The sequence below is a fragment of the Serinus canaria genome, chromosome 6 (genome assembly GCF_022539315.1).
Source record: "Serinus canaria isolate serCan28SL12 chromosome 6, serCan2020, whole genome shotgun sequence".
Taxonomy (NCBI): Eukaryota; Metazoa; Chordata; class Aves; order Passeriformes; family Fringillidae; genus Serinus; species Serinus canaria.
Genome location: NC_066320.1, coordinates 1,669,374 through 1,801,398, shown reverse-complemented (window position 1 = coordinate 1,801,398; position 132,025 = coordinate 1,669,374). Strand labels below are relative to the sequence as shown.

Below are 132,025 nucleotides of genomic sequence, written 5' to 3'. Positions count from 1 at the left end.
GTCAGAGATCACTAAAGTGGCCTTTGGCTCCCTGAATATTGTAACATATTTCCAAACTCAGAAACAACAGTCTAGGGTTTCCTTTAACTACAAGAAGCAAAAAGTAAGCACAAATACATCACTGGACAAGGATATCCTATGATTCACACTTGGTTCTGTGCAATGAAAATAAAACCTGCACACATCACAGTCCCCCAGATAAATTAAAAAATTAAGCCTACACTGGTGCAGGAGAGGGTTAATGTGACAAAGTCAAAAGCAATTATGAGATGGTTAAACAAGTATTGCAAATTGGGTTTGTCTTCAACTGTTGAGCGTGGCATTCAGGAAGAATGGACTTGACAGAGTAAAAGCCACTGGAGAAAATGTAAGAGTCCATGCAAGGCAAGAGAGCTGCAATATTTAAATGTGAGGTATTTTTAAACTGCTCCTTGCCAGGGTAGGAGCACATGACCAGCTTTGATGCTGTAACCAGCCCTGGGATGAATGAGATTTCCCCCCCCCCCGTGAGGGAGCTGGAAGGGCAGCCAAACATCCCTATGGACACCCCAACCTTTGGCAAGCCCTCCTTGCACTGCCAGGCCAGCAGTGAGGCCCAGGTGTGTTTTTGGGGGGCCTGGGAGGAGCTGTGCACAGGCTGCCAGGGAGAGGCAAGCAGCCCTGCACTTCTGTGTGTCTCCTACTGCCACAGCACCCAGCTCTGGGCTTTCCCTTCTGCTTGACTGGAAGGGATCAATTCAGCAGCCAATTAATTACCAGAATCTCAGTGCTCTGCCAGGCACCCAGCAGGCTATTTTGAAAGGCACTGTCCTTTAAGACAAATTACTGGAGGCTGAACGTGCCACCTGATGACTTGCAGCTATTTTGATTGAGCTCTAATCTTATTGGCCCCATTTAACACTGCCCAAGTGTCTCAGCTGACTGAAGTCATTCTGTGAATCAGCTCTCCTGGATGTGGGTAAGAATTTCCCCCCCCCCCAACTCTGCCAATTTATTCATTAAATGGTCACTGCTCTGTACAAGTCTGCATTCTGATTGAACTGTACCATGAGGGGATTTTTTTGTTTAAATCTTATTAGATAGTTTTGATGTACACAGCTGATAGATGCTTCCTACTTTTATAAGAAAAAATAAAGTTCTTGTTGTGTTTGCTGGGTTTTTTTTTTTTAGGTGTCTGGGAAAGGCTTGATCCCCTTTTCTCCCACATTGCATTTTCCTTTCATAATCCTCAAAGCAAACTGAAAGAAAGCAGCACCTCTAATAAACACTAAGTGCCAGTTCCTGCCAGCAATTCTGACTGAGGAGGGAAAGCTCCCATTCAAGGTAGGAAACCAAATACTTGCACAGAAGAAATCACCATTCCTTTGTGCTGAACTTAATGCAGAAGCTACTAAGAAAACCTAAAAGCAGCAGATAAATCAGTTTGATGAGCAATTCAGTCGAACAAGTTCAACCACATTATATGCAATTTCACCTTGCCAGGGGGCAGAGCAAGCAGGCACTACCACACAGCCAGCTAGAATGCTTTCTCTCATGTTTTCCCTGTGGAAAACCCAGATTAGCTAGGAATGCCTCGAGGGGAGCTCATTCCATGCATGGGAAAGGCCATTCCACGTGAGGACAGAGCACTGGGCACTTTAAAAAAGTGGGGTTTATGCTCCTGGTACAGCATTCCAGGAGTGTTTCCAAAAGGTGTTTAAGGCAAGAAAACTAACAAGGGGTTTGGCTCATTCTTCTGGAGATGCTCCAGGGGAAGGGTGAGCTACATTTTAATGAAGTCCCCTGTAGGAAATGGAAAGATAGAAACTTCCACAGACACTGAAGGGTTTGATTTGCAGCCTTGGGAGAAGCTTGGATTGATGTAAAAATAAAAGCACACAAACATTAAGCAGAAAAATTATAAACTTATGTTTCTAGAGTTGTAAGTAAGAATATGCCTTACATAAGTAAGAAACTATTGAGTAAGATAGTGGAAGGTTTTGTAGTGTAGTAATGTAATTGTATAGAGTGAGCTAAGAGTTTAGAAGTTAAAATAGAAACTGTGTGTGTACATGTAGTAGTAGCCCAGTGGATAAAAATGTACTCAGTGCAGCAGAATTAAGTAAAGGTGATTGGTTAGAGAAACAAAATAAACCTTGTAGCAACTTTCCTTTGGATTAGAAAGTTCTATATGGCCTTGTGACTACTCTGAGCTATGGCCACTTCTTACTCCTCTGAAATCTCACAGCCTCTGAGGCTGCTGTTTATCTGAGCAATAAATTGTTTTTAGCCTGACAAGTAGTCCCATCCCTTCTGTAAGGCATCAATTACACTCCCCTGCCTTTGGAAAGGTTTTGGCACTGCTCACCACACTGAGCATTTGGGGCTGAAGACACTGCACAGGCCTGTGGGTTTCCAGGTTAAATCCCTCCAAAGACAAGGCAGTACTTCTGTAAGGTGTGAACTAAGCAATTAAGGATCACAAACAGCCAGGTCTAGACTCAACTCTGGCCATAGATGAGAGGACAGTGGAGAAGGAAGCATATCCAGCAAAAGAGGGGTGTTTGCTGATTCCCATGGGAACACTCCTGGGGCAGATGGAGATGCCCTGTGCCCCAACTCCCCATACCTGAGCATCAGTCAGCTGTGTTGGCTTTTATTTCTTTGAACCAGTTGCTGTTCTTCAGCATCAGAGGGGTGCAAAATGCATGACTCCCATAAAACCAAGAAAACCAGAAAGCAGATGAACACAAGCCCCAAACTCATGGCTTACAATAAAGCCTCATTATTTGAAAGGTCTGGATGATGATTTCTTTCCCAGCCTCTTAGTGATTGCAAGGTTCATTAAGCTGGGGACAAACCAAATTACTCCAAATTTAGTTTACTACTTCCAAAAGCTATGGGTTGCCTGAGCAATCCTGCAAAGGACTTCCCACATCTGCACATACTTGGGGAAAAGAGGAAACTGCTCCCTGGAGACTCACCACCACAAAACCTAACCTCCAGCTCCTGTGTTGCACAGCAGAGCTACTCTGTGCTGCTTTCCAACCCAGGTCCAGCCTGCTGGCATCCCTTGGCACTTGGCATCCAAGTCCACTCACTCTGCTCTTCCCTTCCCACCAAAATTGAAACACAAGTGCAATCCAACCAAACCGAGCTCTTTCTCTTTCCCCTTCCTGTCCTAGATATTCACCACTGCACCTTCTTTCTCTCCAGTGTCAGAAATACAACTGATTTCACATCTCTGCAAAGAAAAGCAATAACAATTCCAGTTTTCTGACTCAGCTTGCACCAGTTAAACATTTTTTCCATTGTGGTGAGAACTGCTGGATCAAGGAAGCATTTTTTTAATAGTGCATTGGTAGTAAGTCATTATTGCAGCTCATATACCTATAAATCAGACCATACACACACATATTTATATGCAAACACAATTATATCAACAAACTCAATGAACTGCCTTTCCTGAACAGAAGGTGAAACCTTTGTTTCGTTTCATAAAACATCTCTTGACCCCAGCAAGCTGAAATGAGCACAAGTTCAGATTTCTTGTATCTACTGAATGTTCAGTGCTAGTGCACAATGCTAAAAGAAATGATGCTGGAAAAAGGGCAAAATATAGAGTGCCAACTGGTTTAAAATTTCAAAACAGGCAAGTTTAAAGTATTTTCAGTTGTTTGATTCAAATGTTATTTTCAGAAGAAGCAGTTCAACACCAGTAAAAGAATGGCTGCATAAACAGCAACTCACTCAAGTGATAAGGCAATGATTTAAACAAAGGAAAATATAACCTAATTTATTGTACTATATGAGACAGTTTTCCTAAATCTGCTTTCAGCTCCTCACAGATGATTGAGCTCATTTGCCAAAGTTTAGCTCTAACACACCCACTGTGGGGGAGGACTTTCAAAACCAAGGGCAGTCCTTCAGCCCTGCAAGTAGCAGTGTACCTCAGCAGAGAGCTGGTCCTGTGCACTGTCCCAGGCAGGTCTGAACGGCAGGGGCCAAACCTTACACTGTTGTTAAAGGGCACTGCTGTAAAATGCCATTTAAAGCAGTGCACCTGTGAAAAATGTGTATTTTATGACTGGCTTTTCACAAACATTCAAAAGAATATTATATGTGTTATCTAAGAAAGTGATGCTGTATTAATTCTCTTAATTAGTGTGTTAAATATAGTTTTAGGGTATAACATAAGGTTAAAATAGAAACTATGCTATGTAAGATACTTTTTTTAAAAGAAAGGACTCACACCAGATAGCAGCCACAGGACACCCAAATCTTTCAGAGAAAGAGAATTTATTGCTCCATTATCAGAAGAAATGAACTTCTTCCTGCCTCACTCAGCCCTGAAGAGGCCATCAGGATTCAGAGGAAGAAGCTGACCCTGCCCAGACAGAATCCTGTGTTTGAATGGAATTGATGCACCATGGATGAGGTGTGTGAATATGCAACAGGCTGTTGCTTTTAAGGGTTAATCCTCTGTTAATGTGGGGCCTTTTTCGGGCTTATATTGCCCAGAAAAGGTACCTGGACTGTCTGCAACTCTTTGTTTTTATTGTCTCATATTGTCCTAAATCCAAATTGTCCAAATTATTATTACTCTAATTATATTTCTATTTTTATAACCATTTTAATACTATTAAACTTTTAAAATTTAAAACCCAAGTGATTGGCATTTTTCACACACCTTTGCTGTGTGAGCAGTGACTCCATAACCAAGAGCTCATCCTTTCAGCACAGGGAACACAACCCGCCCCTTCTTCTGTGGCTTTGCACCAACACCAGGCAAGGTGACACCTCCCAACCCAGCCTAAGAGGCCAGGTTCCACAAAGGATACACATTTCTCCTTCACCCAGCATTTGATGCTAGCAAAAATCAGTTTGTATCACCAACACAGAGATGCCAGCCATAATTGCCAAGGCCTTGGGTTTGTGCTCCTTTTCCAGCAAGCCCCAGTGTGAGGTGCAGTCAATATTCAACACCCAGACCCCTCCAAGGCCAGCCAGCATTGTCACCCCAGCAGGCCAAGGCTCTCCCCCCTTTAGCCCAGCAGGGGTGTGGAGCAGGTACTCACCTGGCACAGTGGGGAGCAGCAGGAGCCAGGGACATCAACAGCACTGGGCTCCTCCTGGGTGGCCATAGCAGGAGCACCACTTGTTATGTCATGTGGCCATCACAGGGCACTGCCAGCAAAAAAAGAGGCAGAATTGTAGCTCCCACAGCTCCCTGCACAGCCTCAGGATGCCTCTGAAAGCCACACAGACTGCTCTGCTCTCTTAAAAACCCCTCCAGCAGCTGGGATACAGCAGGTGCACACTCTAAAATCAGCTAAAATCACCCCAAGAGAGAGGAAACTGGGGACATGTGGGCTGGGGAGCACAGGTGTGACCCAAAAGAATGGTGGGAACAGGGAACATGTCAGCTGGGCACTGCCCTCACATAGCTCCAAGGTGCCCTGAGATTCCTGCCACACACGGGGAAGGAGGGGCTTAGCAAGCAAATGTGCAACAAAACACCTGAGTCCTGTTAACAGTTTGTTACTCTAATTAAAAGAACCCACAAAGCTTTGGAAAAACCAAAATATTCTCATTCAAAAGCAGTACAGGAAGACAGTCACAGATGGTGGGCTTCCAGCTAAGAATCATCCAGGGGCAACCGCAGACTCTGAGCTGATTTGTGATTATATTTGTGATACTTTTTTCTTTTTTTGGTTAAAGTCCAGGCTGTCTCAACAGAGGCTGGAGGCAGATGCAAACAGCACCACTGAGGAAAATTTTGGCTTCTTCAACTTTACAGGCTGCTGTCATGAAATATTTTAGAGTGGAATCAGAAACCCAGTGGGGTCAGCCCCAGCCAGGTCCTTGGGCATCTACGTGGTGCGTGTGGGGTTGTCCTCTCTCCCCACCCCAAAATCTCTTCTCAAACCACTCTGGCTCTCTCAGGGTTTTTGGGGTGGCAGTGGAACTGAAGGATCTCTGTGAGGAAAAGTGGGAAATGGCCCAGGCTGGACTCTTCTGCTGCTGGAATTCCATGGGAAGGCTGTGGTGGCACAGATATCCATCCTGGGGCATACTGGTATGGCACTTCTGCACTGAGGAAGGTGTTGCATTAGTTCTGTCTTTGTTTCTCACCATCCAAATCCATCTTAATCAATATTCCCCAAGTGGAACCACTGTTTTCCATGGTGAAGATTGGTGACTCATCTCCCATCCTTATATCCATCCACCCATGAGCTTCTTTCTCTTATTTTGTGCCCCTTCTCACTTAGGAAGAGACTGCAGGCAGGCTGGCTGGGTGTCAGGCAGCCACACCAGGTCAAATACAAATCCAGAAGAGATTCTGGACCCCTACCTTCATTCTCAGATTTTCAGACACAAAAAGAAATGTAAAGGTGGAATAAACAAATTTCAATAAACAACAACTCATGTAGGTGTCAGAAAGCAAGTTCTTGTTTTATTTGAACAGGTTTCTCCATCCCCCTGACCCATTCCTGGTAGGAAACCTGAGAGTCTGGCTTCATTGCATAGCTACAAAAGATGGGTCATGGATACATTTCTAATATAAAAAATCAGCTTTTCTTGTTATCTCAGTGCTTTAAATGGGGAACCCAGCTCTACTGACTTCCTGGTGCTCTGCCCCCAGGTTTCAGCTGTGGTCCCAGTACTCACTGCAGCAAGAGATAACCCCACCCTGCTTGTCTCTCCCTTCCCTTTCTTGAAGAAGATACAGCTTTTAGGAAAGCAGAAGTGTCCTCCCAAGGGTCCCTGTAGCTCATCCCTGCTGGCTCCTCTGCCAGCTGCAGAGCCACCAGTCCTGCCTGGGGCCTGACCCAGCACTGCAAGACCCGTGGGCATCCCTGTCTGCCAGCAGGAGATTTCATTTGATGTGGATACAAACAAATGTTTTAATCACAAGTTTTATCTATAACCTTGTGTTGGGCAGATGACAGCAACAACAGCCTGTGCCTAGCAGTCAACATTCAGACCCAGAAAACACCCTCAGCTCTTTAACCACCTGCCCATTCAGGTTGCCAGCCTGGGTTTCAGGTGTGGCACAGGTGAGGAGCTCTCAGTGCAGTGCAGGGTCAGCCCCTTCCTTCCCTCCCTCCCAGCAGTGTCACTGCACGTGGCTCCACCATGCTCCCCTGGCTGCTGGGATGAGCACCCTGCTTGCAGAGATTTGTCAGCACCCCAAGTGCCCCCAGGGGACTGGGTCCTCACCCTGCAGCACTGCACATTCAGAACAGCAGCTTTGGCTTGGGCTCTTAAACTTTGACCAGAGCTGGGACAGAAAGTCCAAACGACTTCCAACTGCACAAGAGGAATTTGCTTTAAAAAAAACCCCGAATTTTTCACATACCCTTGGCTTTATCTGGAGAGCAGTCTGGAAAGTAAGACACAACCACCAGCATAGGATCCTAAACATATTTGCTCAGGATTTGTTTGTTGTTGATCCAAACAGGATCCTAAATATATTTGAAAAGAAAAAGAACCTCTCTGCAGTCGAATGGCGGTGGTGCTTCGTTTGGATCTGCTTTCCAAACACTTCCACAGCACCCCCTTCCAATCACAACATGCCACTTTGAAATGCCAGCACCACTTAGCTCCTGAGCCTATTAGACCATGAAGCAATGAACCCAGAGTAGCAAAAATAACCCAGATACCTACTTTAGCAGCCAGTTGAGTAGACAGGTGCTATCCCGAGGCTTCCATGGCAAAAGCATCCTCAGAAATGCCATGCCTTGACCTTTGCACAACAGGTGGCATGAAGCTGCTCTCCAAAAGCCGTGGTGTCTTCCCAAAAGGTGCTAATATTAACTCCAGCCCTTTGTTCCTTTGCTCTCAAGGTTTCTCCCTGTCAGCTTTCTGGCATTTGCCAGCGTGCTCCACGCTTTACTGGGCAGATATTGAGCTGCAAATTCCTTCACACTTCTCTGTCCACAGCATTCTGCAGCTAAAGCCCTGGCCAGCCAGCAGATGAAAATGCCACTTACTGCTTATTCCTGCTGCGGTTTGTTGAATTAAAACCTCTTTGTTTGCAAGCCGTAAACAAATTCTTCTTAATCTTTCAATAAAAAATGTCAATTATGCCCTCTAACAATGTAACTTCATTGTGATGAAAGAAGGCATTGCTATTGCTCTAATCATGATAACATATCAGCTGCTTTTAGAGTCAATTCCTTTTTGTGCAAAATTTAATGACCATGCAATTATTCAAATTTCAGACTAACAGAACTGAGCTTTCAACCTACAGCTCTGAAAACCCCTTTTAGACCTTGCTCTGAAAACACACACTTGAAAGCAACAGAAAAGGGGCTGGAGCAGAATTTCTGAGTTCAGAGCACAAAACACCTTTACAAATCCTTCAGCACAGCCAGCCTCGGGCCCATGTTAAACACAACTACTTCATGGGAGAGCCAGGGGGAGGAAGCCAAATTCCCAGCCAAATTCCCAGCAGTTATCACAGGCACTGCCCAGGCCCTCAGCTCTCATTGGGCTTCACTGAGAACCCTGTTCATGCCCAGTTTCCTCGATTCTCTCTGGTCTCAGTGCATTTCCTGCAGAATCGCTGGCCACAGCAGATGTGCCCTTCAGGCATTTCAACTTTTTTGGGGGGGGTTTTTTGTGGGTTTTTTTTTGTTTGTTTTTTGTTTTTTTGTTTTTTTGTTTTTTCTTTCTCATGCCAGTATTCATCCCATTTGTTTCCAGAATCAGCTGCTGCTCCCAAATCAGCGTCCGTAACTTTCCGCTTTGAAGTGCTCAGGTTGTGCCTTCCTTGTTTGCCTGCTCACACCCTCCATGCCTTCCCACCCCCCAATTTCTCCTCCTGCTGCTGACAGCTCCCCTCTAGGCCCGGGTTGTCCATCCTCAGCAGGTCTGCTCCATTAACCCTTTCCATCCCAATCCTTTATTTGTGCTGCCCTGCAGCCAGAGGTGCCCCAGGAGCTCAGCTCACCCCACAGGTGAGCCCAGGGGGGAATGCCTGATGTGAGAAGTGCACATTCCATGGCTCCACGCAGATATTTACTGTATGTATTATGTTGTATCCATGAGTAGTGCTATATTAACATTTTAATAGCATGGTAAATGTAGTTTTGTAGTTAAAAGGTAACTTTTGTAGTTAAAACAGGAACTATGTATGTGGGATTTTTTTTTTTTAAGAAAGGAATTAAGTGCTCACACCAGAGAGCAGCCACAGGACACCCAAATCTTTCAGAGAAAGGGAATTTATTTCTCCATTATCAGGAGAAATGAACTTCTTCCTGCCTTGCTCAGCCCTGAAGTCTCAGGCAGGATTCAGAGGAAGAAGCTGACCCTGCCCAGACAGAATCCTGGGTTTGAATGGAATTGATGCACCATGGATGAGGTGTATGAATATGCAACAGGCTGTTGCTTTTAAGGCTTAATCCTCTGTTCACGTGGGGCCTTTTTTGGGCTTATATTGCCCAGAAAGAGGTATCTGGACTGTTCATAATTCTTTGTCTCTATTGTCTCATATTGTCCTAATCCCAATTGTCCAAATTATTATTACTCTAATTATATTTCTATTTTTATCACCATTTTATTATCATTAAACTTTTAACAATTTCAAAAACAACTGATCAGCGTTTTTCACACCTGGGCTAAGCTCAGCCCCACGGCTCTCACCCCCTCCACACCTCCTCGCTCTCCAACTCTCCTGGCAGCCCAGAGCAGCCTTTTTTCAGCTCCCAGGAGGGGACAAGGCTGACACGATGAGGACAGTGCTCTCCAAGGGCCTGGCAGGCAGCAGTGCCAGTGCCACACTGAACAGATGGCCCAGCATCCCTGGCCAAGCCAGCCCGATGGGAACGGGGCTTCCCGGCTGCACTGAGAGCTGGACATCCAAGCAGCAAATTGAACACAGCAAAAGCAGCCCTCAGAAAAGCAAACTGAACCAATAACACTGGTGGGGTTTGAGAACAGAGCCCTGCTCTGAAATGCCTGAGGCTAGGAGCTCCATCTCACCTCCAAACCCAAACAAAATGGACCAACCCCACTGCCTCCCCCATTAACAATAAACCACTTGACTCAGCTAATGCCCTTGAATTGTCCTTTTAATTACCAGCTCTTAAAGTTTCACACTTTGCACTGCTATCATTCCCTTTCTCCACTCTTAAGACTTACTTTAAAGTTTTTCTGATATGAAATAATAAATTTATGGGGAATCTTTAACTGTTGATGTGCTGTACTCTTTACACATCTCTCCCCTCTTCTCCAAACAGCCTTTCCCCTTTCCAGCAAAAGAAGAAAATAAAATATAGTGAAACAGACTCAGTCTCCCCTCATCTCTTTTGGGTTTTTTTTTTGTTTTGGTTTGGTTTTTTCTAATATAGCTTTGGTTTAGTTTTTGTCTGGTTTTAACTTAAACTTTTCTAGATAAAAGTGAGAATTTGGGTTGGTTTGGGAGGGTTGGTTTAGGTTTGGGATTTTTAAGTCAGGAAAGATCAAGACTGAAAGGGCCTTCTTCCACTCCTCCCAGCAAGCTCCTGCTTGCCAAGATCCCAACATCTGGGGATTCCCCAACATTTGGTTCTTTAGCTCCTGCACAGGAATCCTCCCACCTGGAGCCCTCTGTCCATTTTCTTGTAGCCAATTCCTTGTGCCAGTGAGAAAGGCTTTCTGGTGGAACCCAAATCTGTTCTCTCTTCACAGAACTCAGCTTTTCCTGACTCCAGAGGTGCCTGGGCTGTGTGAGGCCCCCAGACACAGATGAAGTGTAAAGCTGGGCAGGGACAGAGCTGGCATCTGGAGGGTGTTAATAAACCACACAACAACATCAAAATTCTTTTGGCATTCCCCTCTCAGACAGACATGACCCATCACGTTTGCAGCACCTTCAGTATGCACCTGCAAGGTGAGAGTATCAATGAGAGAAAGGAAAACATTAATTAAAATTTTGGCAGTTTTATATCTTGCTTTCCACATCAGCTTTACAGAGTGGATTCAGTCCTGGGACAAAAAAGATATCTGCCTTATTTCCCTTCCTCCTCTCACCTCAACAGGCCACCTGTTTGCAGGAATATATTATTCTATTCTATTCTATTCTAGTCTATTCTATTCTATTCTATTCTATTCTATTCTATTCTATTCTATTTTTATAGAAACATTTTATTTATTATATTATATTATATATTACACATATATATATATTATTATTTTATATCTATATATGTGTTTATCCCTTGACAAGCTACAGACTTTACAAGTCTGAGAGATGCTCTGGACAAGCCTGCAGTGGTGGTTCTTTCTAGAGAAACTAGAACAGGACAACATTCACCAAGTTTCCTGCTCTCCCTCCACCTCATTCCTGTGGTGACCTCAAACCCAAGCACAAAGAACCAAATCAAGGAAGGTGGAAAGAGCAATACTTTCATTTTGTAATTGCCTACATGTCAGCCTCAAACTCCTTTCCACTAATCTGCTAATCCCATATAATATTGACTTCTCAGGAAGGGAGATCATGCTAATCAGGATTTCTGAAGGATTTCCACGTGATCCTGTATTTACTGTTGAACTTTGTCAGAGTGGCAAAGGGAATGTGTCACCACTGAGCTGCTCCTGCATTTTCTGTAATGGATTATGAGTCAAGGGCTGTCCAAATCTACAGCCACAAAAATGTGTCTCTATCTGGAAAAACAACATATTTAGGATTATTTGTTCCCCATGGATGAAAAGGTAACTGCAACCATCTGCTGGGAATTTCTGAAAGGCACAAACCTTATTTCCTTCTCTCAGTAACACCTCTGCCATTATACCACATCATAGCTGCGATTTAAAGATCTTTAAACTTTCCAAAATGAGTGTGTTACCCAGATGTTAAAAAAGATGTTCATGTCCTCAAGAAGCATCACAACAAAATTGATAAATTCAAGCACTAAGTGTATTAACTGGAGGGAAGGCAGGTGGAAATGAAGCATCACAAAGCTATCCAGGAAGCAGTAGAAAAGTAAAAGCAGAGGAACAAAAATCTAAGCTGTGAAACCGGAACAATCCCATTTTATTTAATACTGGCTAAAAATGTCATGGGATGAACTGCAGCACATCCTGTGTAACATTCAATAATTTAATACTTTTATTGTGAGCCAGGGCTTGAAGCTGAATCACCTCACATGATGGGACAGGTGGCAGAGAAGTGTTGTGCTGCAGCAGTTCGATATCTGTGCAAGGGAGACTGCAAGTTTGCCCCAGGTGCTGAGCTTCCACGTGCTGACATCACCAGGAACTTGCTGCTGAATCCTCACACAGGTGGAGAATGTTCTGGGTTGGAGAAAGCCAAAGCCTTGTGTGGTTATGGGATGTCTGTGACACCAGGAGTTGTCTCAGGTTGGAAGGTGTGGCTGGGGTGTGTGTTCCATCCCCATCTGTCAGAGCTGGGGCAGTTCTCTCTGTTCATGGGGCAGTTTGCTTTATCCTCCCTCCAGGAGATCTCTGCTGTCCATGGGCCATTAATTATTAATTATCTTCTGTCCATGGCCAGTGAGTGTCCCTGCAGGGCTGATCAAATCCCACCATCCCATGGGGAGATGCTCTGCCCAGGGGAGGAGCCAAGCATTCCTACCTGGATCCAATCTGCCCTGGGAACAGCCCAGCAGCCTTTGCCCACTGCATTCCCAGAGGAGCAGCTTTCTGCTGCCCTGCATTCCCAGAGGGAGAGCATCACCTCATTTCAGATGTACAGGGACATATTTCACTCACAGGTGACCTTTTTCAGAACCCACTCCCCCAAAAAGGCCCAAAACCACACAGACAGTGCAGGATTTCAGGTGCCAAAATACCTGTTTCTGCCTTTGGGGCCTAAAACAGCCCAGAAGAGCTATTCTATGCCTCATATAAACTCAATATCTGATTTGTTTTTAATTCTACACCCAGCCTCTCCAAATTTATCATCACCAGCAACAGACTTCCACTCCAGATAACTGCCCTTACTACATAGCAAGCTTTGGTTTCTGCAGCTCTCTGAGTTCTGAAATATAAAGAAAAAGTCAAATGCTAAGTTTCTTGACAAAAGGAGAAAAGCAGTGAATGTAATAGGAGTTCACAACTTGGTACAGGGAGCTCAGCACTGTGAGGAATTCCTTCAGAAGAATTGTTTGCAAGTGTCTTCTACCCCTCCAGTAACTCCAACACAGACACAGAGCTGTTGGCAGATTTTGGTTCTGTTAAAAACTACAAAACAGCAGAAGTCTGTAGCTTCCAATTTTGAATTTGGGATTGCTAAATTAAACCCAGCAGTTACAGATCATTACACAAACCCAACTGCTTGTCCCCCTGCACCACAGTCACTTCTGACCTAACTAGGCTCAAAGCACATTTCTTGGCCCCACTTTCTGCTGCCAGCCCACAAGGAAGCAAAGGAGGGATAACTGCTGTCACAAGGAAGCAAACACCTACAAAGAGAGGATTAAAAGGTCTGCAGGAATACCTGACCAGAGAGATCAGGCAGAACACAGATCTGCAACTTCTCTGTGCCATATTATTGTTTTGGTTTGGTTTGTTCTGGGTGAATCAGGTCAGGGACACTTGGTCACACAAGGCCATGAGCTCTACCCACAAAACCCCTTCACAATCACTGAAGTACACAAGCACATTTAGATTTAAAGGAAGGTTTAAGTTTAAAGGTTTAGGTTTTAAGAAAGCTCCCACTTGCCTGCATGTTCTTCCCACAGCTCAGAAGGTGCACTGGACAGAGAAGCAAAGGCTCACAACAGCACAGATTTATTTACAAACAGGCAGAGCAGCAGGCAACAGAAAATGAAAAGCAAGGATAAGCTTCCTTTGCACCAAATGGAAACAATTCTCTCAGGAACATGCAAGGAGATAACAGAGGGAAAACAAAGAGGAGACTTTCAGAAATTTAGGTGATTTTTTTTCCCCCTCTACACACTGTTTTGGGGGCCTGTTTGATACCCTCTGTGTAGCCCTGACCCAGACATTGCAGACTCTGTGGCTCCTTCTACATTCTCTGTTTCCTTTGGTTGAGCTTTATGTGACTCAGATGCCCTGACATATTTTGACACACACTGATATTCTGTGGAATCACATTTTTTTCCTTTACATTCATCTCTTAAACATATTAAACATATTGCATTACACTTGCCACCAGTGCAGCAGCAGGGGGAGCATCACTGACCACAGTCCATTCATTTATTTCACCTCCAAATTTATTGCAAAACCTGTGAGGCATTGAATAAAGATGTCCACTAGACAAGATGCAACATCAGAATCTCAATATTCTTCAAGCCGGTGCAAGAGAAAACTAAACACAGAATCCTAAGAAACTGGTGATAAACTCAGTTGTGGTGCAGTAGCTTAATTGAGATGTTGTAAAATGACACATTTGGGTTGATTTTGTTTTGTTTTCACTCTCCCACGTGCACTGGAGATGCACTGCAGGAGGTACAGAACTGAGTAGGCTGTGGCATGCCGAGACATAATTCCAGTGGGGAGCAGAAACACCTAGTTTGGTAACACCAAGTTACCAAAGGATAAAAATCCACAATCCTGGTTGGTCAAAACCAGCTGCTCCCCCCCCCCAAAAAAGCTACCTGTGTGCTGGTGTTGGCAAAGCTATCTGGAATCACCACCAGCAAACCCCTGCTGCCCACGCCAGGCAGGGCTGAAGTTACTTGACCTCTCATTTTACTTCTGTCCAACATTGTGCAATCTTTTTGCAACTGCAGTAATGAGGGCAGCTCCCTTCCCACTTCCATCTTCAGAAAGCATGAAAGTCACATCACACTGAGGGGCCAGCTCCTTCACTGTTTCCTGCAGGATCCTAGAAAAACTGAAAGGGAAGGGAGAGAAGAACAGAACATTTCAGGAGCTGCTTTCTGATCTGAGAACTTTGTATTTACCTACAAGCAAGGAACCTCAGCCATTGCTTTCTTTTGCTTTTTCTCCTGTTCATGAAAGATACAATCTGATTGTGTACATAAATTTGTCATTTTTATTTCTCCACTTGACTTTTGTTCAGCTTGATGCCACACACTGCCCACATCTTCAGAGATCATGAAGGAGGTTCTCTTCTCCCAACTCAAAAGCTAATCCCCCTGATTCTAGGCCTGGCTCACAGAATACTGACCCAACTCCAAACACTCCAGACAGCTTTCCATCTGGGAGACTCAGATATTGTAGAAATCTACCAAAACACTGGGAAATAAGTATTAGGTTCACTCAACATCCCAGAGAAAAGAGCCTCCCAGTGGTAACTGGAGCTGACTTTACAATTTTTGATCCTGGAGCTGACTTTACAATTTTTGTCATTTCCCTTTCCAAGGCTAGGAAAGGAAAATGACAAAATGCAGTGAAATGCATTAGATCCTTCCCCCCCGTCAGGTTTTTGATTCTCTCAGCAGGAAGCTGGCACAGGCATGTTCTCCCAGAGCCAGCAGGCAAACAGCACAGGGAAGCGGCACCACGGTACTCACTGCGGGTGGAGCTTGTACAGAGTCCCATCCACCCCCACCGTGATCTGCAAGCGCTCCACACCTCGGTTCTGCCTCTTCTTCTCCAGCACAGCAGCCAGCCCTGCCCCACAGAGCCGGGCAGCCCTGCTGGACACAGCTGCACACACCTCCCTGACGGTGATGCTGTCCTCGCAGGTGCCGTGCAGCCCCAGCTGCCGCAGGACGCGCCGCACCTGCGGCAGGGCCAGCCGGTGGCTGCAGGGAGCACAGGCAGCAGTCAGGCACAGCTCCACACCTCACACAGGGCTGGCCCAATGGAAATGGGACCAGCTCAGCTCTACCTCTCCCCAGTTCTCTCTCAAGGCTGGTTTCTGTCTGAACTCAGATGGAAAAGCTGCTCCTGCCGTGCCCTTTGGCGTGTTAGGGAAAGGATGCTCCTGCCATGCCTTCTGCTCCAGGTCACCCACCTGACCCCCAAAGCCAGGAGGGAGCAGACCCAGATCATGTTTCTTTCCTGAGACCCTCCTTTTGAGGCTTTCCACAGCAGAAAGGGTTTCAAATAGCCTAGGGACCCTTGCAATCATGCACAGATATATAGGTATGCACAAATTTGTGTACCACTGACTTCTTGCTTTCTTAAATAAGTGCTGTTTTAAGTCCCACAAGAAACACTTAGCTTGATGGCTAAGGCATCCCAGATAACCCAGCTGTGTGGACAGGAAATGATTATTCATAAAATTACAACAATAATTCTCCCCAGTAACCTCCCCAGTTTCTTATTTTAAACTTTTATTCTGGAGGTGGGGGATGCACAAAGAAGAAAACTGCAACTGACTTAATTCACTTCTTGAAGGAAAGGGCTCCACACACTTGCAAAAGACTGTTTTCTAGGTGTCACAGAAGACTTTAAGGATTTAAACCACATAAATCTAACAACTTTACCTCTCAATCTGAGACAGGAACTTTGTTTCAAATATTCCTCTTTTCCGGAGTGATTCTGAAATGTGTCCTCTGAACAGCAGCCCCTGTTTGGTTAAGTCAATCAAAATTTGCCTTACTATTTCACCTAGGTACATTCCACTGGTCATTTTTTCATACCTGTTGGGTCAAAAGAAGAATAAAAATGTTCATTTAAAGAGATGGCTCTGTTTAGCATGAGTAGTGCACATGTCCTGTGAACTTAAAATAAAGCAGTCCAGGCTTGCAGAGCCATAGCCATGAAACTCCATTTTCCAATCGTCAAAAATCTGTGACTTCAAGTGCAAACATTAATTACAACATGTTTACCTATGCCAAATGGTAACAGAAGTAGAAAAAAATCCTTGCAATATTAAACAGAATGTAGTGTTAAAGAGTCCACACTGAAGAGAGACTCCTCCCTGTCCCCAAAATAACTCACCAGTGAGTCACATCTAATCAATACTGCCTTTACCCAACAGGCTTGAGTTTGGAAATCACCTTAAGATTAGGAACAAAGCATGACCTAGACTTTGCAGGGAAATCTTAAAAGCTGCAGTGTTTACTAATGTTTTAAGATGAAAATAGTGCTGTGGTAACAATGGTTTTTCCTCTTTTTTTTGGGTTGGTTTTTTTTTTTTTTGATATCTAGGTTACTTACCAAGCAGCAAAAGAAATGCAATATTAAAATTTCCTTTCTGATTATTCATTCATTAAGCACATTTTAAAAAGCAGCCAGTGGCTCTCAAAGACTGACTTCATCAGGCTCTTGGCATCAGGACCACCACCTTTACCTCTGTTTCCCTGGGTTTAGGGAGCCTTCATCTACTTCTCTGTCATATTTTGTCCTGATGTGGTCAATGCAGCCATTGTCACCAAATGCTCCCCATTCTGTATTAATGCACATTTTTCCTTCATTCCCTTCCACTATTTCTATGTTTTTCATGTCCTCCATGTAGCAAACATTGGTGCCTGTTCCTGGAAGGAAAGAAATGTCAAGACTACAGCTGGAAAAGTGAAGCAGCACCAAAAACTTATGGAAGATGATTGCAATGCTCATCATAAAGTTCTCTTTGCCACATCTCAAATTTCAAGGCCATTCTCTGATTCTATGCTTAGACATATTTCTGGATCAAAACTTGGAGGAACCTATTGGGGGAATCATCTAAAAAGCCCAACAAGAATTCATTCAGATTCTTTAAAACATTTGCTTGCTCCATGGTCCATAACCTGGCTGCACAGTAACTTGCCAAAACAAGAATTCATGATCTATCTTCTTGTATTCTTTTGCCCTGCATACACTTGTTGGGCACCATCAGAGATTTGATCAAAAGTCCAACAGGTCCAGGAACTTATCTGCTACAGATGGTGTTAAGTTTCCTGCTGAACACCACACCAATCTGCCAAGAACCCCAAGCAACTAATATATCTATATATCAATATATCAATATATCAATATATATATACAAATATATCAACATATACTAATATATCAATATATATACTAATATATCAATATATACTAATATATCATATGATATATACTAATATATCAATATGTATATACTAATATATCAATATATATATACTAATATATCAATATATACTAATTTATCTACATGCATATACTAATATATGCATGTAGATAATTTATCAATATATATACTAATATATCAATATATACTAATTTATCTATATGTATATACTAATTTATCTATATGTATATACTAATATATCAATGTATATACTAATTTATCAATATATAATACTAATATATCAATATATACACTAATATATCAATATATATACTTATTTATCAATATATATACTAATTTATGAATATATATACTAATATATACTAATATATACTAATATATACTAATATATCAATATACATATACTAATATATCAGTATATATATACTAATATATCAAACTCAAATAAAAGGTGCTGGTTTAGAGATGCCAAAGCCCAGCTCTACAGAGGTGCTTCCTTCTCCCAGAGGCCACTTGACCAGCACTGTACCTGCAATGAGGCCAATCTCACAGTTTGGATCCTCGTAGCCACAAGTCACCATGGTGCCAACAGTGTCATTCACCACTGCCACAATGTCCAAGTCAAACTCCTGGAACACAAGTCACCATCAGCAGTGGAATGCCAGAGCGAGGGTGCATTAAATACACCAAAATGAGCAGAAAAAAAACCAGCTCACATTTCTTCTCCTGATGGCCTCCCTTAGCATATCAACAACATCTTCCCCCTCACAGTCTGTTGCCTTGAATCCTTTTGTCCATCCCACAAGTGTTCCCTGAAACAGAAGAGAAAAAGCCATGAGTGAAGACAAAGAGCAGACTGTACATTGCAAGCATCAGCTGTTTCTTGCCTCCCACCCCAAGGCTTTTTTTTTTTTTTTTCCAAATAAGATATTTCCCTGGACAGGTTACTGTGGGTGCCTAGTGCAGGCTGTGCTCGTGTACCTTTGTTGCTCAACTGCTGATGGCAGTGGCTCCAAGTTTTCTCAAGACACTGCACTCAGTCCCTTCTAAATCTCATTTGGAAAATGCTTTTGTCATAAACCATCAAACACCCATCAAACATTAATGAATCTACTGTTAATTTTTGGGTTGTTTCCTGAAGGACATTTGGTATGATCCCACAACTCCAGGCAACACTAATTTGTTTTTTTTCAGACACCAACCTGGCCTGACAGAAGGTGATTTACAGGTTACATCAAGTAATTAGCTTTACACTTCCTAACTGGCTCTGGACTGACTGTCCAAATTTGAAAAAAAAAAAGAAGAAAACTGGGAGAAAAAGCTGATATCAAGAAACACCCTCAAGTTCTAGCAGCAGTAGAAGACCAAACACACAGAGCAACACATTATGGAACACAAATGTGTCTCACTCAGGTTGCCATCAATACTTTGTGGAATTTACTTCCTAATCATCTGTCAAGACCTAAATGCTAAGCTGTGGGTTTAGAAGGCATATGAATTCATGTTTCCACAAGAGGCCAAGTCCTGTTGCTATACTCTCAACAGTGAGCTGAAAATTGAGGCAGAGCAGACTAACTCCCAGGTTTAGAAGCTATTGTGAACCCCACCAGGACATAAAAACATTCAATAAAATAGCAGTCTCTCATTTCCCTAATGTCTGACATATTTGACTAGAACTGAGCAGCACAACCCCTGCCCCTCTTGGAAATCCATAAATCTTTTCAGATAAGATAAAAGAGATGATATCTGTCAAAAAGCCAACCCTTTCAAGCTGGACAAGTAAGTTCAGGTCTCTCCACTGACACTCAGCAAAAAGCTGATGTGGTGCAGAAGTTACACAGTCAGAGAGCTTGGAAAACAACCTGGGACTGTAGCTGAGCAAGCATCTCTTGCCATTGAAGAGTTAAGGCAGCATAAGGAGGTTCCTGGATTATTAAAAATATGCACTTCATTTTGCTGTCATGGGGGCTTAATCTTTATAGAACAAAAACAAGTTCATGTCCAACACTTAGAAGAAGTGAAAGTTCTGCCTCCCATAGGAGGGCAGGTGGATAACAGGGGGTGATAACACAACTGATTTGCAAAGTAAAGTAATAGATTCTCCAGACCAACCAGTCAGCCTTGCCCAAAATGATGTAATGTACCAAGCAGATGCAGAGCTGCCATCTGACCCTTCTGTGATGCAGCTCTCACCTTGTCAATGCTGGCTTGCCTGCAGGGGAAGGAGAAGGTGAAGCCCAGGGGAAGCCGAGCACCTTTAATCCCCATATAGTCCAGAAAGTCTGCTATGCACTGGACAATGTGGTCAAAGAGCTGGAAGGAGAGAAGAAGCATAAAAATCCCATCAGTAATCCCATATAATGGGGTTTGGCTGGATCAGTGAAACATTCATTGCAGATTACCTCTTCTCCTGTCCCTTGCATGATCTCCAAAGGAATGGCAAAGATTTTGTTATACATTTGCACCGATCTTCTTCTCCCGCTTTTGATTTTCACCAGCAGAACCCTGAAATTTGTGCCACCAAGGTCAAGGGCAAGGAACTTTCCTTTTTCTGAAGGAGAAGAAAGCTATTTCATTTGGTGCTTCTCCTAGCACGTTTGCCAGTCAGAACAACATACCGATGATAGCACTCTGCTCCCCACGGTATTTATCCCATCAAGCCTGCTAGCATGGGGCTGAAGATAACAGATAACACAGCAGGAAGCACCAGTTTGACAACATAAATCCCCCTGGCCTGTGCCACTTTAATTAGATACCCCCTCCCACCAAAAAGAGACACTCAGGCGCTGAGAGCCCACCTCAGGCACTCAGAGCCAACCTCACCTGTTCCATCGGGCATCCCGCACACGTACGTGGGCAGCATCTTCACCGTGGCCTGGGCTTGCGTCTCCCTCTTCAGCCCATACTCCAGCTCAGCCCTCATGCTGTCCCTCACCTCCTGCAGGGTGCTGGGGAGCAGCAGGAAAGGCGCCAGGGCGGCGTCGAGGCGCCGGCGCTGGCTGGCCAGCCTGCATGCCACCGCCGTCACCACGGCGGCCCCGCGGCCGCTGCCGCTCGGTGACGGCAGGAACCGCACGTCACACGTGGGCACCAGCCTCCTCACCACCTTGTGCAGGCGCTTGGCGTACCTGGCAGGGACACAGAGTTCACCCTGAGGTTCTCACAGGCCTTTGGAGCTTGGTTTGCTGTTGGGGTTACCAATATTGCGTGCAGGATGTGCCTAGGCTTGTCTGGTGCTGAACCAAACAGCGGCACTGTGGTTTCACCCCACAGAGACACTTTTGGCCATGGCTGTGTGGTGTTCCACCCAGAGACACTTTTGGCCATGGGTGTGTGGTGTTCCACCCAGAGACACTTTTGGCCATGGGTGTGTGGTGTTCCACCCAGGGAAACTTTTGGCCATGGCTGGGTGGTGTTTCACCCCACAGACACTTTTGGCCATGGGTGTGTGGTGTTTCACCCCACAGACACTTTTGGCCATGGCTGTGTGGTGTTTCACCCCAGGGACACTTTTGGCCATGGTTGGGTGGTGTTCTACACAGAGACACTTTTGGCCATGGGTGTGTGGTGTTCTACCCAGAGACACTTTTGGCCATGGGTGTGTGGTGTTTCACCCCACAGACACTTTTGGCCATGGGTGTGTGGTGTTTCACCCCACAGACACTTTTGGCCATGGCTGGGTGCTGCAGCTGGCACGTGGAGACAAATCCAGGCATGCAGGAGCTCTGGTGGAGGTGGAATGGGGCCTCCTCCCATGGAGGGGCTGCTCCTCAGGTTTCCCTCTGTGGAGAAGCTTTAAGGTGATGGTGAAGGAAAAGAGTTGGTTCTGATGGAGGGCTTGGATCCAGAGCTTTATTCTGAATCCAGCTCCAACAGAACTCCCTGACCACGTGGTTGCTCACCTTTTTAACCCAGGGAGAGGAGGAGGGAAGGGGTAGGGAGCCACCAACCAGGTACAGGAGAGGACGTCTCAAGGGACAAAGGACACCAGGCTGGCCCAATGCCCCCCAGGGGTAGAGGGCATCCTTTGAATCTGCCAATCACTCCATACCCTTCTGGAATTCCAGGACTGACAGACAGAGCTCGGCAGGGGTCAGGGAGGAGAAAGGAGAGGTGTCTGACACACCTGGGAGGGAATCTTCAGGGGAGAAACCCGGGGTTCTGAGGTAAGCCCTGAAATCACATTACTTCATCTCCAGCTGCAATCAAGCCTCCAACCAGTTTGGGGGAATGGTTGGAGGAGGTTTCCAGTTTGGGAAAGCACAGGTTGAAAAACAGGGAAGTAGTGGAGGGAGAAAGGAAGAAAGAAAAGAAAAACCCCACAGTGATCTGCAAGTGTCCTAGGGGCCCAGGAGTCACTTGAGAAATCAGCTGCATTTCCTCCAACACCATTATTCCAGGTGTCATGTTCCTCACAGAATCACTGGGTTGGAAGGGACCTCCAAGATCATCAAGTCCAACCCAGCCCCAACACCTCAACTCAACCCTGGCACCCAGTGCCACATCCAGTCTGTTTTTAAACACACCCAGGGATGGTGACTCCACCATGTCCCTGGGCAGACCATTCCAGAACTTTGTCACTCTTTTCCTAATGTCCAACCTATATTTCCCTTGGTGCAGCTTGAGACTGTGTCCTCTTGTTCTGTCAGTGCTGACTGGAGAAAGAGCCCAACCCCACCTGACTGCACCCACCCTTCAGAGAGCTGTAGAGAGTGATGAGGTCACCTCTGAGTCTCCTTTTCTCCAGGCTGAGCACCCCTAGCTCCGACCCCACTCCAAATTCTAAAGCTCCTGGGACAGCTTTGCACGACCAAAGCCAGTCAGACCTCAGCCCAAAGCTGAAGAAAAACCGGCAGTTCTCTGAAAAGCCACACGCACGAGGAGATGGAGGCTCTTAGCAACCATCAAATCCTCTTTGCTACTCACTTGGGGTGGGTTTTGTAGAGGCCCCCATCAATCCCAACAGTGGTTCTCATCCTCAGCAGCTTTTTGTTCTCCCTGAGGCGGGTCAGGATGGCAGCCAGGGCGGCGGCGCAGAGGTTGGCCGAGCGGAAGGAAACAATGGTGCAGACCTGCTGAACAGCAACACAGTCCTCCTCAGAGGGAAACAGGTCCAGCTCTGCTAGGATCTCTTTTGTGTTGTTCAGGCCTTCTTTGTACCTAACCCCAAAAACAAAAGAATACATCACCGAATGCAAAAACTTACAAATCAATACCTTGGCTCAAAAAGAAATGAGAGGAGACCACGACACAACCTGTCAGCATCATAATGGGTTCCCATAAACCAGTAATGTGCTTCCCACTGCCTTCCCAGAAGTACCCAGGGGAGAGAGCTCAGTGCTGAACTTCCTGGGGTTCAGCATTTGGTGACACCAATCAGCTAGTCAAGAAGAGAACAGGATAAAACAGCCCAAAGAAAGAGAGCACAGGAACAGATATACAGCTTTACTCAATACAACTGAGAAAATAATCCCTGGAGTGACAGTGAGGACCAGGATCCCTCTTCAAAACACCAGAATCCCAGTTTTCCATGCAGTCATCTATTAGCTGATTTATAATCTGTACTCCATCTCCACAGCCCCAGTATTCCCACATCACAGAGGCTGAAAACTGCAGCAGGCATCCCTCACACTCAGCTCTCCAGAGAGGTTATTTAAACCACCTGCACCTGGGATGTTCACCAACACACTTGCTACTGTGGTACTTTGCTAAAACTGTCTTACACCAATTCCCACTTACAGAAAGGTCAACTTTTCTCCTAGGCAAAAGCAAGATCAAGCTGAACAGTTCAGGATTGTCCCCAGCACTCACAGATTTTAACTACACTTTCATTATCTCTGCTGTGCTACTGAATTACAAGTTCTTACTTTTCCATTGCAGACACGTGTTTCATTTCAATCTTGCCCTTAGTAAGCAGAGCTGTTGACACTTTCCCATTGAAGAGCAGACCTTCCTTTGTCATTTTTAGGAGAATGAGTCTCACGAGTTCCCCCAAATACAGGCTGCTGATCATCTTCTCAAACCTGGAATGGAGCACAGGAAGGATTCCAGGTGTTCACCAGCTCCTCTCTTCAGCCCCCCACAGCATCATAGCAGAGCCACCACCTGGATTTAACCCCACATGGGCAGCTGTAGCAGCAATCCCTTGGCCTGCTATATTGGAATTTACCAATATTGTGGACAGGACGTGCCTTGGCTTGTCCCTCAACCCTTGGTGCTGAACCCAAATAGCAGCACTGTGGTGTTCCACCCAGAGACACTTCTGGCCATGGGTGTGTGGTGTTTCACCCCAGAGACACTTTTGGCCATGGATGTGTGGAGTTTCACCCCAGGGACACTTTTGGCCATGGCTGTGTGGTCTTTCACCCCACAGACATTTTTGGCCATGGCTGTGTGGTCTTTCACCCCACAGACATTTCTGGCCATGGCTGTGTGATGTTTCACCCCAGAGACACTTTTGGCCATGGCTGTGTGATGTTTCACCCCAGGGACACTTTTGGCCATGGCTGTGTGGTCTTTCACCCCACAGACACTTTTGGCCATGGATGGGTGCTGCAGTTGGGCACGTGGAGACAAATCCAGGCCTGTAGGAGCTCTGGTAGTGGTGGGATGGAGCTTCCCCTGTGGAGGGGCTGCTCCTCAGGTTTCCCTCTGTGGAGAAGCTTTAAGGTGATGGTGAAGGAAAGAAGTCGGTTCTGATGGAGGGTTTGGATCCAGAGCTTTATTCTGGCCCACAGCCTCTGAACCCAGCACCAGTTCCACCAGAACTCCTGAAAAGCGTGGGTGCTGTTCCTTTTAACCCAGGGAGAGGAGGAGGGAAGGGGTAGGGAGCCACCAACCAGGTACAGGAGAGGAGGTCTCAAGGGACAAAGGACACCAGGCTGGCCCAATGCCCCCCAGGGGTAGAGGGCATCCTTTGAATCTGCCAATCACTCCACACCCTTCTGGAATTCCAGGATTGACAGACAGCGCTCGGCAGGGGTCAGGGTGGGGAAAGGAGAGGTGACTGACACACCTGGGAGGGAATCTTCAGGGGAGAAACCCGGGGTTCTGAGGTAAGCCCTGAAATCACACCACAATATCCTGCAGCAGGGAGCTGTGAAAGGGACTCACCCTCTCCAGAAGGGAACGATCTGGATTACACTGAACCAGCACCAAGTCATCTCAGCTTCACTTGAGACAATTCCTGTTCCAAAGGGGCAAACACTGGAAGAGCACTCTGACAGCTCAGACAGGGAGTCACTCACAGTTGTTTTCCAGGGTTGAGAGATCCCAGATCCAGCTCCCGATCGAACTCCGTGCGGAGATCCTCCAAAGCTCCGTCGTCTCCGAAGGCCCCCCACTCGGTGTTGATGCACATCCTGCCCTCATCGCCCTCCACCAGGCTGATGTGCCTCATCTCCTCCATGTAGCAGGCGTTGGTGCCAGTCCCTGTGGGTATTGGATAAAGCATGTTTGTTCCATGTGTGATTTTTGTTTGGGAATAAGTCAGTATATCGTCCTTGGAAGAAAACAAAAAACCCTGTGGCACAGGATGCTAAAACAGGCCACCTGCAGCCATGAAATCATCATTTCACAGTCAATGAAAAAAACCCAAAATTATTCTAAGGTTTGACTTGTTTAAAAACATTTTTTTTCTCTTTCCAATGTACTTCTGTATGCCCAATAAAAGGCATCATAGTGCATGAAATGGAGAAACTGTGGAAAGCATAGCTGGTACTAACTACCAGACGTGAGGGGAATTCAGCTTTCTCTGGACAGACACAGTAATTTTCTATACAGTCAGCAGAAAAGTTTAGTATGCTGCTCACAGCTGAGCCCAGACAAAATGGGGACTGTGGTATTTGAGGCAATGTGATCAGCATAAAAACAGCTGCTTTACAGAGGGCAGCCAGGCTTGAAAATCCAACCATTGTTTTTTCCATTTTCTTTCTGCTCTTTCCTGTATTGTGAAACTCCCTCCTACTTCAGATTTGTAGTCATTCACCAAATGAGAGGGGAATAAAAACCCTTCATGCTGAAGAGAAAAAGTTACCAATTATGAGTCCAACTTCACAGCGCTGGTCATCGTAGCCACAAGTCATCATGGTTCCCACTGTGTCATTGACCAGTGCCAAAACATCAACATCTATGTCCTAAGAGCATAAAGATGGTTGGTTAACAGGGAGAAAAGCTCAGAAAGCCTCCTCTGTGAGAAAGCACCAGCAGGCAGACATATTCCCTGGTTGAAGGCCTCATTCAGGAAAACTCCTTGGTTGAAAGACACTACTTCCTTTTACAACACTCTTCCCACCACCCTGTGAGGTTACAACGATGAATTCTCAAGTGTTTCACCGGCCTCTTTGCTTGGAGGATTTGTTTTTCCCCAATCCCACCTCACTTGCCAGGAAAGTGACACCTAATTGGGGTGGATGTTGTAATGCTGTGCTTCCAGGCTGTGTGAAAGGACAACATCCTCTACCACCTGAGCAGAGCCCACCAAGTGGGACAGAAAACACACACAAATGCAGCCACAGCTGTGCAGCAATACCACACTCATGTAGAAAGTCCTTCCATTGAGGCTGTGCAGTTTCCTCTTTGCCATGAAGTCATCAAGATATGGAAAGATGCTTTGTGTTTCTTGGCTGGTGTTACCAATAGCACCAAACATGAAAAGCAAGGCTTTCCAAAATATTAAAACACAGTGTTATTCAAAGGCTGGATGCTAGTTCAAGGGCAGATTTAATCATGTCCTACTGCTGACCTTAAAAGTTGCCATCAGTGGCTCCACCCTACAGACTGAAGGGGACAGGCAGGCCCTGGTGGGGTTAGGTGTGCCAGTCTGAGATGGGCTGAGACAGTCACAAGGGGACAACCATCACTGGGGATGGCCACAAAGCATGGCTCAGGGGCTGCTGGGGAGCTGTCACAGCCTGGCTTCAGGGTGCAGCTGCCCTTGTGTTACCAGGGCAGTCTGAATTACAGCTGTGAGAGGGATTCACAGCTGCCAGATGTGCAGGCACTTGGTACTGCCCCTCCCTGAAGGATGTCTGACAGCTCTCAAAAGAACCCACACACCAAGAGATGGATTCCCAGAAGTGCTCTGGCTCAGCTCCTGCAGGTCCAAGACTTGCCTGGTGCTTCTGGAGGGCCCTGTTCAGGGAGCTGACCACATCTGTGCCCTGGACTCCTCGGACCCTGAAATGCTTTGTCCACTCGAGGAGAACCCCCTGAAAAGAACCAGTGCAGTGACCCAAAAGCACACAAACAACAAAGCCAGTCAAGACTGAAGTGTGTGGCAAGTCCATTTTTAAAACTCAGCCCAAATAAGTCAGAGCAGAACATCTTACCTTGGAGTGCCTGTCAGTACCAGCACGTAAGTCAAGTCACATCCTACCTTGGGGTGCCTGTCTGTACCAACACAACCAAAAAGGTACAGTCATAAAGTCCAAATTCTGTAAATGTGCCTCCCTGTGCTTCATTTAAGGCACATGTGACTCTCCTGTGCTGATCACAGCCTACTAGCATTAAGCAAAAAGCGTTTGCAGGACTGGAGCACAAAGCACAGACCCCTAGAAATAAGAGAGGCTTAGAATGAGAGAACACAAAATAATTGCAACCAGCCCTTTGTTTCCCTAAAAGGTGTCTCAAGCAGCTCAGCTACAGGTATTTCCTATTCAGAGTCAACTGTAAATACAAAAAAACCAACAAAGAGTGATTAAAAAAATAAAAATGTGTGACAGAAGTGCACATCTGTTTCTAACAGTGTTAACACAGGGGCAGTGGTTCCTGTGGAACTGGGTACTGACTGAGCAATAGAGCAGCTTTAGCTTGAAGATGGTGCTGCCTTGAGATGAGAAATGAATTACTGAAGGATAGCCAGGTCTGGTTAAATACTAAAAGTCATCCCTGCCTTCTTCAGAGAGCTATGCAAACATGACTCCAGTTAAAACCACCTGCACTCAACAGCTTCTCCAGACTCTGCAAGGAGCTCAGCTTGACAGGAGCATTTCTTGTGCACCTTACCTCATCCAGTCTGGTCTGTTTGCATGGAAAAGAAAACGTAAAGCCAAGAGGCAACTTCTTCTGCTTCAGGTTTTTGGTCTCCATGAAGTCTGACAGACAGTCAGCAATGTAATCAAAGAGCTGCACAAGAAGAGAGGAGAGTTGGGCAGTGGCCCACAGGCAGGTGTAGCAGCACAGTGTGGTGTTTGTGAGGGTTTCTAGGACGAGGTGAGAGATGAGAATCTGACTCCAAGTTCTCAGAAGGCTGATTTGTTATTTTATGGTATTATATTATATAAAAGAATGCTATACTAAAACTATACTAAAGAAAAATAAAGGATATATCAGAAGGTTTAATAAGAATGATAATGAAAGCTCATGACTAACTCCTCAGATGATTGGTCAATAAGTTAAAACAATTCACATGTTTGGATAAACAATCTCTAGACCACATTCTAGAGCAGCAAAACATGGAGAAGCTGAGCCTTCTCATCTTCCCAGGAGAAGAAATCCTGGCAAAGAGGATTTTTCAGAAAATAAAACAGCAGCAGCACAGCAGCAGCAGTGCCCTACCTCAGCTCCACTCCCCTGGGTGACCTCCTTGGGTGTGGGGTAGATCTTGCTCTCCAGCTGGCTGCTCTGCTTCCCATCATCAAACACCTTCACCTGGTGGGCACGGAATTGGGAGCCACCCAGGTCCACAGCAAGGAAGTCACCCTCCTCTGCAACACAAGGGGACAGCCATCACTGGGGACAGCCACCAGGAGTGGCTCAGGGGCTGCTGGAACCCTGGCTCCTGAGAATTTCAGACTTTTTGTGCTGACAAGCACTGACCCCCCCCCCCCCCCCAAAAGAACACTTCATTTAACCTAAGGCTGCATAGAGAAGAATTCCAAAGTTAAATAAGAGAACTGAAATCATTGGTGTGTAGTTTGAATAGAAGTGTGTAATATCACAGAGTAGAAAACTTAGAGCTTGTAGTTTTAGAATACAGTAAGATATATAAAACAAGAAAGAATAGATATAAAACAAGATAGAAGTTTTAAAACAGAAGCTAGTCCTTCTTCTTCATCAGTTTAAGAAATATTATGTAATTAGATTAAAAAGTCCACATTGCAGGCCACAGATAATTAGTTATTAAGTTAAAAGTAAAAATAATTCGAGCGTCATTTCTTAATTAGACAGTTTATCCTTAAAAAGCTTTATAAAGAGAGAGATAGGTCTGCATTTTTCAGTTTATTACAGTGAAGTGCTGTAGAACTCAGGGTTTATAAAACTGTAACATAAATAAGAACTAATAAACATCTGACACATTTAATCCTGACCCTAACAATAAAAAGAGCAAAGGCTCAACAAGGTGCCATGCTGAATGGCCACAGCCCAGGGCCCTCCCTCACCACAGCCAGAGCTCTCCTGCCCCAGGATGGCAGATCCTGGATCCTGTGGGCCTGGAAACATCAGAGAGAATAAGAGCTGGAAACCCTCAGCGAGGCTATCAGGTATCTCCTTTCAGCCTGCTATGGAATTGCTGATTCAATTTTTATTTGGGTTTGTTCACCCTTCTCCTTCCACAGCAGCATATTTGCAAGCTGCAGAAGGATGAGCTTTGCAGCAAGAAAGGCCCAAAGCAGCTGCAAACCAGCCAGAGCACACAGGGGCTGCAAAACCATCACCTGAAACGTGGCACAAGCAGAATGGGAGGTCACTGCATGAATCCAGTAGAGGATGCAGGGTTTGCAGACATATGTCAATGTAAGACTCAGCTCTAGGGCAGAAGTCAGGTTCCAAGTGGGGCAAAGCTAATTTGCCACCCCAAGTCAACCAACACAATCCTTCTCCAATGTTTTTTGGTGTTTCTATGAAAAGCACCATTTGGTTTCACAGGCTTGCTCAGACACACACATCTCCAGCAGCAAACCTCAGGTGGAAGGACAGCGTGGCCTCACTGCTACCATAAAATTTGTTTATCCCTCACCCAGGAAAATGCCCTTCCCAAAAGGAAAACACAGTGGTATGTGCCTAGCCTTGCATGATCTTTGTTCCACAGTCTAAACATGATTAAATCTGGTCCTGACAGGGAAGGAAGCAGGAAATTCTACCTGTAATACCATGGTCTGCTGTCAAGGGTGAGGAGGCAGATTGGGTTACTCAGTAAACTGTGACATTAGTCAGACTGTTAATCCCTAAACTGTGAAAGATGCTCTAAATGAGTCATTCCAGTCAGCAACACTGAGGGCACCAAAAACCCTCAAAGTTAAAAATAGATAAATAAATAAATAATAGGTATAATAAAAATAGAAGAAGAAGAAAGAAGAAGAAGACAGAAGAAGAAAGAAGAAAAAGGAGGAGGAGAAGAAGGAGGAGGAGGAGAAGAAGGAGAAGAAGAAGGAGGAGAAGGAAGAGAAAAAGAAGGAGGAGAAGGAGGAGGAGAAGAAGAAGAAGGAGGAGACCATCCAAGTTTGAGCTGTTTAAACCCGCTGGAAGTTTTAACCAGTCTGGCAGTAAAATAACCAACAAGGATTTTTCTAGAGGGCAAAAATAGAAAAATCAATGAGATACTTAGAGTGGGCAGTGTGTCAATAGGATACAGCCCAGCTTGAAGCTGCAGCATGTCCTTGGCACACAGGAAAGGCCACACAGACCAGGACAGCACTGTCCAACCCTGGCCTTGGGGGACATTAGCTCTTGCTGATGACACTACATGCAATATTCCAGGTCTCCTGGCCTCAGGGGCTCCCTGCTGTTCCAGAACAGCATCAGAGACCTGTGAGACCTCAGGACCAGTGACTGACACTGAGATGGCAGGGGTTAAAAAAGTACTTGTTTCTCTCTGGCAAAGCTAGCAGCAAAGGAAGAGTGCCCCCTTCCATCCAGTCAGCTCGTGTATTATTTCTCCCAGACATGACTCATTTCAAGGAACTTGCCTTCAAATACCCTTTTTTATGCCATTAAAGCTGTTATTCCTCATTTAATTGCAGGGGAATTACCATCAGAGGGAATAAAGTCATGTGGAAAGGTACAAAGCTAACATTTCAGTTTTCTGCACAGCTGGTTTACACCAAGTCCTCATCTTGGTGAGACACAGAATCCTGAACAAATTAACTTGGTTAAACCTGGGAAAAATGTCTTTTTCTGTCAGGCTGCACTGCCAGGAGCCAGCTGAGGAGTTTTATTTTGGATGTCCATACTTCAAACAAGATGAGCTTGTAGTTCTTATCTCATGTCACATCCTCCCAGAGGACACTGCTGCTCTTTCTCTGTTCAAGCCTCAGCTGAAGAAGCAGAGCAGTTCCTGGTAGACCCCATCCAGCAGCAGATTTTCCCAATGGAGAAGGCAAGGAAGGAAGGGCAGAAGGGATCACTTTTTTTGAGAATTAGCAAAAGCAGTGCAGAATTTGGGGATCCCAGCTCTGAGGATGCCGTGCTGTGGTCCCTGGGCAGTCTGAGGGTTTCTCTGCAGCATCCTGCCCTCCCTGTAGCTCCAAGGCCAGGCCACAGCAGCGTGCACTGCAGGCTCTGAGCTCTAGAGGCTGCCCTTGCCATGTCCAGCCACAGCTCCTGCAGCAAGGCCTGCACTAGAATAGATGGGAGAAGCTGCTCCTGAGCACTTCCCAGGTCCTTTGCTCCATCGCGCAGCTCTAGGTCAAAATCCACCTGGTGCAAGGGAAAACCCACTCTGCCAGCACTCCCCCAGGCTCAGAACACACAGGTGCTTTCTCAGTGAATAACCCAGAGCCCCTGGCTGGCCCGTGTCTCTGGGGGCTGTGCTGGGGTGGTGCTGGCAGCAGCTCACCTTGAGAAGCAGCAGCGCTGAGCAGGGACTCACCTGAGCCGTCAGGCAGCGAGCGCACGAACGAGGGCAGCATTTTCACTGCTGCCATGGGGTTGGTGTCCCTGGCCAGCCCCTTCAGCATCTCAGCCTGGAAACGAGCTGTCACATCCTGCAGGACATCATCAGAGAGGCGCAGCTGGTGCAGGAACCTGTCCACCTGCAGAGAGGGAAGGTGGCACTCAGGCACGCAGGCTCCTTGCGCTTCATTTTCTGTCCCTGACATACTTTATCAAAATCCTTCCAGTAGGATTTTTCTCCTGAGAAGTCCCAGAAAAGAAATGTAGACAATAATTTTCTGATTGCTTGGAATGTGGTTTGGAGGTTGCTTACCAACAGGGCTGCATCTTTGATTGGTTCCATGTGAATTGTTTTAACTTAATGCCCAATCCCAGTCCAGCTGTGTCAGACTCTCTGGTCAGTCACAGGTTTTATTCATTCTTTTCTATCCTTCTGATATGTCTCCTTTCTCTTTCTTTAGTATAGTTTTAGTAGATAATTTTCTTTTAATATAATATATATCATAAAATAATAAATCAGCCTGCTGAAACATGGAGTCAAGATTCTGGTCTCTTCCCTCATCCTGGAGACCCTCAAACACCGCCACACATTTTCAACCTCAGCGCCAAAGTTCTTATGACTGTCAGTGCAAGCAAGCTCCAGGTCATCATCAGGACATTCACTCTTCTAAAAAAACTTTGGTTTGGAAATATTTAAAGCAGCCTTGGTGAGTTACTGCCCAAAAGTTGGCCATCTTTTCTGATGGTTCAATAAACTTGACAATCTATGTAAGCCATGAGATTTGCTTGAGACCCTGACAAGTTTTCACACCATCCTCTCCTGCTAGAAATGCAATGAACTAGAACTGCAAAGTATGTCAATCTGGTGAGAATTTGACCTCTCTGAGGCAGGTCCAGAAAATGCCATCAGTAGCCAAGCAAGTCAGCCACAACCCAAAAACATCTATTCAGCTACTGCTTCACTCCACAGACAATTAACTTTGTTGGCATGCCAGGCTGGAACTCAAAGCCTTTTTCTCACCCCAGCTCTGCTCTCCATTCCCTTGTGATTCTAGGATTACATCTAAAACACATTTTTTGGGTGTAATCAATACCCTTTGTTAAAGGTCTGTAACTCACAGAATACATCAAAATAGAAGCCAGTGGAATAGAAAAGAATTCAAAAGTATCTATGAAGCAGCTCATTCAGATAAACTGGCAGGGAAGCTCATCAGTGTTTATGAACAGCTTCATCAGGGCAAAGGGAAAGGTTTTTTCCTTAAGGACCACGTGCTGCTGGGACTGACACATACCTGCAGGGCTGTAAGCAGTGGGGCCTAGAAACTACAACAAAGGATTAATCCAAGGGAAATAAAAAGAATCTGTCAACATCCAGAAGCTTTTGCACCGGGGAGCCAGACTTGGGTGCTGTATGAACATCATGCAGGCCTAATAATTGTGTGCTCCAAATAGCTGGGTGTCCACTGAAGGGTCCTGGGTGTTCGCTGGCCCCAGCACACAGGAGTTGGGGCCAGAGGAGAGAGGTGGGACAGCTGCCAGTGCTTGGCTGCTACAGACACTCAGCTCTTGCACCTTGGGCTGTGCTGTTGTGGTGCTTCATCTGTTCAGAGCATTTCATCAGTGCCATTTACATAGGGAGGGCTGGAGGGCTGGAAGGACACAAACCAAGTCTCACCAGCAACATGGTTGCATTTAAAAGGCTGCATAGTTTAAATAGAGGGTGATGCAGGTTGTAGATAAGTTGGTCTCTGTTGCAGTTAGGACTGGCCACCTATTTTAATGAGGTACAAACTAATTACCTATTCACAGTTCCATTATAAAGTGATGGCCAGCAATGACCCACCTGAAAGAGCCAGGGTCCTGAAAGTCACTCCAGCACTCAACACACACACAGAAAGTGTTAGACTACAACATACAATTGTGCCAGAACAGCAGCTGCCTTTGGATACAGCTGTGCCTTGAAATTCAAATTTGTCTTTAGCCCTTGTTTGTGCAAGTACTTGATTTCCTCCAAGGGTCTTTTGAAGCTCCACCACTGTGTAGATCCATCATCTTAGCCTATGCACCCATACTGACTTTTTGGAGAAAATACAGTGACTGGAGACATGCACTCTGCCACAGACCCAAACAGCCTCGTGACAAAGTTAATATATTTTATTATTATATATATAAAAATAAAAATATATGAAAATATATAAATAAAATATATAAAATATATATTATAATATTTAATATCTATAAAAATTAGTCTGCACCTTGCAGAAAGACTTGGATTTTTTTAATGGGTTTGCCAGAACTCCTCTGCTCCCCTGTCTTCACTATCCTCACTCAACTGCAGGCTGGAGGTTTCCCTGCAAAGCCCACTACACACAAGCACTGCTCCACAAGGTCTTTCTCCTTCTTAGCAAAAAGAATGAAGAAATAGTTCTGTCCAGATAAGAGATCAGCTCCTCACAGAGGGGAGGGGCAGCAAGGTCTTTTTCTGATCACATTAAATCCTAGGGATAAAAGGGCTCTGACTGAGTCAGGGACATCTGATTGTTGAGATACCAGTATCTCTCTCAGAATGCCTCTCTCCAAAGCAGAATTAATGGAAGAAATCCTCCTTGGAGCAAGCCACTCCATGTTTTGGGCACAGACAGGAGAACCTGGAGCTGCTCCCTTTGCTGATAAGCTCAGTGATGGAAGCAGATCCAAACACCAGGACCTTGGATCTCCCACCACATCCACAGACAGCCCCACCTCCCACCTTTCCAGCCCCTGGCTGGACAACCAGAGGATGGAGCCTGGCACCAATGGCCACCTGCCAGCACTCCATGAAAAGCCCAGGAATACAGAGGACCTGCAGAGGACATGTCCATAAACCAGAGGACCTCTGACCCATGAAGCTTACAGGTCTCACATGGTCTCATGATGGACATAAGCCCCAAAAGCCATTTCAGCATGGCATGAGAGAAGGTTAGGGAAGAGCAACCATCAGCATCTCACTCCCAGTACTGATTGCTCCAGATCTGAACCATTTCAAGCTTTTCCAGCTGCAATTAAAGGTCACACCTATAAACACCAGAGTGATTAGCCAGTTTTGGATAATCAGAGAGGAGGCACAGGAACCCCAACACCAGTTGGAAATGTCTCCTGAATCTCAGCAGACCCAGACCAAAGACCACAGGGGTTTTCCCTATCCCTGCTACGTGACTGACTCCTGATTCCTGCTCAGATTGAGACATCCCATAATTCACAATACACTTGCAAGGGGACTGTGCAAGAGCCATCCTTTCTGTCCTCTGGGCTCTTCCACACCATGCCAGATCAAGCTTAAGCACTTTCCCATACTGAAGGGAATTTGATCCATTACTAGGAGAGCACTTTTAACTGTGCAAGGAAAACCACTAAGCAGACCTATTTTCACACTCACCAGGTGGTTGAAGGTCTAAACACCTCCTACCCCATTTGGCTGAGTGGTTTTAGTGGACAATGCCATTATATGGTCTGCATTACTCACTGCAGTCCCCTCTGTCTCTGGGTAACACAGTTCCTAAAATAGCAACCAGCTAATGCTGCAACTTACCTTTTTTATTTGATCCTCTTTTAGCTTTGTGAAATGGAAAGCTAGCAAGTGGACAGCAAACATTTTCTTGAAGCAGATGGATGAGTCAGTAGAGATAGAGCTGCTGTGAGTAACTCCAAAGCAACAGATCTTTATTCTCAAAACTGGAGCTAGAGAAACTTCAGCAGAGGCATTTTCCCCCGTGTGGAATAGCAGAGATCCTGGGAAATTGAGTCCAGAAATAAATCCATCCAGTGTGATCGGGCCAGTGATTAAAGTTCTGCCTCTTTGTATCACACCTCCCCCCCACACCAACCCAAAGTCCCTCCCTCCCCAGCCACACACTTCATTGTGCCAGAGCAGGCACCTGGAGAGCTGCCAAGCTGAAGGGGAGAAAAATCGATTTTGTTACTGCCCCACTTGGGAATTGTTACCACTTCTCCAAGCAGTTGCTACTCAGCCTGCCCCTGCTTCATTCCAGGGGCTGCCAGGCTCCCACCACGCCGAGGGCTGCAGGGAATCCGGAAAGTTGAAGGGTTTCAGGAGACTTCTTTCTCTGCTCAGCACTGCCACTCGTGAGACAAGCTCTTCTGCATGAATTGACTTCACTCTAGCTCTGCACAGTGCACCCTTATCTGCAGCTTTGTACCAATTAAGCTTCAGCTGTGTAAAGAGCAGAGACACACAGACCCCTGCCCCCGGCTGGAATGCCTCTTGTGCAATTCCCAGCAGGGAGGCTTTGGGCTGATTCTTCTCCCTCCTCCCAAAGCTTCAGACCAGGGAAGATCCTCAGTACTGCAAAACTGGGGAGAGGACAAATTTACCTGGCAGGCAGCAGTGTGGGTATCAGACTGCCCCACTGGAAGGATGCAGAGCAGCTTCCTTACACCATCAGATTCTGACACAGCCTTTAACCATCAACTCTGAAATTTATTCTGAATACACAAGTGGTTCCAGGATTTTGTCACTGTATCAAGGGATTTGGACTATGGAAACATCATCCCAAGGAAACTCGGTGAAATGCTAACACAAAGAAGAGGAAAAGAAAAAAAAAAAAAAAGACATTCTCATGGGGTAATTAGAGGCTCACTCTCAAACTACACCTACACAAAATGTGTTTTCCCCAAGTTACTGTTCAGCTGAACTGAGCACAGTTACTGCAGCCAACTGTCACCCCGAATTTTTCAGAATAAAGTAACAATTAAAAATTATTTTGATAGATTAGAAAAACAGCAGGGGGAGAAGAGGAAAGGGGGAGGGGAGTACCAGGTGATGTGAGGAAACACAAAGAACTAGTGAGTGGTAGGAATTGTCTAGAGATCCAGAGAAAGGCAGAGGCAGCCAGTCAGTAGAAAGGATGTCTGGCTACATCAGCTCATAGCCTGGAGTGGACCCAACCATCTCATGCTATTGAAAAAAAGAAAAAAAGTACAACAGATTGTGGAGGGCTGTATCTACAGGAGGAAAATCCAGAGGCACACACACCAACACTCAGCTCCACACTCAGCACCAGCCCTGGAAAGAGGACTCTGCCCAGTCCTGTCAGCTATGGCAGGGATCAGGAGGAGTTAGCTCTGCTGAACATCAGGAGCACTCACAGGTCACATTTTTTCAGCTTCGGATCACGAGGAAAGATTGAAAGAGCTGAGGGAGGGGAACTCCCTCTGCAGAGACAAACCATACAGAACCTCTGCAAGGAAAGGTCTTTCTTTTTTTCTCCTCCTGCCTTGCATGAGGGATGAGCTCTGGACACTGGGAGATCTTGCCAGCTCTATTTATTTTCCATTATTCTAGAACAGGATTAAAGCAGACAGTGGCTGAGCAGTCTATAAATAGGGCTTGTTCTAAAATTAGGCCTTTGATCTTTGAGAGAAAGAGAGAAAAGAAAGAAGAAAATAAGCCACACTACCAACCAGAAAGCACGGTTCACTTCTCCTCTATTCATCTTTTAATAACTGCTGGCTCGTTAAGTCAGACACTAACTCCCAAAGGGACTGTCTCTCTCCTCATTGTTTACCCATGCCACCCGAGTCACAGCCCCTCTGGCCAGCAAAATTGAAAACATCACCTTTCAAGCTCCATCCCCCTTTGATCCAGAGCTCATTGTGTCTGTAATACAGTAGATTTATTTTTCATTCTCTCTTTTCTTTCTTTCTTTCTCTGACGGACGCCACTGGAAAAGGGTCTCAAAGATCTCCATGTTCCTGAACTGGCAGCAGGCTTTGTGAAATACCTGACATGTCAGAATCACTCTGGAAGCTGTTCACTCACCCTTGGTGCATCCCAGCTTCTGGCAGGCTGCTGTGCAAGAGAAGACAAGACATGATCTCATTCCCACCCAGACAGAATGTACCAAGGGCCCAACACCCAAAAGTGTTACAGCCATTTTGTACATATCCTGGCCAGCACAGGGCAACCAGCCCTGGCCCAAGTGAACAGATCAGCTCCAGCTGCATGCAGCTTGGAAGCTTGAGGTGATGTTGTTTTTCCCTTTTGTTAGACCTGCACCAACAAAAGTAATTCACAAACCTTCCCTCCCTGCTTTGCAAGGGCCAACAAGACTAAAATTGTAACGCCTCACTCTGTACTTCTGCAGTCCTGTCCCCAAACCCCATGGAGAATCCTGAAGAGGAGAATCCTGAAGAGTCTGGTCCTCATCTGGCTCCCACAGCCTTGCAAAGGCCTGCAGAGAAAAGGAGCTCATAGCTACAATGAAAACTCACAAAAAAGTCTTGAGTACATCAGCTAAATGTGCTCCTGTTACCTCCAGAATGAGGTACCTTATCGATAAACATTTTATTGTGAGATAAACCCATCTGTCTTTGGTGAGGTATCAAAGGCAGTAGAAATGCCGGCTGCTAAATTTGGTATCCAGGTTAACAAGGAGACAGTGGACAAGGGTAGTAGTGAATCACCAGGGGAAATCCCTCTTTGTTACAGTTTATGATGATGCCTCAGGTTTAGCTTTTATATTTTTCAGATTCTGTGTTGCTTTAGTGTGCACTTCTGAGCATAGTATCAGGGGATGGTAAGCTCTCTTCACAGATTAGAGAGACAAAACAATTCCTGCTCTAGCTGGGCACCAAGGACAAATGATCCAGATCTCAGGCCCAAGAGTACAAACAATGTGGGCTGGAGAGAGAAAAACAAGGATGGGGCTTCATGGTCTGGAGCTGGAATTAACTCCAATATACAAATGGACCAGAACTCATAAAAATGAGAGGCCTCGTGGCTGGTTGTCCATTTTGTGCCCATTTTGGTTCATCTTGGGTGCAGCCCTGGCTGGGCTCTTGTGCTGCCCAAGGTGGATCCATGGAGGCCTTTTAAAAAATCTCTACTTTGTTCTTTAACTCTGTCTAGTCTCTATTCTAAAGTCAACCTTCACAAGGCATCAGTGATTCCAAAACCTATCCCTAGAACACATTCCCCCTTCCTTGCAGTAGCAGCAGGTTCTTTACCCATTATATTCCCATAAGTTCATCAGAGCTCAGGAGAGAATGGGGTGCCCATACTCATTCTTCCTGCATATGCCACTCCTAGTGCAACATCAGGACATAAAGTAAGGCAGAATACCTGAGAGGACTGACAGGAAAAATCAGAACAGAGATGGAAACAGCACAGACAGAACAGAGTATACTGGGCTTAAAAGACAGAAGGATTTTACCAAGCAGTGCTGTTACAATCAGCACCCTACATTTGAAGGACAGCAAATAAACAATTAATGAATAAACTTCCAAACATCTCTAATTTTGATGCCTGGAATGAATCTGGAAATCTGAACACTTGAAATAGTTTTGCAAAAGTGATTCCCAGATCAAGAGAACAGCGTTGTTGTGCTTAAAAATGAAGCTTCAGCAGAGCCCCACAAGGCAGGTTGAAAATGGGTAGTTGGGGTAACTGCACCACAGCAGTCCAAATTGCACCACATGGGACCAATCTGGCAGCCATTCTAATGGGAGTCAATGACAGCCATACCATTAGCTCAGAAGAAAAGAAAACTTTCATAAAGTCAGCCTGGAAACGCCTGAATAAACTTCAGAGCTTCTAAACCAGTTACTATGGAGTCACTATGGAAACAAGCAGTGAGTTAAGCAAAGTGCTAATCTCAGCAAAATACAAAAAAGAATGCTTATAGTCATTTAGCTTGGTGCTGAAACACAAGGCTGGCTTACACCCTGAAGCCCCAAACACTCTTCCCTTGCTCAAAAATAGACACCAGCACTCAGCTCACTGTACAATTAAAGCACAAATTCAGCCTAACAGAAGCAAAGCACATTATCAGTGTGGGTCTCCACAAGCCAACCTCACACTCTGGGCAGAGAAAACGAGAGTTGTCCATGGTGGACAACCAAGGGGGGTTCAAACATCCACCCTGGACCTGGGGGAAGTGCAGTCCCAGGGGTATGTGGGACAACACACATGGGCAAAACATGCCTAAGGCTTGAGCAAGTACTGCTTCCCTTCCAGGGAGTGCCAAGGAGAAAGGGGGCAATTGATAGCACTCCATCACACAACCCACATCACACAAGCTGTGTGACAGCAAATGCTACACATTTGTAAGGGTTAATGCAAGCTTGCACTCTGTGCAAGTGGTGCACTCTGGGAAAGCAAAGCTGAACTACTCATCTGCAGAACAGAAACAACACTCACATGGCCACAGCCATACACATAGATCTGCTTGGCTTTTCTTGGGGAAGGAAAAACAGATGTGGCTTTGCAGGAGAAGGACCTAAAACTTTCTCTTCCCGCCAGTACTGTGGTGAAAGCAGCAGGAGATCACATGGGCTAGAAACATTTACACACTGCTTGCTTTTTAGTAAACAATGAGGAAAGAGTACGTGAGCTACACTGAAAACAGTTGTAAAGACATTTTTCAAACTGCTGCAGATTTCTTTCTGAACAGCAGCATAAAGGACTGATACCAGGAGAAAGAAAAGGAGATTCAGAGCAAACTTTCAGCCTGCAGAGAAACACAGCTGATCACCTCTGAAAGTCAGGTATTTGACAATGAAACTCAGCCTGGATCTTAAAGGTTTCCCAACACTGACACAAGCAGGACCTGTGCACTTGTACACAGCCAGTGTAGCATTATTCTCCTCAGGCAGCCCAGCAACATGTACAAGTGCTGAAACCCATTTCTGTAAATACACAGCAGTTTCAGCATCTGATTCTTTCCACTCTCCAGTATCCAAACTGGGAGCTCAAAAGCACAGCCTAAAGCTGCTCACACGAAAACCAAATCACACAGCATCACAGTTTCCCCTCAGATTACAGAACTGAAATTCTTGTGGAACTCCACAATTCTTGTGGCCAGAATTCCATCACTCCTGACCTATTACCACAAATGCATTTAACCTCCTTACACATTTTCACAGGACACAGTGGTTTAGAGGCACATGACTCCTATCACCATTCTAAGCCAACTTTGTTCCAGGCTGTTCATCATTTATTTGTGGTCTGTTAAACTCTGCCCTTTGGGAAGGGGTGGAATGAGTAGCTAATTCATTACTAGTGAAATTTCTGACATTTATTGATGATGAGAGGATATCTTGCAAGAAGACACCAAGTTCAAATTTTCACATAGCAGTAGATCATACAGTGATGCTGAGCACCATGATTGAAAGAGTGTACAGCTAAGTGGTTAAAACAAACTTATGGCCTCTGAGCTTTGAAGAGTCCAGATCTCTGAGTGTTTCACATTACTGGTCACAGGAGAAGGAAAAGCATCAAGGAGCTGCAGCAGTGTAAACATGAAATGCCAAAGAAGTTATTAAAATATTATTTTATTTTATGAATAAAAACTAAACAGAATCATGGCACGGTTCTATTTTCTCTTTTTTCTTGTTTCCTTTGAACCATGCTGATCATCCTTTTTTGAACCAAAGCCATATCTACCATTCCTGTGCTGATCCTGCCACTCACTCTCCAGCTGTCTCAGCATTTCCTGGGTCAGAAGTCCCTCCCTCAGCAGTCTGTTGGCAAGGGATCCACGGCCATAGCTTTTCAGCTCCTCCTGCCTGCCACCCAGCCGGGAGGGTCTGCCGCTCTTGGCTCTTCTAAGCCCTGCAGCCTCCACTGCGATGGACAGCGCCTCTGTGGAGGCTGCCCCGTGGCGCTCTGACACCACCCTGGGGTCCCTCTGAGTCCTTGAGAGAGGAAAGTCTTCTGACACCACCTCAGCTGTGCCAGGAGCAGCTGCAGACTGGGAAGCTCGGATCAGCTTCGTGATGTTGCAGACACCAATCTGTATAATGTCATCCAGTTTCTTCTGGATGTCCCTCACAAGGGCAGCGTCAGGGAACATATCCATGAAGCGGTAACTGAAGAGAGGCAAAAGAACACAAAATTAAACCTTCTCACTGGGACAAAAGTGGGAGATGTACTAAGTAAAATGAATATCCACTACATGTCACATGGGAATGTGTGGTGTTGTCCACAAGGGTCCCAGGATGAGGGAAGAGATGAGAAAGTTGACTCCATGTATCAGAAAGTTTGATTTATTATTTTATGATAGATAATATATTAAAACTATACTAAAAGGATAGAGGAAAGGATTTCATCAGAAGGCTAACCCAGGAATAGAAAAGGAATGAATAACAAAGGCTTGTCTCTGACCAAGACAGTCTGGACAGGTGATCTGTGATTGGCCCTTAATTGGAAACAACCAGATGAGGCCAATCACAGATTCCCCCTGTTGCATTCCACAGCAGCAGAGAGTCATTGTTTACAGTTTGTTCCTGAGGCCTCTCAGCTTCTCAGGAGGGAAAAATCCTAAGGAAAGGATTTTTCATAAAACATGTCAGTGACAGGAATGCATATTTTAATTTGCATTTCAGCTGCTTCAGTCCTTGTTTCTACCCTTCTCCTTCTGTCAGTCACAAACTGCTGTCTGCAGAACTCACTCCCTCAACACTGCATTTGTCACCATCCTCTAAAAGGCTTGACAAGGTGCAGGAGCCCATCCTGCACCACATACACATGGGCTTGAAGACAACTGCACTTCTAGGACTGCAAGTCATAAATAACTTCTAGGACTGCAAGTCATAAATAACAGGAAAAAAATAAAAAATGAAAAAAAGCACCAAGCCAATACCTTAACCACAGATAGAGGTCAAAAACATCATGCACAGCTTCGAGGTGTACAAGTTCCTTGATGTTTTTTGGAGCAGCTAAGGGCCACTTGGTGTGCCGGCAGAGCCAGTCAAACGTCAGAGGCTCATTTCTACTGAACTGCCGTGCAAACTGCAAAACAAACAGATTCAGTCCCATCCTCAGGCAGGAAAGAAGAAATCCCCAAAGAGTTAAATTCCCCCAGAGTCTGTATGCATAGAATACTCCATAAAACACCTGCTTTGTTTTACACAACCCAAATGCCACGCGTTCTTTTACTTAATTACTCAACACAGGAGTCACCTCTCCTTTCCAGGGCCTCATTAACACAATTTGTCCATGGGCCATGCACAGAGTTAAGCAACAAAAGCACAGAGCTATCCAGAAAAGCATAACACTGCATCTAGCAAACCAGGTGGACTTCGTGTCTTTTTTAATCCTCCTCCTCTTATTTGGTTAATTATCTTGTTTCAGGGTTGCCAGAGTTTAGAATATTTAATGTATTCCTTGGTTTAGGAAACACACTACCCACAAACCAGATTAATCTGCACCAGAAATCCACCCTTCTGAAACCCAGACACCTCAGTTCTTCAGCTAACAGAAAAACAAGTCAAGTAAGATTTAAATCTAAAATGTTCAAGAGTACTCCTGACTTGGAAAAAATGCTTCCTATCTGGCTGATATTAAAGTGGGTTTTTTTGGCCAAGGAATGGGGCTTAAATTCACACAAGCATTCACAACAGCCCACCTCCCTCTAACACTGCATTATGCCCCTCTGCACCTTCACTACTTGGAATCCAAAAACTCAGCATTTTTCTAAGGAAGCACTTTTTTCAACTCTTTAATCAATCACTATTTCTTGAAGATTTTTTAGCCATTTTTGAAAAGCAAGGTTCTTATACTTGTGACATGAGGGCAGCACATCAGTTTCATTTTAATACTATTTAATTCTAAAAGTTTAATGCAGTCTTTAAAAAGGGAACAATGGCAATACTGTCTAACAAAGTAACAGTTCCAAGTTACATTAGTATTAAACCTGCAAAACTGAAAAATCAGCTGACTACAAATTCCTCTAAATAATCACTCCTGGGGCAGCACAGCAAAAACCAATTCACCCAGGCCTGAAAAGTAACGTGACATAATTCTGAGAGCAACCTACAGCTCTGTGTTTTCTGAGGTTTCAATTCTTTGTAACTGTATTATAGCATCAGCAACCACCCTTAATCCTACATTCTCTTCTGTTGGCAAGCTAACAGCTCAAAGGAGCAGTAAGTTGTTTTTAATGACTGCTTTTAGGAACATGCTAGTGGCAAAGCTTAACAGTACACAAGTGACCAAGGAACACAACTCTCATCTGTCCCAGCTCACAGCTGACAGACAAGGACAAACAGTAGGATTTTCAGAGGCAAACAGCAGAGAAGCAATCCCAACTTTAACTTCCATCATGAGAACCAGTTTTCAGAGCTTAAAAGCTTTGGTCAATAAAAATAGTGAAGAATTCAATACATATCCAGCTATTTTATATCCCTTATACTACCTGTGACCACTTTAAGAATGCTCTCAAATGATCTGAGAGCAAAGCCCACAACAAATAGAGCGGCTAGATACAGTCCCAGTGCACCAAAACCCTCTTGGTACAATACAACCACCACATTTTTTTGAGGAAAAAATAGCTGACCTTTAACAAAGTGGTACACACAAAAGGCTCTTTCCTGTTCAAGGGTGCAGTGCAGAAGACGTATCGTGATCGCAGATTGAGTGGAATGTGCTGAATCATATCTGCCAGAAATTTAAAGTCATCAATATTGCAGACAAAGTACATCCCATCCACCTGGGAGAGGCTCACAAAAATATCCTGTGAAAATAAAACCAAATGTAAGAAAGTTATTTCAGGAGAGGGTTGTTCAACTTTGTCTTACCAAACCAAAAAATTATTTAGAGTTTGAAAGACTAGCTATACTGAAAGAACAATTAAAAACCATCAAATCTGACAACAGTAATAAAAAAGTAGGCAGGGGAGTTCCCCCTGCTCTTTTAGCAGAATTTGCATTACATTCTCCAACACAGGATCAGAGGAGAAGACACAACACACTACAGTTTATTTAAACACTTGCAATCAGTCTCCTAAATAACAAAGTTCTGGAAGGGTACATTTTAGTTAGAACACCATCACAGGAACCAGTTACCACTATGTTTAGAAATTTCTCCAGGTTTGTCACTTAGCATGACCCAAAAAGCTAACTTTACAGCATACAATTCAATAATTGAGGTATTTTTAGCTCAATGTCAGGATCAGATCTATTTTAGGAAGAAAGAAAACACAAGCTAAATACAGTATTCCAAGAGAGGAGTTCAAAGAAAACATGAGACACACTCAAGGTCTGAAGAAATGGAAGATGCACTGCACCCTGCAGGGGGAATTTTATGGGCCCCCAAAATTATTTCTCTAATGCAAATCTTTGCAAGATTCTTTAAAAACATTTTTAAAGAAACTATGAGCTTTTTAATAAAATATGTGACAGAATATTTAGGAGATCAAAAACAACACAAGGTTTTTATCTTAACACTACTATGCTAGCCCAGAAACTGCTAATTTAAAAAATTTAAAGATGTGTTGTTACCCTACCAGCCTAATTCTTCCAAGAGGTCTCCAGGTATAATATTTTATTTTAAGACTAGAAGTATACATTTTGCTACATAACAGCAGATCATCAGGAACAATAATGCACATTTAAAACCATGAAAGCTGCCAAGGATTTCTCAGTTTACTAAAAGCTCTGATAATGTTTTTTCAATACAGTATTGGAGTCTTAATTTCTATTTTATAATGGTTTTGTGCATCCAAAAGAGCTAGTATCTACCTAGAGAGGAGATCAAGCCCACAAAATCAGTTTTCTAAAAGTTACACACTATTTTACCCCAAAATCCACAGAAACAGGAGAAAAAAATCAGGTAGCTTTCAGATATGTAGAAATCTTACATGTCCAATTCTGTAGGAATTTTCAAATAATTTATCTAAATTTAGATCTCTAATATCTTCAGCCTTAGACCTAAATATCTACAGTTAAAATTCAGAAAAGCTGGAATGAAAAAACTGCTGCACAGTTTTAAACACACATAAAAATGACTGACACATTTCAAAGCTTCCAAGTTTAACATAGAAAAGTTGAACATTCTAAACCTATCTGCAGTCACTTGTGTGGCAGAGAGAAGAATCCAACTGATAAAAAATACACACAAGGCTGTCTGCCAGGCCTCCCAAGGGCAGGTTTGTACAAAGCAATGACTATTAGTGACACTCCATTTTTAAAGCAGAAGCTAATATTTTGATCATTCTTACAATCAAGTTGGATAGAGTGGCATCAGGAAGATGATAAGCAAACATTTCTATCTGCTCAGGAGTAGGATGTAGGCCAGCTGCCTAAATGGAAAATAAAGAAAAAAACTTCCATTAGTTCTCAATATTGTTTTAAAGTTAATGCACCAGAAAGAACACATTGAAAGACAAATTACAAGAAACCAAAGAACCCTGCAGACTCTAGTTTATTTAGCACACCTAGGTGAAATTTAAGAACTTTTGTGCTTCAGCTTTTAATTCTTAAAAGAGCACATTTAAGAGAAAAGCAGCATAGCCAAGTCTCTATTGTAAATGCAGGTCTGCTGACGAGGGGAGAGAATGATGCATCTGACTCCATGTTCTCAGAAGGCTACTTTATTTTTTTATGATACTATATTACATTAAAGAATATTATACTATATTAAAGAATACAGAAAGGATGCTGAATGCTAAAAAGATAATAATGAAAACTCGTGACTCTTTCCAGAGTCCCGACACAGCTTGGCCCTGGTTGGCCAAAGAGTGAAAACAACTCCCAGCAGAATGCAATGGAACAATCACCTGTGGGTAAACAATCTCCAAACACATTCCACATGAGCACAACACAGGAGAAGCAACTGAGATAAGAACTGTTTTCCTTTTCTCTGAGCCCTCTCACTGCCTTTCAGCTTCCCAGGAGAAAAAGCCTGGGCAAAGGAATCCTGTTCAGAGAACATGAATGCCACAGGTCTCCAAACAGGACGTACATCCAAAGTCACTCTGGCACAACACAACTCTTGTATGGGTTGCAAACAGGAGGAGACATAATATGGGATCAGAATAGCAGAAGCCATCCCCAGAGCACATCTGTACAGACTGGGCACTGAGGTTCTCACCTGGACGGGGGGCACAGGCTCGCTGAGGATCTCCCTGAGCTGGGCGAGGTCGTCACGGTGCATGGTGGTGACCTCGCCCTGTTTGAAGGAGGAGCCGAAGCGCCCAGCCCTGCCCGCGATCTGCAGCGCCTGTGAGGTGGTGATGGAGTCAATTTCCTTCTCTCCCTTCTCATTCACAGTCGGCTTCACTATGGAGTTAAAAATTATTCTTCTTATACACCTGAAATATCGGAACAAAAACAAAGAGGAATCCTTTTTTGCAAATTACTTCCAGTATGAAGAATTAAAGCTTTTGCTTTTTTATAAGCTTTTTTCTCCTCTATAAATTAATGTATCACAGATACTACTTATGGACACAGCAGATTCTGTGGGCAGGAGAAGGCTAGTGGCAGGAAAATAATCATCCCTGCACACATCAATCATTGCCTCCCAATCCATTCACCACCACCTGCCTCAGTAGTCTGTAGTGATGTGACTGCATGTTCTTCAGCAATGAAATACACCTGGCACAAGGCTGAACTTGCTCTGTATTTCAGAAATGCAAGAGAATGATAACTCTGACAACCCAGCCCATTTGAGCCCAGTTGATCCAGTAGGCCCTGTCATCCACGGCCAACTATCACATTGAATTAGGGCCAGGGAGCCATTTAGTTCTTGGAACCAGTTTTAAAACTAAAGCTTAGTTCTGCCTAACCAAATTGATCACTTCCAAATTGAAATGTATGTACTGTGCTATCTAGACACAAGATATATTTAGATGAGTTAATCAGATTGGGGAGACAAAAAGCAAAGAAATTAATGTGGCCATCACACCTGAAGGAAAATAAAAGTACCATAACATTCTGTTAATACTTACAAATTGAGTCCCATTCCAATTGCATCTGTAGCAACTAAAATTTTGCACGGATCATCTGGATCATTGAACTTCTTGGCCTGTTCAAGCTTTGTTCCTAAAACAGAATGACAGAACGCTTCACATAGCAAACTTCATACAAAATAAAGACAACACATCGGACACAACTAAGTCCAATGTCATTATAATAGGCTCAAGAAAAGAAGAAATAAATTGGTATTTGATTGGTATTTGGCCACAGATGGGGGGAGGAGGGAGAGACAGAAGGGATTTAAATCATTCTTAGAGCTGTGGATAGACCTCATTTAATTATATCTATCTGAAGATCAAAATTAAGTAGATAATAAAGGTCTAATCCCAAGATTAAAACACCAGTCAATGAAAGCTGATTACTTTCTCCAGCTATATAAAGAAGCAAAACTAGGAAAGTAGCACTGCTTTATTTTAAAATAAGGCAAGCAGTAGAAGGAGGTTCTCTCCTAAGAAAAGCATAAGAAGCAGAACACTCCCTTAACAATAAAAGCCCAGTGCTTTACCTGGTGGCAGGCTGCCATATATGACAGCACATTCTAATCCTCTGGCTTCAATCTGGCGGCTGACAGAGTAAATGTCGTTCTTACTGAAACAGACAATGCAGTCCCCAGCACGGAGGTTATCCAAGGACTCCAAGGCATAATCCAGCACAGTCAGGGGAGTCAGCCTCTCGTAGTTTCGGACCTACAATTAAAATTGTCCAAAAGGGTCACTTTTTAAACTCAAATTCCATCATAGCAACACATCCTGTAAAGTCAGCAAACTTGAGAGCACCGTGCCCCCCAGAAGATCAGAGCTGTAAATGCCCATTAGCAGTTGTACCACCCACAGCATCCCCTAAAGGGAACTCATCAAACCACTTATCTTCTTACAGAAAAACAGCACCACTATTTAAGAAGGGAAGGAAAGAACTTGGCAACATCTTTGCTTTACAGACATTGAGAAACATTTTAACAAGACTTCCTGCAGGACAACTTTGAGCAGTGATACCCCCAAAAGGACCCTACATTTTTTCCTGTTTTACAGCAAAGAGAACCCAATAGCTTCCTAGAATTACTTACTTCAACTTCCTCCCCTGTAGTGTACATGAGCTCTGTCACCAAGTCAATAGCAGCAGGTTCTCCACAAACGTGGATTTCTTCTGCACAGAGGCCTGAACAAAGTCCGGTGACATAAGAAGCAAAATGTTAATTATTTATATACAACAGGATCTTTAGCTGGCTCTTAAGGTATCGAAAAATTGTAATTTGGTTGCTAAACATAATGAAGACTGTATTCACCTCCTTTAACAACCCAAACCTGCACCTGAAGCCTCTCCCACAATACACTTATTTTCCCTAGAGCTGCTCTTGATCTCTTACCAGCGGGTGATATTGACAATTTATCAGAGTGAAATCACAGCAGCCAATACCTCACTGCACCCTCTCAGCCAAAACAAGAGGTACCCTCAGCCACTGAACAAATGGAGGAAAGCTTTGAGTTTTACTTACTACTCATATTTTACTAACTCCCAAACCATAGCAGAACTGAGGAGTTTTGTTTTCTGCATGAATTCACCTCTAATTCAGTCAGAACACAAAAGGGAAAAACAGGAAGTAAAGGAAGTGTGACAAATCTGCTGAACTTTGAATCAAAAGCAATGAAAGAAAGGGTCAAGAGGGAATCAGATTCCAAACTTCTGTTCCAAATACCAGGAAAACTGTTTCAAAAATTCCTTTAGAAAAATTCTTAAGTTATCAAAATAAGCATTCTTGAAGAACCTGACAGACTGATGCAGCTCTATAAATGAGCTATCTGAAATTAACACTACAAAATATTTAAAGTTTCCATTATTTAGCACAGTCTCTACAAAGGTACTGTCTTGAAAACTGGTGCTGTTTTAATTGAACAGGAAAGCATACTTCTTGGAAATAGTCAATGTAAAAGGACAGCACAATGTAGAAAAGACTCCCTATTATCCAAGGAAGGAAAAATAAAAGAGGCATCTGAACAAAATTTTAAAAAGCCATTTGTTAAGCAAAACATGACAGGTAGCTTCCTGTAATGCAGACAAATCCTTTGAGGCAGAGTACCTCTCTAACTTGCTGTGAGAAGACATGAAAAACAAATACTTTTATTTTGCATCACATAACCACTAATGACTCTACCAACTGCTAAGCTTGAATTTCATATGCCATTGAGCTAATTCACTGCCAACACAACCAAGCTTACCTAGAAGGGCTCTTGTCCAAGCCCAGCCTCTGGCAGGATCTCTGATCATCTGAATTTCATCAATCACAGCAACTTCATCTTAAAACAACAAAACAAAGAAAAATATGATGCACTAAGGAAGAGCATCTAGAACAGTATGACATGAAGGAAGGAACTGAAGGCATTCACAAGTTTCCTAAAAATGGTTGCTCAAATAAAGCTAATCCTCTATCACCAAAAAGCTATTCTGAGATGATCCATGCTTCTTGAACTGCTCTATCATAGTTCGGGAATTGTTGAAATAAGAGTGAAAAAGAAGAGCTCAGCTACTTTTCAGCTACTTTTGAGTCCAGGGAATAACACACACAATAACACACAAGGATACCACAGATAGGACAGAAACAATTCTGTGCACTTACAAGGTGTATTAGTGCTGCACATTTCAATGGTACAAGCAACATGAGGAGCCTGTCTGGAGTCTTCATTGGCAAACACACGCTCTTCTCCTGTCACCAGGTCACAGGGCACATTCTAAAGGCATTCAGAAATGTCAGGGTAAGTTTCTTGAACATGAAAGAATCCCCTTTCCAAGAGGACAAAAACAGTTTCTTCACAAGTTTCAGGACAGTGTAAAAGAAGCTATCCAGTAAATAACTACTCAGCCTTGAGAGACTTGTATTTAAGTCCTAGAAGAGTGGAGGTTTAATGAAGAGGTGGTATCTATGAGGTTTAATGAAGAGGTAGTATCTATAATTAGATGCCTTTCCCTACTCCTGCAGGAGGTTACATCTTCCCCTGAGCATTTCACAGCTGTCACATCTGCCACCAAAGAACTGTCAGAAGAGTACAAGGGGCTCATAAAGCAAGGCCCAGCAGTGAGGGAGCCTTGCAAGCTCCAGCTTGCTCCAGCTCCTTTGGCAATTGCCCTGCTGCCTTATAATCACAAAGCAAGAGCTCATGAAGACCAGCTGTGAGAAACAGCTGAGGCCACCACCCTGCCAGCCCTACCCTCCTTGGTGCTGATGGCTGCTCCATCCCTACCTACAGCCACCTGCAGAGCCCTGCTGAAAGCCCTGTTCAAGCTCCAAGGGCCTAAACATGATCCAGGAGCCAGCCACTGAAAACTTCTGACACACACTAAACATATGGGAGAAAAGTTCAGTAATCCCTAGCAAGGAACATCCCTGACTGTACCCACAGTCACTCTGTGAGTACATGTGCTACATTACAGCTATTTCCTAGGACTAAACAATCTTTCTGATGTGTTGCTTGGACAGACTGATACTAGGAGTTACAAATTCTACATCAAAAAAAGAAAAATCACATCACTACAGTACTGTACTGTACTGGTTGCAGTGCTTCAGATTTGGTCTGGTTCTCTGCAGCTGGAAACACACTGGTGAGGAGCCTACAAAAATATGCCAGAAGCAATATAAAACACTAATGAGAATTTCCTCTAGAGACCTGATATACAGCACTGCTCTTCAACATATCTGAATCTGCAGAATTTTTCAAGGCTGGTGAAGTGAAATCTATTTATACATTGAAGCAGAAGGTTGAGGGGAGTTAAGCAAGGGTAATTTTTTGTGTACCAGCTATAATAAAGGTCATGGGCAAAAGAAGGCATGGTCCCTTATGCTGCAAAACCTAATAGTAGAATCTGGCTAACCCAGGGAGCAACAAACCCCAGAAGAACAGAGGCAGGTTACAGGGATGATTGCACAGCACAGGCTCTGGGGACAGCACTGTTCCACTTGGGGAAATGATGTTCCATTCTGCAGCTAAAGCAGAAATACACAACTGATTTCACCACTGCAAAGGAAAGGCACAGGGCTCCAGGACCACCTGGGGCCACCACAGAACTTTACAGACATGCATTCATGAGACTGTTCCAGCACTAAGGATGTTGGTAAGTAATAGGACATACTGACAGCATCATTACTCTTTTGGAAGATCTCATGAGCCAGAAGTTTTAGTGGACCACAGTATACTCCAGATTTGGCTGACAAAAATCTCTGGATAGCATGGTAAGTTTTTCCACTGTTTGTAGGACCAGCATGGAATATTATCTTTCTCTGAATAGCCCTGGCATCTGGATACCTAAAGCAAAGAAAAAAAAAAAAAAAAACCAGATCTGTTGAACATTTATCTGGATACTGACTTAGGAGAAACCAGAAATTGGCTTAAGCATTTATTTATTAATAATTATAAGTTATAAATATCAAGTTCTTAGAGACAGTATAAAGAGGTTACTGTGTCTTGCACATTGATCTTTTAAGTCTTTCAAAGATTCTATGCTTTCAAAGATCCAGAGTGAAATTCACACACTGTGTTCAAAATAATTCTCATTATTCCTGCAATTCTCTCTCCTTGAGCTTATCAATATTTTAATGTTTTGATGTGCTACCTCCCAAACACATTGCCAGAAAACATCTTCCTGGAAAACCCACACCAACTCAGTGACTATCACAGCTGATATAATCTTATTTTCTTTTTAATTCATTGTGATGTATCTTGTAAAAAATACAAGAGTTCTGACACAAATTATTGCAAATCCAGAGAAAAGCACTGAAAAAGTAGCATAATTCCACTGAAGTCCACAGTCAATGGAATTCCATGGCAGTAAGGAAAGGACACAGTGCAGCCACTGGAGCACACTGACCAGTTGGGTGGCAGCCTCAGGTCGCTGATCTTGCGCAGATCATCCATGCAGTCCAGCATGGGGAAGATCTGCTTGGCATGCCTCAGGAAAAATGGGAACAGATCATCCACGTGACCTGGAAGAACAAATCCTTTTCAGAATGTTTCTGTGCTTGTCTGACTGTCTACCTTCATTAAAAACTATGAAAAACTATCTTCTACCATTTCCACCCCGCCCTTGTGTAACCCTTTAACTCTGGCTCTCTACAAAGTTCAATAATTACCTCGGTGGCAGAAAGGGAAACTAACACAAGTACATGGACTCATTTAACAAGGGAATACAAACACAATAATATGGAAAAGTGCATTCATTTCACTATAGTCACTCTGCTCAGCCTATTTGCCTATAGAACTTCTAAGTAAAAATGAAAAACTGTGGAAAAGCTGGATGAGAAACAGCTTTTCTGTCCTAAGGAGATTTTAGCCCCTTCTTCCTAAATCCATATGAGGAGAGAGGAGAGAAATCTTTTAAAGGGCTTTTATGAATAAACAGAGAAAAACAGATTTGCAGCTTCTCTAAGCTACCGAGACTTATAATGCTGTTTCCAAATTCTAAAATCAACTCAGAAGAGAAATCCAGTTTCATTCTTCTGAATGTTTGCACGGTAGACAAGTGGGCCTTAAAAGTCTCATTTCAGGTCACATTCCTACTGTCCAGCTCTCTTAGAATTTCAAGGAACTGTCTTGATCTACAAAACTGTTATTATCAAACATACACACACAAAAAAAAAAAGCAGTGGCTTGGGGTTTGTTGGAGTGTCTTTGTTTTGTTGGGGGTGATGTTTGATTTTGGGGAAGTTAAATTGAGAATTATTATTCAATTAATAAAAATTATTGTGGAAATTTTTTAAAATACTCTAGTGTACTTAATTATTATCTTTGGACAAGCAAAATTCAAATTTAAAAATGTCAGTATTTCTGAATATGAGTTATAAGGAATAATGCTCATCTATAAGATAAGGAGTGGAAATGAGAAAACCCTGTGGAATATTTTATGCATAAGAAATATAATGAGACAATTTCCTAAGATGGCCAACATTTAAAATCGACACATTTACATTTTAAGACAAAACTAACAGTCACTGCAGCCTTTAAAATCCCATCATGAAAACCCACACTGTGCAGCTCAAACCTGGAGAAAGCTGATTCTGCTGCTCCCAGCTGGCATCACCTCTCAGGTAAGTGCTGCTAATGCCAACACAGGATGCACTAAGCAGGCAAAGACACCTCTGTGAGTGCCACAGGGAACAGAGCACTGTGACAAAGCTGCCACCAGCTGGGACAGAGCTCTCCAAGTGCCCCCTAGTGACCACTGGATTTTAGAGAGGAATAAACAACAGCTCTGTTTTCATTCCAGCCCTGAACAGATGCTGTACAACCACAAGATGCTTCTTGCTAACACCTCCACATCTTTCATTTGCACTTCAGAAGATTTAAGAGCAGGACATTCCCTTGGATGGGCACAAATGTTTCTGACAGGGAAGCAGGGATTTTTAACCTCTCTGACAGCAGTGAATTAATTCTCAATCATATTCAATAATAATTCTCAGTCCACATGTACATAGGTAAGTATACAGAGCAAAACCAAGTAAAAATGCACATTTTATTTTACAAGCATTCCAGATACTTGCCTGCACCACAGCATATATCATTGAGAATAATATGCAAATCAGCACTCACAGAACTGGATTCCATGATATACTTCCTAAAGCTTATAAATGCCTGGTGAAAGAGGCGAGCTGGGAAAAATAAAAAAGAACCAAATTAGTGTGGCCAGGATCAGAAAACTCTATTTGTAAACACTCAATAAAACACTGAAGCAGTTCATTAAAAACCTGTACCTTAATATAAGCTATTAAAAGTAAATATAAAGGTTATTTGAACTAAGTGGCAGAGAAAATGTAAAGAAGCAGTGTTGTATAAAAAGATTACATCTAATACCATATTTGAAGTAAAAGAGATTTCACATTAAAGTAATCTACACTTAAAACATTTTCTTACCATCTAGTCCATTTTCAGCTCCTAGTCTTTGAATTTCTTTTCTTTTGTAGAACTTATTTAAGTTTTTTAGGACTTCACCTGTAGAAAAAGAATAACAATTTTTTAGCTCCCTCAAAATTTAATCACATTTTCCTGGCCCAAAGATCCTGGTTTATAGTCTCCTTACTCTGGAGGGAGGCAATCTTTTCATGCTGAACAGACACAAATGAACTCCCCCTAAATCAAATACAAGCAATGAATGAGATTGGGACTGTTGTGGAGGACAACCTTCAAATGCAGCAGAGTAAGAACTGCCAGGAAGGTGGTGCCAGCCATCCCCCTGGTACTTGACAGGAAACCATAAAGATGGAATGTGCAGCTAACAAGTCATGGAACAAACTAATTAATGTTCTGGGGTGGTTTTTTTTTTTTTTTTTTTCTTTTTATCAGCACCTCTCAGGAGGTTTTAATATGAAAAGCAAATCTGCTTGAGCGACTTGGTGACAGCTTTTAATCAACATCCTGAGGTATGTTCTTCCCTCCACCCTGCTGCCAAGACAGACTCCTCAGAAAGATCAGGTAATGCAGACACAGTATTCTTTCTTTTCTCAAGTTAAATAAATGGAAGGAAGAAAAAAAGAAAAAAACCCCCAGAATTTCTTCATATGTATCACAAATTACTCAGTTTTCTTCGAACAAAATCTTATAAACTTTTTAATAAACTCTTTCCCTCCTCTAAAAGGCAAGTTTAGTGTTGTAACAGAATTGTATTTACTCAAGTACACACTGATTTTAGTTCTTTAAATCTTACTTAAATGACAGTACTAAAAGATGTGGCCCCTTTCCATCTACAGCAGATCAGAAATCCACAAGAAATCTAGCAAATTTCATGAACACCTATTCATGAGCTTTCATTACTCTTAAAACTCAAGCCTGAACCTCAAGTGAACCCTGCATTATGAAATGCCAGGAGTGACAAATGTAGCACAAGTCACTGGACACAACACTGTCAGGCTCTGCTCTCTGCAACTCACTCTGCAACTGTCTGACATGACATGGAAAGATTCCCAGGAAATCAACCTCCAGTTATTGGAAAACTGCCTCTCTAAAAAGCTGTGACACAGACAGTCCACTTGGCACAGCAAAAATCACCAGCTGACAAGAATATGGCAAATTTAAATGCACATCCCATACAAATGGGATTTAAATGCACATCCCAGTGTTTTAATGGATTAACTCATGTTGAGAAATATTCCCAAAGGCAACAAAGAAGCGAGGGCACCAGCAGGATTACATTTCCTAGGAAGGCATCCACACCCATGTTTAAGGGCCCTGAAATCCAAGACAGACTGGAAAAAAATAAGCAAAAATAAAAATAAGCACAGGGCTCAATGCTTTTCAGAGCTTCCCTAATAAGCTCTAGCAAGTAACACATCATCAGCCACGCAGCTCAATTCACAGCCCATTGGCCTTACAACAAGATTAAAAGGTCAGTGCCAAAATGTGTTTCTATCCAAGGCCCGTGACATTGGGACTGTGCTGCCCAAGGTCAGGAGCCTTCCTGAGCACAAACACTTGACTAACAATGAGGAAAATCTAAACAGAACAAACTGGCATTGCAGCCCGTGTGATCTTATCCAACTGCACAGACACTCAGAGCACCTGTGTCCTGTCTCAGACACCACCCTTCTACCCTTCACTCCTGCTCTGATGCTTCCCTTTGTTTACCTCTCTCATTCTGGAGCTGTGTTTTAGCTCTTACTCCTCAATTACTTTGACTTCTCAGCAGCATTTCTAAGTTCTCTGCAAAAAGACAGCCCAACTACAGTAAAGTTCAGAAATCACTCAGTCTGCAATGTATCAGATTCATTTAGATGTTTCAACCCTGTTTGCAGGAAGACTTTTGAGTTATTTCCCTGTGGCTCTGATGCCAACAACCCACTGCAGTCCGGCTGTGTGTTACCACTGGGGCAGCTGAAGTGCTTCATTTTACAATTCCTCCCCAACTATCAGACTCCCGTTGTCCACTCCAAGCAACCTGTGCATCTAACAAGCTCTGACATTCAGTGACAACTGACACAGAAGATACACACACCAAAACTGAAAGCATCCATCAGCACTCACAGGGGTACACTTCCTAAGAAGTTGTGGAAAACAGAAGCAGTGACTTAATTTCAGGTCTGTTATGAAGTTTTTACAAAACTGGCTTTACAAAAGTAAGCTTCTAAAAGACCTTTAGTCTTCCTAACAGGGTTTGACTAGTGTGAAAACTATAATCACTCTCACTTGAGCAAGTAACAGGCTAACAAGATGATTCACACTGCAAGTATGCTCACTAACAAAGTTTCTGCACAAGCCACAACCAGAATGCTCAAAAATACACATCTTTATTGAATGTAGTCAGTACTTGGCAGCAAAATCTGACAAACTATCTTAATTTAAAATATAAAAAGAAAACAGATGCATAATACTGTGTGTGGTTAGAACCTGAAGAGGGAAGCAGAGGAAGACTATTTATTTCAGTTTTTTTAAATGGCTGCATGTTAAAGAAGGTCTTGTCCAGCCTTCTCTAACATTACTGGGCTTCAAAATGCCAATGCTTTTAAAATATATCATTGTTTTTTCAGAAAATTGTTGACAGCAACAAAGAGAGCCAGATGAGCACCACGCAGGTCACCTGGCTGCTATCCCTTGCCAGTCTCACAGGGAAGGACATCAGGCTGTCTCAGGTATAATTTTAGCCAATCTGCTCTCAACAACTCAGCAAAGACCAAACATTATTTTCCCAGAGCATTTTAGTTGTAGTTTTGAAGAAATCCAACATAACTGCTCCTCTAATAAATGAGACAACAGGCAATGTACAGGTAAGAAGCCATCATTCACCTTTATTGGCCCCTGAGGAATGCACTGTTCATATAAAAGACAAGTCTGACAACACAGATTTTCACATTACAGCTGTTCAGAATTCTTCTTCCTGACTGGGATTTTTTAGCTTTCAAGGCCAGATATTCTTCTCTCCACAGTTCTGAATTATTAAGATAATTTGCCCATGCTCCTATACTCTGGAGTTAAGATAAATAATATGTCATCACAACATTTAATTACGAGAAGATATGAAAGATTTCCATTTGCACCCTTAATGCTTTCATTTGCACTCTTAATGCTTTCAGATCACCAAACATCAAAAGAATCAAGACCTTGTCTCTTATTTACCAAATCTTTAAAGATCATGGAGTCATAACATCACAGAACTGTCTGGGTTGGAAGGGACCTTAAAGACTATCTCACTCCAGTCCCCTGCCACAGGCAGGGACACTTCCAGTATCTCAGGCTGCTCCAAACCTCATCCAACCTGGCCTTGGGTACTGCCAGGGATGGGGCAGCCACAGCTTCTCTGGACACCCTGTACCAGGCCTCACCTCCCTCACAGGGAAGAATTTTTTCCTAATACCCAATCTAAACCTACCCTCTGTCCATTTGAAGCCATTCCCCCTTGGCCCATCACTTCACCCACTTCTGACCTAGGCACACTCACACACAGACAATCTCTTCGGTCTGCAACATCAATATTTGAGGAAACTATGTCTTTAAAGTTCAGATACAGCTATGGTTCAAGACCGCAGCGTGGCTGCGGGACACGCCCCAAGCCAAGCACCTTTACCCTGACTGAGCCAAAACAGGGAAGGGAGGAAGCAGCCAGCACACGGGGCACGCCTACGGGTCCTGGGAATTAACAGAATATCCTGAGCTGGAAGGCACCCACACGGATCACCCTGCACAGCACAGCTCCAGGAATCCCACCACACGCAGGGTTCATCTCACCCAACAGCCTTCATCCCATTTCACCTTCACGGGCACATTCAGCTACAGGTCAGACAAGGCGCAGGGAAGGAGCCCCTGCCCTTAAGGGAGAGGGTGTTTCTGAGCCCAGGAAAGGACCCGAGAGCGGCAGGGGCCAGTTCCCTCAGCCCTCAGGAGGGTCACAGAATCAACTGAGTCGGAAAAGACCTCTCCGATCATCGAGTTCAACCTGTGACCAAACAGCACTTGTGTGCCGCAGGCATTCTGTCCTTAAACACCTCCAGAGATGGTGACTCCAGCACCTCGCCGGCCAGCCCTTTCCAATGTTTAATCACTTTTCCTGTGAAGAAATTCCTCCCAATGTCCAACCTAAGCCTGCCCTGGCACAGCTTGAGTCCGTTTCCTCTAGTCCCGCTGCTGTTCCCGAGGAGCAGAGCCCGACCCCCGTGTGGCTGCAGCCTCCTGGCAGGGAGCAGCAGAAGGCGAGGTGGTCCTTGAGCCTCCTCTCCTCCTGGCCGAGCCCGAACCTCTCCCCGTCAGATCCGTGCCCCAGCCCCGTTCTCTGCGCTAGCTCGAGCTCCCGAACGTCCTTCCCGAGCTGAGCGGCCCAGAGCGCTCGAGGCGCGGCCTCACCAGCCTCCAGCACCGGCGGGCAGAGGGCGGCCGAGGCCTCACGGGCTGTGCCCTCACGGTGCCACCCGCACTCACCCTTGTCGAGGGGCCGCGTGAGCTCGGCGCCCACGTCTTCTTCGGCCGCGCCGCCGAGGCCGGGCTTCAGCGGCACGGGCACGAAGAGCGAGGTGTCGGGGGCGCGGGAGGCGCCGCCGTTCCCGGACGATGAGGACGATGCGGAGGAGGAAGAGGCGGCGGCGGCGGCGGCGGGGCGCGCGCGGGGAGCGGAGCCGCCGCCATGCCTGAGCGCGAGCCCCGCGCGCGCCGGGAGCCGCCGCAGCAGCGGCCACGCGCAGCGACTCATCCGCGGACAAGGGCGGCGGCGCGCGGCCAACGCGTCATCGGCCCGCGCCCGACCCGCCCCCTGCGCATGCGCGGCACCGCCCTCACCGCCCCCCGCCCTGAGGGAGAGCAGCGCCCCCACACACAGACCAGGCGCGTTTAGTGAGAATCCAGCTGGTTTAATCATTCAAATAGCAGCTCAGGATGGCTTCCCCCCGCCCGTTACACATGGTTGCACAATCTGAGGCTGGGTAAGTACAATCAGGTTTTTCAAAGTTATCGTTCCCAGGTTTACGACATGCAAGTGACCATGAAAATATTTGGTTTTTTTTTTAACTTTATTCTTTTAAGTTTCTGAACAGGCACTTACATGAGGGAGTTGGATTTGCTCTCAGCCGAAGACATCCGCGTTAGGAGTATCCTAGCATAAAGTACACAGAGTCTCTGCTTTATCAAAGTGCCGCAGTAATAAAACAGTTCTTACAGAAATGTAATTTGATTATTTACTTACTCATAAAGTAAGGTTACCAATGACACTTGCACCGGAGCTGAGAAGCCTTGGTTTAAAGGCCAAGAGAACTACAAGTGCAAGTTGCCTTCCTCACAGCAGGCTTCCATTTGTGCCCAAGCCACAGGTCTGACACAGACCCACGCTCTGCGTGAACACACCAACACTTAACTCCTTTAAGCTACTTCTTCAAACACTACATGCCTACGAGATGATGATAAAGACAAGCAATCTGCTGGGCCAGACAAGCTTCTACGTTTTAAGGCTTGCCTGGCTTCGAATACCTTTGCAGAAGACCACAAGACACTCGTTTGCTTTAAGAGGCCCAGAAGGATGTCCTCTGGGGACATTTTGCCTCTCCTGTCAGGACAGTTTTAGACATTGACTGTGAAGACAGTGTAATCATGAAGCCAGGAGGAAACACAGTTTCACATATTTGCAAAATAATCAATGTTACCAGCATTTACTTCATCAGTGAGATAACTATGTTCAAATAGTTCACCCGCTCACCACCTGAGGGTGAACTCATGACAAACCTACAGTCACTAATTACTGGGTAATGAGCCCCCCAAAAGCCAGGAGCAACTCGTGTGAAAGACTTAGAGAAGTCTGACGGAGAACTGGGGGAGAGAGGGCAAAGATGCTTCCCAATATTCTTTGTTACTGACAGATACAAAGCCTCTTAGAACCGCTGGTCTGAGGGCTCCAACCATAGTGCACATACAGGCAGCTTCAGTTAAACCCTGTCTAATGTAGTAATCAGGAGATTTTAGGACAAACGCACCATAAACCTTGATTTTTAGTGTGATTTAGTCGTTGTGTCTTAACGCAGTTTCAAAACAAAACAAAGCAAATAAGCAACATTGGAAACAAACATGCAATAAACAACATGAGAGACAGGAAATGCTTTAGTCTACACTGTAGAGGTGAGCAGCAAAAATCAAATATACCAGCCTACCATGCATGGAAATAACTAGACTTAAGCTTTTGCATACCCAAGTGCATACAACATTATCAAATAAAAGTAAATGTGCAGTATAAAATAGTAGCTTAAGAAAGTTCCAGTGTTTGAGAAAGCACTTTATTTTAAATGTATATACATACTTGAATGTTTAACTGAAGAACGCTTTAGTAGCACAGTAAACGCAGCACTGCAAGATGAAGGAAGACAGTTGTAATGGGAATTCTGGCCTTCTTTTCCCACAGGCTGCTGCCACCTTTAACCTGCTGAAGCACTGCAAAGTTTTTCACCTTAGACCAGTTCACATTTCGGGTTGCTCAGCAGATGCTTGTGACTCTGGAGATTCAAATCGCTGGTGGAAGTTTGTCCGTTGTTTCCTCAGCTTCTCAGGAGCTTTTCTCCATAAAATTATTTCCTGTTTGAGGAAGAAAACACTCTTGTAACCAACAGCTGCCATTAAGGCAACAGCATCAAGTATCTTAACTTCCTGATAAACTAAAACTTTTGGAAAATAAAAAAGAAAACCAAACACAAGAGCCCACAAAAAAATGCATCCCCACTACTTATCAGTGCAGTTCATATGAAAGTAACAGAAAGACACCACCATTAAGTTTACATATTTAGTTACTGCTTGAATGCTTGCAATCTTGAGCAGTCACCCCTTCCTGAACTACCCTACCCTCAATTTTAATAGTATTGAAGAGTTCAAGAAATTTTTCTCTCTCCTTTTCTCAAAATCCAAAGCCTACCATAGCCACTGTATGCTCCAACTCCCTCTTGTTTTCCATGTTTAATATTATTGTCTTGTCTCCTTTGTAGGAAGATTTTGATATCCACACACAGCTTCTTCCAGTGAACCTTTTGGCTACCCCTTTCCTCAGCACCACCTCATCTTCTCAAACATTTTCAGGAAAATTTCCTTATTAACACTTGGCAGTTTTGAACCCAGGCTAATGCAGGAGGGGAGATTTCTCTGCAGGAGTTTCAGGAAGCAAACAAATGCACCAGGAGCTCATTTTACCCACCGAGAGTTTTGTCTGGGTATCCCCAAAGCAGGTTCTATGGTACTGAGCACCCTGTCCTTGCTGGAATAGCATCCAGCATCCCCCTGGGCTCCTTTTCTGCAAGGCCACATCACCTACAGAGCTGTCAGCACACTTGCCAGCACATATGCTTATGCCACACATGAAGCACAGGTGCCTTCTAACCTGCTGAAGGTCCAAAGCAGCATTAAAACAGCCCAGATGATTCTGCAACACAACTGTCATGGTCCATACCTGCTGTTTGAAGTATCGTCTGTCCTCTTCATCCACAAGCACCAGATTTAAGAAGTACCTCACTGAAAATTTTTTGTTCACATCCCTCATTGTTGGAGTTGGGTCGTAGCCTGCTAAGAACAATCTTATAGGAATCGATTCACCTGCAAAAACCAGAGAGCTTAAATTAGTTCCTGACAACTGGAATAATTTAGTTACAGAAGACATGCAAAATAGAAGCAGTTTCCCAAGCACTGCCTGTGCTGCTCCTTGGTTAAAAAAAACAAACAAACATGCAAAAGACAAAAAACTACCCACCAAAAAAATCAGAAATATAACACACAGAAGCAAGTATGAAATGAAAAGTAAGAACCCTTTCTCAGTGCAAGCAGGAAATCTGGAAGGATCAGTATTTTGAACTCTTTAGAGCTGGTCTACACCATGGAGTCAGGTTTGATGAAAGAATCATAGAATTTCCAATGGTAAATAAGGGTAAAAGTTACTAGGATCCCAAGAAAATGCCCTAAGTCCATAAAAATGTCTTCTCCAAATAGAAAATGCATCATCATTTCATCAACCTAAGGAGAAGTGTGGTTTCTCCAGTTAAAAAAATTGTATAAGTCCTCTCTCCTGCCCCAGATCTTTTAAACAGGATTTAAAATAAATTTAAATTAAATAGAATTTTAGCACTAACTGCTCCCCCCTGAAAACAATCACAGTTATTTACCTTTAACTGGTGCCCCATCCATTATTTCGTACTTTGCAATGGTTTCTGTCTCTGTTGTGGTACTGGGTCCTGGTGAAACAAGTTTTCTCTGTGAGAACACACACTTCAGTTTTAAACTTTCACCAAGTTTTATCCCAACAACTTCCATTCTGCAGCTTTTAAATTAACACAGCACTGGATTTTTGCCCTTGTCTTGCATGTAAGTCAGACATGGCTAAAGCAAGCAAAACCCTCTCCCAGGCAGGACATCTTTCTTGCTCTCCCCCCACCACACTGATACAGCAGAGGCAGGCACCAGAGTTCCAAAGGAGCCGTGGATATGCAAACTTTAAAACAGAGACAAAGCAAGAGGGTCTGGAATCCTGAAACTGCTCTGCTTGGTGAGCAGGGCTGCAACTGGTACTGCTAGGCCATGCTCAAGCTAGGAACTGAAGGGTTATCAGCCAGCTCAAGAGCTAGAAATAAAGTAGAGCTTCCATTTGAGGAAGGGCAGAAAGCTTTTTCATTCTCCATACAAGCTCCCAAGAACCCCAGTCACTGGGGAATGAAGTGTCATGAGCCACAGCCTCTTCCAGCCTTGCTCCAGCAAGTACAAGCCTGATCTGCAAGAACCAAGCTATTTCTGCTTCAAAGCCACTTGGTATTTCCATCTATCCATTTTTTTGGATGACAGAAAATGACACATTTCTAGAACATGACTGATTCATGCTGATGTTTACCAGTCCCTGTAGAGGCAAGGGCATCTCCAGGATGCATTTTACACTTCCTCCCTTGTTCTTTATCTATTAAGGCTGATTAAGCTACTGTGTATTTATGTATTAAGGGTTCACATTTGTGAAGAGTCACAAGAGTCTCAACCCCAGAGCAATTAAACATACTGATGGTGCTGACTATGAAGTATTATTGCCAAAGCACAAAATGCACATGGTACTCAAACTCCAGTGATAAAGAAGCTGGTGGAGCACTGTTTAGCCAGCACTGCAGCTACTGACTTCAGTCTCCAGGTCTGCATAAGGCTCAACTGGCACACGAGCTGCCATTTCATTTGGACTTTGTTTCTCTTACCAATTCCAGTAATCTCCTTTTTGATCAGCTGCAACTCCATGTGCTGAATTTTTATTCTCACTAAGAGGAAATAAATTTTTCCAACAATCACATCCTTTAAGTGATACCTTTAAGAGAACAAAATGGGGGGTTTTGTTAAAGAATAAACACGAGTTTTGCACCTTCTTGAACACAAGTCACACAGGCAGTTATCTGCCTCGTAACTACTGGGAGCTCACTTCCCCAGTGGACAACTAAGCACTTCAGCCGGACCAGAGCAACTACAGTATTTCCATCATTCCATCAGTACCAGTAAAGGAAGTGCTATCAGTCATACTGGAAAGGTGTAAATGCCAAAATTAAGTCTTAAATATTTGCTAGTGACCTTCCTGTTAGTAGTGAAGACAGAATAGCCAACTATATCTCAAAAAGGCCTCTGTGTAATTAGTACTTTACATTCTAAGTCTCCAAAAGGTGAGTTGGTCACCATATATTTCATACTGGACCCTTTTATACCAATTATTTATTTATAAGTATTTTGCTCTGACACTTACTTTGACTTATTGTATTCAAACTCTATGTGGAGACAGTCTTCAATGCCTACTTCCATTTTGATGGAGTTGTTTACATCTGGGTACGTAGCAAGCTGGTGAACAATCAGATCATATTCTTTCACCAAGTCTGACAGCCTTCTCACTATTGTCACTTTTAGAAAATACCTAGGAAGAAAGGCACTGGATTAGCCAGAATTATTCAGATTTGCTAAGTGAGAGCCCTCATGTTCTGAAGTACAGCTATTCTTTGAAAGAGCAGTGTACAATCTGTAAAAAAGAGTAAGACACCAAAATACAAGACAAAACAAATGTGGGAGTGTTTTCTTCAGTTGTGGGTACAAGGAGAGACATGGATTGTCTTCACTTGATTGAACTGGAGGAATTTTATTTCTACAAACAGCACTGAGTGATTCCAAATTAAGTAGAAGAGACCACATTGTCTTAAAATCTCCACAGCTCCAATCAAGGCACACTAGCTACTGGCTTTTATATGTAATAACTAAAAGGAGGAAGAGGGGGCAGCATAATTGCTAAATTATGAATTTTCTGCAGGGGAGGAGAGGAAAAAAAAAGGTTTAGCAGTTACAAACCTCAGTCTGACGTTGGCACCAATGTAGGATTCATATGGCTTTTCAACCTGCATGAATTCAAAGTCATAGTTTCTGCTTTGGGTCAGTTCTCCAGGTAAGGCCAGTTCTTTCACTAAGTTTACAAATTCATGGGTATTACTTTTGTCATTGAAGAGTTCTAAAGTTAGAAAGTTAAAGGAAAAGATGTTTCAGTGTTTATTTTTAGCAAACAAAATTGCCTCTGATTTGGCAGCAGCAGGTGGGAGAGTATAACAGAAGCAATTAACTTAAAATACACATATTTGACCAAATGTTTTATTCAGGTTCTCAAATTACCTTCAGTTCTAGCAACCTACAGTTAGCATCCCTAAAGAACTAACTGGAATGAAGAGAACGCATTGAGAGCTTCACTAGCATGGCATTGTTTGTTAATGACAGTTTAGCTAGCTTTAATAAGTACTTCTTGCTTTGCATGATCTGTAATTAGCATTGCCTGGTTTTGGCTTCCAGCATTTACTGCTGCAGGGACAAAACCTAAGCAATGTCAGGGCTGCCTTATTTAGGATAGGACAGTGATCCTAACCTGGTCTGCAGATTAACAACATCTAGCAAATAATTTATTATTACTACTAGTCTACAGTCAAATGGCTTATTATGACCCCTGGTCTAAGTCAGTCATTTGGGAACGAAGGCAGTTCCACAGCAACAGCATCTCCTGTCCCCAGAGGGCTGTCAGTGATGCATTCCTAGATATGTCATGCAATTCTCACCAAAAATCACCCTAAAATCAAAACCCAAACACCTCAGTATCTAAAAATAAGCTTCTCTACCATTCAAAACTAATCAGGATTGGTAGTTGGTGTAACACAGACTGAAGTTTTTCAGAAGAGAATAAATGCACTGAACAGACCAACTCCACAATTTATCACTGCCAGTGTGGCAGAAACTGACACTAACTAGTAACTTCTAATATGACCCCAAATTGTCTAAAAATGTACTTAGTTTGCTGGGACAAGCATTTGTCTAGTGCATAGTTTATCTAATGCTGCATATCAAATACTTTCTGTGCCACTCAAAAAAGCTGTACTCTGAAGAACTGGTTTAAAATACAGCTTTGATGTGGAGTTAGTCTGCAAACAGTGCAGAGAGATCACACTACTGGAATGCTTTCTGCATTTCTATACTAACACTTGGAAGGATGCAAGAAAACATGGACAAGTACAAAGAGCAGTAGTTTAAACCACATCTGCATAACTCTATGGATTTCCAAATGCAGTATAACAGAAAGTCCCAGAAATGCATAAATTTCAAGAAACACTACATCAAATTAAATTCATCTAGAGAATAAAATGTCTAAGTCAAGATGAAAAACAATCTGTACAGCTGTGAGAAGACAAGAGACTAAATGAAGGTGACATAGCTGACACCTTTTTTCCTCTGTCTCTACGCCTCACTCCCATCACAGTGCTGCTTTATTCTCAAAGTTTAATTTTACAACCTTACTGATCAAAGTCTCCAAGCATAAAGCAGCAGGTGCCAGGTCTCAGTCATATCTGCTACACACTTGAAACACAGAACACTGGAGCCTACTGACTGATGAGAAATAGGGAATTTGTGAAATTCCATTTAAAGTCAATTGTGTGAGGCTGAAACTCGAGCAATTACTTCCAAGGAGGACAACAATGCAAAGAGTTCTCTGAGAGGGAAGGAATTTTAGCATCAGCCCAAGGGTGCAGAGATCACCTGGACTGGTAAGAAGTTAAGATATAATAAAAATTCCTCATAGTTCAATTCTAAGCAGACTTTGGTAGTCAGAAGAAATTTACATTTCTTATATTGGTTTTATAAAACCAATGACCAAAAAATTTTAAAAAGTACTTTGCTGTAAGCTGCCTCTTAATTTCTTTTCTGTGCCTAAATCTCTAGTGGTTATTAATCCAACTTTTAGCTAGTCTGAGACAGACTGAATACTCACCAGCTCAGCTCTCTCTCCCAATGACTTCCTGAGCAGCACAAATTAGCACATCACTTGCTTTAAAGTAAGGAAAACAACTTTCCTCTGGCTCTTATCAGCCACTGATCAGAACAGGCTGCACTGTCTGAGCTGAACTGCTGATAGTCACAAGTGCCAAGTTCCATAAAGCACAAGCACCTAAAAGCCCCTCTATAGCTTAAACTCACCAATTTGTCCTACAAATTCAATTCTAATTCCTTGGTGCTCTAGTCTCTTCCCATGTTTAAGGGAGACATTCACCTACCAAGGGAAAAAAACAAACACAAGTTAAATTTGTTCAACATTTTCACTCTAACACAATCTCAGTAAAAAGTAAAACATATCCAAGAAAAAGGAAACCAAGATCTCTTCTCAAGAACTTGAAGGCAGCCAATTCAAACAGCTGATCACGAAATTAAGCATTTCCAAGGCACCACTAAAACATTCAGGAAAAATCTAATCACCCACGAGACGGAATTTTGTAACTAAAATTGGAACTTTCAAGTCCCAAAATTAAGTATCCAAGACAGAGCTCAAGCAGAGCCAGTCATGATGCTTCAAAGCATCTTCTGACAGTCACATCTGGAAGTTCAAAAATGAAATGTCATGAGATTGATTCCTTTCAAGTCATGTGAGCTTCAGTCCCTTCTCTGGCAGACAGCTAAATACTGGTGTTGGCTAAGTCAATGAAAAATAACAGATAATGAAACCTACTACGAAGACTTTCATTTGTGGTTTTAATTCTCAAAAACAGACGAGAAAGGATTCCACAAGGTTATGTTGTATTGAGACATGTAAATATTAAACATACAGAATGTTTTCTTGTAAGACAGTGATGACCAGAGAAATTCCTGTACAAAAATCCAGCACACTGTCACTATCTGAGTTGGAAGTAAACCACTGGAAAAATCCATCTTTGTGGTGAAAAAAAGGATGGGGTAGAGAGAAGCTGTCCAAAAAATTTCTGGTCTCCCAGGCCTCCTCATGCCACTGTTAGCCAAAACTGCCTGGGTTAGCCAAAACTCATCAGGCACCTCTCAGGTGTCCCTGATACAAGCCAGCAGTGCTCCAGCAGGTCATCATAAGCCTCTCCCTCTGTTTCCTGGGTTTCAGGCTCATCTCGTGGCCCTTCACATCCCTGCAAGGATCCTTCTAGAGAAGCAAGATCTTTGTACAGAAAGGTATGGCCAGAGCAGGAAGATGCCCAGTGCTATAGGTCAGTCAAGATCAAAGCAAGCATTCACAAGTCAATCTCAGTACCCAGCTCAAGTCTTTTGAAGGAAGGGTGAATCATAACAGAAATACTCAGAGAGTGAGAATGGAGAATACTCCAGTAAAACAGTGATGGCAAGGAGTGCCTAGGTGCAATACTGAATGTAGGGAAATCTCTCTGGTAATCTCAACTTCATTGTCTTTTCTCCCAGTAAGAAAAACTCTTGTTGACTCAGCAGTCAGCTGAACTTCATATGTTGCTCCTCTGTTGCAATCCAGAAATCACTTCAGGACATGGAGAGCAAGGCTTATCTTCAGGGTATGCAAATTTTTGACTGTGCCAGCCAGAAAATACTGTTACCTGTATTGGATTGTGGATTTTGGAGTTCAAAGGGAAGGGGAAGCAGGGGGATCCAGTTTGAAAGAGTTTTCTCATTAGAAGCAACAGTAGGATTGCACATCATTGCACAAAAAGCTTATTCATAAATATCAGATGACCAGAAATAAACAAACAGTTACTATTCAAAAATGTTGACTTCTATCAGCTGCCTGAATGACTGTGGTTAAAAAAGCCATACACAGCAAAACAGTTTCCTCTGAATAACAACACAAGCTGAAAATGCAGCTCTTACAGCAGTTTTTCATTTACCTTCCCATATGCATTTGCATGCCTGAATCAGAGCAGTGATTAATAGTGACTTTTAAGTAAAAATTTACCTTTCCTGAAACAGATTCTCCATCGTAGAAGAGAAAATGCTTTTCTACTTTACCATCTTCTGTTTTGATTTCTGCAGGTTTCCGTGTTTCAGCATCATTAAGTACAACATCAATCTCACAAACAGGAACGAAAAGATTTCCAAGAAAACTCTGGAATAACAAGAACTGGATAAATTACTACACAGTGGACACTCCATTTTAAATGTGGTGTTTAGTTGCAGCTGTACACTATATGCTGTGGAAAAAAACATGTGTCCATCCACAAAGTTACAAAGCCATTATGTATCAGAGACCCAAGAAACAGTGGTGACAAAGGACAGCTGTTCATCTAGCAAATAACTGAAATCAGGTCAGTAACAAGCAGTGACAGCTCTTACTAAATAACATATTTATAAAAAGTACACAGCATAATTACCATGACTACCACTAAAAACCCAAACACTAGAGCAAAGTAGAATGGAAAGAAACAGTAACAGGGGATAAAATGCAAAGCCCAGAGCATCCCCCTGGCTGGGGAAGGGGAACTGGGATTTTATTTGCTGCCTCTGCCTACACAGCACAGTCATCTTAGCAGACAGCACCAGCAGCTTTGAGAGGCAGCAGTTCTTCAGGCAGCCCACCTGAGCTGCACAAGGCTGCCATCACAGAGAGGGGTGTCACAGGTGTGTGACAATGTGACACTGCTCCAGGCACACTGCTCCTCCTCACCTTTCCTCAGCATTCTCTGTGCTTGAACTTTTGACCGGCACCGAGCACAAGAACGCGAGAGCTCATCCTTTGATCTTACACAAACACCTCTTACAAGGAGCTGCAAAACATGTTTGTGGCTCTATGGGAAACTCTACAAGATTAGTACAAAAGCCCACATTTTCCTCCAAAGATCTGGGCTCTAATCTGCTTTGATGTACTAAAGCGGACGACACTTCACTAATTCAGTGTGATTTTTCTGGGGTTTTTTTGAGATATTACACTGTGTTCTCCATGAGAACCATCTACTTCAACCAGATGAATTTGGTATACATGAAACAGTCTGTCCTGGTTTTGGCCAGAGTTAACTTCTTCTAGAGTTAATTTCTTCTCAGCAGCTAATACAGCACTGTTTTTTGGGTTCAGTCTGAGAATAACACTGATAACACACTGAGGTTTTAGTTGTTGCTAAGTCGGGTTCTTCCTAAGTCAAGGACTTTTTTGTGCTTCATGCCCTGCCAGTGGGGAGGTTCACCAGAGAGCTGGGAGGGAGCATGGCCAGGACAGGTGACCCAAACCAGGAAAAGGGATACTCCAATCTCAGTGTCCTGCCCAGTCCAGGAGGGGCTGACAGGGGTCTGACATCAGTCAGCAGGTGGTGAGCAACTATTTGTGCATCACTCATTCCTGTTTCCCTTTTATTATTATTATGTTATTATTTACCATTATTATATTTTACTTTGCTTCAATTATTAAACTTTTATCTCAACCTGCAAGGAGCTGCAGTGGTGGTGTTTTCTTGCCAGCTGGGGTTAAACAACACAATCACTGCCACTTCATCAATTTAACATTAAAAAAAAGGAGTGAGAACTCTTTCCAAGACATTCTGGGGACCTGAAGTTTGAAATGCAGATCCTAGGGAAAGATTGGATCTGAATGCTACTGCTTAGCAGTAGGAACACTGAGCAACTTCATGCTCACCCCTCCTGGAGAAGAGAGCACCCAGAGCAATCTGGAGCTGGAGAACAGTGATTCACACAAGACCAAACTGACTTTGTATGTGCTCAGCAATCAGCCCCACATCAACCCACAAAGATGTGTGTGACTTCAACTGAAACCCTGCTATATCTACTACACGTTCTGAGGTGAGAGCAGCAGCAGATGACCAACAAGGCCAGTAGACAGAAGACCAAAATGTATTCCAAGTCTCTGCCAAGCACAGATTTGTCCAGACTGCTGAAAAATTCTTTTTGCTGTTTTGTTTTGCAAACAGCGCATGCTAGAACCATTCCTGGCTTCTGGGGAAGGGCAAGAGAAAAAGCAGAAAGTTTCAACAAGAATTCTGAATTGTAAACTATTTTAAACACAAGATACTTTTGAGCATGGCCACATTTTTTCCTTGAAACTGTACTTGTTTTCCAGATTAGTCTTATACTCCTCTCTAATTAAAGAAGGAAGCACATTACCTTTAAGCAAACCATACAGGATGCTCTCACAGTACCTTCTAAACTACAAGCTGACCATTTAAATGGTCAACCAGACCAAACACTGGTAACACATCACTTCTCAGGAGACTGCACGTAAATGTTTCAACTGCACTCCTCCGAGATTAGCTATGATCTCCTTCAGAGAGAATAAGAACATATGAAATAAAGAAGTCAGCAGCAGGCATCTCCTCCAGCTGCTAGCAAAGATAGTCCTGCGGGGAAACTATGCAAAACAAGAAGTATTTTAGATAGCTATAACGGGGCTTATTATGTTACAGTTTAAGAGAATGCAGACAGAGAACTGGAGTTTCCAGAAACTGGCCAAATGCCAGGCTCCGCTCTTGGTTTCGTGCAAAAGACAGACGCTGGAGATTCTGCTACATCAGGACCAAAACCAAGCTGCGTTCAGCCCTGAAGTGCAATAGCTGCACTGAAGGACTTGTGGGAATGCCGGGGGCTGACAGAGGGTACAGAAATCCCAGCGTCACACGGAGCCCCGAGCAGCTCCTGCACGTGTGAAGGAACCCGAACACCCCAGAACCACAAAGCCATCGCTCCAGATGACTCTTTACAGCACGTATTTCTTTAACCCCTCCATAGGAGCGCACCGAGCACTCGGCCCAGGCTGCCGGGCACCGTTTCGCGGAGGGTGTGCTCCGCACGCAGCGGAGCCCGCGGCTGGCAGCGCTGCCTCACGGCGCTGCCGGAAGATCCCGATAACCCCGGGTCCGCCCGGGCGCTCTCCCCGACGGCACCTCCGCGGGGCACACGGAACCCGAGCTTCACCGCCAAACCCCGCCCTGCCGAGGTCATGCGGGCACTCTTTATCTGCAAATAAAATTAATAACCCCCTAAATCCTTGGTTCTGGAAGGAAGGAGGGGGAGAGGAGGCACCGCCCTGCCCAGGCCGCCGCCGCCTCAGGCGATGGCGGATCGGCGCTGCCCCCCCCCCGCCCCACACTCGCCATGGTACGCGCCCGCTCCGCGCCCCCCTGCACTCCCCTCATAACCGCCACCACCGCACCCCCCCCCCCTCCCCCGCACTCACCATGGTACGCGCCCCCTCCGCGGCCCGACACCGGCCCCGCGCGCACCAGCACCAGCCACCCCCGGCCGCGCGCCCCTGGTCATGTGACCTTACGGCTTCCCCAGGCCACGCCCACCCCCTCCGGGACCACGCCCCGCCGCACGTGACCGCCCCCTCCAGCTCCGTGCCCGCCCCGGGAGGGCGCCGCCTGGCGGCCGGGAGGGGCAGCGGTGTGGGGTCCCCTCAGGAAGCAAGGCGGTGATAAACCTTCCCTTTCGGCAGGACTTGGCGCTCATTTTCGGGATACGCCACTGGCTGGCTGCTGTAAAAGTGCAAGCTGCTCCCAGCGCACAAAGGGTTGGAATTTTTGCCCTCAGAGCACGATGACTTTCCCACAGAGCTGGGTGCGCACCCATCGCCGTCGTTCCCCCCATTGGGATGGCTGCTGCACGCACACACATAAAAAGGCAGCTCAGACTGAACAACAATGCTTTTAGTAAGCGAAAGCAGTAAAGGTCTTAAGGCAGAGTTTTTATTGATGCTGGTTTAAAACCGCTTCATGGCTGTCGGGTCAGGCTCTGGGGAAGAGGCGAGGGAGCAGCGCATGAGGAGACGTCTCCGGCCCTACAGGAGCAAATCCTCCTCCGACAGCTTTTCCTTCAGCTCGCTGCCTCGCAGGCTCTCCAGGAAGGCAGGCAGCTTCACCTCCGAGAAGCTGACACTGTCACCGAGCCCCGACCCAGAGGCTGGCTCTGCTTCCACCATGGCATTGGACCCAGAGCCGGCATCCTCTCGAGAGAGAGGGAATATGTCACCCAGCTCCTGGTATCTCTTCATCCTGAAAGGCAGAGGGGCAATTTTCTCTCTCAGATGAGCACATCAAAGCCTCACGTTACCGTGAGCGAGCCACGCTGGGACAGGACTGCCAAGGCAGGAATAATAAATTTTGGGGTGCTGGTGTGAAAAATGCGTGGTTTATGATTGGCTTTTTGCAATTATTAAAATGAATGTTATATGTGTTGTGTTAGAAAGTGATGCTGTAATAATTCTCTTAAGTAGCATGTTAAGTATAGTTTTAGGTTATAATATAATGGTAAAATAGAAACTATGCTATGTAAGATACTTTTTCTCTAAAGAAAGGACTCACACTGAGATAGCAGCCACAGGACACCCAAATCTTTCAGAGAAAGAGAATTTATTGCTCCATTATCAGGAGAAAAGAACTTCTTCCTGCCTCCCTAGGGCAAAACGACACTGTCAGGATTCAGAGGAAGAAGCTGACCCTGCCCAGACAGAATCCTGGGTTTGAATGGAATTGATGCATCATGGATGAGGTGTGTGAATATACAACAGGCTGTTGCTTTTAAGGGTTAATCCTCTGTTAACCTGGGGCCTTTTCCGGGCTTATTTTGCCCAGAAAGAGGTACCTGGACTGTCCCTAACTCTTTGTTTTTATTGTCTCATATCGTCCTAATTAAAACTCTCCAAATTTTTATTACTCTAATTGTACTCCTATTTTTATAACCAGTTTATTACTTTAAAAATTTGTAAAAACAATTGATCAGCGTTTTTCACACTAGCATCCACAACAAGCACGCAGCAAGTGAACTTACAAGGACGGGTCTGCCATGGGAGGGAGGATCCTGTTGGCCCCACCAGAGGGCATGTAGAACCAGGGCCCCTGCTCCTCGATGCAGTTGGCAGACCAGGCATCGGGCCGGCACCTCACCCTCTTGTACCTTGCCCTCTGCGTCGGAGCACCTGGTGGAACCAGCCACACATTATCCACCAGGACATTTCACCAGCTCCTGTGAGCTTTATCAGCACCTAATAAGGCTTAAAGCAGCGGATGAAGGTAATTTGTGTGGCCCTTGATTGCTCAACCTCCGGAAAATTAACCCTGAAGATGTTTCTTTTAAATGGCTACTGACATGCTAATAGACATTTTTGTCGTCAGAGACACCGGGCACACCTTGCACACGGCACCAGGAAGTCCATGAAAAATCCCAGGGAATCCCCTCACACACAGCACCAGGAAGCCCATGGGAAAGCACTGCTGTCACAGCAGGGCTCATCCCCAGCACAGCCACAGGGGCTCAGCCTCCTGCAGCTCTCCTTGAAGGTGGAGGGATGTGAAAATAATGTGAAAACCTCTGGGGACAAGGCACCCAGCAGAGGGCTGGCTCCTGTGCTCTCCTTCCTCTGCTGGCTCCAGCTCTGCCCCTTCAAGTTCAACGGGTTGGGTTTTGGTGGGATGTGAGAAACTCAAGGTGTGCCACGGGAGCAGGTTTGGGGTTTCTGGAGGCTCTGGGAGCACTTGCCAGAGGAGAGGCAGTTCAGGTCGGTCTCCTGGACACAACAAGGCTTTGCAAACCCAGGTTTTCAGTTCTGGTGCTCCCCAGGTGCCTGACTGGGGCTGTCACTGAAAATGTGGCTCTTCAAAAAGTACCAAAATGACAAAATAAGGATCACATAATAAAGATAGGAGCAGTGACATTTCATCCTTCCTCTTGGTCTCATGTAATTAATTTGTTCAGAAACCTCCTGATGTGTTCTCAACCTGTTGGCATTTTATCTATTTTCTTCTCTCTTTCCTGGGAATATCTTTCTGTAATTACACTTCTCTATTGCCCTATATATTTCCATAATGTACTGGATGACTTTCAGCTACCTCCTACACTCTTCTGTAAAAGAGAAAAGATCTCACGGGTGTAATTTCCTTCTGCCTCTACAGTATATTCCTTTTTCATGCTTATTTTCTTCTCCTTGCCTATTATTAAGAAGGTTTTTAATAATAACACTGGCAACAAAATAAATGGCTGCAGCTGAAAAATTTGCAAATGAGCAATACAGAACAAGCAGGCCATAATCCCTCCAAGATCAGCCTCAGAGTGTAATGCATGTTGAGAGCCTATCACTACCACAGCTTTGGTTTGTGGACAAATTATATCTCCATCCTCGAAGAGCAGTTTTTCTCTCACGAGAAACAAATCCACGGGGCAGGGCATCGTGAATCAATATTTCCCTTTTGTCATTTTCGTGGTGCATGTTGCAATGTTTTACGGAATGAACCGTTTGGTTTCCTCATACTTGCAGCCAGTTTCCTTTCCTGCTCCCCCCAGAAAGCACACCGGAGGAGTTATGACATGGGAACTGTTACACACTATGTCTGTAACTCACAGCTGAGTAACAGCAGCAACCAGACCACTATGAAAGGGACATTTAGAGAAATATATATCCAGATACGGAGACTGAAAACATACCCACACGCAACAACATCTTTTATGAAGCCTTTTCTCAAAAACTGAAATGCTCCAATTGCAAAAAGCATATTCTTGCCATTCCCTCCCCCAGAAAAGGAAAAATAAGCAAAACAGCCTTTCTGAGTAGATCTCATGACCCCAAAAGAAGGCCAGGCTGTAAAATTCGGAGGCTGCTCGCTCGGCCTCCACTGCCCAGCCCAGAAAGAGGATTACCAGGAGAACAACCGCCCAGTTTTACCTTGCGCTGTGCATCCCACAAAGAGGATTAAACAAACAGCCAGGAAAATCCTCCCGTTCCATCTGATAAGGAGCTGCATCTTGGCTGGCATCCCTCTGCTCCAACCAGCCTTCAGCACGGCGTCACGCTGCAGGAATAAGACGGCGCGAGGAGATCGACTTTTAGAAAAAGTTTCCAAAACCTCAAACCCAACCCATAACCTGCGTCACCACTTCCTGACTGACGGGAGTGAGACATGAACAGAGAAGCCCAGCACCAGGGCCTGCCTCCCTCCATCAGTCCAAATTAAAGTCCCTCTGCCTTCCTCTCCTGTTTTGCCCAAAGAGGAAAGCAAACCCAGGACCCACGAGCTGGGATGAAGGTGGTGCTGCCAGCAGCCCGTGGTCAAGGCACGCATCCCACCCAGCCTCTGCCCAATGCTGAGAGTGAAAAAGCAGTGCTTAATGCTCCCTGATTTCAGGTCAACTGCATTTTTGCATTGGCACTGGCACTGCTTTTCCCTGCCTCAAGCCTTCACCAGTCCACCAGACTGGTTAGAAGCCAGCTACTCACAGTCAGTACATGTTTCACCCACTGGGGAATCCCTTTTCCCACAGAAGTAAGTAAATTATCTCTGGAATCTCATGCCAGGCTTGGATTGTTTGTTTGTGGTTTGGTTTTTTTTGGTTTTTTTGGTTTTTTTTTTTTTTTTGGTTTTTTTTTTTGTTTTGTTTTTGTTTTTTTTGTTTGAAAGCAGAATCATAGATATTTGCAGTAGAAATGAAAAAAATGTATGAAGTGAGATAACATATTCTGGTAGAAACACATCACCTCCTTCTGGAAGAGCACAGGCAATTTGCTTGGCCAGATCATCACTGTGCGGTGCAAATGCCCCAGGGAATGTGGCAAAGGGTTTGGATCACATGTGGCTCCACAAGGTACACATCTGAAAAGCCATGAAAGCTCTTACACAGACAGAAAAATAGAAGCTCCCTCTCAGCTGGCTCATACCTTTTGCTTGCCTTTTGGCTGTGATTAAAGCAGGCTGGAGTTCCCTTCAGAAGAAATTATGAACAACGAGGTTGTCAAAGCAGTGGAGGTTTTTCTCCCTCTTACAGAGTGCTGCTGGATTAACTGGGGCACTGACGTGTGGGCCTGACGTGCTGCACAGCCTTGGCAGCCCCGGGGCTGATAGTGCAAGCTGTCTGTGGTAAATCTATTTTTATGTGGTGGAAAGTCCACAGAGGCCCCCAGTGGGGATCTGGGCTCAGCACTGACTTTCCCCAGGGCATGGAGTTCCACCAAAACCCCACAAAGCAGCAGAACAGACTCCAGCAGCTCCCTCCCCTCTCCAGGCTGGGATTTACCCCAGGACTGAGGGATTGAGTTGCATGTTCAGCTTTGTGAGCCTCTGCACATGGGGTTTTTCTCTGGCACAGGAAAAATAGGAGACTCAAACCAAGCAGGTGCAGAAGGACTCATGTGCAGCAGTTTATATTACCACTATCATTTCTACTTTGTATTTTTAGCATCAGCTTTCTTTTCTCTTTTTTTTTTTTTTCTTTCTTTTCTTTCTTTTCTCTTTCTTTTCTTTTCTTTTCTTTCTTTTCTTTTTCTTTTTTTCTTTTCTTTCTTTTCTTTTCTTTCTTTTCTTTTCTTTCTTTTCTTTTCTTTTCTTTCTTTTCTTTCTTTTCTTTTCTTTTCTTTCTTTTTTTCTTTTCTTTTCTTTTCTTTTCTTTTCTTTTCTTTTCTGGCAGTGCTCAGCATCAATAGGAAGCTGAGCAAGCAAGAGAGGGAGATGATGAGGTGATGAGGAAACCACTCCTCTCACTTTCCGCTGATCACGGGTACACGCTGACCTGTTCACACCTCTCCTCTGTGCACAACAACCCCCGGGTGAGAAAGCAAAACTCCACTGGCTATTTTTGCCCTTCCCAGCAGCCCAGGGCAGTTTCCACCGTGGAAGCCCCATGGGATGCAGCCAGAGCGATGCCCAGCAGTGGGCACGGTCATGGGGAGCTGCAAATTCCCTGTATCTGGAGGGAGATCTCGAGTTATCTGCCTTGTACCATCAGCTGTAGCACTGGCAGTTTTGCCACACAGTTTTGTTATTTGTTTCTGTGTCTGCAGCACGCCTCAGGAAATGAGATCTCTTTACCATTGGTAGCTGTGGGAAGCCCAAAGCAAATGTTTCACCCCTGTCTCACGTTCATCTGAGTAACAGGGCCCTGAAGCCTGCAGCCCGTGCCCATCTCCTGCCCTGCTGCATTCTGCTGGTGCCCACACCCCACTGTGCTTGGCAAGTAAAGAGTTTTCCACCTTCCTACAAACAGGGAAGGGATTGGAGACCTGGATCTGAAACAGTCTGGGATGTGCAGGAGTTCAAAGTAAAGCATGCCCTCTGTGGAGTGCCGTGGGATGCCCAAGGAGCACTGTCTCTAAACCACTCAAGACATAGAATGAAAATGATCAGCTCTAATTTTAAAAAAATCTCATCTTGGGCTAGAGGCCACAAACTGCTGGAAGTTAACAAACTTTCTTTTTTTAAACAGAGAACAGCACAGGAGCTAAACTAGATTGGAACACTAACCTTGAAACGTGCCATGGCATGACTATCAGAGTTCAAGAGAAACAGGATTTTAAGTCCTGTATTTTAAATCCACAGAGGAGAGCTCAGTCACCTTACCAAGGTCAGCTCCCTCAAATTTGCCTTCTATAAACTGTGAGAAAGATTCATAGGATAATGTTCTTCCTGCCTAGATCCTGTCTATGCAAACTGAAAGATTAAATATCCCAACAGAACAGGCCTACAAAAAGAAGCAAATCAATGAGGAGCAGGTATTTGAGAGCACAGTTTGCTCCTGGAGCCTTACTTACAGCTCCTGCACTGAAGTGCTGCCACTATTTTCAAATCACATGCAAAGCAGATTTCTTAACCTGCAGAGCTCTTGCTTTGCATTTTTGTAAGGCATTAATTTGGGGAGAGGGGAGAAGGCAGCCTTGACACTGTGCCCCCAGACCCCTGAGCAGACAGCCAGGGGAAAAATCTGCCTGAAAAATCTGGGAGTAGCCTTAAACTACAATAAACTCTAAAGTGTGGAACTGCTCCTTAGCAGTAACTTTCAGGGCTGCTGTATCTCCCAGCTGGCTCAGGAGGAATCCCTAATTTATAACATCACTAAGTGGGGACCACCCTGCAGGAGGGCACAAGGACAACTACTCTGCTGACCAGGGCAGAATGTGGGGCAAAAGGAAATCCCAGCAGGAGCCCAGAGGGGCATCAGGGGATGTTTCAACCAATTCTTTGGTCATGACCCCCTGCTCTGCCCCAGCCCAGGCAAATGCTGAGGGAGCAGACTGGTCCAGAGGAGCAGTCTGGCACAGCAGGGTCAGGCCACTGCTGCTTTTCCTCAGCAGGCAGCCCAGGTTTGCTTTGCAGCCTGTGTTCCTGGCAGATGGACAGATGGACTCCCATGGGTGCAGGGGCACCCCCAGGCCCAGTGCTTATCAGGGAGGCTCAAAGGCAGGGCACTATCTGTCCAGGCAGGGTCAGATAAAGAAGTTTCTGATTGACACCTGCTCAGGAATCAGATAAACCCTAACTGCTGTGGGGTAGCTCTGCTCTCAGGGTCAGGTTTTCCCCTGCCTTAGCTGACAGGAGCTCAGCCCTGGCTTCCATGGGAATCCAAGCTGACTCCTGCACCCCTCAAACATTCATCCCATGGAGCAGCAAAGCCAGCTGGAGCAGCTGGGGGGGTCCTGAAGCACCTGTGATGCTCAGCTCTTTATTTGCTCTACTGAGACAGTAGAAATACATATTTTTTACAGGTCACTGCTCTGGGGAGCAGCCAGTACAGAAAAGGCTACAAGTGTTACAAGCAGAGCTGGAAACAAGAGTGAAGAGAGAATGACGGCAACAGAAAAAAAACCAAACCAGGGGATAGAGCCCAAGGGAGAGTGTCTGCATGGCAGCTGGGTCCAACACATGGAGCATTTGCTTTGCCTGTCTTGCCTTTTGGAAAGGCAGAACAGTTTTCTTCCCTGACACTCACTGCTGAAGTGGGATGAGATTCATGGATATCCAACAGGCCCTGGGCACATTGGTCCATCTCAGGGAGTACCCATGAGCTGCCCTGTTAAATGCCCAAAATCATCTTTGATGCCTTTCAGAAGTGAGCTCCCCTCCAGGCAGGCAGTCCAGCTAAATTTAAGGATACCTTTTGCCATCAGCTCATGTTCAACCAACCAACTTTGGGGACTGAAAGCCAAAGCCTCTTCTCTTCAAAATAACAAAGCTGGCAACCCAGAGAGAGAGATTTGTGTCTAGCTGGGGAGATTTCTAAATCCAGCCCTGAGGAAAAATTAATTCTTAACCTGGGTCACATCAGAGCTCAGCACCTGCACCCAGAGCGTCACAGCCCAGGCAGCACAAGGCATCCCTTGGCCTCTCGTGCCACCCTCTCTCCTCTGAGGGCAGCACCAGGGCCTGGGCCCTGCAGATAAGATTTGGATCTTGTAAGAAAGCCCTGAAGAAATTTATCAGGGAGAAATCAGGCGCTCACTGCCTGATTTGGATTTTTTCTGTGATCTAGATCTCGCAGAAGAACAACTCCTCCTTTCTTCCCATGGTGAAGATCAACAAGTGCCGGGGGAGATCTTTGCTGGAAAGCCACAGCTGCATCCAAATTGAGCACAGCTGCCAAGGACCATTCCCCATCAACAATCTCCCCTCTCTCCCAGAAAAGTCAGCCACACAACAGGCCTGTCCTTCAGGTGGGAAAAGCAGCTTTCCTTGCTGCTGGGACTGCTGATGCTTTCTGCTCCCATCTGCTGGAGCACAGTGCAGCAGAAGGCTTTGGCTGGCCATTTCAGGACTACAGTTTAAAAGCAGCAGCTTGTTAAGGCATGACACAGCAGCCAAGCTCTGGTTACTGATTAGGGAGGCAATTCCAGCAGCTGACTGTCCTTTAAAACTCCATCCAGAGCAGCAGCAGCCCCACAGTGCAAGCAGGACCTGCAGAGTGGAGCACAGGAGTTGGGGAAATGCCCCTAAACCCAGAAGGAGTTAAAAAGGGAGAGAAGGATGGTGGCACAAAGTTGTTTTCAAAGCAAAGCCTGGTGCCCTGCTCCTGCACTGCTTCTCAGGGAATGTGTTTTCACTCTGACCCAGTTGGTGTTGCTGCATGTTGCTGGTTCAAGCTCAGCCACCCAGGAATTAGACACTGCTGTTTTTCCATCAGATGGTTTCTCCAGCCCAGGACAGCCTCACACAAGTGAGCTTCTCACAGCTTTTAGATGTTTTTTGTCAGCCCTGGGCTCTTGCCCATATTTCCCAAGCAGCTCACCTTGCCTCCACTGCCTGCCCAAGTGCAAACTTATTTCTGTGTGCAAGCACCACTGGTGACACAGACAGACTTCACACCACGTGTGGGGAGAAAGGACATCAGTAAATTTGGGAAGATGAAGAGGAGCTGGAAGCAGTGTGGAGCTCTCCCCATGAACCAGAGCTGCTGCTCCCATCCTGTGTGTAAAGTGCAGCAGAGTTGGTGTTTGGGCTCCAGTTAACCAGCCTGGAGTTGGAGCTTTGTGATCTTCACTGAATCGTTGGGGAAAGAGGTGAATTTTTGTTTACATTAAAAGAGAACAGTATTTTTTTCCTATCAGCCAAAGGAGCTAGGCATCTCTTAGCTAGCTTTAAGCACATTTGATTTAGTAGAAGCATCCTTTCATTTTGAAATGTGACAGAAGAGAAAAATGAGGAAAAGCAGGAAAATCAGCTCTGCCACAGGAGCCTCTCCCAGCAGGACTGGCACTCCCCAGGCCTCCCAGGTCTTTTGGAAGGATCTGCTCCTGCTCTCTGGGTGGATGCTGCTGCAGCACCAAGCAACAGGCTCCAAACTGCTGCTCCTCAGGTTCAGAAACTGCACTGCTGACAAAGCTGCTCTGCCCCCTTTCGTGATGAGCACATCCCTTTTGAAAACATCATTTGCATTACCTAGGAAAAAAGATCTTTTTTTTTTGTCTTTTCTTACTTCAAGGACTCAGGGGTCAGTTGCAGGGGAGAGCTGAAGCCTGGGGCAAGACTCACCTCATGCAACATTTCCAGCAAAGAAAATTCCAGGACAGGCTGGCCAGGGAGGTGAGAGTCTCAAGAGCCTTGCACTTGCAATACCTTGTGCCTTTGCAGAGAGAAGCAGAATATGTCTATCTCAATTTCTGTCTCCTTGTCTACATTAGAAATCCCTTCTAATGATTCATCAGCACCTCTGGTATTTAAAAAGTCCTGGAATTCAGGTGGGAGGAGGCTCTGGGCCCACCTGACTGCATTCTCTCACAGGCTGCTGTGAAAATCCTCTGGTGTTACCTGAACCCACTGGCAATCCAGAAATGGCTCAGAGTGGTTTGAGACCCTGCCTGGGAACTTTTTGCTCTTGCTCCATTCCAAGACACTTAAGTATGCAGAAAATCATCTAGCTCATTCCTTTTTTTTTTTTTTTTAATGCATTTCACCCACAGATCTCAGAATAACTCTGACACAAGCGCTTTGTACTCCTCTTACAGTATTCACAGACTAGCACCAGCTCACTCATCACTTGCCTATCCCAGTCTTTCACTGATCACTCATCCAATTCCTCTTTGTTTCTGCAGAAAATTGCATTTAAAAACTCAGAGAAATCCTTGTATCCTGGCCCAGTGCCAGCTAGCAAATCTCTTTCACAGCAACAATGAGCATGTAAAAAGACTTTGCTGTACTTTGTGCACGCCAGATGCCAAAAATTCAAGCACTAGATACTTAAAACATTGCTAGAAACACCCAAATTATTAAAACCTTTGGAGTTAAGGGACCACTTTATCAGCAGCTTCTCCCCAAACAAACAGCCAGTGTCACAGACAGTTTCTCTTCTGAATGGAAGCACATTTTCCAAAGGTGCTGTGTTTGATATCCCAACAGTCTGCCTGGCTCTTCAGCTGCAAAGGCACAGCCAAACAATGGTTTTGGAAAAAAAGGCAGCCAGGCAAATAGTTCTCATCAGGAAACCACTGGTTTTGCACCTACCCATGACAAGGAGGGGTTAGAAACCACCAAACTGCAAAATGAAACGGCTCAAGGAGGCACTTTGGACAGAGTTCCCAGGAAAGTGTGTAAAAGCACTTTTCAAACTAAAAATTAATCATTTGTAGCCAGGTCTAAAATAGCCACAGATGTTGCAATAGAAGAGAGGAAAGAAAGTTGACAAATGCTCCTCACCACAGCTTTGTGCCCTTGGCTTTCTCGGAACAGTCTTTAGTTCTGTAATTTTGAGACTGCACAAGGGTTTGCCTCATGAGCTGCCAGACTAGTTACATCCTCCTTTGCAGGAGCACATCTGGGCATCCTCCAATGAACAGCTCCACAGAAAACATCCAGGGAACACCAACTATCCCAGTCTTTGTGTAGAAACACACAAGCAAAGGTCATCTCTGCTCCCTCCGTGCTGAGTGAAAAGGAAAGCCCAAACAAAAGTGAGATGGGTAAAGCCACAAGACCACTGGTGTTTCTCATTGCCTGCTGTCAAGGCTGACCAGGCCCCAGAGTATTTCTGGAGGAGGAAGCACCATCACACTGCCACATCTGATGTGCTCACAGAGCAGGAAACCATCCACACCGAGCCTGGGCTGGGGCAGGACCAAACCTCCTGTGAAAAATGTGGTTTTTACTGATTGGCTTTTTGCAAATGTTCAAATGAATATTATCTGTGTTGTGTTAGAAAGTTATGCTGTATTAGTTTTCTTAAGTAGTGTGTTAAATATAGTTTTAGGTTATAACATAATGTTAAAATAGAAACTATGCTATGTAAGATATTTTTTAAAGAAAGGACTCACACCAGATAGCAGCCACAAAACACCCAAATCTTTCAAAGAGAATTTATTGCTCCATTTTATCAATTCTTCCCACCTCACTCAGCCCTGAGGACACTGTCAGGATTCAGAGGAAGAAGCTGACCCTGCCCAGACAGAATCCTGTGTTTGAATGGAATTGATGCACCATGGAAGAGGTGTGTGAATATCCAACAGGCTGTTGCATATTCACACAAGGGTTAATCCTCTGTTAACGTGGGGCCTTTTTCGGGCTTGTTTTGCCCAGAAAAGGTACCTGGACTGTCTGTAACTCTTTGTTTTTATTGTCTCATGTTGTTCTAATCCAAATTGTCCAAATTATTATTACTCTAATTATATTCCTATTTTTATAACCATTTTATTACTATTCAACTTTTAAAATTCCAAAAACAAGTGACTGGTTTTTTCACAACAACCATGCCCATCACTCCATTTTATGACACCTACCACATCTCTAGCCAACATAAGAATTAAGCACTTCAATTAAACCCAAACTGGTTTTGATCAAACCAAATCACTTCTCATGAGTGCTGCATGCTATTTGAAGAAATACACTGAGGTTATGGCTCTGATCTCACACTTGACAGGAATTCTGCAGAAACTTGGACTTCTTGTAAGTCTGGCTGCTTTATGCTGGCTAAGGAGAAAAAACAAGTAGAACAACAAAAAAGAGGTTTCATCTCTCAGTTGTGAGATGTTTTTGCTGTACAGAAAGGAATAGAAATGCAGGTTAAACAGAGTTCACAGGAACCTAATCTTCAATTAATCTTTGAAATAAATGCCTGACCTCACACATACTTTACAGCTAAAACTCAACATTCCTGAAGGGAGCTTTGCTGCCTAATCCAACAAGCTCCCCACCTCCTTTTTTTTTTTTAACTAAATACAGAACCTTACATAAGTTCATTGTCTCAAATCATTGAACAAACAGGAATTACTCCAAGGGCCTTCTCAAAAAGATATGCCTCAAAAGAAGCACAGCATAGTACTTTGTGCTGAGCTTCTGGCATGATGCAGTCTCCAGAAATAAAATAGAATTAGCTGGCAGAAGCTTTGAACATTTAGTCTAGGAGATGAAGTGGCATAATTGCTTTCTGTAACTTCATATGCATTTATATGAAATAGATTTTATTTTAAAGCTGGAAAGCCAAAATGTTCTGGGTATCTTCAGAGGAGAGAGCTCTCCAAGCCACAGTGCCAATCACACTGATTGTGCTGATCTTTCTTCTATCAGGCCTTCTTACCTCTGGCCCTACTCCTACCTGCCTGCTGAGCTCTCACTGTGGTTTTGGTGGATTCAGGATGTTTCTCTGATGATGGTTTAAATGGATACATCAAATTATTAAAAGGGGTACATCACCTTGCACTTCATTCAGCTTTGCAGTCACCTGCAGGTCATTTTTCACACTTCAGACCAGTATTTGAGGGGGAAATTTTTTTTTTTTAACGCTAGGATAGCCCACAAACTACCCTCCTCCAAATGACAAGAAAACTAATGATGATGCTCTACAAAATTTGCTCAAAGGCAAAAGTATAGAAGGAAAAAATCCCAAACAACTACTCCAAACATGTACTGCTGCCTTCTACTTGAATAAGAAACTAAAAGTTAGTAGAAAAAATTTTAATCTTTTGGTTTGTGGTAAAAGTGCACACTGGCTTTAACTGAAATCAGACAAAAACAATGCGCAATAGAGCCTGCTGAGAAATGTTTCACTGAGAAACTAGGGCTGTCTTACTTTCAGGCCACAGGAAAATCTGAATTAAAGATCTGCCTGCAAAAATGAAACTCCTGGAGGCTGACTAGACAACTATTTAGTAAAACAGAAAAAACACACACAGGCACGTGCACTCACGCTCTCCCTGACTCTACAGGCACACAAGTAGCTGATCTAGCTTTGAGTTTTGCTACTGCTCATTTCCAGCACCCATTTTCTGTTGGCCTATTTGTTTGTGGTTAGCAGCCCAGCCTGCAGAAGCGATTTTTACCATTCAGATGTACCAGCTTTCCCCTCACACCCTTTAAGCAGATGTGATGCTTCCTCCCCTTCAACTTCCAGAAGATTCCAGCTGTTCTGACCATTCTCCTTGAGTGCCCTCTGGTGCTGTGAACATGTTCCCACCCTGTCACCAGGTCAGTGACAGCACTGCTGGTGAACTGCTGCAGGGGGATGGAATGTAAGGAAATAAAGCTGGTGTAGAAAGTAATCTGACCCCTGAGGAGTTGCAGCTGGGCCAGTTATCCAAGATTTGGAACAGGCCTGACTTTACCAAGAGTTCTATAAAAGAGTGGGGTGGCCGGGAAGGGCACTGGGGTCAGGGGGCTGCTGGGTGAGGAAGGAAGAGTCAGTGCTCTGAGGAGCTGCCCACGAGAAACACCAGGGTGGTGAGGAACTTTTGTGATAAGGAGACAACAGCGTGGAAGCCCTGGGATAAGATGCCAACACCCTACTGCACAAAGTCAGCCTGTCCCTTCCCCTGCCCCATGTCCCCTGGAGGCTCTGGCCATCACCTCTTGCTCTGCCTGTATTTCATCTCTGAGAGCTCCCAGTACAGCCCCTGCAAAGAGAAGCCTCCCATGGCATCAGGCTGTATCAGGCAAATGTCTGGAGCACTGGAGCACTCCATGGTGGGTTAGGAGCAGAGGATTGTCTCCCACCACAAAGGAAGTTGGCTGCTTTCTTGCTCTGGCTTCTTGCAATACAATTGCTCACATGTTTTTACCAAAGACACTCATATGGAAACACAATCACAACTACTTCTTTTGGCAAAGTTAACATGTACATTGTGTCTTAGTAAGACACAGGGAACAGAATTCCAAGGACTCTGAAGAAACATTTAGCCAAGCTAGTCGATTTATTGAGCCTATATCAACTGGGTTTTGATTAACAAGGCAAAAGAACAACAAGCAACATACAAAATAAATACTGAAAACAAGTTCCTTTCACATTGATAAAGTTTTCTGGGAACAAACATTAGAAGAGATAAAATGCATCCTAGTTGGAAGAACGTGCCTCAGGTTTATAAGAAAAAGAATTCTTAGAGAAGAAGATTCTCTTAAAAGAAACTATTTTCATACAGCACTACACTTAAAAACTGAATCATACACCAAAGAAAAAGCTGTGGGGGAGAAAAGGTTTATATTTACATATAGGACACACAGTACAGAGCATTAGCTGGACTTATACTTTACATTTAGAGTTGATACCATTAGTGTGGGTGAGCTGGGGACCAGGAGAGCTCTGAGGTGTTCACAAGGTTACACTAGTGCAGGCTCTGGGTGGATGTCCCTGCAGACACCTGACTTCTATCAATCAGCAGGGAAGCTGTGCCACAGCACTGGCCTGGACAAGTAACTGCTCTGAGAGTGCCCACTGCCGCTGAGGCAAGCATTTATACAAATGAAGACACCTTTGCTCTTAGCCTCTCCATGCTTGCTGGAAGAAGATTCACCATCTCCTTACTGAGTTCTAGTTCAGTTTCAATGGCAGGGACAGCATCTGGATACTTCTCACAATAGTCTACCAGAAATGTGTAATATTCCAATGATGTCTGCATGTTTTCCAGTTGCTTTTTGCTATCTGAAGTAATAAGCTTACCATACAGTCGTGCAATGTGAAATTTAGCCACCATGGCAGGGCGAAGAACATCTTCCTCGAGTTTTTCAGGAAACACCTTATCAGGGTTCCTCAAAGAATCCAAGAAGAGCTCATAATACTTGATTGCAAACTGAGCCAGAGAATTAATCTTTTTAACTGTGTGTGAATCTAGCTTCTCTAGCCTGTTCCCAATAGCCACCTTTAAATCCATCATCTCATAGTAGGTGTCAGCTAGCTCACACTGCAGCTGCCTGCGGACCAGCAGGTAGTACTGGGGGTTCAGGTCTGTGTAGATGGGCTCCAGCATGTCTATCCTACGCTTGTGCATTTTGCAGCGCCTCTCATAGTCTTCTTCAAAGAAAGCAAGCACCTTAAACAGAGCACTGTGATCCTGAACTATTTCAATGTGGTCAGTAACATAACCATCGACCTGAAAGAACTCTTTTGCCTCCTGAACATAGTTCTGACCGACCAGGAAGACTTCTCTGGCTTCTTGAAAATCTAAAGGATAGACGCTGCTCACTTTCTCCTCCATGGCTAGGACAGAGTCACTTATATCACTTGTCCCAAAAAGGACAGCTTTTTTCCTGCCCTTCTCCTTTTCATCCTCTTCTTTCTTCCTCTGGGCTTTAAGTTCCAATTGCCTGTCTGGATCCAGCTCTCCTATGTTATCCTGAAATGAGAAAGCATGCTAATTAAAACAAATCTGCCTTATAAAGAGAGACTGAATCATTTTGAGTCACCTTTGAAATGTAAACTAGTGAGCAACAAGACAAAAGGGAAATCCTTGATACATGAGGCCTTATATTAACAAAAGAATCATGTGAATTACATTATCAATTCTGAAAAGCCATAAAATTAAGGTGGTTCAGTCTCCCTACCCTGTGTGACAAAACAGCCAAAGGAACAAATGTTAAACCCAAGGGCTCTGCTTCACAAAGCATTTCAGCAAATGCTGGTTTAAACATCTGAAGAAATACTTAAATTAAGTCAACTGAATCAAATCTGAATTAATCAAATGCTTGGATGAATGAGAACATCAGCACAAGACTGTTGCATATTAAGACAACGTTCTTACTAGCAGTTAAATAAGAAGGAATCTGTCAAATCAAGCAGGAAGAAAATGCAGCAGAGAGGAGGAAATGTTGTGAAGTTGCACAAAATCAAATCATTCAATAATAATAATTAAATAAAATTAAATTAATAATAAAAGCAATGCACTGATCACTCTACAGGGCTGGTCCCCTATCTGTGCTTACTCTAAAGTGCTGCCTTTAAGTCAAAGCATACCATGAAACACTTGTTACACTGCAAGCATTTGTTGTTTTGCTCACTGGGCAATTGCTTATTCCTTGTTCCCAACTGCAAACTGACTCCTCTTGCAAACATCAAAGCAGACTTAGTTTGCTGTTAGACAGTGACAGCTACAGAACAATCTTCTGTTACCTCAAGCAATTTTCGAGCACTTTGCAGAAGATTCAGGCAATACTTGATCCAACACCTTGCAATTTCAGCTTTCCTCTCTGGAAGGTCCTGCTGGTCTGGCTCTGTTTCATCTGCTGAATGGATATAAACACATAAAAACTTTAAGAGAAGTCCAGCAAGACCCTCAAATATTCCCTGAAAAGAATTTACTTGTATTTAGTTTTCCTCATGGTTACACAAAGACATGTTCTCCATGTCAGTTTATGTAATAATTCTGTAAACTGTCATTTCTGGTAGAAACCCATATAGATTAACAAGGATTTGTCATGTATGAATTCTGAAAATAAATAGATCATAATGTATTTTTAAAATGTCATTTCATCTTCAAGGTGTTTTACTGGAAAAGGTGTCCAGGTCTTTTTGTAGTAAGAGAAAGAAATCAGGATAATTCATTTTCTGAGCTTCAACTGTCTGCCCAGTAATTGTTTCTGAGGATGGTAAGGGCATTTGCATTGCAATGGAACCCAGACTTGCTACCAAAAAAGGGAACAAAATAGGGGAAACTGTCTTTGGTTAAACTACCTGGTACAAACATAACATTTATTAGCTCTACAACTTCTGTATTTTTCTCCCCAAAGTCTCCCCACTATCACAGACAGCAGCACTGCTGATGTCTCAAGAAAACATTTTCATAAACCAAACAGATTTCAACAAAAACTCATTTCCCAGTCTCTTTGCAGAAGGCAGTGAGTTAGCTGAACAATGAGAGGACATTCCTACAGGACAGCAGCACTTCAAATAAAAACTTCACACTCAGACCCACTGCACTCATTATCTTTCATTAGAGCAAAAGGAATTAAGGAATTAAGAATTGCTGCTAATCTAAGAAAAGGCCCATTTATTAATAATTAATAATTAATATAATTATTAATAATTAATTTTATATTCCAATTAACGTGTTGTGTCCTGGTCTTTCTGTAAATCAGAACTTTCTGCAAGTCCACAGCCCAGCTCTGTGCCATGCAAAGGTAGGGAAGGCAGGATAAGCAAATAGTCACCAAAACAAACAGGATTATCACTACTCCTCTGTGGTGCAGGAAGAAATCAAGACAGAACTCAATTGGCTCACACTTGCTCCCTCTCCATGAATTAAAGCTCTACCAACTGGAAGCCTGCACTTGCCCAAGACAGACATAAAAAGTGCTGTAGATAAGCAAAGCCTAAACCAGAGCATGACACTACCACGGAACCACAGGTCCTTAAAACTAGGGTCAGATCTCTAAAGGTTTCTTCTCCTGCTCTTCACACTGGACTGCTAAATTATTGCCTAAAAAAAGAGAAACAAGCACTTTTTCTCAGAGGGTCTACACACAGTCAGTCCTGAGCTGTAGGAGCAGTCACTTTTCAGAAACATTCAACTCTATTGAAAAATATTTTAGGAAATTAACACTGGGGTAAGTTTTGTACATGTTGTTAAACTTCAGTTTTAAACATTAACACACAGTGATGCTTAATTCACAATAATTTTATTCAAAACTTTTTTATAAACTTACAGTCTTCAGCAGATGGCACCTGTCCAGCTTGGCTGAAGATGACACTGGCTGCTGCTAGGCAGTGTCGAGCCTCCATAAAGCATTCCTGAGAGAAACAGAGCAGCATTTAGCAGGGCTGGGAGCAGCTCAAGCACTGCTGCCACTTGGCCAAACCCCTCACCTCAGACAGTGAGCCTACATGACCACAAGAGAAATGACAGAACTGAGAGGCTCTGGAGCATATTTCCCAGGCACTGCAAGAAAACACAATTTTCCCACACCTATTAGTGAATACAATATTTTCTAATTGGTTTTTCTGTACCACAGCCACAACACCAAGACTTTCCTTTAATACTGGCAATGCACACTGAACCTCTGACTGTTGTGGCTGCCCTGAGGTGAAGGCAGTGATGCCTTGGGGCAAACACTGGTGGGAACAGCCTGACACACAGCTCAACACCCTGAGTCAGATCTAGAGTCCCTTACCCACATTTGGCAGTGCACTGTTAAATAACTGCTCCTATCAATGCATTAAAAAGATATGCAAATTAGGAGTTACTATAGAAATTAGCATTAACTGGCTTAGGTAGGGCAGGAATCTTTTTAAGCATCAGAAAAGAGCATCTGAATAGCCTGGAATACAGAAATTCTGAAATAAAGCTGAAGCACTTCCTAACAGTAGATTGTTTAGAGTCAACACGTGGCAAACAACTACCAACTCACATATTCACTTAGCACATGCTAAGGCACAAAGGACAATAATTATTGTAAACAAAAAGCTATTTCTTGGCCCCCATGAGATGCTTTTTGTTTTCAAACTTCATTATAAGAGAACAACATAACAAGAAATTTAAAATTCAATTATTATAACCCCAAAGTTTACTTATGAACATGGCATCGCATCACTGCTAATATTTCATTAACTACAGAGCTTTTCTCATGTTTACAGCCCTGTTCACCTTCCCCACTGCCATCACAAACCCACAGGAAAGCCACCATGTCCTCTTCAGAAAAAACCTGATGGATGCTTCGTGTCAGAAGACAACTTGTGGTTTTACAGGCACATGTTTTCATCTTGGAGCTCTGTCTCAAGGAGCTGTTGGAAGGGTTACAATCCCAGCAGGGAAGCTGGATGGGTTACCTTGGAGAGGTAGTACTGGGACAGGGTGGCAGCATTGCGTGCCCACTCCACGGGGTAGTAGCCACAGTACTCGAGCTGCCGTTTCAGAGTGGTGTGGCAGTACTGAGCTGCCTTCTCAATCATGTCCAGGTGCTGGTACACTTGTGCCAGGTAATACAGAGTATGTGTGTAGGCTTTCTCAAATCTGCAAAAACAACAACAGCCTCTTCAGATGCTTTTTTTTCCCTTTTTTTCCTCCCTAAATACTTACTCATTGTTATAGGAGCCTCCTTGAGCTAGGTCTAACAAGCTCTCAGAGGTCTGTTTCACACCCAAGATAGCTCAGCTACCCTTGGAGGCATAAAAATCAGCAGGATGGCTTCTGCTGAGTTGGAAACAAGAAGGTTTAATAAAAGGCAAAATAACAAACAGAGAAAAACCCAGCCAGGTGCAGGAGGTCTTTGCTGCTGGTAAAACACCCCACAAAATCGATTGGTTTCTTTGTACTCTTTTTAGTTAATTGGGACTTTTTGGCTCCTGCCCAACTGGCTATCCTTCAGTTTGAGGTCCCCCAGGTCCTATGAGGTGTCTTTTCATCTAATTGAGGAGAGAAACTTCTGGGCTCATTTCCTTTCTGAGGGGACAAAGGAGAGTTTTGTCACTCCTCAACAGGGGGGCACATCCCTGTAACTCATAATTTAAAAAAAAAAGTAATAATAATATAAGCATGCTGCTTGACACCCACCTTTTGGATCTTTCTTGGTCTGTGAGTTTTTCTTCTTCTGCCATGAAATGTTCACTGGGATCCAGAGGAGGATTTCCATCCTGCAAGGGTACATGACACATTCAGCAAACTGCATTTCTTACTCTGTGGCACAGGGCTCCCTCTCCTGGCTACACATCATTGACCAGCTGCCAATCCCAAATTCAACAGAGCTTTGCATAACCCATCTCAGTGCCACTTCTCCAGAGCAATTCCACAACACTCAGGAGATTGAGAGGATGAAAGTCACAGTTCCACACAGAATGACAAGGCTCACAGCTTGCAGGAGCCTCTGCTTATGCACTTTAAAGCAATCCATGCTGCCTGTGCCAGAGATACTCAGCCTGGAGTGGACAGGACTCTACTGGGCTTCTTTATTTTGTGCAATAACATTCTGGCTTTGAGGCATCCATTTAACACTAAGCCTTCAAGTGTGAAATCTCTGTTTGCCCAGCTGCACTGATGAGCAGCAAGAAAACTTCCTGCAGGAAGCACTGCAGAGAACACCAAGTGCTGAGAGCTCAGCAGAGCTGCTGGGAAGATTCTTCTCAGGGAAGAATCCAGGGACTCCCAGAATCCACAAGAAGCTGGCAAGAACATTTACCCAGACAAACAAAAAAACAATGTCTTTGGAGGATGAAGCTGCTAAATGTTCCTATCAGGCATAACCTACATACAAGTATTAATTAATAGTGGTAGTTCCCATCATTAGAAGCACTTTTTTGTTCTTCAAAAAAGTTCTGTCAGACCCTTACAGAGACAACTACACACCTTTTGGCACCTTGTGTCCACATCTGCCTCAAGACAATTGTCAATAATGTTACCAGAGAGCTCCCAGGCAGTTCCAAGAGATGGACACTGCTTACGGCAGAGCTTTATTAGTCTGGGCTTATCCCATTTCCTTTGCAAGTGGGAATAACTTCAGGTGCCAGTTCTAAAACACATCAAATGAAACCATCTCCCACTACACACTGCATCCTGGAGGGTGCTCAGCTTGCCTGCCAGCAACAAAGTCCAGGTTAGTCTGCAGCTTGTCTAGCCCTCTCCTAACCCCATTTCTTTCTTAGCAAAGAGAAAGTAAGGCAATAAAAAAAAATCAATTTCAATAAATACTTTTCATGGATTAATGCAGACTTAGGTAGGAACAGGAACAAGGGCAGAGAACACACTCACTTTACAGAGAAGAACACCTACTAAGTTTGTACTGCTTCTCATTAAAAATCCCTGAACAGAATCATTTACTTGCTTTTAATAGAAGTGTTTTACTCATCTTAAAAAATGAGCAAATGTACCTGAAACACATAGTGGCAAATAAACTAAAGCATGTTTCACCTACCAGAGGTATGCAGATTTTAGCATATGATCTTTTAATCTGTAGGTCTTTGTTTACACCTCATTAGTTTTTATGAGGTGAATTTTTAACTCTTCCTCTTGTTTTCTTTTGATACAAACATTCTAACAAGATCTGGAGTATATTCTGGCCAGACTAGAGCTATTCCTGCAGAGAAAAGAACTGAAATGACACAGAAAGCAAAATTCTTGCCTCCTTCCTGTATATCTACAGATCTATCTCTGACACCAAGCCTTATGCCTTTACTTATCCTCAGAAAGAGCTCTGCAACCTCTCCTTTTAAGTGAATTTCATTAGCCCAAGCTCTTTGCCTTGGTTTTGCTTTAGGGGGAGGAACCACCCTATCCAATTTGTGAGTTAACTGGACCCAGGCAGTAAACAACTAAATCCATCAGCTCAGGAAAATGTCTCCATCATCACCAAAGACTCCCTGAGAGGAAGGCTTCCTGATAGCCTAGAAATGGAGAATGCCACAAAAAACTACCTCCACATTTTTATAATCTGTGAAAGACAAACGTTGACATCATTGTATAAATCTGTGGTTTCTTCTAAAAGAAAGAAGACTTAAAGCATAGCTGTGTTTGACTGCATAATGCCTGGGACTGTAAGTGCTAAATAATGGTGGGGGAAAAGTGATCATCAGGTATGAATAACCCTAATGCTTTGGTTTGTATAGGAAATATTTACAAAAGTGATGCAAGGTTTTCAGTTATTAGAGTTGTATATGATTTTGTGAAAAAATAAATGTTGCAAATAAAAGAATATGGATTTTTTTTTTAGTTCATAGTAAATTAATTAAATTTTAGGTTTGGTTCTTTACATTGTCAGTAAGGAAAAAATGTTATAAGGAGAAGAGTGTGGCAGCAGCTCTGGCCACAGAGAGCAAGGCACAACTTTCCCAGGCACTGTCCTGGGGAGGGCTGTGAGAAGATCAGAGAAAAGAATGAGAAACAATTCTTATCCCCACTTGCTGCCCCTGCTGTTGTGCACATGTGGAAAGTGTTAGGGACTGACCAAAGGGAGGTTCCTTGAATGGCCACTGGGGGTGGGTTTGGATTCAAGGACCAGTTGGGCCCACCTGTGTTGTGAGTGAGGGTGATGGGTTTTCTTAGTAAGTATAGAGTAATAAAGTGATTGATCAGCCTTCTAAGGATCATGTTAATAATTTTTTCTTTATACCCTTTTAAACCTACTTTACCTTTCTCCTAATCCTACCTCACAACAAGAAAAAAATACACTAACAATCAACCAACACTAAACCCCACCACACTCATTCATACATTAACCAAAAAGAAGAAATATTCAGTAACCACTACTAACAAAAATTTCAAGTTTCAGAGAAGTCTACAGTGCAAATGTGCAGCACTTTAATCCACTATACCATGACACCAGTTTAATTTCATAATAACTGGAGCAAATGCCAGATGCTTTTGGAAGTCATGTGATAGCTGGGGCTGGGTATAAATACCAAAGTTGAACATCAGGAGTTAATTAGAGAGATGCAGCATCTCTGGTTAGCCCAGCTGATCCTCAGGGCAGGAAATAAGCTGACAAGCTTTTCAGTACAAGTGGGGCTTTCTTCTAGATCCCTTACCTCTCCCATCACTGTGGCTGCAAAGGTGGAAAGAGGGCAGTAACCAACCAACTTTAAAAATTCTTAAAATCTCCACAAGTATAATCAACACTACTCTAAACCAATTTCATGGTAAAAGCTGAACTGAACCTGTGATTTCATGAAAATAAGGTCTGTCCAACCTATTCAGCTGTGCTGAGACACAGCTACTGCTTCTTGAAGGCCACAAATGCTTTTAGCTCACTCCAGAACTGTCCCTGAGGCAACTCAGTGTAGGAACAGCTTTGCAAAGAGCTTAAAAATAGCACAAGGGAGTCTTTGTAGGATCCACAGCAGAATGCAGAGCTCCAAAGGTTGTTTAATATGCATGAGAGGGTTAGCTGTCTGTGAGACTGTCCTCTTGGATATGGAACTAAACTACTTGCCCCTGTAAAACACTGCACAGTCAGAGCAAACCATGCAAATATTAGCTTTGCTTCCTTTTCCCACTGAAAGCAATGGATATTTTTATTGCACTTCCAAGATAACACTTAATGATAGCCCTCATTAAAATCCAAATTCTACCAGGCATCAACTTTGGATTATTAAAGAGCTTTCAAAAGGGACCATTATTTTTGAATAAAATTTTTTCTATTTTGAAATTAGCAAGTAATGCTCTAGTTTGCCTCGTCCTATACTGCAGTACAACTTGTATCACTTGCCAAAAGTATCACAGCAGCCAGCAGAAAGCACAAAAACTCAAAATTCCACTGCCTGTTTATTTCAAAGACTACTTAACCTGCAAGTGGCAGGTGAAAGTAAGAGCTGCCACGACATGAACACAGTACCTCTTTCATGTATTGATTATACAAGGCTTCTGCAGATTCCAAGTAAGTTTGTGCAGTTTCAATTTCATCCCTTTGAGACCACAGGATCCCGAGATTGTTCTAAAAGTAAAGGGAAAAGAGAAAATAGTCACATTCCATTTGAATTACACATTTTTTTCCCAGACAATTGATCAGTCTTTTTCCTTATATATATATGTGTGTGTTCTAATATAAAAAGCAGAAATTGTGCCCATACACTTCACATTTCAGGGAGAGGGTTTTCACAAGAAATCAGAAGTTTGTTAACATGACTCCACAGAAAAAAATTAACAAGAAAAAATATGCTAGGGATGAATGCTTGTATATTTTAAAGTGGAAAGGAATTTAAAACACCTCTGAGGTCCAAAAGTTATAGATTACTGCCTTCAAATTTAAATTAAAGCAACTGCATCTGTGAACCCAACATCGACAAAAAGTACCTCTAATTTTATTAATAAGATGGTGTTAATAATGATCTATGTCTGATGTGCTAATTCAAACCCTAGGCATGCTGTTACAAAACTCAAGAGGGCTAAAAAAACCCCCCAAAACCTTCAAAATAATTAGACTGTGTAGCTAATTAGGCTGTGTATGCCAGCCCTGTGCCCCTTTCAATTCCATTCCTGTTTTTATAAGAAAGCACATCACATGTTGTTTATGAACTGGAACACTTTGCCAAAGGCCAGATTCCATCAGACAGAGCCTGGGAAACACCATCTTATGCAGAAGCTCAGAAATCACAAGTGGGGCTAAAGAGAGAGGCCCAGCAGGAGAAAGGAATGCTTCTTCCTACAAAACAGCAGTCATGCCATGGCACACACTGCAGGCATCCCAGAGGGTGGAGAAGGACTGCCACTGATGGCAGTCACTGCTTTTAAACCAGAACTGTTTAAATTAAGTACTCAAGGCTGCTCCAGCCCTTGGCACCGAGGGCTGAGGGTTCATTCCCCAGCCTGGGCTCAGCTCCACTCCTCAGGACAGAGCCAGGTGAGAGCAGAGCCAGCACTGCTGGACCACAGCACCCCTCAGGCACAACAAACTGCATCCTGAAGGCCCCAAAGCAGTGAAGTCCGTGCAGACCTCGGGCTAACAGAGAGAAAAGCTGCCTTCCAGCACACCAGCATCCCTGGTTCTGAGCCACAAGAGCCCAGTCTCTCCAGGAAGGTGTGGGAAGATGTCATTTACTTCAGCTGGAGCAATATCCTCACCTCCCCAAGGGTGACACTTGTAGCAGTGTACCCAAACCCACCCAAGGACAAGGAGCAGATGTAACCTCACTGTCCCAGACAACTCAGCTAATTTAACCAGTGTAAGACAATTCATCATTTCATTTCCACCTTTCCATGTCAGCCACAATTCCTTGACAGTTTGATGAGGAGATTCTGTAGAGCCTTCTCTAATTAGGGCAACCAGTTTTGACACAGATATCTAAATAACTGCTCTATTTCATGTACTAGAAGACAATTTCACTGTCTAGAGTCAGATGCCTAACCACCAGCTACCATGACAGAGTGATCAAGTTAAGGCCCTTCTGTGAATCTTCATGTAGCAAGAACTAATTTTGATCATTCCCTTCTTCAGAATAAAGAGAAAATCTTATTACATCAAACACCAACAAAACTGTATTTATCCATCTGGTACAAAATGTAATAGCTTAAAATATAACAGGCAATTTATCGCTTCAGGATAATGCATCAATAAAAGCATCTCCCAACATCACTGTGACAACCAAGGAGTTAATGTATCACAAATAAATTCTGGACGTGGTGAGGTGTTTTTCTAATTTATTCTCGCACAATTCTTACAAGTTTTGCCTCGGTCTGCCCAGAAGAGCACACTGATCTACCAACACCCACTTTCAATGAGAACATATCTTAGATGCTCTGCACGCCCGGAGGCATCAGCAGCAGGCTCAAATCAGACAAGCATCCCTCCAACAACCACCACCGGCGAACAATTCCTTCCAGCAGGAACTGAACACCAGGCCTGCCGTGGTTATTAAGGCTAAGGAGCAGCACCAGCAGCCCTGGATCTCCTGGTAGAGTGCGTCCGGCCCAGCCCGCCGACACCAGGCCCCGCTCCGCCGGAGCCCCCCGCCCACGAGCAGCCCCTGCGGCCTGCCCAGCCCACCTGGGCCTGGATGTAGAGGGACACGCAGTCCGGGGAAAGGCGGTGCGGCTCCAGGAGCTGCGTGCAGCGCTGCAGGTGCTCGTCGCCGGCCGACAGCTCCTCGGTGTCCGTGTGGTTGACGCCCAGCTCGTACTCCAGAACGGCCCGCCGCACGGCCAGCACCGCCTCGCCGCCCTCCTCGGCGGCGCTCAGCAGCTGCTTCACCTCTTGCAGCAGCGCCCGGGCGCTGTACTTGGAGCGGTACGGCTCCGTCTCGGGGTCCTTGAGGGACTCCACGGTCGAGAGTGTGCGGGCGGCGCGGAACTTCTCGCACACCGCGGGCCACCCTCCGCCCGCCGCCGCCATCTTCCCGCTGCCCGCCCCGCCCCGCGCGGCGCGCGCTCGGCCCCGCCCCCGGCCCCGCCCCTCAGGCGGCGCCGTGAGGGAGGACCCCTCAGGACGCCGAGCCCCGGCACTGATGCCCAATTTTTCTGAAAAAAATTTATTTCAGAACCCGATTTTTTAGCGCTGCTGAAGAGGTAAGGAGTTCCCTTGCCTCACGGTCACTGTCCGTGCTTGGATGAATTCTGTTCCCTTGCAGGGCTGAGTTTCCAGGCACACCCACTGGGTCACAGATGCCCTCAAAGGCAGCAGCTACTTTGCTGGGCAGAAAAAAAAAATCTCCCAAAACACCCAGTCACTTCAGCAAACGTGAATTTTCGCCAGCCTCAAAACCAGGCTGTTTTATCAAGGAATAAAGACAAAGAGGAGTGTCTAACAGGCTTTTACTGCCTCATAAAATTCAGCTCAGTCCCGTTATCTGTAGCAGAGGTCTGTGCTCTGTTAAAGTCCCCGATTTCCACTCTTGAACCAGCTCTTTCTCTTGAAGTCTCCTTGCCTGCTGTTGCCGAACCTGGAGAACCCTCGTGCTGCCTCCTGGGGATATTCCTCCAGCTCAGGCAGCTCGCTGGCCACCGAGAGCTGCCAGCGCCGTGTGTCCCTCCACTGCTCCTGAAAGCACAGCAGCACAACCAGACCTGACGGGCTGCAGGGCTGGCCAAGGCACCACAGCACCAGAAGCAAGGCTGAATGCAAAGGCATTTCCAGATAAATCCCACCCCTGCCACTAAATCCCCCCTGGGAGACACTCACAGCCCTGTGATAAAGGATAATCACAAGGGACAAGGGGGAACGAAGTCGAGAGAAAACTGGTGAACTCTCAAATACACTGGAGAGGCCAAAGCACAGACTAGGCAAAGACCACAGCATTTTGTTTAATGAAATCAGGTAATATCATGGGAAGGGAAATGAGAAGAGACATGGCAGGGTATTTTCTAATGATTATGCTGTGCTCTTTCTAATCACTCTGTTGCCTATGCAAAATCCTTATTAAGCCACAAACCTCCCTAACCACCCCATACTCAATCTTATGCAGCAGCTGCCAATTTCCAAATCACCAGGTTTTAAAGCCAGCTCTGGCTACACAAACATACCTGTATATTACTCAGCTCATCAACAGGGATATCAAAGCACACGCCCTAAAAAAACAAACAAACAAAAAAAAAAAAAGGCACAAATTAACAATGAAAGAATACAGGCCTCAATAACCAATCCCACTATATATATTTATTTTTGATGCTTTTTTTTTTTAGGAGGCAATTCCTGCATTATCATTTAGGAGTAATGTCTCTAGTAAGTTTTTTAAAGCACTCAACTAATATCAAAGCCTATAAACAGCATATTCAAGATAGGTTACCATTTCCTAAAATGAGACTGAGCAGGGATAGTGCACTACCAATACTCTGTACCAGTACCTCAGCAGTTCAGCCTCAGTCCCTGCACAAACTGGTGGCACGTGAACACACAGAAATCCCCACACCCCTGCACTGCCAGGGCTGGGCCATCTCACCATCTTCCCCTTGAGGAAACGCATTGCAGACACTTTGTTATCAACCTCCTCGCCAAGCTGCTCCTTCAGCCCCCGCCAGGCATAGCCCATGCTATGCATCTCTATCGAGCACTTCAACACCATGGTCACAAAGCCCTGCAGGAAACAGAGAAACATGTTAAACAAGGCTAAACTTGGTCAAACCTGCTGCTAGAAAACAGGTGAAAAAACCCCAAACTGATACAAGAACCACAGCTCAGTTACACGGTATGTGCAAAATTGGGTTACCACAGCATGACCTGGGCCACATTCTCCCTAAGTGCATTGGAAAACGGAAGTGCTGTACTTTCCTTCAGTCAAGATCTCTTTGACATCAGGCAATCACATGTCATGCTTGCAACATGACAAATGTAGAAGATTCTTATCAAGAATCTTAATCAAGATTCTTGATAAGGGGGAAACTACAATAGCACGAACTGATCTATTTGCTTGTAAAATGTCATTAATTGTAAAATGTCATTAGTTAAACTCTCTTAGAGCATCAAAGTCTTCTGTCACCTCAGTCTCTGGAGAATGTTTTTCAATTTTCATCACAAGAAAATTTACTGATTTTAGGTTTCTCCTGGGAAGAGCTGATTTCAGCTAAGGAACAAGCAACACAGCAGGAGCCTGGGGGGTAACAACTATTCAGAAAAAGCTGGAAAAGCCTGGGAAATAGATGCCACACATGGCCTGGACGCAAGCAATTCACGCCACCAGGGGTGCACCATCACTTACAGCTGTAGAGTTGAGCAGGGAGCGCTGCTGGATGTGAGCTGCCCCAGAAATGTGTGCCAGGGCTGCAGCCAGGGCAGCCACTGCCCCCTTCTCATCTATCAGCTCTTCAGCTGATTTTCTGAAGTAGTCCACTGCAGAGGGAGGAACGGCCTCCAGCAACCTACACAGTTACAAGATGGATTCAATGAGGTAAGAAAAGGCCATTGTGAAGTGCAGCCATGTTCAAGACATACCCTAAATCAGTTATTTCTGAAAAGGGCAGTGGAGAAAAAAAGATAGGAAACTAAGAACAGCTACTTCTGTAAAGCTCTTTCTGGTACAACAGCTCCCCCCATCATTTTTCAGGACACAGTGAACCCAACACCATGCCCATCATCTGCTTTACACTGGTCAAATCCTCACTAATTGTAATAACTTGCTTCAAGGCAATTTCCACCATAGGGGCAGCAAACGTAAACAGAGCTGCATGGAATAAAAGCCCTCAGAAATAACAAAGGAAACACAAGCCAGGGCTAAAACACCCTCACTGCTGCAGAATAACTCCTCATTATACCAAATATTGCTTTTTGCACACTGCTTCCACCACGTCACCTGAGCAGACAAAATCAGTTTCCCCTCATGCCAGTATTTCCCTCTTCTGTCACTATTTCTGATTTTATAAACAAAGGTTAATTTTTTGCAAAAAACTTCAGAGAACATTATGTTCTATGAAAAGGTCTATGATCAGCACAGAGAGATTTACTGATACCATCTTATGTTGTCTATACACAAAGCAGCTGACTTCTACAACACAGGCAAAGCCACGCTCACATGCAGGCCTGACCCCTTAAAACTGTGCATTAAGCTCTAAGCATCTAGAGCAACAACATCTCTAAACCCTTTTTAGGAACAAGCAAATAAACTTACTTTTTGGCATCACTACTTGAAGCTTTAATCACATCTGTAGCAGAGGGAACGCCTACACGCTTAAAGGTAATACCCTGAAATCAAGAAAACAAATTAAAGGTATTTTCAGCAGTCTCCAATTCAATCCTGTCTAAATCACATTACTGAGATCTCTACTTACTGTTTGCAAGATCAACCTGCTCTTTGCTAAGTCATTTCTAAGGCTAAAATAAAGCTTTAAAGTTCCCAGCTTTGCTATCTGGAGCTACTTTACTCCAATATACATGCAGGCTGTGATGCAAGGCACAGTCTGCCTTAGGCATTCCTGTCCCAGCCTGCCTGCTGACATCCACAGGGGACTGCCAGTATGGCAAAACTCAGGCAATGCAAGAACAGCCCACACAGAAGCATTTACAAACACCAAACATCAGCACTTTAGGCCTACTCCTTTATGGGACTGGAGACTCCCATTCTGGACTCAGCAACCCCTGACTACCAAGTCTAAGAGTGGCAGGGTCCTTTTAGGAGCTGATTAATTTCCTTTAGCAGAGCTCTGAGGTACAACTCACCGCTTTGTGCTCGACTTGTTTCAGCAGATCTTCTTCTTTTCTCTGAAACAGACAAATGCAGATGCCGGTCCGGCCCGCTCGGCCCGTGCGCCCAGAGCGATGGATGTAGGAGTCCACGTCCTTCACAAATTCAGGTCAACATGTTATTTAAACTGCTGACATTTCACATTAAACACAAGCTAAACTCAAATTCAGAAGCCTAAGGAGTGACACATTATGTGTTTATACTCAAACTTACAATTACACATAAGCCACTAAGATTTGCATGTGCTCCCCCACCCAAAGTATGCTGCTCAGCTTTAACAAACACTGCTGACAGACATTTCAAGTTTTTTAAATAAAAAGCTCCACTGGAGTTTTAAAATATGAAAAAAGCAGCAGAAATGTTTCAGAGTTTTTATGAAACTCAGCAACATTCAGAAAGAATTCAGGAAACTTTCACAATGTCAAAACCTATCTCACGAGTTTCCAGAGTAAACAAAACCTATGACTTCAATCAAAGCTCAAACTGTAAAACTATAACTACAAAATTTTAAGCTAGGCATTTATAAAAAATCCATTAATTCAAAAATTAATTGGAACAGAACATGTTTCTGATGAAACGGAGAAATAACCACCATTCTGGCACCAAAAAAAGTTGAACCAATTTTAGTTTCCTCTAATGACTTACTTTTGGTGGTGAGCACTGTATAACAAGGTCAACCTCAGGAATATCCAAACCACGGGCAGCTACATTTGTTGCAATCAGCACTTCAAACACACCATTTCTGAAGCCTTTTAATGTGATTTCTCTCTGTTTCTGTGGAATGTCACCATGCAAGGACTGGGCATCCTGTCAGTAAAACAAGCCATTAACATGACATGTAATGGGAGTCTAGGCTGCAGCATCTAAAGATTTACTGCAAACCCCAAAACACTGTGTAGAGCAACAGAAAATAATTACATAGTTGATACCAAAGGAATATAAAGCATCCTGCTTTGTTGGATCCTTCTCTGGGATTTACTGTGAAAGCAGCATGGCCAACAGGCAGAGATTATTGCTGCAAGTTTTGAATGTGGATGGTACATGAGATTTCTCTAATACTAGGCAAACCATGTATTCCCACCACTGTTCGCTCTCCATAAATCAGCATTCAGTATCACACAGGATTTTCTCTGAAAAATATGCAGCACTTTTCCTCACATTCAGAAAAAGGGCAGTAATCCAAGCAAGCACAGAAGACCTGCTCAACAGATCACCTGTGTTCCAAACAAACCCTTGGCAAACCTTCCAAGGGCAACAAGTCATTTCATTCTACCATATTAGCTGGATTTTCCTGAATGACTGTTCAAAGACCAAATGCCATTAAGAGATGGGAATCCAAAAAGCACACTGATATGAGATGGGACATGTCCACTACACCAGCTCCTGTTTCTTACAATTATTCCTATCTCCTGGTTATTCAGCATAGGCTGTGTATTTCCTATTGATCCGTGTCCTGCATTATTTTAAAGCCAAAGGAATAAATTCATAACCTCTGTCAAGAGGGTATTTTAACTTCAAAGTTGAATTTTTAGAGACAGTTTTCACAGGTCTTAAAACCATGCACAGAAACAATTTTCTCCACACAGTTGCAACCCCCTATTTATTTCAGGACATTGAATCCCTGGCAACCTCAACCACTGCTCTCCACTCAGCCTCAGTACCTGTTTGAGAGAAGCATTCATAGCCAACTCATTTGCTTCCTTTTTGGTCTCACAGAAGACAATGGTCCTCCCACGGGTGCCACTGTAGACCTGGATGATGTCCCCAAGAGCTCCTGCCCTCTGAGATGAGCGGCACTGTATGGCCAAGTGCTGTTTGGGAAAGAAACAAGAAACCTATGGTAAATCTAAGCCATGCACAGGACAGACAAAATGAACAAAAAAAGCATTTTAATTTTAAGGTTGCAAATGACAGGTCCCACATGAAAGCTTTGCTTACAAAATCTATGTGTCAACCATGTGAGAAGTCATTCCACACACCCACTTATAAAGTCAATGCAAAACCCATTTTATCAAGGCCACTTGCTCTCAGGACCTGCACTGCTCTGCAGCAGAACTCACTTCCACAGTTGTGGCTGTCCTTTGAGTCTTCTTCCCAACCAGGTCAATCTGTTCATACTCATCTCTCATGTATTTTTTTGCTACATCATAAACCCATCGTGGACAAGTTGCAGAAAAGAGCAGCGTCTGCGGGTTGTTCTCAGAGCCTGCAAGGAAAGGCCATGACTTCAGATATCTCAACACACCCTGACACTTGAGAACTGATACAAGAGCAAGAGTTGCTCTCACACTGACAGGTTTCTGTGTGCACTAAGTCTGTACAAGATGTGAAGGAACACTGCCAGCAATCAGCTTGTCACGGCTTTCAAAGCCATAGTGATAAGTAATCATTGAGATTTCTACTTCCAGTAATTCAAGCCTTTTCAGAAATTCTGGCAATAGTGAAATGTGGCAAGGAGTTCCACACATTAAAATAATCTCCTTCTGTGCCATACCTGGTACCTGACAGCTCTGCTGAACAACCACTACATCAGAATAGAGCAGATATTCCCTTGTTATCAGCTTTGTGTGGTGACAAGTGTACAGAGAGACCACAAGCCTAACTCTCTGCCCAAGTCACCTCACTCAGGACAAGGAACACTGGGGATTAGGGAACTGGGTTTGCTGCTTTTTTCCCTTTTTTTTTTCACTCTACTCCTTCCAGAGATGCCACTCCAGCATTTCAGCCATCTGCCACCTCTCTATGAATATTTTCCAACTCTACTTTCCCCTTTTCTAGCATCACACAGAGAATTCAAGTTGGAGGTGCACCAAAAGTTTCTAAAGCAGCATAACTGTGTTTTCTGCATTGTTCCCTATTCTTCCCCAGTTGTCTCAGCTCACCTTTCTTATAGGATGATCCCAAGATCTCTTCTACTTGTTCAGCAAAGCCCATGTCCAACATGTGATCCACCTCATCCAAAACAACGTGCTTCACACTGGAAAGTTCCAGCTTGCTGTTCTGAACGTGGTCTTTGATCCGGCCAGGAGTTCCCACCAGAATATCGATGCCACTTTTAAGGACATCAACTGCAAGACAGAGAAACAAGGACAGTGTCAGACTGCTAAGAGACGACATGATAAAAAGTTAGCAACAGCAACACTTCTCATTTCAGAAGCAAAAAGCTGCTGCCCTTTAACCTCAGAATAAAGCCCAACACCAAAAGGTACAGACACAGAAGTTAACTGCAGTCCTAGCTGCTCTGTCAGGAGTACCAGCCAAACCTCATTGAAGTTACAGGGAACACACCCAATCTCCAAGCAACAAGCATTTGGCATTAGAAACCTGCAGAGCTCTACCACATGGAAACACTTCTGTTTTCCAGCTAAATTTCGTCACAGCTACCTCCAGAGACACACACTGGCACATACATAGCTCTCCCCTTTCAGGGGACTGTCACCTAGTCCTGGTCTGTGTCCAAACAAAAACACAATAAAGAAGAAATTAACAGGACTAGACACTTCACAGAACTACAACCATTCTTTTCCATAAAGATTTATTTAACTAAAATAATTCAACCCAGGCTGTGTGCTTCCTTTGAAAGCCAAACCAATTGAGTTCCTGACTGAACTCAAAGTCTGAGGGGGCAAAAAGCCCATTTTTACTAATGGAGTGCATTTGGAGAAAGCCAGCTCCAATCCATTAGTAACTCCTTGGTAGTTACTTACGCTGTTCTTTGTATGGAGCTCCTCCATAAAAACAAGCAATTGACAGTTTCTTTGTGAAATTCTTGAAGTCTTTGGCTACCTGAATGGCCAGTTCCCTGGTTGGAACAAGAACCAGCACCTGAAGGGAGAGAAAACCAAAGTGCAGCTATGCTTGGGAGAAGGTGTAGGAGAAAAGAGTTTACTTCATGTCAAACAGCTTGCACTCCCATCTTCATTCTACACTTGTTGCCCACAGCTTCCCACCATCCCAGCAATATTAATATTCCCTGCCTCCAGGAGCCTCAGAGGCAGCAAGAGGGAACAAAGGAAAATGCTACAAGATAACCAAGACTAGAACAACAGCAATTTTCTTTCTTATGTTAAAGTCAGATAAAAGACACTTCAGCAACATTACCAAGGGCAAGGAAGGTGCATCTCGGCGTAAAAAGGTAGGAACAATCACTAAATCTGGTGTAGCTGGATTTTAAAAGACACATAGCATGATGCACTCCAGCCATACATCCCTCCTTTTTTTCACCAACCTGCCTTCCTCCAGTATCTACCCTTCCCCCCAACATTTAAGAATGAACCAATAGAACAAAGAGCTGAATTAATCTCTTAAAATCTTTCAGGCAGTAAGATTTTTTAATTTATATTGCCCTATGGTTAATAAAACAAACTGATAAAGCAACAAATCTGCAGTGTGTGAATAATTCTGCAGCCTAATGATAAATATATGCACTGCAATGCATGGGAACAGGTATCTGACCACTGACATCAGGTTACCAATTCCATCCCTGGTAAACTCCACTTGCATCTCTTGAGGATCCAGACATGAGAGGTGGGGGGAAAACTCAAAAGCCTTCAGTTATCACCATGGAATTTATGTGAAAAATAACCTCAGCAAAGAGGGACAAGTGCAGGTGACTCAAACACCTCCTCAGAAGAGGCAGGGGACTGAAGCCCAAAGCTGCATGCTGTATGTGCCCAAGGACAGCAGCCTGGGAGTTCCCTAGGCACTGCTGCAGTGCCCTGTTTGCCAAACACAGGCACAGGGGAGCCCAAACACAAAGTGTGTCATTACTGTGATGCTGCAAAACTCTGTCACACTCAACCTGCTGACCTGAGCAAGGCATTCAGTATTACAAAAACCAGCAAAGGACAAAGAAGTCCCCATCAGAAAACCCCAAAGCAACAGTAAAATCACTTTCAAAACCTGCCCTGCTCTAAGGTTTTGATGTACACCCTGAAGTGTAAGTTACTTTTGGTGCACGGCCTCTTCTTCCATCCTGTGAGACACTCTGGAGTTTTTCAATCAGTGGAAGGGCAAAGGAAAGGGTTTTCCCAGTTCCTGTTCGAGCTTGAGCAATTACATCTTTGCCATCATAGATGGGCTGGAAAGTCTTCACTTGCACAGGGAACAGGTATTTTATACCTCGAGCTGTAAGACAATCGAAAGAGGTTTCACTAAAAGGTGAACTAACAGTTAGAAGTCCTCATATATAAATTGCCCATATATGAAGGGCATACCACCTCAAATCCTGCACACAAAAGAAATTGCAACTTGGAAGAAAACCACATATCTTTGTGTTTTATTCCTGCTCTAGATCAAAAGATGTTCCACCCACACAGTGAGTGTTGAGCATCCACGATGAAATACAATCTTCTTTGTTATGTACCATTAAAGACAACAGCAGAGGAAGGAAAAAACCCAACGTGTTTTTTTCTGATACAGCTCAAGATTTTGTGGTAGCTGGGTTTTGAAGGCAAGAAGGTGATGTAGCTTGTTTCAAAACATTCTAAAACTTCAAAGAGATTTTGCACAGTGGAAGTGAAACAAGCCATCCAAAAGAAACTTCAGAGCAAGGAAAACAGAAAGCAATAAGGAGAATTTTTTCTGTCACACAAGAATTGCACATCTACCCAACACAGGGGACAAGAACCCTACAGCAGTTACTTCCTCAACAAAACTAATCTCAAAGAGAGATGAAAATTCTCCAAACTATCTATGGGAATAAACAATCTGTTTAAAGAATTGAAAATCTGTTTTCACAAATATTCCTCATATAAAAAACACCCTTAGGCTTGTCTAAGAAGCAATATTGTAGACAGCATATATAGGAACAGAAGTAAAGATACACAGAATGATGCTGATGAGAAATGTGTCTCTAGAATGTCTATCGAGGAATAGCCACTCCATGAAGAATAAACTTATATTAAGGCATCTGAAATTGAACAAACCAGAAAACGTTTTTTCTACTAACAACAGCAGATTCTCTGAATCCACAGTGACTGCTCATGCCATCCTTATCATACAAATGTAACACAATTTAGGAATATTTACCCTCGGCTTATGCAATTAACAGAGCACAATTCTGACCAAACATTTAGAGAAATGTCTTTTGGTGCATGAACTAACCTGTGAGAAGCTTGATAGTGTTTTGTGAAAGAGGAAAATTAGAGAAGGCACCTTCCTTTGCTTCTTCTGTCAGCTCCTAATATGATGAAGAAAAAACCAAAAACAAACAGAAAAAAGACTTAGTATCCCTGCAGGATGGGGGTAGAACATACCCTACACAGCCACTCAATAAAAGCTGTGCATTTGCTTTACAACCACAATTTAACCAGACACCTCCTTTCTATTCAATGAAAAAGAAAACCCTTTTGATGTAGGCACTTCTACATATATGCCTGGCAAGTCAGGAAATGGAAACTAATTGTTAAAAATCTTAATTAAAGTCCACTGAAACCATGAGAAAACTGTCTTTCACAACAACGTGATTCACTGTACAAAGCAGGACTTTCCCTCTATGGGTTACACCATGCAAAGAGCTTTGAATTTTACACGAGTAAATACTGAAACCACGAAATTTGGCTTTTACTTCAAAGATCCAATTGGTCACATAGTTCCACCTGAGGTACAAAAAGCATCTCTTGATTCATGTTCCCACCTTAGACACAAAACTACCCACAGAAAGGCCCTGGCACGTTTGGGTGAGAATGTGAATTAATGAGCGTAACTGTGGCTCTCCATTACAGAACACTTGGCCAATTCCTCTTCAAAGGCGGTGCCATCAGAGAGAAAAAGCCATCCCAGCACAAAGCACAGCACCTTTCTGGACCGTGGCTGCCTGTCTAGTGGGGAGAAACCTTTGTGCTGTGGGACACGAAGACCAGCACGCGTGGAAACAGCTCCCTAGCCAGCCGCCTTCCCTGCAGGACATTTACCCCCTCGGGATTTACCGGGAAGGGGAAGCACGTGGAGAGCAGCTCGCACGTGTCGGTGCAAGCGCTGCCGAGCCGGATGCCGGGCAGGATGAGAGGCGGGATGCCCGGCATTCCCCATGCCCAGGAACAAGCGCACAATGTGCCTACGACAGATGCGTCGTGCTCCCACACCGCCCCAAAGCTCAACTCTCAGCCCACTAATTACTAGCAGAACGTTAATTAACCGAGACAAAGGCTTTGCTGGCAAAGCATCCCTACCTCGGCGTCGCTGTCCTGCTCTCGGGCAGCCGGGGATGTCACGCTGCTGCTCACAGCAGATTTCACCGCCTGCTGGGACGCATCGCTCTCTCCTACCAAACCGTTCCTCTTCTCCTTGACTTTTTTCGTCTTCTTGGGCACGGGGGGCTCGAAGTCGCCGTCCCCCAGCCCGCCCTCCTCGGGCTGTGCCTGCTCGGCCTCGGCCTTACCGCGCCGCTTCGCCTTCACCTGCTGCTTCACCTTCTTCCCCGGCGTCTCCTCCTCCTGCTGCTGGGGGAAAGCCTCGGTCACACGAAAGGAGCGCCTTCCTCCACCCTGCCCGCCCCAGCCGCCTTCAAGCCCCCCAAGCCTGTACAAAATGGCCGCACCCGGGGCCGCACGTGGCGCTCCCACCTTGACTTTCCTCCGGCGGCCGCGCCGCAGCGACTCCGCGGCGGCCGGCGCCTGGGGCTCGGCGGGGCTGTTCTCGGGCTCGGCGGCGGGCATGGCTGCCGGCTGCTCTCCAGGCAGATGCGCGTCGGCAGCGCTGCTGCCACTGCCAGTAGCGGGACCGGTCTCGGCGCGGAGACCCCAGGACGCGCGCCCCGCCCCGGCGCGCAGGAAGTGAGGCGGGCGGGCCGGCCCGCGAGGCAGCGCCGCCGCCAGCGGCAGCAGCGGGCCCGTCCCGGCGCCGCACAGCCAGCCCAGCCGCCGCCTGCCACCGCTGCCCGGGACCGCCGCCGCCCGCGCCGCGGGGAGCCCGAGCCGCGCTGCCCGACCCCACACGGCCCCCATGCGGCCGCGGCGCCCGCACCGCCCCTTCCGCCGCGCCGCCCCCGGCTTTCCGTCAGCTCCTCCGCCACCGTGAGCTCCCTCACGGACCGCTCCTCACAGGTCCCCTGCTCACAGCTCCCCTCACGGACCGCTCCTCACGGGACTCCCCTGCTCACGGCTCCCCTCACGGACCGCTCCTCACGGCTCCCCTGGCTGCCCACCAAACCGGGCTCGTTCCCCGGTGTGCAACAAGCCCATAATGACACACTCTTGAGAGACCTTAATGCTTTCGGAGCTGCTCAAGGCCGGGCGCTCGGTGGCGTTGCACAAGTGTCGCACCACCACGGAAATTCAGGCTTAGTAACGTGCCAGCACAGGCCCGCCATAGGGATTGGTTAGTGCTTTCCATACAGCTTAAGTAATCCCAAATAACGTCTCCACATGCTCAGCAAAAGGGACTTGACCCTCTATGTAAGCACCTTTCTGACCCACAGCCCTGATTTTTAGTCACAATACTAAAACATAGTTCACTCATAGGATACGTGGACCTTGAGTATTTTGCCAACCCAGCAATGTATATATACATGGATATACATCAATATACTGATTCACTAAGCTTGTTAGCTCCAGGATGTCCTTGAGTAAGGGCTCCTGCTATTCATTCCACTGATCAGGCCTGAGAATATTCAAAGCTCTTCCATTGAAGAACATCCTTACCTATGTGATAATCTTGACATATTCCACATTTTGCAACACCCTCATGGGGTTATGGGTCTCCTCAGGGGGCTTCCCCTCATGCTTCAGAAACTGCCTTCCCTACCCCCATTTTATAAGGAATGACAGTTTGGGACAGAAACTAAAAACTACTATGTTTTAGGGAAAGAAGAGCTTCATAACAAACCCACAAAATAGAAACCAAACTGATTTCTTTTTCTTTCAAGGGCCCCTGTTGCCACGCTCCCCCATCTGGCACCTTCCCACATCTCCACCTGCAAAATACTGCTTCAAATACGTGACAACAATATATGAAGTTGTAAAATAATACTTAATTTTATCCGAAAATGTACAGGTTTGAGCAGCAATTCAGATCTATGTATTATACAGTGAACCAGGCTACAGTTTTGAACGCAACAGACATATTATGGAAAGATTCAAAGAGCAATATGAGAAACAAAAAGAAACAATTATTTTTTTCTTGCAGGTTTTTTGGGTTTTTTTCTTTGTACTTTTTTTTTTTAATGAACAGAACCTTGTTTATGAGCAAAGTAGTTACTGACAAAAAAAAAATCTTAATGAAGTATTTTTCCCCAATGGTACAAACACACAGAAACAGCCTAGTGTAATGTAATATAAAATACTTCAGTCCCATTTTTTTTCTCACTTCTAGATTGTTGAAGTTAATGTTCAAATGCTCTGCTGAAACTTCGTTTCTGGCCTCTGCTCCTGAACCTGTTTCTACCAGAGCCACCACGCCGCCCGTTCCTGGAGCTGGAGAAGCTTCGGCCATTCCCTCCACCACTCCCTCCTCCTCCTCCTCCTCCTCGAGCAGACTCGACCAACTCTGGTAATTCCGTGGCCACACACAAACGCCAGTGTTTAGAATCCTCCCACCTTGCCTGTGGGAATGGAGTCAGACACAGTACGTTAAATTCTAGGAATACAAATACAGGGTATGAAAGAATTATTAAATCTGCTCAACTGAAAAGGTGAAATTGTGAGCTGATGTATGGGGTTCAAGCTTCTAAGAAGGGATCAATAATTCTGGCATGGTTATACTAATGGCTACCAAGCAAAAATCTGAATTCACTTTACTATGGAGAAAATTCTGGGTGAAAATGGGAGGCAGGGAATACAGAAAAGAGGAATAAAACTTGCTGCCTACAAAGATGAATCCAACACTTTTCTCAGTGCAAAAGTTTCAAGTTACAGACTTTTGGTCACAGGAGAATGCCTTAGAAAAGAAACAGTGTGAGCTTGTTCTGTTCTTCAGTTCCTTCCGAGCAATCCCTTTTGCCGCTAGGAAAGGCAGGATAAAGGCTACATAATGTTTTTAGTCTAACCCAATCCAGCAAGTTTCATCTTAAGCCTGCTGCACCCAGAATTTGCAATGAACATACCTCTATGTCTTTTTGGTCTGCCACAGGAACATCAAAGCACACACCCTAAAAAGAAAGAATCATTTTAATGCATACAAGGTAAGCGTTTTAAGTGACTGCAACTAAAAACAACAGAGCCCACAATTCTACACCTGACAGGCAGGCACTTTGAGAACTGACTGTCCTAAGAAACACTTTTCTGTTTTGGCATTAAGGCAGAGTTAACATGCTTCATACCTTGCACCTGTTCTACTATCCCCATAGCCATGCATTATCCTACCTCCCGAGCATGCCAGCAGAGCCCTAAGCACTAAAAAAACCAGACTGAGGCCCATCATCAACAGTGCCTGGAATAGAGAAACAGACCAAATAGCTCCCCTGACAATTGCTGAGAAAAGGCTGCAATCAGAAGAGCCCAGTATCAAAGAAACAAACCAGAGAGTTACCATTTTTCCCTTGAGGAAACACATCCTGTTCACCTTCCGATCAATATCATCACCCAACACTTCTCGCAGCCTTCGCCAGGCATAGCTCATGTTGCTTATTTCCTCAGAGCAGCGCAGTATCATTGTAACAAATCCCTAAAAAGAAATGGGGCTCAGGCAAAGGAATAAGCTTCAGCACATATATCAGACGGGAGAAACCTGTCAATTTACAGTTTACTACTTAAATCTTCAAGTAGGTACTGTGACAGGGCATCAGGTATCCTTACTGCCACTAAATCGCTGCTTTTAACAAAATCAGTAGTTCCTAGTGGCTTAAGCATGGTTTTTAAACAAAATGGTCAGGAGATAAATAATTCTCTATTCACACAACACAGAGGTGTGTTGTTTCTTTCCAGTTTCAAGACAAGCTTTAAGCCATAGCCCATTCCTTACCACATCTGAGTTCAGCAGTGAGCGCTGCTCAATGGAAGTAGCACCCGAAATATGGGCCAGAGCTGCAGCCAGAGCATTAACTGGTCCCTTCTCTTTTATTAGCAACTGAGCAGATTCTCTGAAATACTCAATAGCAGTCTGAGGAACAGAATCCAGGCACCTAAGTAGTTAAAGCAAAAAAATACGAACAATTTATACACCAATAGGCTCTGGAATAGAAAAAAAATTACAGTAGTCCAAGATTTCAACAGTACTCAGAAAGTTCAAAAGAGACAGTAAAGAATAATTCAAACAGCCCTTCTGAAGAAGTCAGGGAGATACAACAGGGCTTGAGTCCCCAAACACACCTCATGGCATCTTTGCTGGAAGCCTTTATTATGTCTGTTGCGGTAGGAACACCAACACGCTTGAATGTAATGCCCTGAAATTTAAAATGCAAAAGACAAATAAAAATTGCAGACCATAAATAATTCAGTTCTAAAGAAGCAGTACTGAACTCCAACACATCAAGCTTTTAAGTCTGTAATTGTTATTTTCACCTTTTATTTTCCAACTTTTCCTAGTGAAAATTGTAAGGTTAAGCTTACAGGAAAATGGGCAACACTTAGAAGGCTTTCATGTACCAGATCAGTTTAAACGACTCAGTGATCTTAGACTGAAAACAGAAACCACTTTGGTACATTTCTGGGGAAAACAGAGTTCTACAAATTCTAAATTTCGACTTTTAGTCTAATAGATTTGGATTTAAGTACAAATTACAGAGCCTTAGTCTAAACGTTACACTGCTTTATGTGCCAGGAATAAATCACCTCATCACAACCACATAATTGTAGACGAAACCAGCATATGGGACACTGCACAAAGTGCAAAAATGCAAGTAACATATGCACATCGCTGATCATATGATAACCAGGGTGAACACCACACAAAAATACTGCGAGTTTTTTCTTATTTCCACAAGGACAACCTTACTGGCATTTGCTGAAAATGAGTGGCTGTTAAAACTCGGCAGTGCTCTCCCTGCTCCACAGTGACACTGCAGGCACCCTCCTCAAGCTACCCAAACCTCCTCTGGGTGCTTTACAAACTGCATTCTGCAGTTGAAGATCCTGCAATGAGAAGAAAGCTGTACTGTACCGCTTTTTGTTCCACGTGTCTCAGCTGGTATTCCTCCTTCCGCTGATAGAAGCAGATGCAGATCCCAGTGCGCCCAGCTCGGCCCGTGCGCCCGGAGCGGTGTATGTAGGACTCCACATCCTTGAGAGAGAGAGCCCCTATGAGTCACCTAATCCATTGGCATGTCATCAATTCATTGCATCCACATCACTTGTAGAAGCCATTACAGATAAGCCCGGACAATGCACAGTAAGTGCATCATCAGAAAACATTGTTTCACTGGCATCGACCAAAGAGGCTTTTCCATAATCATCTAGAAATCACGGCTTGAAAGGCAGAGCCATGAGCATAGATCAACTTTTCTTTATGCATCACCACACATCTGGAGTGTGTGTACCCCTACAGCAATCCCATTCCCCTCCTGCACATCCACGGGAGCATGGTTACTGCAGTAACCATTAACAGCTTATTCTCTGAATCATTACATTGTTTCTTTGAAATCCTTTAATTTCAGCTAATGTTCTCACGGTTGTGGTCCACACCTCACATTCACCCCCATTCAAGAAAATCATTCCTCCCACTGCTCCCAGCCTTGCAATCACCACACCCAGAACCCAAGGGAAGGCTTTGCACAGCCTCATAAGAAGACATTTGAAGGAAATAATCTTTAAACATACTAGGGACTGACACACTCCCCAAAAATCCTCTAAGAAACTACTTCTACATATCTGGATGTTTCTCTCCCTTAAGCACAAAGCTGATGAAGTCTGTGTGGTCAATACCATCAGCTGATAGCATACACCACTTGAAAACAAGACTACAGATTACTCAAGACATCCAACATAACAGTCTCTTACCTTTGGTGGTGAGCTCTGTACAACCAGGTCAACTTCTGGGATATCTAAACCACGGGCAGCTACATTGGTTGCAACCAGAACTTTAAATGAACCATTTCTAAAACCCTTCAGTGTGATCTCTCTCTGCTTCTGAGGAATGTCACCATGCAACGACTGGCAATCCTGGAAAACAGTATTATTTTAGAACCATACCAAGATCCAAGACAGCACTCCATTCCTTGGTCAGTTTTGGGTACAAAATCTTGGTATTTGATAGGTACTGTGTGGCAAGGTAAAGAAGAAGAACTGAATTACCTGAGTTTATATTTTAGGTGTCTCACAATATGTACTCAGTAATTCTTATTCCTATACCTCAAAGACTTTTAACAATGGCAGGAAAACAGAACTGAGACAATGTGTGCCTCAGCTCATGTCTAATTACCGTGACATATGAAAAACCTGCCCTAACTTGCTATCCACACCATCTATGTAATGCTTGGCTGTGCCAAAATAGTAATCTACAATTTTTGTTTCATATGCATGAAAAGAGTGAAATCCTGTCTGACCAGACACAAAAGCCTGCCCTATGCACTTTGAAACTCTCTCTATAAACCTTACTCAGCACAGGTCTGCTATCAACATGGGGTTGATACATCTCTGACAGGTTTTGTTACTTAATACACCCGATAAAATACCTGTTTGATTGAAGCATTCAGAGCCAGTTCATTTGCCTCCTTTTTGGTCTCACAGAAGACAATGGTCCTCCCATGGCTGCCACTGTAGACCTGAATGACATCTCCAATAACTGCAGCTCTCTGAGACCAGTGACACTCTATTGCCAAATGCTACAGAAAGAAATTCCAGTGATTAGCTTCTGTAAAGTTAAGAGTCCTTTAAAATACATTTGGAACTGTCAAATACAGAAAGAGTAAAGAGTTGTACAGTTCCCTGATGGGGATAATGTGCTAACTCACTCACAATCCTGGAACATCCAAAATCCACAAGGCTCTTATTTATGCCCACCACCATTAGTCTAATGTTCAGCAAAATAATTACAGGAAGAGCAAATCAGGCCCCTAGCATATATGTATTATATTCCTTGCTATGGTATTTACTGCACAGGAAGCAAAGGGCTACTGAGGTGAGATACCACAGGAAGTTTGAAAAAAAGCATCTTGTATACAGAACACCAGAAGACAGCTGGGATGTCCATGGAGAATTAAAAGCAGCAGGCTGATGCTCATGTGTGCCTTTTGCTTACAGCTTGGATAAATTCAGGTACTGATTTTCTGTGGAAACCCACACAACTAACTAGAAAATCTCATCTCTACCTGTGATGAGAGAAGACAGACCTAAACCCAAAACCAACTGGACCAGCTGTAACATGCCTTACACTTGGAAAAAATTCTGGAAACAACTTCCAACATCACTGTGATAATGCACCTTAGGAAGAGGTAACCTTTTGTAGCATAAAAGAAAAGGGAAAAGGCCTGAAAACGTTTCACATGAGCTTACTCACTTCTACTGTTGTAGCAGCCTTCTGAGTTCTTTTCCCAATAAGGTCAATCTGTTCATATCTAGACTTCATGTATTTCTTAGCCACATCATACACCCAGTGTGGGCAAGTGGCAGAGAACAGCAGTGTCTGGGGATTGTCTTCAGAATCTTAACAAAAAAAAACAATGGTTCACAAACTTCATGTATTCCACCTAACACAAGTACACAAGTTGATTATATGGGTGATTAAAAGAGAGGATAAATATCAGTACCTAATGTAAAGAAGCCAATCAAGTTTTTTAAATTTATGCCTTACCAACACATGGAGTAAAAAATATTCTAGAAAGTCTAAATAATTTCAAGATTATAAAAAAGTTACTCCAGTCTGTTTTCAAGCAGTGAAAAGGCTAAAAAGCTAATTCCTTTTAATTTAAAGAAGTCCAAGCACAATTTAAAGATAAGTACCAATGATAGTTATTTACAGACCCCTAGGTACTGGACTTCAAGCTCTGCACAGGTTCTGTGAATGATTCCCACATATTCACAATACATAATATTCAGTTATTTCTAAACAAAAATCACCTTCTACCTGAATTTTTGCCAACTAAATTATTACTAATATTTCTAACTATTTGTTTCAGTATTGAGATTACCCTTCTTGTATGCAACTCGTAAAATGTCTTCCACTTGCTCAGCAAATCCCATGTCCAGCATCTGATCAACTTCATCCAGCACAACGTGTTTGACCTTGGTAAGGTCCAGCTTGCCATTCTGCAGGTGGTCCTTGATCCGACCAGGTGTCCCCACCAAAATGTCAATGCCACTTCTCATGAGGTCAACTGGTCAACAGGGAACACAGGAGTTAGCAGTGAACCAGGGAGCACTCTCTACTATATCTACTTTATCTACTTTAACTGGAGACTTTGTAAAAATTTATTTATTTAATTATCCACATTACTGAAATCAACTCCTTCCTGAGGTTCTGAGAAGAAATCATCTCTAATGTCTCAAGATGTATCACAATGAAAGAGCTCACTCTCATTCCTTGTTTACAATCACCAAGGCAGTAAATTATGCTGTCACAACAATTTCTTCTCCACTTTACAAATCCTCTACATATCTCTTACGACATGAAAAAACACATTCCCAGTCACAGCTGTAAAACCAAACTTTTTTAATGAAAATGGGTTTACAAGAACCCAAGATATGGGTCATAGACACAGCATACTGTTTCACTTTAATTTAAGGTACATGAGTAGAAAAGTAACACCAAGAATACAACTGAGAACCACAGCTATTTATCTCCATAAGAAGATACATTTTGAACTGCTGAATTTTCCATAAACAGTCTCCAGCTCTTGAGTTACAAGTGTGTGTCTGGAAAGACCCAACTGCACTTCTTAAATATGGCAGTCAATCAATATTAAAATTATTAGTCCCAAGAATCACTTACTTTGTCCATTATAGGGAGTTCCTCCATAAAAACAACCTACTGTCAGCTTCCTTGTGATATCCTTGAAATCTTTGGCAACCTGATTTGCCAGCTCTCTTGTTGGACAAAGAACTAGAACCTGCCGAGAAAAAAAGACAAAACAGATGTTTTCTCAGCGTGGCTTCTGCCAAGAAACCACTAGACTTCTGATCATTATTTACATCTGACCCTTTGTAAAATTAAAAAAAAAAAAAAAATCTGTTTAAAATAATTCTCTAAGCAAAGGCTGGAGAAACACACTGCTCAAGTCTCTTGTAACATCATTAAACTCTTCAACATATAGTCATTTAGGACAGGCTAACTTCTTTCTGAACAGGATAGGAGGGATTTAAATCTTATTTAGCTTTGGCTCCTGAACAGACCAGCTACAAGTTTCCTTCTACATGTGCATATGCTGTTTGAATACAAGACTGAAGAATGTGGGTAACAAAAGGTTTTTGCTTCACAGTCCTGTGAGAAGGTGCAAGGAAGAGCTGTCAGCTGTCTCTCAGCTTCCCTGTGGCTCAGGGAAACATATGTTCAGCCTGCAGAGCTGCTGTGCTAACCCACAGCCCTGCAGAGGCACCCAGGGAGCCATCCTCTCCTGCAGCTCACAGCCCTCCCTGCAGGCAGGTGAACTGATTGTGTAAAAATGTCACTGAAGCACTGCTCTCCAAGCTGGGATCAGTCACCTCACAAAGGAACCTTAACATCCTTATCCTAGCACCTCCTCCAACATCAAACCCCATTACCAAAAGGCAGGCAGCAGTGTATTATGCTAGAGTGAGGTCTGGAATCTTTTGCAAGGCTTATGTCTCCCTTGAAGAAAGCCCTTCCTTTTCCAAAAGACTGTGCCAAACCTAGAGGCAGCATTCTCAATCAGCCCAGCAATGTGATGGGCAGATGCACACAAAACTGCTAGTGCCACTTCTGGAAGGCACTTCAGGTAATCTCTGAGATGACTGACAAGATGAAACAAACTGACAAAAATTATTAATGAGGATGTGCTCAGCTTTGGCCTCTCTAGTTTTTCTGGAGGCATCATAAGAATTCAGTGAAAAACCACACTTGGTATTCTTAGCAGAATGAACACAGCTCATAATAAATCTGCACTCCCTGGAGCAGAAGCTTCAACATTTGGTGGTGTTCCTAGTGAAAACGAAGTCTATTTTTAAAACCTCCCACTGTTTACATGTTTTAGAAAGAAACACGTTTGAGTAGACAGTTTTTATCAAGCTGTCAAATTACAATTAGTAACTAATCTGTTAGCAATTTAGGAAAAAAATAAGCATCCAGGAGCCACTAGCCCTGAACTGGTAACGTGACTGAGCAAAATTATACAGGAACACGTTGTCCACCTGTAGTTTTGGTCTCCCTGTGGCAGAAAAAGGAACTGACAAGTGGATAGAGCTGTTGTGCACTCTTCATCAGAGGCTGGGAGGCAGCACAGGATGCAGCGGACACAGCTTTCAAAGCACCTTTAATGTGGGTTAGCTTACCCCTGCACAGACCTGAAGAGCTGCTCCAGCAGCTGAAATAGCTGAATCATTTGGATGTAAGACAAAGCAAATCACCACCCTAGCCAGGCACAGTTACCTTTGGTGGACGGCCTCTTCTTCTTTCCTGTGAGTCTCCCTGAAGCTTTTCAATTAAGGGAATGGCAAAAGAGAATGTTTTCCCTGTTCCAGTTCGTGCTTGAGCAATGACATCCTTGCCAGAAAACACTGGGTTGAAGGTCTTCACTTGCACAGGGAACAGGTATGTCACTCCTCGAGCTGTGGCAATTTCAAGAGATTTCCTTAATATGATCATTTTACAAGTGCTCTTTCATACTCTTCAGTGGAAATTACTGCAAGAACTTCCATCAACTCTAAAGTAAGTCAGGACTGGATCAACACCTCCACTGATTTATTAATCAGATGAGTCATCTGCAGAGAGTGCCCTGGGACTGCCCATTTTATTCTGCCACTTCACACTACCAGACACAGTGCTAGCTAGGGCAGAGGAAGTTATCAGCCTTTATGAAAGGGTGTCATTACTGTGCCTTTATTTATGCAACACTCCTCAGCTATCTGTGAAAACCTCTTCCTTTCAAATAATTCACATCTCAAAACCCCTTCTGTTCCTAATTTGTACTAATTCATGTATAAACAAACACCAAAGATGCTAAATATAATTGCATTTTCTTTATTCACACCAGAATAACCTTTAATTGAAAAATTCGCACACATCATTTTTTTTCCTTGGCTCATGTCATTTAGACTTTTATTGCAAAGGCTGAACTGGACAACACTGCAAAGTGTGTGCTCTAAGGTGGATTTAGAGCAGGCAAGCAATGTCTTCTGCACAGCATCTGTGCTTGTACGGGCACGAGCACAGCACATCTCAAAAATTATTGATCCGGATTTTGTTTGAGCATAAAAACACAACAGAGACCACCGACATTCTACAGTCACACCTTGCCAAGAAACTTACCTTGAAGAAGCTGGACAGTTTCTTTGGAAATAGCAAAATTGGAGAAAGCACCCTCCTTCTGTTCTCCAGTCAACTCCTGTTAGGTAAAGAATAACACATGTAAGAGTCCACGTGAATATTACACGACTGCCCGTAAATTCAAGGGAATTCAAGTAAATTCAGCACAGGCACTGGTGTCATACTCTTCACAACTGCAGCTAAAGAGCCTTTTTTGTTTTAACATCATATTTCAAACTTGGACAAAGCTAGCAAGAGTGATCTGTAGGTTTAAGGCTGTTTCATATCTAACAGCACAGTAAATGCTGAGCACTCAAACCAAAACTGAAAACAATGAATTAGAATTACAAAATATCACGAGTTGGAAGGGACCCACAAGGATCACCAAGTCCAACTCCTGGCTCTGTACAGGACAACCCCAAAATTCACATACACCTCGTTATGCTGAATCCTATTAAAGCTCCACCTTAGAGCAATCTGTCTGTCCAGCAACAGCTACCACAGCACCAGGCTGCTGAAGTGAGGAAACCACGATGCACTGATCGAACACATCGGCACTTTCATCATTCAAAACTCTTACAAATTCTTGGCAGAATTAAAATCTTGATATTTTACAGCACTTTCGACTGATGAGTAAAGGGGTAGAAATGGAATACGACCACTAAATTTGGCCGTGTTAGAGTGCAGGAGTTAAAAGCCCTAACACATCACTGTAACTAAAACCACTCATCAGCTTTACCTGATCCTGCTCGCTCTCACTTTCGCTCTCACTTGACGTTTCACTGGAACTACTCTGCCGGCTTTTGCGGGAGGATTTGCTGCTAAAGGAGGACAATCTCGATTTCTCCACGCTTTCTTCTTTCGTGTGACCGTTCTGTTTACTGACACTCTTTGATTTCTTGGGTTTCGGGGCATAACGCTCCTCGTCCGATTCCTCGCTGTCATCTGTCTGAGTCTTTCCCCTCTGAAACTTGTCCCGGCGTTTAGATTTCTTCTCCTTTTTCTCCTTCTGACAAGGCACAGAGCAAATGAAAACACACGCTCGTGGATCCAAGCGACACGGAACAGAGAAGAGGGCGCAGAACAGTTAAAGCTTCAAGCGCACGTTCTAGTTACTGACGGGGGCGGTGGCTGACACAAGGCAACAGATCCCTGCCGGCCGCCGCCGCTCAGGAGACAAGTTACCGACCACGAGACAACGGGGCCTTGGCTTTCGGGGCTCTGCCCCGCTCCGGGTGCCGGGAAAAGCGCTTCCCGGGCTCCCGGCCGGCTCCGGCAGGCCCAGCACGTCCGGCGGGGCCGCCCCAACACGCGGCGAGGCCTCGGCCCGGCCCGCCCGCGCACGTGGCCGCCCGGCCCGGGCCGCCCCGCGGCCGCGCCGTGCACGCCTCGCCCGGCCCGCGCCACCGGCGGTGCGGGCGGCCGCGACCCAAGGCCGGACTCGCCGGGCGTCGGCCTCAGCGGGCGGGCGCGGCCAGGCCGTACCCGGCGCCCTTCCCTGGTACCTTGTGCCGCCGGCGGCCGCTCTCCGGGACCCCCTCGGTGTCCATGGAGCAGTCGGAGCCCGACTCGGCCCCGCTGCTGCTGCTGCACCGGGTGGCCTCGGGCATCTCCGCTCGCCGCCGCCGCCGCTCCGCCACGCCGCGCTCCGCACCAGCCGCGCGCCCGCCGCGCGTCACGGTCCGAGCGGCCCTGGCGCCCGGCAGCCAATGGACGGCGGATCCGGCAGCGCGGGGGCGGGGCCATGCCGTCCGACAGCCAATCGTCTGCTGCAGTCGGCGTGGGACCACAACTCCCGGCGTGCCCCGGGGGACAACGCGAGGACTGCAACTCCCGGCGCGCCCCGCGCGCGCCGCACGCCGGGAGGAGGCGGCCGCCATGACGGGTCCGCCATGAGGGCTCGCCTGGTCCCGCCGGGCCTGCCTGGGCCCTGCCTTCCCCAGAGCAAACCTCCGGCAGCTTCAGGAGCTGGCGGCTTCAGCCTCCCTAACTACCGCCGAGAAGCGTTCAGTAGTAGTGAAAAGTCTGAGGCAGGAAAGGGCAGTGTGACCAAATGACTAAGATTTAAAATCCACGAGCCTGTGGTGGTATGCAGCATGAGCCCAGCACAATCTGCTTGTAGATAAATCCAGAGGAAGAAGTAAAAATTAGCTTTAGGGAGTAAAATGTGTGAATCCATCCTGACAGCTGCCGGGATGTGGGTTCCTTAGGGAATTGGAAGGGCAGGAGCAGAGCAGGCTCTGGCCCCAGCAGTGGCACTGTCCTCAGCTGCTGTCTCCTGCTACTTCTGCTTCATTTGCAAAGCCTAAACCCTGCTTGGCACACACAAACACTGAAGATAGCTGAGAGTGCTGCAGGACACGGTCAGAGAACCTTGGGATTGAAGGAGTTTTTGTAGCACCAGGTGCGTGTCTGGTTGATTTGTTTTCTAGCAGGGAAAGTGAAGCATGTGCTGATTTCTCAAGTAGGAAAGGCTTTGCAGAGTTACAGTGTGAAACAGCCCTGTCCAACTGCAGTTCCTTTTGGAGAAACAAACCCCCTCCAGGTCAGTGGGGTGGTCTGAATGAAGAATGCCAGTTCTCACCTTTATTATCACAGGGACACACAAAAAATAATTAAAGATGAGGGTAAACAGAACACACATCACCTCTCCAAACTCTACTGTCAAAAGTTTTAACTAGCAGCTTTGATTTAGGGACTGCCTCGCTGATGTGACCAGCTGCATTTACACTATGGTTGCCTTGTTACAAGGGGAAAGTTTATCAATCTCATTAAAAAATAATCAAACATTCACAACCAGAGTTAGATGAATTTTGTTGCAATTGTCCTTTCATTCGTCCTCCTTCTTGCATTGTTATTTATACTTTTAGAATTTGGCAGGAAGGTTCATCTTCTTTTCAGTCCACCTAAAAATAATATAATTATAGAAGTCAGACTCCACATTCCAAAAATGAACTGAGCTGGCTTATCTTTTAGTGCCACAGGTGGGCATATGTACACACAGTCAAAATAATCCTCTGAAATACATTTTGCTAAAGCTTTCAAGTCTTCATGTCCAGGTAATACAGAGGAAATGTGCTTGGAAGGGTGCACAGTCAAGAGCTGCTCAAGGGAAGATGAACAATGAGCAGGATTCCCTTAGAGACTGTAGTTTGTGGTTTGTTCCTTCATGTACTGCCTTCTCAAGGGGACAGTACAACTCTAATGAGGACTCCAATGGTTTAATTACAGTTAAACACCACTCATTTAAGATATTAAGAATGTGTGTTGCTGTTGAAAAATAATAAAAAAAAAAGGATGTGACTTTTAACATAGATTCTTGCCAGTTTAGTTAAGTTTTGGAGGATTCTGTGTAAAAGTTTGTTTCATAGCAATTTATTTTCCATTAAGGGATTTTCAGGTGTAGTTACAGGCAAAATGTACACTGTGAAAATTTAGGGAGAATGTTCCTGTTAAAGGAATTAGCAGAGCTATAGAGTTTGGGTATTTCTAGATCATAACACTGAAGTCTAAAAAAAATAGAATTTTTTTTTACAAATATAATTTTTTTAACAAATGTTGTTGGGGAAGGGGTTTGTGATTTACTGCAACATTTCTGCCTAAGTCTGATGGCCACTTTGGAGATAAAGCATCTTGGTGTCACACGTTTTCTTACCTTGGGGAGTCAATTCCACTGTCTCCTGTGATGCTGTGGTTTTCTGTCCCTTCTGGGTGTTTCTGTTCTGGGCTCTCAGGACATGTACTCTTTACAAAGTGCTCTTTTTGTCCTGGGGGGTTCCTCACTCCTTTGATCCCTGAGCCCAAAGCACAGCGTGCTGCTCTTCCTCCCACCTCCGGGGTGAAGTTCTGCAGAGTGCCAGCATCAGAGCCAGCCTGGCAGCAATCTGCCCCAGCTGAGCCCTTCCCACATCCAGTCAGGCCAGTTCCTTCATCCTTTCTGTGGCCTTTCAGAAGAGCCTGACTGCACAGCCAGCTTTCCTCTGTGCTGGCTGGTTTAGGGTGCTCCCTGGAGCCATCTGCAGGGCTGGCACTTCCCTCATATCTCATTTCACATTTATTTACAGTTGTGTCGTGCTGGGCAAGGCAGGTACTGACCTCAGAGGCTTTTAGGGACACAGCTGTGCTCCAGTCTCCTGTGGCTGACAAGGCATGGCCAGGGGCCAGCTGTTCAGAATTCTCATCCAGGTGTGACAAGGGACAGGTGTCACCATCATGTCCCTTTTGGTACAGAAGAAGGGAGTTAGCAATAAACCCTTCCCTTTCCAGCTCCCTTGATCCAGGATGGCTGGCACACTCATGGTTAAATATAAGCTCATTCTTTTTATCAGTCTTTGGTCTGCATTTCACACCATTTTTTGGGGTGAGATTAACACTGGCTGTGTAATTTGAAAGGTGGACATTTTGAAAGTCACTGGCTGGTTGATCTAAGAGCTCACATACAGTGTCTGCTTTGCATCTGCAATGCTCATCTTTCAGGTAGGATGGAAATTTTGCATCCTCTTGGCACACACCATTATCTTCAACGAGGGAGCAAGGGGATTTTTTTTTTACTGCTCTTTTGTAGACATTTTCTTCAGAAATATTACTCTCCAGGAAGTATCTACTTCTGTTATCTATTTGCAGATTACTGCCTTGTGGATAACTACCATTTTCACTGAGACTGTCTTTCTTTAGTTGAAGGTCAGACCTATTAGCGTGGAGTAGGTTGTTTGGCTTAGCTTTGCCAGCCTCACTTTCTGCCCCCAGCCTTTCAGTTTCACAGCCGAAGGGTCCTGAGGAGGCCAAGGGCTGTGGCCTTTGGAAAACCTTTCCTCCCTTTTGAGTCTGGCTCTTCAGCTGGCTGTTAGCACCACCTTGGTGCCCTCTGGCAGGAAAGCTTCGAGGTCTCCATGGCAGACCCTGGAAAGGATTCCTGATCTGCTTCTTGTATATCACCTGGGATTCCAGTGCTGCAGCAGGTGGCCCTTGGGTTTTGATGGGCAGTGAAAAGCTCTCTTCCAGTTTCACATTTTGGCATGTTTGCTTCTGTCTGTGAGATTTCCTGCTGCTCCTGCTCACCTGCTTTTCCCTCTTGGATTTGTTCTTCCTGGTGTGTTTTGCTGTTTTGCTTGGTGCCCTTTGAATACAATCCTTTGAAAGATGGCTTTGCCTGAGTGTTGGCACTTCAGCCAAGGTACCATTACTGATGTATTTCTTCTCTTTACTGCTACATTTTTTCTGCTCCTCAAACTTCTGCATTAATATTGTGTGTTTAATCAAATTATCAACTGTAAGAGTGGGGTTGATACGCTTGATGATTTCATGTTCAATATCACGTGGAATGTTGTTCAAGTCATCTTCATCCCTGACTGGCCACTCCTGGGGAGGAAACTGGCCTGAAAAAGTGGAGTACTCCTTCTTGTGTTTTTGTTTCTTAGAGCCACTTCTCCAGAAAAGGCCAAGGCCAAAGATTTTGCTTTTCAGTTTTGCTTTCACAGATGTCAAGGATTTGATGGTGTCCCAGGAATGGTTCTCAGCAGATGCAGAGATGCCTTGAGTTTGAATTGAAGGCTTCAATTCACTGCAGCCTCTCTGTCCCTCTGCATTAGATCCATGGTTCATCACCTGCCCTTGCCTTTGTTCACAGAGCATATTTTGGTCAGGGAAGCAATGGCAGGATCTGTAAAAGGGTACTGTAGGAATGCTTTCTTTCACTAGGTCTGCACAGGCCTTAATGTTTACCAGGTCAGTGATGGAAGATGATGAACAGCAACAACTGTCCTCCAACAGGAACCTTCTGTTGTCTTCTGTGCCATCATTGGTGATAAAATAAGTGTTGGGAGTCACAATGAAATATCCTTCTCCTGTATGATAGATTTTTCTTTCCTTAATTAGAGTGCCAAGGATATTATATAATACATTGTGGGAGGGCACTGCAATGCCTAGAACAAAGAGACAGATCCTTCAAATCAGAAACAAGTTTTCAAATAAAATGAGTGCTGGCCAAAAGATCTCTCTCGTACAACAACCCTGAAATCATCTGAAAATGAAATACCCAAAGCATTTAGGAAAAGGCCAGCTGTGTTGCCACTGCAGCACCACTGTGAGGGAGCAAGGATGTTGTCTTTGTGTTTGTCAGAATATGATATTCATGAGAGAGACTTTCTGCCAGGTACAAACCAAACAACCTCTTGTTCAAAGCATTTCCCTCCTGGCATGTTATTTAACAGGGGCTTTCATCACTCTGAAGTTTCTGGTGCAGTTTGGTCAGGTGTCAGTTTATTATCTCACAGAGACTGGTCTCAGCTGCAGCTTTCCATCAGGTGTCAGTGTCTCAGAGTCCTTAGTCTAGTCACAGCTGACCTCCTGCCCACCAAATTAAGAACTTCCAGCAAGGTGAAAACACAGCAAGAAATACCTTCAGTCCCTACAAACTTTGAGAATGCCACTTCTGGCTGAACTATAAAATCTGCCTTGTGGTTACCACAGGGCACTTACTGAGTGCAACACATTGCTAGCATGGTTCTGTGCCAGTTTGTGGGGTTGCATTAATATTTCTCCCACTGGTTAAAATGCCTGCCAGATCAGCCTATAACATTCACAGAGCTGTAAGATTAAGAGGACTCAAAAGAAGCAGCTCAGTATCAAACAAAGCAGAAAGGGCCAGAATGAGCCTGCTCAAAGTCTCAAACACAATAACACTTTGATATTGCAGATCTAAGGGAAATGGGATATTTTTCAGATATTAAGGGAAGTGGCTGCCATCCCCTCAGAATCACAGAATATTCTGAGTTGGAAGGGACCACAAGGATCATCAGGTCCAACTCATGAGTGGTCTATATGGGAATCAAATGCACAACCTTGGCATTATTTGCACAACCTTGGCATTATTTGCACCATGCTCCAACCAGTTGGGCTAGAAGTGAAGAACTAAAGAAGCCTTAGTGTAAGTCATTTCCTTTCAGGAAGAAAAGGGCTAGAATACAACCAACAAACCTGAATTTAAGGCTGGTTATAGTTTTTGATAGCAAACACCAGATGTAGACTCCTACCCAGTCCCTTTGCAAAGTCAGCTGTGTTCCTGTCTCTTAAAGGAGGACTTAACAAGTCTCTGTGATCCAAGAGTCTATTTTATGCTGTTCCATGTCTAGCACCTAAATACCACATCTGTGCTTTCCCACCCCTTAAAAGGACATACTCTTATCTACAGTCAGTTCCCTCTAATTCTCAAAGATTGATTCAAAGCTGTGGAAAGGATTGCATTCAAGTCAATGCAGTGACACTCACAGATTGATGAGAAGTTTGCGCATTCTACCGTTTCTACTCCTTCACCTTGCCAGCTTTGCCTGTAAGCATTCCCTGATCCCTTGTCCAATATTAGAAACTCAAGCTTGATGATACAGCCACTTTTTAAAAGAGGGAGAAACAGACAAATTACCTGGATAATTTTTCACTAACTGCTCCATTAAAGTTTCCTGAGTGACCACCACATGATCTGCATTCATGTCTGATATGGCCCAGCATATTGCTTCTGCCAAAGGAGCAGAGCGTGGCTGTGAGAGAGGATTCATGACAGCAGGGGTCACATCACCTAAAAGAAAAGAAAATTATTTGAATGGAATAGGGCATGATTTTTTCTATTAGCTGTGAAAGATATCCACTGAAAATTTTCCTTATCCTCAGCTAATTTTATTTGGCAAATTACTCGGAAAGATTTCTGAGAGGAGGGAGGTATTGCTAGCACTTGTCAAGAGCCTTTGTAAAGAAGGAAACAGAAGGTTCCTTAAACGTGTTAGTTTGTTTGGTATAAAATTCCAGCCAAAGCCACAATTTAGATTAATAAACAGGAAGCTGAGAGAGAGAATTATTTCTGATGACTGCTGATTTTTTAGAAGACTGCTTACACATTAAACCATGCAGAACCTGTATTTCTCCAAGTAGCTAATGGGGAAAAGGTCAACATCCAATGATCTAAGTACAAAATGTTTTCACCATGTCAGATTGTAAGGAAAAAAATACAAGTAATAAGCCTTGTCTCTTGTCTTGCACATGAAATTGAATACAAATGGTAAAATGCCACTTTTAGACTGGGTTCTAGAATTAGAGATTATTTAGCAAACTGGGTAGAGAACAAAAACTCTTGTTACAGCTGCATGCATTTTTTAGGCTACCTCACTGTCTGTCCTGGTAAGAGACAGAAACATTGTTCTTATTCTGCATGACAAAAGCAGAGGTCTGAAGGGGCCAAGAGTGTGGCCCATCTTCCCCAGTAACTCTGCAACCGCAGCCCAGAGGGCTGAAAGGGTCTTAGTCCTTCACCTGAACTCCTCCATTCATAAAAAAACAAAGAGAAACTCTGAGCTCTCCCCAAGGTGGCAAAGGACAAGCCCAGCAGGTCCTGCCCCTGTACCTGTGCGTGCTGTAGCTGAAATAAGTATTTCCCTGCAGTCATTGAGGACAAGGCACAAAGCAGGGACTCACCTGAGGTCCATGCACACAGTGAGACAGGGACTGAAGACACCTCCTCAGACAAAAGAAAACACCAAAAACCCCGCCTCTCTTCTTTTTGCAGTCAGACTAATGGTCTGTTCCACGCCCAGGTGATGTTCCGAGCTCCCCTGCTCCCTGGCTGTGCCCGACTGCCAGGCAGGCAGAAGGCAGCAAGGACTCCCGGTTCCTTCACAGGGATAACCGACTGTTAAACACTAACAGGAATTTCCCCAAGCAAAAAGTGACATTTTAGATTAAGCTATGTTCACGTTTCACTAAACCACCGTTGTCTATTGGATGACACTGTAACCCAATATTTATCCTCCAGGCAGAGAACTACAACACAAACACTTCTCTGAATAAATGTAATACACGACACTGCTTTGAGGAGCTTAAGTTGCTCTTGACCTTTGTTTTACAACTGCTGCTATATTCAACAAAAAGAACTCTGAAAAGAAAATCCTGGCATACAGTTTCCTCAGTGGTGTTGCTAGGAAACTCCTTGCAGGTGCAGAAACCATTGCAAGCTTTCTTTTTCTATGGGAAAGGCCATCAGCATTCAGTAATAATGACTCTTGTGAATAGTTTGCTGTCTGAAGTCTGCTGTGGGCACACAGTGCTGCAGCCAATTTGATCATTTGTTCCTGCAGAGCACCAGACTGCTAAGGAGTAAAATACCAAGTGTAATTAAAATTTGTTCATTATCTTTATAGTTATTATCTTGCTGTTGTTGTCTGTATCTGTTCTGCAGCATCCATTCAGGGAAGGCTGTTTCAGTATAATATTCAAAGCATTAAACAAAAACTAGCTTGATACTGAGGGAATTTTAAAAAAATAAAATCCTGTTTGAACAAAAGTCCAAAATGTTGCCGAGTCACAAGTGCACACAGGCTAACAACATAAATATTAGATATCATTGTCTTCTGAGTTTGAAATAAAATCTGAAATTGTGAAAGCAAGAATTAGATCATTGGTGACATTGATAAGGCCCAGGCAGCACCCTACAAGTGTCCATCAAGTTCTTATGAAAAACTGTGTATATTTACTTTTCACAGCTAAACAACTCTTTTTGCGCTTCAAATCGTCTCCCAAGTTCATTGGAAATACTTAAATGCTGCATCCCTTAGATTTGCACGTGAAGAAGAATTATCAATTTGTGTAAGCTGTGTCTCATAGACCTGATGCAAAATCACCACAACACCATTCTCATTAAAGCTCCTTAGTATCTGTCCTTTTACAGCTCAAAGCTCCCCTGCAGAATGTCCTGATCTACATAAATCTGATGACAATCATTTTCCTGCTGTCTTCATAGTCTTACGAGGGCTTTGCTTGCACCTCTGTGACTGCAGCAGTCAAGAACTCAGCTTCTCCCCTGCTAGTCTGAACACAGCCTCCTTCCCTCCATCTCTGCAGGTTTTGCCAATCTCAGCAGCTGGCCAGGGCTTTACAGGTCTGCTCAAACTCTGCTCATTACCTGGACACCTAAAACCCAAGAATGTCCTTTTTGGAGCACTTATTGGTCACAGTGTGGGAAGTCATCTGGAATATGAGCATTGGGTAACAGAACTCAGCACACAGAAAAGCCTCTGGGTATTCTTGACTAGCACAAAGTGATTTTTGTTCCATCTCTGTAAAGTGAGCATTATCATTTTTCACTGAGTTGTTTAACAGTTGCAGAGTTTGTGCATCTTCAGGCTATTCAGAAAATACAAGACAAGTTTATCTGGGTGAAACCCAGGCTAATTCTGGGGAATTGAACAGAGAGGCATTTGTTACAGCAGCACTCAGTTTAGTTCTTAAGAGTTCAGGTAAACTGTTTACAGAACAATGAAGGACAAGGAGTAAATCCATTCCAGAAAAAACCCCAAACATCTGTTGGGCAGAAAAGGCACAGCGTGTGGAAATAAAAGATTGGTATTTCTGTAGCTGGGAGCATCTATCATGGGATGGATTATGCAAAAGATGTCACAGATCCTGTGCCTCTGCATGAGAGCCTTGGGTTGTTTGATATAATTCACTTTTTGCAGAGGATCATAAGCAAGAGCAGCACTGCTACCAACTGCAAGGCTTCTGCTTTTCTATAGATTAGAGTGCATCATAATCACATTTTATAGCAAAAATCACACATTGGAGTTAAAGAATTTTAAGGAATAAAATGTTAATGAGAACATCATAGGAAGTTGGGAACTTCAGCAAAACCCTTTTGGAACATTAATGAGTTTACGAGATGTGTTCTTATTAAAGAATAAAAATTCAATGTAGATTATAAAGGCAGTTAAGATTAACATTTTAAATTTTAACTATCTAAGAAACAAACTATTTTGGCACAAGTACTCTGTGGTAGGTCCTGTTTTCAGAAACATCCTTTTAGTGAAGCAAAGAGTCATTAGTTCAATTAAAATGAAACTGTTAAATCTTGTAATGTGTCTAATCTATTACTGAAACAAACAAAAGCTCTCAGCAACAACAAACAATATCTGTTCTTTGATTATTTTGTACAACCCTCAGAGGAACAATGAAGTGTCAGTTTAAGGCCACCAACACTTCTTCAGTTGACATCAAAGAAGCTACAAACACATGAAAATGTCAGATTTCTGTATCTCCTGATTCCTGCAAGGACAGACACTTCCAAATAAGCACATTTAGGCAAAAAGTGCCCTCCATTTGGTCACAATTTCTGGTTTTTACAGTCCCAAACTTTCTATTATTAGTTTATCCTTACTAAGTTCTTGTTAACTTTTTATTTCTTATAACTTTCAAAAGATGATGCCATACAACTGAATAAGAAGTAAACAAAACCATCAAAAGCCAACCACTTTTTCTGCCTTCCCAACAACACATGAAAGCCTCTTCCCAAGTGCAATTGTGATGAATTTTTGGAAATACAACTTCTAAGTGTTTTCTGAGGTTCCTACCCAAGAGCCATCATGAAATCCTTACTCTAATCTTAGTGCTAGTGGCAATCCAGAGCTGTAATTTCTTTCAGCAGCTAATAAAAAACCCCACAGGCAGATATGGTGAGAACAAAGCAAGATTCAGGAAGAATAGGAAGAGCTCTCTCCTGCAACCTCTGCCCAAGTGCCCAGACAGGAACAAGTCACACAGCAGACACCAATGCACTCAGTGTGGTACAGTTTTCCTAAACTGAGCACAGTGGGAAAGCTTTAGCCATTGGAATGTGTATCTCTGACCTTCAAAGAGATTAACCCCTTCAGCTCTTAGCAAGGTCACTGAGGTATCCAGCTGGATGCTGCAAGAGCATGCTGGGAGCCTGTTTCAGGCTCCACAGGCACTGCCTGAACACACTGGCAGGAATGCAGCTCCAAATGCACTGTTCAAGAGAGCACAGCCCAAGGTGTCCTGAGATTTGCATTTCACCCACAGCTGGCACAAACGCCAACCAGCAGAACTGCATAAGCACATCCACCTTTGGGGTATTCACTGCAAAACTGGCAGAAAAAATCAACTATGAGCAACAGCACTGCAGATAATTATTTTTCATATAATGTAGCATGCTGATGGCTTTTAAGTCAGTTCATGTATGCATTGAACAGCCAGAGCACAGCTGATAGCAAGGAAGGTCATCTTTAACTGTTTCAGCATTTAGAGCCAAGCTTGGTGGCAAAAGACA

At 44.2% G+C, this 132,025-nt stretch overlaps 8 protein-coding genes across 15 annotated transcripts; all 8 read right to left on the bottom strand.

Moving 5' to 3' along the window:
• Window positions 1-12,593: 12,593 nt before the first annotated feature.
• On the bottom strand, window positions 12,594-35,564 carry LOC103823724 (hexokinase HKDC1). Of its 5 annotated transcripts, XM_009098855.4 has the most exons (18): window positions 35,265-35,562; window positions 31,674-31,836; window positions 28,421-28,569; window positions 27,869-27,988; window positions 26,977-27,072; window positions 25,899-25,998; window positions 25,111-25,294; window positions 23,731-23,886; window positions 22,790-23,023; window positions 20,687-20,991; window positions 20,266-20,414; window positions 20,057-20,176; window positions 18,580-18,675; window positions 18,393-18,492; window positions 17,162-17,345; window positions 16,353-16,508; window positions 15,432-15,665; window positions 12,594-14,788 (listed from the first exon to the last, which is right to left on the bottom strand). In XM_009098855.4, the coding sequence occupies exons 1-18, from the start codon at window positions 35,325-35,327 to the stop codon at window positions 14,644-14,646; spliced, it is 2,754 nt and encodes a 917-aa protein (XP_009097103.3). In that variant the 5' UTR covers window positions 35,328-35,562; the 3' UTR covers window positions 12,594-14,643. The 5 variants fall into 5 exon arrangements, 4 of the variants coding, with proteins under 4 accessions (XP_009097103.3, XP_018779471.3, XP_050832416.1 ...); XM_018923926.3 differs by lacking the exon at window positions 26,977-27,072; XR_007777924.1 differs by lacking the exons at window positions 12,594-14,788; window positions 15,432-15,665; window positions 16,353-16,508; ... (1 more) ...; window positions 18,393-18,492; window positions 18,580-18,675 and having other exon boundaries at window positions 20,062-20,176; window positions 20,266-20,368; window positions 35,265-35,564.
• A 5,188-nt stretch (window positions 35,565-40,752) lies between these two features.
• On the bottom strand, window positions 40,753-59,113 carry SUPV3L1 (Suv3 like RNA helicase). Of its 3 annotated transcripts, XM_030241291.2 has the most exons (15): window positions 58,831-59,113; window positions 54,343-54,420; window positions 53,973-54,080; window positions 52,304-52,418; window positions 51,573-51,741; window positions 50,061-50,172; window positions 49,663-49,740; window positions 48,513-48,604; window positions 47,955-48,135; window positions 47,422-47,515; window positions 46,566-46,785; window positions 45,694-45,774; window positions 44,032-44,208; window positions 42,337-42,485; window positions 40,753-41,563 (listed from the first exon to the last, which is right to left on the bottom strand). In XM_030241291.2, the coding sequence occupies exons 1-15, from the start codon at window positions 59,096-59,098 to the stop codon at window positions 41,068-41,070; spliced, it is 2,418 nt and encodes an 805-aa protein (XP_030097151.2). In that variant the 5' UTR covers window positions 59,099-59,113; the 3' UTR covers window positions 40,753-41,067. The 3 variants fall into 3 exon arrangements, with proteins under 3 accessions (XP_030097151.2, XP_018779470.2, XP_018779468.2); XM_018923925.3 differs by lacking the exons at window positions 52,304-52,418; window positions 53,973-54,080; window positions 54,343-54,420; window positions 58,831-59,113 and having other exon boundaries at window positions 51,584-51,734; XM_018923923.3 differs by lacking the exons at window positions 52,304-52,418; window positions 53,973-54,080; window positions 54,343-54,420; window positions 58,831-59,113 and having other exon boundaries at window positions 51,569-51,582.
• A 1,263-nt stretch (window positions 59,114-60,376) lies between these two features.
• On the bottom strand, window positions 60,377-72,022 carry VPS26A (VPS26 retromer complex component A). The gene is made up of 9 exons (XM_009098854.4): window positions 71,840-72,022; window positions 68,618-68,767; window positions 66,877-66,949; window positions 64,717-64,873; window positions 64,127-64,291; window positions 63,594-63,700; window positions 62,529-62,597; window positions 61,823-61,965; window positions 60,377-60,960 (listed from the first exon to the last, which is right to left on the bottom strand). Exons 1-9 carry the CDS (start codon window positions 71,840-71,842, stop codon window positions 60,847-60,849), a joined length of 981 nt encoding a protein of 326 aa, XP_009097102.1. The 5' UTR covers window positions 71,843-72,022; the 3' UTR covers window positions 60,377-60,846.
• Window positions 72,023-72,328: 306 nt separating this feature from the next.
• SRGN (serglycin) lies at window positions 72,329-75,487 on the bottom strand. Its single transcript, XM_009098853.4, has 3 exons — window positions 75,320-75,487; window positions 73,432-73,579; window positions 72,329-72,656 (listed from the first exon to the last, which is right to left on the bottom strand). The coding sequence occupies exons 1-3, from the start codon at window positions 75,408-75,410 to the stop codon at window positions 72,443-72,445; spliced, it is 453 nt and encodes a 150-aa protein (XP_009097101.2). The 5' UTR covers window positions 75,411-75,487; the 3' UTR covers window positions 72,329-72,442.
• Window positions 75,488-86,005: 10,518 nt separating this feature from the next.
• KIFBP (kinesin family binding protein) lies at window positions 86,006-97,875 on the bottom strand. Of its 2 annotated transcripts, none has more exons than XM_030241305.2 (7): window positions 97,512-97,875; window positions 95,364-95,462; window positions 91,595-91,674; window positions 90,871-91,054; window positions 89,751-89,835; window positions 88,219-88,331; window positions 86,006-87,445 (listed from the first exon to the last, which is right to left on the bottom strand). In XM_030241305.2, the coding sequence occupies exons 1-7, from the start codon at window positions 97,854-97,856 to the stop codon at window positions 86,567-86,569; spliced, it is 1,785 nt and encodes a 594-aa protein (XP_030097165.1). In that variant the 5' UTR covers window positions 97,857-97,875; the 3' UTR covers window positions 86,006-86,566. The 2 variants fall into 2 exon arrangements, with proteins under 2 accessions (XP_030097165.1, XP_050832367.1); XM_050976410.1 differs by having other exon boundaries at window positions 88,219-88,328.
• A 383-nt stretch (window positions 97,876-98,258) lies between these two features.
• On the bottom strand, window positions 98,259-109,817 carry LOC103821206 (nucleolar RNA helicase 2-like). The gene is made up of 16 exons (XM_050976421.1): window positions 109,781-109,817; window positions 109,200-109,669; window positions 108,807-109,073; window positions 107,740-107,815; window positions 106,583-106,761; window positions 105,342-105,459; window positions 104,517-104,702; window positions 103,695-103,840; window positions 103,296-103,445; window positions 102,280-102,441; window positions 101,610-101,729; window positions 101,062-101,135; window positions 100,156-100,315; window positions 99,400-99,534; window positions 98,984-99,028; window positions 98,259-98,501 (listed from the first exon to the last, which is right to left on the bottom strand). Exons 1-16 carry the CDS (start codon window positions 109,815-109,817, stop codon window positions 98,334-98,336), a joined length of 2,493 nt encoding a protein of 830 aa, XP_050832378.1. The 3' UTR covers window positions 98,259-98,333.
• A 768-nt stretch (window positions 109,818-110,585) lies between these two features.
• On the bottom strand, window positions 110,586-121,600 carry LOC103821205 (nucleolar RNA helicase 2-like). Its single transcript, XM_030241323.2, has 15 exons — window positions 121,431-121,600; window positions 120,665-120,934; window positions 119,929-120,004; window positions 119,050-119,228; window positions 117,436-117,553; window positions 116,636-116,821; window positions 116,005-116,150; window positions 115,181-115,330; window positions 114,507-114,668; window positions 113,671-113,790; window positions 112,881-112,954; window positions 112,534-112,693; window positions 112,102-112,236; window positions 111,677-111,721; window positions 110,586-111,175 (listed from the first exon to the last, which is right to left on the bottom strand). The coding sequence occupies exons 1-15, from the start codon at window positions 121,533-121,535 to the stop codon at window positions 110,957-110,959; spliced, it is 2,145 nt and encodes a 714-aa protein (XP_030097183.1). The 5' UTR covers window positions 121,536-121,600; the 3' UTR covers window positions 110,586-110,956.
• A 1,191-nt stretch (window positions 121,601-122,791) lies between these two features.
• Window positions 122,792-128,396, bottom strand: STOX1 (storkhead box 1). The gene is made up of 6 exons (XM_050976420.1): window positions 128,386-128,396; window positions 128,081-128,088; window positions 127,343-127,495; window positions 124,021-125,846; window positions 123,581-123,771; window positions 122,792-122,831 (listed from the first exon to the last, which is right to left on the bottom strand). Exons 1-6 carry the CDS (start codon window positions 128,394-128,396, stop codon window positions 122,792-122,794), a joined length of 2,229 nt encoding a protein of 742 aa, XP_050832377.1.
• Window positions 128,397-132,025: the final 3,629 nt, after the last annotated feature.

What these genes read in the sequence shown, in the direction of transcription:
- LOC103821205 (XM_030241323.2), bottom strand. Translation starts at nt 121,535, where the DNA reads ATGCCCGAGGCCACCCGGTGCAGCAGCAGCAGCGGGGCCGAGTCGGGC. An exon ending in GTGAGAGCGAGCAGGATCAG is followed by an intron (nt 120,005 to 120,664) that starts GTAAAGCTGATG and finishes TTTACCTAACAG; the next exon opens with GAGTTGACTGGAGAACAGAA. An exon ending in AGGCTGCTACAACAGTAGAA is followed by an intron (nt 115,331 to 116,004) that starts GTGAGTAAGCTC and finishes TTCTTTCTGTAG; the next exon opens with CATTTGGCAATAGAGTGTCA.
- LOC103821206 (XM_050976421.1), bottom strand. Translation starts at nt 109,817, where the DNA reads ATGGGCTTGTTGCACACCGGGGAACGAGCCCGGTTTG. An exon ending in CGGGGAACGAGCCCGGTTTG is followed by an intron (nt 109,670 to 109,780) that starts GTGGGCAGCCAG and finishes ACCTGTGAGGAG; the next exon opens with CGGTCCGTGAGGGAGCTCAC. An exon ending in GAAGAGGCCGTGCACCAAAA is followed by an intron (nt 105,460 to 106,582) that starts GTAACTTACACT and finishes CTCTCCCTTCAG; the next exon opens with GTGCTGGTTCTTGTTCCAAC.
- VPS26A (XM_009098854.4), bottom strand. An exon ending in GAGAATCTGTTTCAGGAAAG is followed by an intron (nt 66,950 to 68,617) that starts GTAAATTTTTAC and finishes TTCCCTTGGTAG; the next exon opens with GTGAATGTCTCCCTTAAACA. An exon ending in GGATGGGGCACCAGTTAAAG is followed by an intron (nt 61,966 to 62,528) that starts GTAAATAACTGT and finishes TGGTTTTTGCAG; the next exon opens with GTGAATCGATTCCTATAAGA.
- STOX1 (XM_050976420.1), bottom strand. An exon ending in GTTAGTGAAAAATTATCCAG is followed by an intron (nt 125,847 to 127,342) that starts GTAATTTGTCTG and finishes TCTTTGTTCTAG; the next exon opens with GCATTGCAGTGCCCTCCCAC. An exon ending in AGTGGAATTGACTCCCCAAG is followed by an intron (nt 122,832 to 123,580) that starts GTAAGAAAACGT and finishes TATTATTTTTAG; the next exon opens with GTGGACTGAAAAGAAGATGA.
- SUPV3L1 (XM_030241291.2), bottom strand. Translation starts at nt 59,098, where the DNA reads ATGAGTCGCTGCGCGTGGCCGCTGCTGCGGCGGCTCCCGGCGCGCGCG. An exon ending in GTGCAGCACTAATACACCTT is followed by an intron (nt 49,741 to 50,060) that starts GTAAGTGCACAG and finishes TGTTGTTTTAAG; the next exon opens with ATGAAGTTGCTGTGATTGAT. An exon ending in CTACAGGGGAGGAAGTTGAA is followed by an intron (nt 48,136 to 48,512) that starts GTAAGTAATTCT and finishes TTTTAATTGTAG; the next exon opens with GTCCGAAACTACGAGAGGCT.
- LOC103823724 (XM_009098855.4), bottom strand. Translation starts at nt 35,327, where the DNA reads ATGTTTGCTGTCCACTTGCTAGCTTTCCATTTCACAAAGCTAAAAGAG. An exon ending in CCCAGGGGAGTGGAGCTGAG is followed by an intron (nt 27,989 to 28,420) that starts GTAGGGCACTGC and finishes CTTCTTGTGCAG; the next exon opens with CTCTTTGATTACATTGCTGA. An exon ending in CTAAACCCAGGGAAACAGAG is followed by an intron (nt 16,509 to 17,161) that starts GTAAAGGTGGTG and finishes TTGACCCAACAG; the next exon opens with GTATGAAAAAATGACCAGTG.
- SRGN (XM_009098853.4), bottom strand. Translation starts at nt 75,410, where the DNA reads ATGCCAGCCAAGATGCAGCTCCTTATCAGATGGAACGGGAGGATTTTC. An exon ending in TGTGGGATGCACAGCGCAAG is followed by an intron (nt 73,580 to 75,319) that starts GTAAAACTGGGC and finishes TGGTTCCACCAG; the next exon opens with GTGCTCCGACGCAGAGGGCA. An exon ending in CCCATGGCAGACCCGTCCTT is followed by an intron (nt 72,657 to 73,431) that starts GTAAGTTCACTT and finishes TCTGCCTTTCAG; the next exon opens with GATGAAGAGATACCAGGAGC.
- KIFBP (XM_030241305.2), bottom strand. Translation starts at nt 97,856, where the DNA reads ATGGCGGCGGCGGGCGGAGGGTGGCCCGCGGTGTGCGAGAAGTTCCGC. An exon ending in GACCAAGAAAGATCCAAAAG is followed by an intron (nt 91,055 to 91,594) that starts GTGGGTGTCAAG and finishes TTGTTTTTGCAG; the next exon opens with ATTTGAGAAAGCCTACACAC. An exon ending in GTGCTCGAAAATTGCTTGAG is followed by an intron (nt 87,446 to 88,218) that starts GTAACAGAAGAT and finishes TTCTCATTTCAG; the next exon opens with GATAACATAGGAGAGCTGGA.